Below are 125,429 nucleotides of genomic sequence, written 5' to 3'. Positions count from 1 at the left end.
AAAACATTTTTATACCATTTAAATCATAACTTTATGTTGGGGTGAACTAAATAAATTCTCTCTTTCTTTCTACCTTCCACAAGCATTCCACTTTTATCTCCTATCCCTGTCCTCCACCTTTCTGAGTCTGTCTCATTGAGTGTATTTGTAAACCTGTCTATAGAAATTCATGCTCCTCCAGCCAAGAAATTAGCAAAGTATAAGAGAGAATAAAGGGCTGCAGGTAAATCAACAACCCCTCCTTTAGTGTATAGCTCCTGCCAATTCCCTTAAACTACAACAGACTGAACTCTCTCAAATTTAAGGAAGTAGGTTATTCAATTTAAGAGAGTCTGTATTTCAGGTATTCTATGTGTCAGCTCTGAGCATAACTACAGATGTTAGTACAAAGCCTTCAGCAAGACATACTTGCCGTGACAAGTCAAGTCAATGGGATATTGCTCAGCTTTTCCTAGCGAAATCCTTTGTGAAGAGAGTTATGCTAATGAAAAAGAGCTTCTGTCAACTGTCTTCATGTTGGTCTGAGATACATACCGGCGTAACTCAGAGAAATGCCAGAGAAATGCCACTTAGTCTCCTCTGCCATTCCTGCATTCAAGGAGACTGCTATGGGGCCAGCCCTGTGATACAGTCCAGACCTTACTGCTCATGCAGATGAGTGCAGGACCAAAGTGAGGGCAGTAACATGTGACAAAATTGCAATACACCTGCTAGAGCCATAGCCAGATACATAGATGTTCTCTCATACAGGGTTTACCACTTCATATAATTTAAGGGCAAAGACCTCAGTGTTTCAGCCTTCTGTGTGTTATCCATACAATGAAATAAAAACAGATAAGGGAAGTGATGATCAAGCAAAAATAACTCCATCCTTGTCAATAAAAAAAAAGCCTCCATTAAAAAACATTTCAATAATCACCTGAACAGTATGTTCCAATAGTTCTTACCTGTAGTGTTTGGAAACATTTTTCTGAGCACTGTATATATTTCTTGCTATTCTTTTACAGTAATTTTTAACTAAAATTTTGCCTTCTCAGGACCAGTGAAGCCATTTTGACCATAAATTACCAAGCTACGAAGACTCCAGAAACATGCCACCTAAGCAGTTTCCAAGTATTTACTGTCTTGCAGACATACGTTGTAATTTTAGAATTAAGTACAGTGATTACTTTTGCACATCAGTAGTCAACAGCTCTGAGTGGTTTACATAAAGAGGGGCTTTAAATACAAACCATATTTAATCAATTTATAATTTAAAAGCAAAAGCATCACTTTTAGAAAAGATGGTTAAAGCCATCTTCAAAGAAGAACTGGAATAGGACAGAACTGCTTGTTGATGTTTCAAAAACCACTCAACACTCTCTAACATGCTGTGCTGGCAAATAGCTACAAGTTTCACTCGCTTCTTATTTTTTTGTCTGGGCTGATGAACTACATAATAATATTTTTGAAAAATACTTTACATGTGTTCACCTGTAAAATATTTTATCTGAAAAATACTTTACCTGTATTTTTCTCACTCCTTCCTTCAACAGCTAGAACAACTTGCCAACACACAAAAAATACATTTAAACTTAAATTTTTTAAAAATTACAAAATTTCTTTTAAAATCTATACTTTTGATAGTATGTTAATTACCATAAATCAGGTAACAACTAGGGTCTGGACATCTAAATGTAAGATATCAGCTTCAATAAACTGGTTTAAAAGTCACACTCTTAGTTAAACAATTGTCATTGTGAATATATGTCATAAATTTCTCATTTTCTCCCTTCAGATAGTCTTCTGTTGACTTCAGTTCTTCCATCTTCCCCAAATAACATTCTCCCTAAGTATTCAATGTTTTGCTCTTACCCTACACTGTATAAATTGGCTTAAAAAGCTAGGTAGAAAATAGCCTAGTAGGAAAAGTATGCAGCAGATGCAGCAGCAGGGTAGGAGGAGATAAAACCAATAGACGAATAGAGTGTAATAGTTCAACATTAAATGTAAAGTGTTTGTGATAACTGGTAGATACTATTTCATTTCAAATCAGGTTAGTGACATCAACATATGACTAAGAAGTAACTAGAAGTAGAAAAATATCCAAATCCACTTTTAGTAATAATTATATTTTTATATTGAAGAAGCATTATATTTAGTCCTATATGAAGCTTTTGTAAAATCTGTTATACACTCTTTCTAATCACCTCTATCCATTAAATATGTGACATAAAACCAAGCTACTATGCCCCATTTTGAAAAATTTCTCAGAAATCTTTGGTTTTTTTAAAAAGGTTTACTCCTCAGCAACTCTGACAAAAAAATTAAGCCTACAGAAGGTATACACAGCAGCTTTGATGGTTTCACAGTACATGAAAGATTCCTGAAATAAGGAGCACATGGAGGCCTTTACTAATAACCATCGATACTTTATCATTTTCTGCCTTGGCAATGCTTGTGAAGACTTTGGAAGCCATAATACTAACTGTTGTAAAAATGTATTAGACCACAATCACTCATTCGCTTGTATCAATAAACATTTCCACATACAGATTTCTACTCTCTCATTTTGTTCACTCCCATTGCCATTTCAGCATGCAGTCATGAAGTGAGCTGGCTACACATGGATGCACCAAGGTCCTATCATGGTTCAACCTTATGGAGAATTCTCTTGGAAATTAATTTGGTTTTCACTCTGGTTATAAAAATCCATATTTTTGGAGGACAGGGCTGAAATCATGTTCATATCCAACATAATGTCACTCCACCTCCTATAAATAGCAATTGCTGGAAGGACTAATTAGAAGTCAAAGAGCATTGTGTCCTGTGTGCAGAAGCTTACCTGTAAATGTACAAGGGTTAGTTCTGCAAGAAAGAACAAGGATACATTTCAAAAGTTCTGACATTACAAATCAATAAATTACCTTGAATTACTTTTTTCTTAAAATGTTGAATGACAGATAATATGCTTCTATTTGTCCTGCTAACCACATTAAAAGCACGCACATGAATCAAATACATTAAGATGAGAAAAGCTGTACAAAAAGAATGACCGCCTCTGTGCTCGTGAATGAAGTGTGACAAGAGAAAGCCCTAAGCTCCAGTGTAGCAGTACTGCTACTTTTACATCACACCACAGAAAGGAAGAACAGCATGCAAAAGGAGACAATTTTTAAGTAGATCTGTTAAATATAGTAAATAGCAACAGAATAAAATAGAAAAAAACCCCACCTGTTGTGTACATTGCCATGACTAGAGTAATTATTTCTGCATTTTCCACCTCCAAAATCAATACGAAAGTCTTCCCACAAACTGCTGTATACTAAAAGGTTATCCCAGACTGAGATATGAGACCTTTCATAAGACATCTCTCATAAGAGACCACAGGAGGTCACACAACGTGATCACCATCTGATACCAGCTATCTGACTTCACAAAATTAAAGCAATCATCTACGCTTCACCTAAAACACAAGGTCCAGCACAATCCTTAGGAAGTCACTCACAGGGTTAGTTGGGGAAGGAGGAGGTTATGCTTTGGTTTTGCCGTTTGTCTAGCCCCAGTTTCCAATCACACCAACTCCCACATCAGCACAAAAAGACCAAAAATAAGTCACCCTTAGCCTTTTCTTGACAATTTAAATGGAATAAACTCCAGAGGTTTGGGATAGAGGCTGTTTCTGCTCCAGCAAACTGACTTCAACAAGCTCTGTAGAGGATCTGGCACTCCACAATTTTGCCTTTCACCTTCTACAACAGACCAATCCAATATCTAAAACTTTTTGAGATTAGCATCATCTCTTAGGAGTTTTGTGACTACCAGCTTTTGTTTTCAATATCCCATAATGCTGCCCTATTATTAATTTCAGATTTTCTTCAGCAGGAGAAATTTGATCAAAGTCTTGCAAAGTCAGAAAACCACACAATTTTTGATCCCTTAGCTCTGCCAGGGTTATTGATGAACGTGAAGTACATGTCAAAAATCAGTCTTCTAGAAATGCAGCACTATGTGCAGACCATTTTGGAATTGATCCCATCATGTTGGGGCTTTCTGCCATTGCTCTCCAAATCTAAATGCTTTCTGTCCTTAATTATCTTCCTGTACAAACAGTGGTCCAACTTGCAAAATTATTTGCCATTCACTACCTGCTTTACATTTCCAGTCTTCATAATATCTCTGGAGCTCATAAAGACCATGAAAGCATTTCCAGCTGACTAGAGCAGTGGGAAGAAGGGGCATACACCATCTTGACAGGCTGCTACCTGAACTCCTTTCTCATGCAGAAACCTGAGTGCCAAGGCTTCAGGTCACACTCTCCCCTAGCTGTGAAGTGGATAAGGGCATGCTCAAAGGACATGCAGCTCCCTCGTGTAGCTCCTCTTTGGCCTCGTTATTTCTGCCTCATAATGACATTACTGCTTTTTACATGACAGCAACAGGAGTGAACAGCTAAGCTTAAACATGGACATGATAACTCCCTTATCAAAACGTGTATTTAGAAGCAAAGCAAGATATGAAACAAGCATCATACACTCCACTGAGTTACAGAGACATGCTGCCATGCACCTCAAAATCTTTTATTGTCTAACTGAGCAAGCTCTGAATGAATTGAAAGTTGAAAAATAACATAATCTTCCATGCACATATCCCACCTTTTATAAAACAGATTATTCTTAGCAATGCATTTCTCTAACCCAGCCCTAAAACATCACACATTCGGTGGCACCACATTGAATTCTCCCTTCTGAGTTGCAGTGTAGTGTTACTACAACATTAGGAAAGTTTACTCCAAATCTGAGTAATTTGAGTTACAAGCTCAAAAGCTTCTGTCACTGCAATGACAGAAGAAGGCATCCTTCCACCAAGACTCGCAGTTCAAGCACCACTGTGTAGTGAATGACGTGGACTCTTCATTCAATCTGAGAAAAAGCTTCTCCAGGGGAGAAATTACCAGATCTTGCTGCCTGATTAGGTTAAAATGGTATCAGGTCATTGGTACTGTGAAGCCCACCTTCAGTTACTCCTTCCCGATGCTGGGGCATCAGTACAGCGGGACTCACACCATCAACACATGAAAGCTGGACACCCTCCACATCCTCCCTTAGCACTGTTTAGCCTGCACAGCCTAGTCATTCATTTCGACCACACTTACACACATTCAGACTAAAATCCTGATATTGAGGGGAATGATGGCCAACCATCCCACCTGAGCAGGATACACATTTTCTACTGGCAAGGTGAGCTTCCCACCACAATATTACTGCTTTCATACCAGATCTGATGCCTCCCAAGGGGTTAAATTTAAAAGGTTGTACATAATATATTCCCCCACTTTCCAGAAACACAGGTCACGCATATGGGATGTGCAGTGTGCACTCTCATTTCCCAGATGTAGTCCCTTTCCAGAGGATGAGGTAATTCTCAGCAAAAGAAAATCATTATTTGTAGCAAATCTTTATTTATTATATAAATCTATTGCAAATACTAAAAGCTCTCAGATTCAACCACTATAATTCTGTCACCTTCTAGTTAGAAAGTTGCAGTTGTTCAAAGCAAAGCATAAACAGCATTCAGTATTCAAGACAAGGTTAGTTAAATTAAAAAATGATTATTGGGATTAATAAGTAGAAAAGCAATAACAGGGAAAAAATCTTACAGCTACTTTTTGTATTTAGAACTTGTTTTCAGCTTTGTCAATCAAACTGTTCCCACTACGTACGTCAGAACATTCCCAAACATCAGAAAAACACAAATATTAACTTGAAGTGCAGAATATTTACAAAGAACATAATGTATACTGTACACCTGGTTGAAAAAATTTGTACGGTTTAATTCCAATATTCCTGTAATTTTGTTTCTATCTGACAAATGGAGAATTTATTTAACCAATCAGTAAAGAGAAACTTAGAAATTCATAATACCCTACCGAACTTTATAACGTACCCTGCACTCATGACCAGGGTATGTTATACCTGAAAGCTGATGAGATCACAGGCTACCAATACCACAGTTAAAGAATAAAACAATGACAATTCAGTGAGCAGTTACAGCTGTAACTTGCTAATTTTGTCTCAAGGGGTCATAAAGAAGACTATGTGCTATACTGCCATGTCTGCTAAGCTAAACACCTTTCCAAAGTTTTAAAAATAAATTGTCGGTATATACAGCAGGAATGTTACTGCTTGCTAGAAGAACTGACTAACAACAAAGAACTGAAAGAGTGAAAAAGAATTGATTCGGGTTCACAGGACAAAAAGTCTCATTAATCCTGATTAGGTCACAGGCATCCAGGGAACAACTGGGTCCAACAGAATTTATTTCATCCCTGCCTAGTAGAAGTTGTTGTTATAATTCACACAAATATGCACTGCTACTGTTATCATTCATGTTTTGATCTAGCAAACTAGGCTGCATTGGAAGAGAAGCAAGAAGCAGAAGGTGATGAGAAAAGTGACCTCATTACAACAGGCACAAAATCCTATCCTCAAACCCATTAACTACAGCTGTGTGAAATATTTCTGATGAAAACCTATTAAATGTTCTAGCTGACCTCAACACTCATTTCTTTTTGTAAAACACACCTAGTTTTCCTACTGTCCTGGTTAATAAACCAAACCCCCCCTGGATAATACTTTAATGAAATATGTTTAATTTAATACCACTTGATATATTGCTTCAAGATTCACTTTAATTTTGTTATAAGATTTGAATGCTTAGTGCTTTATTTTATTGAAATTATTGAACAACTCAAATATTTTCAGCTGTTTTTATCCTATCACTGCAAATTAACCGAAAAAATACATATTAGCAAAGTTCTTACCTCAGTGCCTCTGATTCACACAGGATACCCACCAAAGTCCATACGGTTTTATACTCTGTGGATGTCTAGATAGCTGCAATTTGATTTCTTGAAAAGTGCCTTCCCTCCCTGAAAAAAGGGCTTGCAGTAGCAGTGGGTTGCTGTTCATTACTGTCACTGCTCTATAGCAGATGGAACAGTTGCCAATGTGTTTTGTGCAAGTGGCCCGTGACTCTCAAATTCATTTCCCTATTGGCCTGCCAACATCTCAACTGATTAACCTCTCAGCAAGTTTTGGAGACTCAGAGATGCATTTTGGTTCCTCTCCTTGTCCTCCAGACATCCATAGACTAGGCAGGTTAAACAAGATGAGCTTCTGCTCATTCCATCAAAATAGCTAATGTGATCAACTATTTATAGTACTAAGAAAAATTAAATGAAATTATAGACACTTTCTTAATATTGCATAGTCATAAAGACAGTAAAAATACCCAGAATTATGGCTAGGCACTTTAAAAGTAAAATACAAAACAAACTTTGATTTGCCTGTTCAGTGCAGCTATTAACACTTGCTATGATAATTCAACTACTGAATTGGTCTGCATTTGCACAATTTTATTTATTTCAAGGCATAAGTTTGCATCATCTACATTTGAGATAAAAAGTATGCTTTGTACAGAAGCTGTGGCTTAAGTATCATACATTCTTTGTATCATATTATCTCATGTTAAAAGTAATAAACTGATAGGATGGGACAAAGAAGGTCTGGTCTAGAAGGGTTCTATTTCTTTCCATTTTCTCTCTGTCAGGTAAGACATCCCCCCTAAAGTATGGTTATTTCTCCCTCACCTCATCATTTCTTCTCCTCATTGTCATTTTTTTTCTTGCAATCAATTTATAATGTAAAGAAACTTAGATATTGACATCCCTAACCAACATTTACCAAAGGTTAATTACTCTCAATATGGAATTTTTCACATTTCTTTTCCCACTTTTAACCTGAATTGGTCTAGCATCAACGACCAACCACTAACTCACATTGTACCATTTTCTGCTGAAAAACCCTTCAGTATAAGGAATCTGCTCCCCAGATATATAGTTGTAAAGCATGATTAAGTCATATTCATCACTTGAGTAAAACAAATTAAGTGTCTTTATTATCTTACGATGGAACTTTCTTTTTTTTAATAACTCTTGAATCTTTCCCTGGCTCCTTCCCAACTGTTCAGGCTGCATTTCACCTGCTGAGGCACAAGGCTTCTAACCCCAAAATAAGTTAATGAATGCAGCATCTAACTTCTCCCACTTAGTACCCCACAATTTAGATATGCATAGCTAGTATTTCCTCTCAGTCACAGCATCGCAGTGGAAAGTCATTGGTCAATCAAAAGTTACTGCTGCTGCTGCACTCCTCTTATTTTTTTTTTCCTAATATTCTGGGCTGGTTTACGCTACTTGTATACCTTTGTATTTGACTGACCCAGGTCTTTATTTACAACAAAGCAAAGATTTCTTCTCAATCATTTGTTAAAAAATTGAAATATGCTCAGCCAGGAGAAGATCTATGGATAGATCCTGCTTACAATGCCTTTTTCTTTTTCCCTCTATTACTTTCCAGGTACTTCCAGATAACCATTTTAGAAAACTAATGCATTCTACATAGAGATTTTTTTTTAATCAAGCTAGCGTTCTCTCTAGCAAAATCACTACAGATATGTCAGATTATACTGCTAAAGAACCAAGCCCCTAGTACCTACTGCTATTCATGAAACAGTGCACTGAGCAAGAAATAAATTAACTATTGCAAAATGATGACCAACTTCAACACGTATTTCTGTTGGTGTGTTTTCTTTTGTTTCGCACACACATTAAAGCAGTACAATGTCTGCAACAAATTCTTAGAAGCAGCAGCATATAAACTGCTTCCTCAGATGATTATTTCTATAGCTACAGTAGATTACTTCAGTATATTAAATTACCTGCTTGCAGCAGATCAGTGACAGACCTGGTCAATAAATGAGTTATGCACAAAGAATTTTGAATTGACAGTTTAATTACTAAATTTCCATTTTATGTCATGAAATAGCTATGCCCAATCAAGCATAGGAACAATGCTGCATGGATTACACATTTAACCAGCACAACATGGACTGCACTTCCACTATACATTGACCAAGAAGTATCAGCTGAAGAATTCTCCAAACTAATTTCAAGTAGGGATTTTATCTTAATATCTTGCAGTCTCCTAGCAAGTAGGAGAAAAAAATACTAAGTTATCCTTTCTAATTATTTGTACTTTGCTGTACCACAAAATGCTAAAAAATAAGATTAAAAAATATACATCTTATTTCATTGTTACTTCATTGGGATGGCATCAAATCATGATTTTACTTGCTCATCTGAGCATTGTAATTAATGACAGAAACAATTTGTTTGATACTGAGGCCTAAAGCAATTGATGTCTCTTGAGGAAATTAACTTCTCCAGTTCATCTTCAGTGAAAAGAAGAATTACAGTTCAATTATTAAATAAATAATGCCAAATCTTCTTTACCAAGCACATGCATTCTTAAAAATACTTTGTGTTCTAATCAGCAAGTGGTGATCCATTAATGGCTGGATATTTAGTAACATTTACAGGAGATCATCCACTCTTAGAAAGATATATAGACACAATCGCTGAAGGAATTCTGCCTGAGGAAGATTATTTTCCCATTTTATATATACAGCCATTTACATTGTACACCAGATGCATGATAACAATGTATAAGGATGTATGAATCTACAAGAACAAAGCAACAGACCCTTTAATAAAAGCATTCCCTCAGAAGTTTGATGGGACTGGAAGAAGAAAGGGCATGTCTTAACTAGAGGAACAGTATATATGACAGCTAAAACTGAAGCTAATTAAGTCATCTGTCATTTCTGGAAGTAAGATGAAAGAATAGGAAAGCAAACAAGAGCTCAGAATTGTCTGGGAGTTGGCTCATTGCTACAGCAGAGACATTTGCTGACCAACTCCAAATTTATTCAGCAGATAAACAAACAAAATAAAAGTAATTACAATATTAACAGAACATAAAACATCAGAAAAAAACCCCTAAACGTTTATAATTAATTTTCGAATCATCAGTATTGCAGCAAAATTCTGGAAAATGCTAAATGCACCTATGGCTCCAGCTCTAGTAAAACTTAGCAGACACATTCAGCCTTTTTGCTGTTGGTACAAAGGGACGCTTAAGTGTCTCTTTGTGAAGTGATGCACGGAAATAATAGAAACTACTATTGCACAGCCAGCCAGGAAGGCTTCCCTAGAGAGTGACTGTACACACAAGGACATTAATCTGTCATTCTGTGTGTAAATGAAAGGAATGGAAAGGTGAAGACAGCTGGAAAGCAGCCAGGAGTTGCATCATCTCTTGCACAGAGTCCAGGTTGAGAAGGCTGGCTTGGGCTTTGGAAAGAGGGGGTCTATCCTCCGGCTGTGTGCAGTGCTGTGCATGCACACTTCGCAAATATGCAGGGTCACACACACCACATACCCCCAACACTTTTCTCCCCTTCTTTCCTCCAAGTCCAGACAATCTGGCCAGATGTCCATATCCAGCTAACCATGCAGCCCCAAGACAAGGAAAGGCTGGAAGTGAGGACACAAGGGTGAAACATCTCAGGAAAAACTAGTGAGGGACCACAAGGCAGCTCCCCAGTGCTCTGCAGTGCCTGCCGTGGCTCAGGTCCCCATCCACCAAAACTCGTAGACACAACATAGATGCAACCCTGAAATTTGCCTCAAATTCTCTACCGCAATCTGTTCTTTGTTATATTGTGTGCCCTGTTTGATCTCTGTGGAGTCCTAAGGCAAACTAATGGGATTTGGTTTTAATTATCAACTTTTATCACACAGAAATTGTTGGCTTTATTAAAGTGATTTGAGCTCAAAGACATTTCCAGTTAGGGAATTCTAGACATATTGTCACACTTCCCTGTCTGGCACCTGCCTTGTTAGCAAGGCGAAGTAATGGATCAACACAGATTTGACTGGCCTTCTACTTAGGTTGCTCCTGTTAAAAGAAGATCAACCTATTTAGCAGCACAACAACTCCCTTCCAGGTAGCTTTGTGTGTGAATGACTGGGAATGTGAATGCTCACTGAACTTGATCAGGGAAGTGATGGAGGTGGGGGAAGAGAAAAAGGCCTGTCTTCAGTTGAGGGAGACTCTGAAATTACAAGAAAAAAGGCTCCGTGTAAGAGTGCCTTAGGCACCAAAGTACCTTCTTGTTTTCCATTTCATACTGTCTAAATTTGAAGTCCTGCACTTCCTGTTATCCACTTTGTGAGAGAAATTTTTTATTCAGAAAATTTCAGAAAATCAGAAAATTGTTTCAGAAAACATCAGAAAAAGATGTTCAAAAGACCAACTTTTTCATCTCTGCTCATTGTTAAGCCAGAGTCCCATCTTCCTTAAATTGCTGTTTCTTACAGTACCAAAGACAGGCTGGAGAAAACAGCTGAAGAATCAGTCTCTCTTCCTCTTAGGATCTGAATTTTAAAGCTTTCAAATCACTTTCACTCCAAATTAGAATCATTTAGGTTGGAAAAGACCTTTAAGATCATAGAGTTCAACCATATGTTCATTTTAAAAATGAACAGTTTGAAACACCAGCTACCCAATAGAAAAAAAATGAGCATGGATAGTTCAGGAAAGGTGTCTGAAAGCATCCGAATTTTGTGTTTTAACATATCAAACTGTTTTGTTCTTGTTTGTGACATACTGAACCTGATCTATGCTCTCACTAAGCTATCAGGAAGCCTTGCAGCAGTTCTGCTTCGGATGCTTCCTGACGCACTTCTCCTCCTGCACCTGACTTTCATGATCGGGACATGTCAGAGTTCAATCACGTGGTTCCCGTAACTCAACAGGGCAGTCATCTGATGACCAAGTCCCAGTGGGCAGGGTAGAGTGGAGCACCTCGATGTCACCGTGTGCTCAAACAAGGAACTTCATTTGTGATGAAACAGGAACAAATTTCAAACCAGGTTTCCATTTGAGTTGACTCAATCATAAACAGTTTTTGAAACTTTATTTAAAGTTTCCAATATACAAACGTTATTGTCATTAAAATTAAAGATTTCCCACAAAAATACATTTTTCAGTTTCATAGAAAACTACTAAGCAGCTCTATTTTGAAAAGTTTTATTTATTGTCAGAAGAAATAGACTGAACAGTCTAAAACACAAGGCTACAAACACAGGGAGCTGAACATATAGAGAAGTCTCAGAACCACTGTAAAGAATGCAGACATATCTATATGCAGACACATGTATATTCAAAGGTAAAACCACACAAACTTACCCCAGTAAAATATCTCTCTAATCTCTACTGCTCTGAGCACCAGTTTCACTATTCATACAGACCCACCAACATCATCCATTCATTAATACTTAACTCATTAATAGGAAAAACATTGAATCCCACGTCTACCTTTTCTCACACAGCAGGCAGGCAGGCAGAGAGTTCATAAGGAACTAAACACCATCCCCTTCTGCTTCTCTGAAGAATAAAAGTCACCTTTTTTCTTCACGGCAGGTGTCTGTATACCCGTCAGAAAGGTGTCCAGACGTGACTACATTGCAGGATGTTTGCCTCATTCTAAACCAGAAGGTTTTCCTGTAACCAGCCACCCATGCCTTCAATATACACAGAAGACATGCTCTTAAAACTGTTTTTATGTTTCAGTTTGTAATTAGAGTCCTAGTTCATGTCGCAGCAAAGAAAATAACTGGAACAAATAACAACATACTCTGCTCTACAAGATAAGAGCGAGGAGAGTAAAACCAATGAGACAGGGTTACAGTACAAGTCCTTGATACATAAATTCTTATTCCAGAACTAATGAATACTGATGTAATTATACAGCAGCCATTTAGATTAGGTAAACCCTCTTAATACACACAGTTGAAAATAACATATTTAAACCTGCCACGAACAATATTACTGCAGAACAATAATCTTTAGCCTAGTGGGATACTTGCACGTAGTTTTCTATTTTTTAGTTTGCTTATGAAAATGAAGTAACTTAGGTTTTAGAAGTAGATTGTTCTATGAGGTTCCTATAGTAGTGGTTGTAGAAAGGAAAGGATTCACTAAGAATCTTTGCTAAGAATAAAACTAGGCAGAAGGTTTCAACATATCTGGAAGGAAAGGGAACACAATCCTGCCTTGTGGATATCTGACTTTGGTGAAAATCCTGATTAGCAGACCTGGGTCCAAGACTCCCTCTGAGAGCTGACTGCACTGTCTGTGGTGAAGCGCTGGAGTCCATTGCATCCAGCCCTGTGAGAAACCCGGAAAAAGTCTTTGTATGCTTGAAGACAGAGAAACTGTAATTCATTTTCAACGAAGCTGTGTCCTAGAGTATCTATACTTTATTTTGTGAACTGATTTGTGCCATAATCAGACTTCCCAGTTTTTGTCAGCATAAAGAGAGTTGGCAGTGCATCATGTATGTCCACAGACACACAAAGACGTTCAGATATTGAGGGAACCACTTACAGTTTGTGCATTTAAGAAGAAAGACTGCGCAATATGCACAATATTTGAAAATACAAGCAAAGATTAACATTTTCATTTCCAAAGTAGTTAAGATATAGGCCTTTCTGAAGAACACTCAGGCAACAACAGCATCATTCAACCCTAAACCACCAAATGGCAGACACCTTGCATCAAAGGGGTAAAATACCTAAAAAGGTGGAAGGCTCCATGGGTCAGCCAGCAGTCCAAAGCTGTGAATGCTTTAGGACACATTATTAAAAAGGAAATTAAATTGATTTACAGGTCGGTATCAACTTCAAAATGAAGAAAAAAGAGCAACAAAGACGCCTTGGGCAATAGAATACTACTTCATAAAAGATAACATGCACCACAACCATTGTTTCAAGTGAACTGGAAAAAAATGTTTATTTTATTTATCTCTTGAATTAAACAGAGATATTCTTCTTTCTGCCTGTAAAAGATTCTCTGGAGTGAAAGCTTGTCTCTCATTGAGGAATTCAGCAATTTCATGATCCACAAGATAGTATTTTCTGCTACTGAATATGTTGGTCCCCTTCACGAAACATGAAACTCAGGCCCTAAACAGTTTTAGAAGGCTGGCAAGGGAATGCTTTACAGGAATTTGCTGCCAGGAAAAACACAGGCATAAACTAAATAGTATTAGAGCAGGTTTTAGAAGAGAAAATATTGCCTCCCTCCATTTGTAGATAGTAACTGAATTCAGTCTGTCAGATCTGAATTGTTGCTCCTGTCTGAAAGAGACTCTAAATACGGTGCTTTGTGGGCCCACACACAAACATCAAGAGATGAGTGGCACTCTGGAATACTATTTATATCTCCATAAAGTCAAAGAAAAAGTGAGTGTAAAAACTATCATCATATTAGAATTCTATATCTGCTTTTAAAAAGGTTTAAAAGATTGAAGGGCTCTACAAAATGTGCAGAACCAAATTTGAAACCGGCTCTTTCAGACATTAGAAGATGGGTAGCATGCTCACTCTGACAGCAGTGCTGGGAGCAAGCAAGGTGCAAAAGATGTTGTTGGAAAGGGACTCTGGTAGCCTGAGAACAATGTCTCACAGCTCTATCCATAATTTCTTTCCCCTGCTCTACTTTGTTTTGCCTATTAACATTATATAACATTGCAGTATGGCACACAAAACATCACAAAAAGAGTTCCAGTCCCTAAGAATTTACAGTAAGTCACATAGTGGAACAGTGACATCACCTAATGCATCTACAGATTGCAAGAAAAGAAATAACATTATTACAAGTTCATTGCAGTCACTAAATTAAGACTTCAGAATACTTGGAAAAGCATTTCATACATGTGACTAAATGATACAGAAAGCAAATGTGCTTATTAGGAAGTTCTAAAATCATTCTGCATAGCTAGAAGAAGACCAAATTATTTATGCTTGGGAAATAAAATCATTGCTGATCTTAAAAAGACCTAGCAAGAATAAACACCCTTGTGCTGAGCACAGACAACGCATGGTTTGCTTCAGACACATTAAAACATATTACAGTCCAAAGGCATAGTTACTGGGAGCTGTATTGTTTGCTAATAATAGGTGCCCTTGGAAAAAGGGAGATTTTATAAAGTGATCACATAATTTACCACTATTTTTTCCCTGCCAAAATAACAAGATTGGATTCAGATAATCTAGGCACACTATAAAGAAGCATATTGCTATATTGTTGAATAAATGAAGTAAAAAACCAGCTATGATTGTAACTTTATCATTTGCAAGCCACCAGCAAAGTAACCTGAACGTACAAAAACTCCACATAACGTAACAACACAAAATACTGTGAATTGCTGCAGAAATTTTATTCTGCAAGCACTGGTCTTCCGGGAGAGCTCAAACCAAAATGAAGTAAAGAAGAAAGACAGTAGCTACATGTTTAGAGCTGAGATGATCAAGGGACTGAAGATGTGGCTGACAAAGATGTGCTCTACAGAGACAGCAAAAATATCCTTAGAACATAATGTCACAGAATCTGTTAGCAGGTTAACAAGGAAAACATTTTCATGGGATCCTCTACTGAGCTTTACATTTGTAACAGCATCAAATCCATACTGTCTCACTGCCCTTCAAAAACCCCAACACCAGAGTAGAAAGTCTGTCTTCAGAGAAACACATTAAACAATAAAAACTAAATCAAATGTTGAACTAAATTAAATGAAGAGGGGCACCACTCCTGAAAACCATAATTAGGGCACTCATCTCTTGTACTTCACAGCTTACAATACCCAGCTACACCTCATTTTGTTACTCAAGTGACCAGGTACTTCATCACAGAATGTGACAAACCTTTTCTTTGAAATTTAGAGCTTAAACAGATGAGGAAATCTCTTCTCTGACTTCATACTGCTGGTCCCTCTCCCATGAGAAGAAAGTTGTATCACTTCAAACCTACTTCCTAGCCTGCCAAAGCAAGACAGATCAGTGATCAAGTCCACCAGATCAGCTAACTAACTTGTAAGGACAGGGTGGATGGCTGAAGGGAAAAAATACACTGCCAGACATCAAAGGTGATACTGGAATGACAGGCTCCAGAATGAGCCACTCTTGCCAGCTCTGAGCTAAAATGCCCCGGTCTATGACACTGCAGTGTGAGCAGGTGCTCTGATACTGCCACCACAAAGACCACCACCCCATGTGTTAGCTGTCTCTTTGCAGACTGATGCTACAGGATGTTACACTTGTCCGAGGCAGCGGTGACAAACCTGACTAAAGTATTGATTACCCTGATTAAGGTACCCCCCTGCTCCAATACTGAGAGTATCTCGGTAACTACTTCAGACTAGATGCTGAAGTGTTAGTTACCTGCACCAAAGCAATATGAATTCATTCCTAACCACACAGTCTACTACTAAGATAGCTGGTATCATCTGAGCCTATCCCCGTGTTTTTTGTGATCTATGAGCTTACCAACCACGCCACATTTATAAACCACAGTTCCTTAAAAGTTCTTCTACAATATTCTGCTGCAGGATATGTATATCCTCTATCAGATTGTCCAGTTACGACGTGCTCTTTCTCGGACTGAAAACATGCCATGGAAAATTAACTTGCAAAAAAAGACAGAGTGAGGAAAGCAATTAACCAAACTACTGCACCATGAAGACCATGCATACTATGCGATATTTCTACTCAAGGCCAAGAGAAGATAATCCACTATGCAGTAGCGCTGCTAAAACATTTTCATAGTATGAGTCAAAGTCAGAATTATATGCAAGTATCTTTTTCACTAAACATAACAATAGAAAGTAGTTGCACAAGGTGCCACTGACTTAAAAGAAGAGGATCCTTTAAAGCGGGAGCAGTGGAGGAGAAGTCTGGAAATTATTCCTAGAGAACACACACTGATTACTTGTGTCAGTAGTCATGCTTAGAGAGACCCCACTCTGGTACCAGAATGCCTAAATTTTTTAAGGACACAAGAGCCCTTTCTTATCAGATTGTTCTTTAAGATAACAACAACAGCAACAACAAAATCTCAAATATTATGCAAGCATAGCAGGAAATCCATAAAGCTATTTAAGGGCCTCCAACATAATCCCTGCAGCTGCTGCTCTCGGCTCTTTCACAACAGTGATTTAAAGAGCCACAACTGGGATCTGAAGTGCTGGATAGTGATCCGCAAACACCAAGAGGCTGAGCAGGCTGAGAGGCCAGAAGGCATAGGCCTGGCTGTGAATTTTACCTGCTCTCCAGACTGCCTGTCTGAAACCTGTGTTTTGCCCACGTGGGGTTCAGAGCCCAGATGTCCCTCTTGGGTAGGCACTGCAGCTGCACAGGCTCTGTAGCAAAAGGAGTATGGGTGCTGACAAAGCCTGCCTTCTGCATCCCCACCACGTGGCTGCAGGCAGGGTTATGCTGCTTAGGACCTGGGGACTTCTTGTCTTAACAGGACTCAAGCCAACATCTCCCATTTCTGAGGGGAGCACTAAAAGCACCAGGTTACAGCAAGGTGGAAGAAAGTTTACTCTGCTGAAGGCGAACCACATGCAGGAAAGGAGAAGCTATGACCCATGGAGCTGCAAGGAGCTCAGCTCTGTAAATCAGTGGTTGAGAGATATGCCTGAAATAGATGAGGATGTAAGCTCAGCCCTTTTCCAAACAATTCACCTTTCCCTACCCTGATATCCATGCTATATCATCTTTATTTTTTCTTCCTATTTAGTTTACAACTTCCTAATGAAATCCAGCGCCACTCTGGGGTCTGTATAGCTGAGAGATATGGCGTCAGATGGCCCTGACCCTAAGAACAATCTAAATAAACACAATTAGCAGAATGGATACAGCAAACGTCGCATGACTCCCATTTACAGAAGGGTATCACTATAAACTCAGTACTATTATTGCCTGTAATGATAACAGAAAGAGGTATCTCTGCTTTTAAAAATCCACCTCTCCTCCACTTACTAACACAAAGTTGTAAAGGGTCCTGAGATACTGCACAGGAGGAAGACAGAGAAAAGATTTGTGGTAGACAGGTGCTTGTCTCCTTGCAAACCTTGATCTTGTGAAAAGGGACAGTGGGCAAGTAGTCCCTTACTGAATCATAGAATGCTTTGGGTTGGAAGGGACCTTTAGAGGTCATCTAGCCCAACTCCCCTGCAGTAAGCAGGGACATCTTCAACCAGATCAAGTTGCTCAGGGTCCCGTCCAACCTGGCCTTGAATGTTTCTAGGGATGGGGCCTCCACTACCTCTCCGGGCAACACATCCCAATGTTTCACCACTCATTGTAAAAAATTTCTTCCTTACATTTAGTCTATATCTACCCTCCCTAAGTTTAAAGCCATTACTCCTTGTCCTATCACAACAGGCCTTGCTAAAAGGCTGCTCCTTGGCTTGCTAAAAGGCTGCTCCTTGCAGCCCCCTGGGTCATTACTGAACAAGCCTTCCTCACCAATGTGATGCAATACTAGCTCCATTACAAGAAACTGCTGGCAAAGTCTCTGGTCTTCATCCAAAGCTTGACTGATGTCTGGAGTAAACACCGTGGCAACTCCAGCTACGCACCACAGCCCAGTGCAAATGCACTAGAAAATGTGCGAAGCCACACGACTTTCATGGCCAGTGCTCTTCAGTGATGAATAGCTGTAAAACTGCCTGTAGAGAACAAGTATTCCGAATGCGAAACCACAGCCAAGGCACCCTCAGGCTTCCAGGGACAGAGGGAAGAACTGATACAGGTAATTTTCTTTGATAAATCTCAGAAATTATAAATCCCAAAGGAGTCAAATTTCTGCAGAAACTAGGAACTTTGAAGTAGAAACAGGACCTATTCAAATACATCCACATGACATGAAAGACAGCCTTTAGATGAACTTTCCACAGACTTATGGAAGGATGTTGCCAGCGACAAACAGATAGTAGAAAATGAACAGGAAATATCTCCTTACTATCATCTCAACCTCTTCCCTAAAAAACGAAAGCAGACTGGAGCAGCCTTGTAGCTGTTGTATTTCTAAGTTGGCAGGGGTAAGATTTACATACCTACAAACACTGTCATTTTGGAAGTACTTAACGTTAGAAATTATGACTGAATTTTTCCAGCAGCTAGGAAAAGCTACATATTTCTCCGACTAGGACCCTGAGTCTAGTCAAAAGAATTCAGAGTCATTGTTTATGCACAGCCTTCAAGAAATATTTTTGTTCTCAATTAACCTACTGGTCAAATGTGAAGGAAAGGGGGAAGCTTTCCTGTGAATATGAATCATCAAAAATATTTCTGGAGGAGTTATTACTTCGGCGCACAAAGAGAAAGTGGGCAGAAATCAAGACTTGTGGAGCTACATGCTGGGACTACACATGATTTTGTGACTCACACCAAAGGGATTCTAAAATTGTTTTAACACCACAGTTCTGTTCCAAAAGTTTACAAAGTTGTTGGATTGTGCTAAACACTAATGGACACAACTTAAAATACTTTTCAGGAATTTTTATGACTCCAGATTTTTGCTAGTGTTAGGAATGACTCCTTGGAGGAAAGAAACCAAACAGAAAAGAGGAGGAAATGACCATTAACGAAAGCAAGAGAATGCCCAGCAATGTGTAGGAGGGGCTCCTTCAAGTGAAATGGATTCCTCGTTCATGAAGGAATTGGTACCATATCTTAATACTCCCAAATCATTCTTGTAAAAGAGAATTTAAATTGCTGCCTTCTCAGGGACCAGGCATGATCTTCCAGCTTGGCTACAATGCCAACCATGGAGCTGTATCTCTTCTGCTATGAAAACAAGAGAAAGCAAATTGTAACTTAGAATCACCGGATCTGTGGTTTCCTCCAGGCTCGACAGGTGATAATAATCAGGTTTCTTCAGTCCTGAGCAGTTCGGATGGAACAGGATGAGAAGGAAAAAGCCAATGGTCTGCCCCTTCCATCCACCTGAAGCGGTGGCAGACCAGACCATGTGATGCCTCTTGCTCCCTTTCCCAGCACTACCCTTTCCCAGAACCCTGGGCCAAGGAATAAGAAAGTAAAAGACCCACAGAATCAACACCAAATAGTAACCTTAACAATAAGGCTATGTATTTCACTACTAAATATGTTTCATTAAGAGACTTCCACGTTTGAGCCACCTGCATTTTTTCACTGTTAACTATATGCTTCAGTGCCAGGCTTCTCAGATATTGCTGTGCTGTTTGACACACCACTGTGTCCTGCTTCATGTTGTACATCACTCTTTCCTGCTGCTGTCAAATAGTTTGCTTAAGTACAACTGCAAAAAGACTGGTAGCTTCTTGTCAAGGGCCAAGTGACATGTGAAAAAACGTCTCCCCCCCCCACTGAAAGAGTAGCAACCTAGCTCCATGTCAGGTCTTGCTATTATGGCCTTTTAAATATATTTAACTACTTTGTTCTTAATTAATATTTATTTATTCTACCTTTTTTCACATTTACACTTAGATCTCCTTCATAAGATTTTATTTAACAGCAGTCTTTGCTCCACTATCAGTTTTTTCCCATTACATGTACATCTTTGCTTAACAACACTACTCTTTCAAAACCTCAGAAAATCTTCTGTCACAACACAGCTGAACTATCAAGTCTAATACCTCTTTTGCTGTTGCTACTATGGTTTAGGCAGAAGGTCATGTCAAGGCAATAAAAAACTACTTCACCTTCTTTTCATTTACAAGATGGGAGCCAGTAACTCATCCATTGCAGCCATTTTCCTCACCCATTGCTCTCTCTGGTCTGACACAATGCATGCCCTGGAGTTACAAAGCATCTCAGATCTTATTTCCATCTTATTTACATCTTTACATTTGATCTTTTATCTTAATCCTCTGAGGTCATGAATTACATTAACATCCTGATCGGATGACTTTACATCAACACTTTTACCCTCCTGCACTGTGAATCAAGCCAGGCTTGCATTTCTGATGGGAGTTACCAGTTTTTACTTTCCAGTGGAGTTTCTAATGCACTGTCCCAGGGCTCTACTCCCCGTTTCGTAACAGTCTTGGTCACTGAAACCTGACACCCAGTTACGGGAAAAGATAACCATTTGAATGAAACCACATTTGAGCTTAAATTTAACTTTATTATTTTTAATTTTGGTTGAGGTATTGTGCAATCTCATTCTATTTCACTGTAATTTAGTTTTGGAAGGTGAGGGCAGCAAAGATTCCTTCAGACTCGCAAGACTTAACCATTTTTCCCAGCACATGAAAACAACATTAAATAAGTTTGGCAAATCTATACCAAACTTGGATTGAAATAATTTGTATTTAAAGCCTGTAAAAGGAACTATTTATTCAGCAATATTTTCTTTCAGAATCAACTACAATTCAAGAGATTTCAGATCAACACAAACAGCCAGTTAGCACTAATTCTAGTGAGGTTTTACTGTTTATCCTCTGAAACAATACACAGAGACAAAAAGTGCAGAGGTGTTTATCTGAAGCTCTTACTCTTGCCACACTTCAGACACTGCAATAAGAATGTGGGGGAGACAGGACATTCATAAGGAGGGTTACAAACTCCCGTCATCAGACTGTATTAGCCTGGATTTTCAAAGATTTTGTGTTCCTTTGCCTCTAGCAGTTACTGTAATGAACTAAAAAAAAATTTTAAAACCCACCCTTGTCCTATTCTATGAATAAACAAACACAAAATTCAAAGAACATTTTACACTAATAACATTAAATATTCCTATTTTGAACTATCCCCGTCTGAGGTGTGCAATTCACGCTATCGTTATGATGAATAGAGCTTTGCTAATTTCTGTGTGTGTGCATGTGAATTATTCAGTTCCTTTAAGAAAAGGTTTTGAGCGTTTTTTTTGTAGAGCCCAGCAGTGACTATAACATTTATAAAAACTGCTGCATATTCTTGAGCATCATCTACCATCACATGTCCTACTTCATATTTTGTTTAACAGAGATCTCAACAAGGTTTCTTCCTTTCTATTTAATGCCTTGAGAACAAGCCTAAGTAAAAGTAGCACCTATGTTCTAAAGAACCAGAAAAACCACACACCAAGAAAAATCAGGACAATCAGAGTAAGGGTTGGTCATAGCTCCAGCGCTAGGGAGAATCTGAATCTCCCAAAGTTTAAAAGAGCCTGTTCACACTCAAAGGGTGATATTCAGCCCGTTTTATCTCTTAGCAGAGTAAGCTTTCTTGCCAGGACTCTTACAGGAGTAAGGGCTAAAGAACTTGTGTTTCAGTTCCCATTACACTCAGTGGAGATCTAGTGAATACAGTCTGTAGAGCCTTGAAAGCCCTGCATTTCACCCTAAACCAGATGGGTCAGTAGAAGCCACTGACTTCAACCATTAGATCTCCACTGCCTGACAGAGGAGCTTATGTACCTAGCATGCATGTAGGCATTACATTTAAACGTTTTCATTTAGACCTGCATCCCGCCTTCAAGCATGAACCCTCCTCTTCTGCTAGACATGGAGAAGATTTAACACTCATCAGAACTGGTGGAGCAGATCCGCTTTCATCTGCAGCTGAATCCTACCACAATTTCAGTTTTTGAGGGAAAGCCTACAGCAGAACTCTAAATGCCATCAGGAAGCAATAGCAAGAATTTTCCTTCATACAGGTCAATAACCAAGTTTTATGTGCAATAAGTCCATAAGGCCACAGGTTCACAAGTTCTTGCAAAGGAACTTGAGCATTTCAATCACTGTTTAATCACAAGACCTGAATAGGGATCATACAAACTGTGCCTTTGGCAAAAAGGTGAAGCCATTAGCCTAGAATAGTGTACTTGAATAGTTCTTTACAAGACATTTGGAAGAATCAAAAGCTCTCTTAGTTTTTCCACACCATTAATCTTTAAAATTATTATTGGAGAAACACTTTTGCCAAGTTTGAATACCTTGGGATCTCATTAGGTTCTCTGGAGCTAAAAGCATAGACACAGTCTAAACTGACAGCAAGTGGGCTGTCAGACTCAGAAGTATATCAGCCACACAGCTTCTGTGGCTCTTGTGCATAAACACAACAAAAGGTGGATTACACCATCATCCCTGTAAAATGACTGCTTATGAATTCCTGTTACAATAAGGATGTGCAAGTAAGTAGTATCAATTTTAGGCAAGTTACATATCTATTACCTTTTGGAAACAGAGCCTCTGCTACAGCTGAATACTGCATGCAGCAAGGGACAAAGCTCGCTAAATTCTCTGTGATCTTCTGGCTACTTTGAGCAGGTTCAGACTCAAAGCTAAAAGCAGGCAATGTTAGGATAAATACAGAAACCTCTGCACTGTCTCTGTTTTACCAGAGAATCCCCTTGCTCAGAAGCAACTTTTCTAGGCCAGAGATGTAGGGAAAAATCTTGATCCCACTGCAGCAAATATTACACTGACATCGGCAAGTCCAGAACATCCACCTTACATTTAACTGATGGAAAAAAGCACAAAGTGATTTTTCTTCCTGTGACAGTCAGGATCACAAAATGTAGTGTAGTTGCTCGGCAAATCTGAAGCAATAATCTAAAAGTTCTATGTCTGACAAAAGGCTAGATTTTGGAAGAAAAATAACATATTTTAGACATGAAATGTCTTGGTTATCAGCAACAATTTGCTACTGGGGTTTGGAAGATGCCAAAAGCATATATGCCATGCATGAATCCTGATCACTACTGACAAGAACTGTTCCCGACAGCCCTAATATTTATTTACTGAATTCATATATTCAAATCTGATAGGCAAATAGCAAAGCCTGACTCTTCAGCTTCAGAAAACATAGAAAATGCCAGTATCATTCAGCTATGAGCAACCATAGGAAACAGAAATACTGCCAAACTTCTTTTTGTTGTTATCCAGTGCCATGAATTGCCACACATACACTATCACCACAGCATGACCGGTATTGGTGATCCCCCCGTGCATTCCAACATTGCTTGGTAAACCACAAAACATTTCAGTTTGACTCTCTGCATAACAGCTGGTCAGAAATTATCTTTTTACTGAAAAATGTATTTTTTCTATCCTAAAAAGTGTTTCTTGTTTAATTAAAAAGGAACATACCTCTTTGGTCAGCTCTGACAGCAATCCTTCTTATGCAAGCCAGAAGCATCTCTTAACTAGAGAAGCATCTCAAGCAAAGAGACAAAAGCTCTTAGGATGAAATTCATTCATTCTGCCGCTCCTCACCCCCCAGTCTCTTACATTCCTTTTTAGGATCTCACACATTCGTAACATCTTGGCTTCTCTGGAGGGGAAGACGTGCTCCAGTGCTGTGCTGCAGCTGAGACCATGTGTCTTTGAACATATCCGCAGACCAATAACTTTGTAGTTGAGACAGCGAAGAGTGGAAAAAAATGAAGTCTGCTTTCCACAGTTCAGTCCTTTCAAAAAGGTTGAATGTTGCAGTTTCTCAGGACTCACTTGCTATTCTTCTGTGTCTGATTAGAGACATCTAATCATCTGTTATCTGCCCTGCAGCTCTATTCCCAGGACAGCAAGGCTGTCTCTATTTTCAGTGTCCCAGAGGAGAGGTGATCCAACACATCACATCTTTCTTTCAAAGAGTTAACATGAAGAGCCTAAGCTGGTCAGCCCAAACCAGCTTCCAGCTTGCATACAGCAAGCCATCAGCCTGCAACCCACTCTTCCTTCTCAAAGGCTCTGCTGTGCTTGTTCTAGCACGACACATTCACACATGCAATTAGGGGCAGGAAGAGGTGGGTGAAGAGAAAAGGGAGACAAGGGAGCCAAAAGCATGCTTCCTCTGCCAGGCCAACTCTTCCAGGCCATTCCCACCCACTCCTATGCATGCCTGAGAGGCACTCAGGAAAGACACAGCTGTGAAATGAGTCACAGAATTAGGGTGAGAGAGTAGACCAATGTGGGCTGTCGTGGTCAGTGTCTGCTACAGACTGCCTGATTAGGAAGTAGAAGTAGATCAGGTCTTCTTTTGATAACTGTAAGGAGTCTTATGTTTGCAGGACCTGGTCCTCACGGAGGACTTTAACCATTCCAGTGTCGGCTGGAGGGCCAGTACAGCACAGCACATGGAACCCAGGAGGTTTCTCACATGAATTGGTGGTAAAAGGGGATCAAGAAACCAACAGGAAGATATTGTCTGCTAGACATCACCCTTACAAACAAGGGGGAACTGCTCAGGGATGTGAAGGTCTGCACAACTTTGTCTTCACTGTCTACAAGCTGGTGGAGTCCACGTTTCTGAGATAACCGAACAAGGCAAACGGCAAGATCACAACCTTGAACTTCAGTGGTATACAGACCTGGAGAGAAGAGGGGTCCAGAAGAGCTGGCTGATTTTCAACGATCACCTCCTCCAAATTAATTTCATGAGTAGAAGGAAACAAAGTGTGAATGAACAAGGAGCTCCTGACTAAACTAAAATTGTAGGCACACAGTAGGTGGAAGCAGGGATTGGTGCCCAGAAGGAATTTTAGACACTGTCTGAGCATGCAGGAATGGTGTTAGGAAAGCCAAGACCTGTTTGGAGTTGAATCTGACATGGGACCTGAAGGGCAAGAAAGGCTTCTGCAAGTACATAAGCAGCAAAAGGAAGACTGGGATAACCGCGGGCCCACTGATGAATGGGGCAGGGATCTGGTGACAAAGAACGTGGAAAAGACCAAGGTACTTGAAGCCTTCTTTGCCTCAGTCTTTACTAGTAAGACCTGCCTTCAGCAATCCCAGGTCCCTGGGAGACCAGAGGAAGAGTCTGGAGCCAGGAAAACTTGCCCTGCATGGAGGAGGATCAAGTTAAGGAACATTTACACAAACTGGACATACATAAACCTATAGGCCCTGATCAGACACAGCCATGAGTGCTGAGGGAGCTGGCAGATGTTACTGAGAGGTCACATTCTATCTTTGAAAGGTCATCATGATCAAGGAAGGTTCCTGAGGACTGGAAAAAAGCAAATGTCACTTTCATCTTTAAGATGGACAAGAAGGAGGATCTGAGGAACGGCATATTGATCCCTAGGCAGGTTAAGCAGCAAACAATCCCAGAAACCACTTCCAGACATATTAACTACAAGAAGATAATTGGGAGCAGTGAACATGGATTTACAAAGAGGAGATATTATTCACTTTGACTTTAGCAAGGCTTTCAACACTGCTGTAACAACCTCATGGACAAACTGAGGAGTACAGGCTGGAAAAATGGGTTATAAGGTAGATTGAACACTGACTGAACTAGGGACTGAAAGGGTTGTGATCAGCAGCACGAAGCCCAGCTGGAGACCAGCCACTAGTGGAGTACCCCACAGGTCAATACTGGGGCCAATACTGTTTAATCGCTGGCCTGGGCATTGGGACAGACTGGACTTCAAGTGAGTCTGCATAGTTTGCAAAACTGAGTGGTTGATACATCAGAAGGTCATGCTACCATTTAGAGGGGCCTCAGCAGGCTGGAGAAGTGGGCTGACAGGAACATTTCAAGGTTCATCAAAGGGAAATGCCAAGTCTTGCCCTTGGGATAGAACACCAAGCTGAATACGAGCCAGCAATGTGCTTCGTGGCAAGGAAGGCCAACAGCCTCCTGGGCTGCATCAGGAAGAGTTTTGTCAACAAGTCGAGGGAGGTGATCCTTCCCCTCTACTCAGCACTGGTGAGGCCACAACTGGAGTGCTGAGTCCAGTTCTGGGTTCCCCAGTGTGCAAGAGACATGGACATACCAGAACAAGGCCAACGAAACACCAGAAACTGATTAAAGTATTGGAGCATCTGGCACAAGGGGAGAGGCTAAGCAACGTGGCACTGCTCAGTCTGGAGAAGGCCTGGGGGCATACTATCAAAGTGTATAAATACGTAAGGGTGGGAAGTAACGAGGAGGGAGACAGGCTTTTCTCAGTGGTGCCCTGTGACAGGAAGAGAGGCAAAGGCCACTAAATGTAATGCAGGAAATCTTGTTTAAACAGAGGAAGAAAACTTTTTTATGGTAAGGGTGTTCAAACAGTGGAGCAGTTGCTCAGAGAGCTTATGGAGTCTCCATCCTTGGAGATATTCAAAACCCGACTAGACACAGCCCTGGGCAATCTGCTCTAGGTGATGCTACTTTGAGCAGCGGGTTTGAACTAGATGATCCCCAGAGGTCCCTTCCCATCTCAATCATCCTGTGATTCAGTGAATAGTTTGGCAGTAGCCAGCAACTCGCAGCAAACCTTTTCCCAGAAAGGTTCCTTGCTCATCATCTGTATAAAAATGCACAAAGAGTCCGGTACTTGGAGAAAGATCAGGCATGCAAAAAATCTGCTAACAGACTTAAAGTGCTCTCCAAGTACAATTATCTGGCAAGAAGGACATAAATCATACTAGCCTCACCTGCCAAAAGAAACATTTGTATCCTGATTTGGCTCCAAACTTCAGATAAACTGGGCACTACTAACTTTGTAACTGAATTATGGCAAGCTGTTCACAGTACATGAGTTTTCTTTGGCTCCCTGCTACAAAATCTTCTGCAGCAGCCTAAGCGAGTTCCTCAGACAAATTAGGCAAAAGTCCACTGAGATGAACCTGAGTTTTACCCATTCTGAAAGTGCCTTAAGCAAGAAGCCAAAGACTGTTCTGGGAAGGAGGAGGAGGAGGAATGAGAGCGTTTTCTCTATTTTCTTCCATCGGCAGGACTTTACCCAAATGAAATACAAAGCGCCTGCCAACATCCAGATCACCCCGTTTACTATCTATGCGCACACTGCTGCCTAGGTGCCTCTGCCTGCTGCTGTTCTGCCAGGGCTGGGGAAGCTGCTGAAGCATAGGAGGTGGGAAGCGCCATTCTCAGCAAGGATCTGGTACAGTTTCTGTACATTCACAAAAGGCATCATCTGACGGCGCTTGAAGAAAGCACAAATTCATTATGAAGCAGGCCCAGCTCAGTGCTCCACAACCTCAAACCAGCAAATCAAAAACAACGGTTCTCTCTAGAAGCTTCCTTATTCTGGCATTTTGCCAATAAAAACAGTAATGGTAGACATAAAGTACTGAGAAATGGGGAAGAGGTTGGGAGTCGAGTTAGAAACAAGTTCTTTCTTGTAGGCAGTTTTTTTCTATACCTTTGATCATTACTGTGCCTTTTGTAGTTCTGCTATGTAGTTCTGGGGATGCGAAGACCAGAACCACAAATAGTACCAACACATTGTGGAACCGCACAGTGAAATAACTAATTCTCTATTTCATTTTTTCTTTTTGATTGCTGCTAAACACTGAACAGGTGTTAAAAAGAACTGACCATTAGGACTACCAAACTTCTTTCTTGAGCTGTGATAGCTAGCTAAGTGGTCCTCAATGTGCTTGTGTAATTGCTCACTCCTTACTCCACACTCAAATTTGTCTTCTAGTTTACCAAGTCTCTCAGTACCGTGATACCCATCCCCCAGGACTTGGGGGCACTGGTGGATGAACAGCTTGACATGAGCCACCAATGTGTGCTCACAGCCCAGAAGGCCAACCATATCCTGGGCTGCACCAAAAGCAGCATAGCCAGCAGGTCAAGGGAGGTGATTCTGCCCCTCTACTCTGCTCTGGTGAGACCTCACCTGGAGTACGGCGCCCACCTCTGGAGCCCTCAGCACGGGAAAGACATGGAGCTGCTGGAGCAGTTCCAGAGGAGGCCACAAAAATGATCAGAGGACTGGAGTACCTCTCCTATGAGGAAAGGCTGAAAGAGTTGGGGCTGTTCAGCTTGGAGAAGAGAAGCCTGCAGAGACACCTGATTGCAGGCTTCCAGTATTCGAAGGGGGCCTATAGGAAAGATGGGGAAAATCGTTTCAGCAGGGCTTGTTGTAATACGACAAGGAATAATGGCTTTAAACTAAGGGAGGGTAGATTTAGACTAGATATAAGGAAGAAATTTTTTACCATGAGGGTAGTCAAACACTGGAACAGATTGCCCAGAGAGGTAGTGGAGGCCCCATCCCTGGAAACACTCATGGTCAGGCTGGACGGGGCTCTGAGCAACCTGGTCTAGTTAAAGATGTCCCTGCTCACTGCAGGAGGGTTGGGCTAGATGACCTCTAAATGTCCCTTCCAACCCAAAGCATTCTATGATTCTCTTCAGAGTCAGTGTTATTCTTACCATTCACCATTTCCAAACAAAATATCTTGTCTGCCTCTTCTCTCACAGTCCCCTCCCAGGATTAACCTATTTATGAAGGACATGGAAATATCCTGTCCTCCTCGCCTACGTGTTAAACTTCCACTCCCGTGAAACCATTCTGTACTTCACTGGTTAACCCAGTACCAGTATTTTACCAGAAATGTCTATCACAGTCTAGGGCCACATCTACCTCCTTCATATCACCACCAGAAACACATTACGCATCCTCTTCCACAGAGGGAAAGATGTGGATTTATTCCCAAGAAGTGAGGTCCCAGCTGCCACCCACGCACTGCCATCACCAGGCTGGCAGCAATACCTGACATAACTTTTTTTCTTTCTCTACATTAAACTCCAGGCTGGTTTTAGATGCTTAAAATTTACTAAGGCCACTGTCCACAATGACATGTCTCTCTAAATCAAACTTGGAAACCTACAACAAACACTCATTAGTTCAACCCCAGCAGAGTCTCTCTTTTAAAACCATTCTTTCCTGTCTTCCTAAATAATTTTTCACCACATAACACCTGTTTCGTCCTTGTGATTTTTCCTCATTTCTTTGGAGCTTATAGCTGTTTCTGTAGAAAAGATGTTCTTCACGCATGCTTTCACATCTGTCTTTGCTGACCAGGAAACTTTCTTCCCCATCTGTAGCTGAGTTACAACTGCTCTCACACCAAGCCCATCAGCCTTTCAAAAGACTTTGCTTTACACCAAGGCATAAGATACTCAGTTTTCTCCCTCAGAGTCTTTACTTAAATAATCAAGGATTTCTGTTGTCTCATTTACCTTGTCCAGATTCTTAAAATGACAAGTACAATCTTTTCATCTAACTGCATGATTTCTGCATCTGTCATTGTCCTCAACTGTTTCTCTTCACTGTTCCTTATTCTGCCTTCTTGCCCACCTGACATATTTTGCATTCTTTTTCCAGTTGGCACCTTTCTGTGCTTTAAAGGCAGGCATGGAAATTACACATCTCTCCAGCCTTCTCCCTCACATTCCTTTGTTAAAACTTTTTATTGGCTGTACTATCTTGACATTACAGGACTTGCATCAAGTCACAGGACAAGACTATAAAGAACTCTCCTTCCATGACCTTCCTCCAGGGCAGTTCTGACAGAGCTCCCAGATCTGCTTCATGGCATCAGGTTTGGAGGTGTTTGCTGCATGAAGACTCTTACTACATGGACTCTAATTCTCTGCGACTTGAGGGAGCATTTCTTATGTCTCATATGATGTTTTTGTGAGCCCTGAGGTCTTGCAGGATGCTTGGTAAGCTGCTTCAAGGTTTTCCTCATATGTGGCAGTTTCTGGAACTCCAAGAGTTTCTTGAGACTCCAGTGATTCCAGGCACGGTGCCATAGGGAAACACTACAGGGCACTAAAGGGAACCTGCCACAGATCTATATAAAACCATGTAACACATTTTCAGCAAAATTAATCCCATCTGGATTATATCACCTCCCAGGTATTTCCATATCTCTTCCATGAAGAATTACTTCCTCAGCTTTGGGGGAAAAGGGGGATAGTGAGGCAAAGGAGAGAACAGCTTAACATCAGTTTTTGCCTCCTCAACTGTCTTTAGCCACCTCAGCTAATTCTCCTTTACAGAGTGGTTTCCTTCTGTATTCTGTCTAGCAAGCCGATTTCTCTGCCACAATGAATCATATGAAAGTACCCAACCTAAAGGAAAAAACTGCTCACAGAACATCCTCATTGCGTTGTGAACCTGGCTGAGGCCATGCACACATTACAAGTGGCAGGCAAAGTCTTTGCATCCCACCACCTTGTAGTTGCACACTTTGAACTAACCCACATCTACAAAGCTTTTGAGATCTGAGAAAGTCTGCCCAAATGTGCAAGTTATTGTGCACAAACAACTGCCATGTTTCTCAGCCTCACCCAACAGATCTTGCTTCCCTGTGTATGAAAAGGTTAGCACATATCACTCTGAAAAGTGACATTATCCCTTTACCATATGACAAGTAGAAACAGAAGCCAAGGTAGACACAATTGCCAGCACTCACACTTTGCTGGTCTTTACCAGTTAGTTTGAAATGCATTACTGGCCCCTACAGATCTTGCCTTGTTCCAGGGATGAAAACACTGTAATGACACCAAATTTAGTCAACTAAAAATGGCTGGATTTGCCATAGTCCCCCAGCATCTCATAACTTCTGGAAAACATGGGAATCAAAATAGCTCAGAATTATTTAGCAATATCATTGTTAAACAGCCTTGGTGCACAGTGCATGTCCAAATCCTTTGGGCTGTTCATAGGACAGCAAGCACTTGTTCCAAAGCAAAGGTAACAGAGGTACCTCCACAAGCCGCTAGTACCTACAAAGGCTGTATCTCACAGTGTCCGTATTCAAAAAAATTATGTATTTCCTGACTACCAGTGAAAAACTGAAGCTGAACTGCAAACAAATATCAAAACCAATGATCTATTACTGTATGAGAATAAAACCACTCTGCCTGGTGTTTAACCTTCCATCAGAACTCATCTGAACTTCATTTAGATTTCACAAAAAGCAGCTTGGAAACTCACAGCTGAGATGTGTTTAATAGCTAAGAAACATTTTTTGTTTCAGGTCAAAGTATAACCAGGGTACGAGGTGCTGAAGAAATGAAGAAATGCATCTCCTGTAGCTTCACTAATCAAACCTTAACTCCTCCAACAAATATTCAAAGACTCAGAGAAACAATTTTCTAAGCTGTCACAAGCAGCAATACATTAAAAACATATATATTCAAAGCCACCTCAAAAAGAATAAATGAAACTGGCCCTTCTACAAACCTGAGGAGAACTAAAGTCATGCATTTCAGCTCTGAAGACTCGTTTAATTTTTTGTAGATCATGGGATTTTAGGAGAGTAAATTCCAGATTTTCATTTTTGCCTAATGTTTTGAGAGACTAAGAAATGATGCATTCAAGGTTCTGGCATTAGCTCAGTGGATAGCAGCCTACTTAAACCCAATCGATGGTTTTCCTGCAATTCCCTGAACCCCGAAACTGACATTCTCATCACAGCGACGTGGCCTCACAGAGCCAACACTCCACGGACAGAGAAGACACATAACGCGAATATCTGCTGGTAAGCTCCACAGCTGCCACACCTACGCCGCAGACACAACGCACCTGATGGAGCAGTGACGGGTGTCCCCTGCCATCCCCCCAGCAGGAGCACCTCTGGAGCTGCCACCAGGCACGCAGCAGCGGTGGGCAGAAGAGCTCCAGGCCAGGGACATCCCCCCACCCCGCAGCTCGGGGCTCCTCTCCCTCGCTCACGGCACCCACCAAGCACTCTGATGGCGGACCCTCGCCCTGAGGTACTCATCATTCAAATGGCCCATCCCTCCAAAAATCTGATGACTGGACACACTGCTGGAGCTGAGTTATGTGAGGTGCCGGTGGAAGAGGAGGAGAAGGGGAGGGAGGGGCTCACCGCAGAGCCCCCCGCAACCACCTGAGAGCAAGGCCAGTTTCCCGCTCCCCGGGCCGGGCAGCAGGGCAGCCCCCCCACCGCGGCACCCTGCTGCCTCCGTGGGCAGCCGCCAGCCGCTCCGACGCGTGCCCACCACGGTACCGGGACCAGCAGCTCCCGCCTCACGGGAGACTAGTCTCGACCCAGAGCATCAGGGTGACAAAACCCAACCCAACCCACCCAACCCAACCAACCCAACTCAACCAACCCAACCTCCTTGTCCTCACCACAAAAGCTGGCATGTTCTCAGCGCGGCGTAGAAGTCTGGCCCTCAAAACCTCCTGGGTGCAGAGAGCGGAGGAGGCAGCCGGTCTGACCATAACAACCGAGGTAGAGCCGAGGAATGCTTGATTCAGACCTTGACCTTCCCTGGCATGACAGAGGGCTCGGGGCTCCCCACGCCCCACTGCGGAGGAATCGGGGCTGCTCCACAACCTCTGCAAGGACCTGGGTCTCCACAGGCACCTGAGCAGAATTACCATAGGGTCTGCTGGAGCCAAGCCCTTCCAGCCTCCCCAGGCTCTCTCAGAGGCCATCAGGTCGAGTACATCAAAGTTGTCAAAGTAGCGCGGGCACATCCACACTGCACGTGACAGCACGCATGGCTGGGTGTGCCGCGCTTCCAGCATGAGCTGAACCCAAAATAGCTCTGCATATAGAAACTGCCCCCTAAACGGCAACACGTGGTGCTGAGGCAGAGGGTGGTGGAGGGTGGCATGTCAGAAATGCCACCAGCCCCACAGCGTTGTTCCAGAGTGCCCTCTAAGCCACGATTCACAGGCACTGAGCTGAAACTCTTGCTCCTAATTAGCTATGTAACTCCAAGAAATAAAAATATTCCAATTAAAATAAAAACCTCTACCTAAAACCATTCTTGTGCAGATTTTTGTTAACAAAAAGGCAACTATTTTCTTCAGAGCTCACTTTTTTCCCCATCAAGATATGATGGTGAAACAGAGGGGGGTGCAAATCAAAGCCTTCTCTCCATTCTTCATTTTCTTTTTATCGAGATATGCATTTACAGTAATTTATTCTGGTTCCTACAAAGCAAGTAGTCACATAGACTGTTCTTGTTACAAGCATAATTATGGGGCAGTATATAATTCCCATATACAAGCACATCTAACAGAAAACTTAAATCTTTTTTCCAAGCTAAGACACACCTGGAAACTGTTTGGACTTGACCAACTCTATCAACTGGCCTCCAAAATCTCACCAGTCCCCAAACTTCACCTTGCAGATATGCAAGCACTCTAGCTGCTGTTCATGGAATACAAGCATGCTAAAGAGTTGAGTTCTGTACCTCCACAGCCTTTGTTGTTACCCAAGCCTTTCCAGATTCCCTGATCTCCAGGACTACTTCCCCTTAGCTTAGTAACGCTTAGTACTTACTCCTGCCACAGAGAGTCATGTAGCTTCCTCCTCAACCTCTGCAGCTGCAGCAGTCACTACTTGCCTCTCCAAATTAAACTTCAACAGGCAGAAGGTAAAATTTGGCTGCTCAGTTTGTATTTCAATAGCTGTTCCTCATCCGTTCATGAAATGAAGGAGGACCGGATGAAAATACCTGTACAGCAACAGCCCATCCTTGCTACTCTAATGAGCTGATCAGTGGTTACCGAGCGCTGGTCTGTGCAGCATTAAGAGGAGGCAACAAAGACCTTGATTCCGTGGGTGCTTTTCTCAGCATCAGTTTCCACATCAGTTTCAGGCTGATGCAAAGCAGTACAGCTGCAGCACTGCCCCACCCCTTGGGGCAGCGAGTTGATTCGGAGAATGCCAGCCACTGAAAAACCCATGAGAGCAACCAGGTCATCTCCCTGACAGCTCCCCGAGAGCAGAACCACAGCAGCCTTGGCTCTGCTTGGGCTTCTCTGCAATCACATCCCTTCTGGTGAAACCAGTTCAGCCATTCCCTGCTCATTGCACAGCAGAAAAAGTCCTTTAACCTCCTGTAATCAGTGCTGTGATTTATCACACAGATCCCAAACAGTTATACTGGTACAACTAGAAAAAGAAGCCAAAGGCAGGAGCGTACAGAGCGTTTAAGCCAGCTTTCCCAGCATCCAAGGCATGGGATGGGATAGCGGCTGGATTGGAGGGCAGATGCTCCCTCCCTACTCACTCCTCCAGGAACCACACAGAGCACTCTCGAAATGGATCATTGGCAGCGAAGACCTGCACACCTCGGCTTTGCACTTCCAAACACAGAGAAATGCTGTTTCACAAACTGAGCCTGATGCTGCATCCAACAAGGTCTACCACTGGCGTTGCTAAATGCAGAATTAGGTTAGGAGGCTGCTGCACTCCAGTTTCTGTCAGGGGTAATGCAATTGAAGTCAATGGTATTTCATGTGAATAAAACAGATGCAAGACTCAAATCAAGCACATAGCATTCAAACATTTTTTGCTATTTATTAATAATCTTTGCACCGTTTTACTTCTTGAAATGCAATTTGGAGGCCATATAAATAATCTTAATGTGGTTTAAGTAATTTCACTGAAAGTAGAATATCTAAAATTACGCACTGTGAAAACAAGTCTTTTGACTTCAATGCTGCTGTAGCCAACACCCTGAACTTCTAGGACAGCAATCTAGAGAGAAAGAAGTTAGATACTGCTTTTTGAAACCCCTTTGGGAGACGAAGAACACAACTGCTTAGTAACTTTTAACCAGTTAAGAAACCACTGCTTTTTACACATAACACGTAATGTACAGTCCAGTGCATTGCATTGAGAAATAAAAAATATATATACTGCTTACAGACTTTGTAATAAAATTATCATCCTATTTCCACTTTGTGGAACATGAATTTATCATGGGTACAGCACTGTTAACTACCCAGGAGTGGCATGTCTGGCAGTTTCATTAAATTGAGTGTAACTTTGGCCTCATACTTATCAGTCCAGGTATATTTATCAATTTGTCTTTCCTTTTTTTAATTAAGATTTGTTAGCTTTTTCTGTGGGAGGATATCCACACACAAATCCATTATTTATGTCTCACGGGTGCTTCACTTTTGGCTGCTAAAAACCATGAGAGTGAATATCCTTTTACTCACTGGTGTTGTACACTCCATTCTAGATCAAGTAGGCTAACACAAACTGTTGAAGATACTTTACAGTCAAATCCGATTAATTTTCAGTCTATTCATGTTTATGAAATAGGAATGCACTCTGTTATTTTTAAAAAGTGGGAAAGACATGCAGGGTGTGTAGCCTGAAGCTGTCTAAATCGTTAACTTCCAGGTGGTTTATGTGCTTTAGAATCTTGGAGGCTTTGGGACAGCACCTGCCCAAAGGACACCTCTGGTAAAATGGAACTAAATTCAGAATCCACCCTAGCATTTTATCCATGCATTCAACTTGACCATTTTCTCCAAGGCAGCTGCTTTCACCAGCTCTAGTTCCTCTACTAAGGAACCAAACCCATCCCTGAAGCGCAGCTCTGTAGCTGTGGTCCGTGATGCCAGCAGACAAGAAAATCAGAGTCAGAGGATGCCTGCTCTGCACCTGGCAAGAACTGGCCCAAGGGCAGAAGTTACTGTGAGCTTCAGTCAGCTGAGAATAAAGTCTTCTGTGCTGCAACTCTGGCTCGGAGACCAGATGTTTCTATGGCTGTTAGCAACTTCTTTAATCTGCTGCCTACTTTCCTCCATCCATGATGGAAGGGCACTTGCACTCACAATGTGTTAAAAAATTCAGCAGGACACACATCATGACTCAGCCCCAGCACGAGATGGCTCGCTGGCCAGTGGCCTGCAAGTCCTCAGAATCATCAGACAGTTGTGTTTTTCTCAGGTTTTCCATTTGGTGCAAGCATCTGTAGTGCCTGGAACAAGTTGTCCAGAGTCTTTATATGATCTGTCAAGTCTTCTAATCTTCACTGAAGAGAAACCAGCATTAGGCAGTGTTGGCTGTTGTACGATATTCAGATCCTCACATTAAATTGCCTGCAGACCTTAAATAAATAACACAGATAGTTGGAAGCTCTGTATCCACATCCTAGGAAAATGTGTACAGCTGGAGAGCTATTTTCTGCATAAAAGAAAACAAAAAATAAAAATTTTGATGTGCTCTAAAGAATTAGGCCATGAATCCACACCAAATCCCTCAGAGTAGCCTGATGGACAAAAGCTGGATATGTTTGATGGATGGAAGAACAAGGTTGTATTCATTGCTGATGCTTAGGTGATATGAGACCAAAAATGCTGCAGGCAGATCTAGTGGGAGTTGATGCAAAGGACTAACCCTGTTTTCCAGTTAGCCTTGGATGACCTTAGTTCCTCACAAAATAAATGGTATTTTTTCCTATATTTGTAGATAATTACTTATGTAACTGAATTTCCCATTGGCATAACTGGAGGTTCCATTGTCTTACAGATTTCTACTTTGCTCATGCAGTGCTAATTGGATCAAAGTCTCCTACCCATGTGTTCTGCAGGGCTCAAGAATAAATGATATACATCATGGAAGATTTTTATGGTTTAGAATCTTTTGACTCATTTACATTTCTCAAATGTCATATCGAGCTTTATAAAAAAAAAAAAGACAAACAGAAACCAAAAGAATAGGATATACCCACATTGTTTCTATTGCTAAAATGAATTGATGTAACTGTCATTTTATTCTCATCATTGTTTCGGTTTCGGCTGCCGCCGGCAACAAAAGCTCCACGCGGCCGCCCCTCCCCCCGCCGGCGTGTGGAGGAGAATGGAAAGAAAGAGGCAGAAACTGGTGGGTCGGGATAAGGGCAGTTTAACAGAACAGCAAAACAGAGGGAAAACAGGAACAACAACGATACAAATAAGGAGAAAACACAACCACGAACCGTAACGACCCAGACGGCCGCTCTCCCGAAACAGGACCGGCGCTGCGCCCCGCTAAGCCGCAAGTGCGTGCCCGCCGCGCCGCCCCCCCCCACCGGAACCCCGCGTGATGTCACATGGTATGGAATACCGGGCTCTGTTTGGCCAGGTGGGGTCAGCCCCCACCCCCCGGCTGTGCCCCTTCCTGGAGTCCGGTGAAAATTAACCCTGTTCTGGCCAAACCCAGGACATTATCCACCCCTTATTCCATACCATCTACGTCATGCCCAGGTCCCCCATTGTCCGGTTGACCACCACCACTTCTCCTGTCTCCAGATATCATTCCCTTAGTCTATGGATCATCACTCTAAAGTGTCCGTTGAGTTCATTTAATCCATGACTTCGGGCTCCATCTGTCGTAATGGTCTTCCGTGGCAGGGCAGGTGATGTGTGGTGATGGGCGGTCACTTGCTGCATCCGGAGCTCACGGCTGATGTATCTGCTGCAGCCCGTGCCCACAGTCTGCAGGAGATGTTGATCTTGATGAAGTTGCTGGATGCCAGTTGTTGAAAACCAGGTCCAGTTCCATCATTGCTGTGCTCTGCTAGGTTTTCATCGAAAAGGTCCATCCTTCTTTAATCTGGAGAATTCTTACTATGCTACTACTGGTACAAAATACAACAATTATAACAGTGATAACAGACAGTGACAGGGTTATTTAACAACTAACTTTATACAATTTATTTATGGACTATTCTCGCCCAAAATTAAATCCCCATGAGGTACACATCGGACTTCCCCATCCTTCCGCATTACCCACCAGGTACACCCAGGTCCTTGAGCAAAAGCAATCCCGCGGACGGGCTTGCCTTTGCCCGAGGCAGGACTAACCCAAACCGTCTTCCCTAACATGTTCCACACATGCACTACAGGAACTTTATCCCCTTCCACGGGGCGCTGAGGTTTTGACTGGGCAGGACCAGCCCGGTTGGTGGACCCTCTGGTGTTAACCAACAAGGTGGCCTTTGCTAAATAGGTATCCCAATTTTTGAAAGTCCCACCCCCCATTGCCCTCAAAGTGGTTTTTAGCAGCCCATTGTAACGTTCGATCTTTCCCGAGGCTGGTGCATGGTAGGGGATGTGATACACCCACTCGATACCATGTTCTTTGGCCCAGGTGTCTATGAGGCTGTTGTGAAAGTGAGTCCCGTTGTCCGACTCGATTCTTTCAGGAGTGCCATGTCACCACAGGACTTGTTTTTCCAGGCCCAGGATGGTATTCCGGGCGGTGGCATGGGGCACAGGGTAGGTTTCCAGCCATCCGGTGGTGGCCTCCACCATTGTGAGCACATAGCGCTTGCCTTGGCGGGTCTGTGGCAGTGTGATATAGTCAATCTGCCAAGCCTCCCCATACTTATATTTTAGCCATCGTCCTCCATACCACTGAGGCTTTACCCGCTTGACTTGCTTGATTGCAGCGCATGTCTCACGTTTATGGATAACCTGTGCGATAGTGTCCATGGTCAAGTCCACCCCTCGGTCACGAGCCCATCTGTATGTCGCGTCTCTTCCTTGGTGGCCCGAGGTGTCATGGGCCCACCGAGCTATAAAGAGTTCACCCTTACGTTGCCAGTCCAGATCCACCTGAGCCACTTCAGTGTTGGCAGCCTGATCTACCTGGTGGTTGTTTTGATGTTCTTCAGTGGCCCAACTCTTAGGGATGTGGGCGTCCACGTGGCGGACTTTTACAGCCAACTGCTCTAGCCGGGCAGCAATATCTTGCCACAATGGGGCAGCCCAGATAGGTTTGCCTCTGCGCTGCCAGTTGTTCTTCTTCCATTGCTGCAGCCACCCCCACAAGGCATTGGCCACCATCCAAGAGTCGGTGTAAAGATAGAGCACTGGCCACTTCTCTCGACTGGCAATGTCTAAAGCCAGCTGGATGGCTTTCACCTCTGCAAACTGGCTGGACTCACCTTCTCCCTCGGCAGTTTCCGCGACTTGTCGTGTAGGGCTCCATACAGAAGCCTTCCACCTCCGCTGCTTCCCCACAATGCGACAGGACCCATCCGTGAACAGGGCATACTGTTTCTTATCTTCTGACAGCTGGTTATACAGTGGGGCCTCTTCAGCACGTGTCACCTCCTCCTCTGGCGATGCTCCAAAGTCTTTGCCTTCTGGCCAGTCCATGATTACCTCCAGAATTCCTGGGCAACTGGGGTTTCCCATTCGGGCACACTGGGTGATCAGCGCGACCCACTTACTCCACGTAGCATCGGTGGCATGATGCGTAGAGGGGACCCTCTCTTTGAACATCCAGCCCAGGACCGGCAATCGTGGAGCTAGGAGGAGCTGTGCTTCGGTGCCGACCACTTCTGAAGCAGCTCGAACGCCTTCATATGCTGCCAGAATCTCTTTTTCAGTGGGAGTATAGCGGGCCTCGGATCCTTTGTATCCCCGGCTCCAGAACCCCAGAAGTCGACCTCGAGTCTCCCCTGGTGCTTTCTGCCAGAGACTCCAGGTTGGGCCATTCTCCCCGGCTGCGGTGTAGAGCACGTTTTTAAGGTCTTGCCCTGACCGGACTGGACCAAGGGCTACAGCATGAACTATCTCCTGTTTAATTTGTTCAAATGCCTGTCGTTGCTCAGGGCCCTATTCAAAATCATTCTTCTTCCGGGTCACGTGGTACAGAGGACTTACAATCTGGCTGTAATTTGGGATGTGCATCCTCCAAAAACCCACAACACCCAGAAAGGCCTGTGCTTCCTTTTTGCTGGTTGGTGGAGACATAGCTGCTATTTTGTTGATGACATCCATTGGGATTTGACAGCGCCCATCCTGCCATTTTATTCCCAAAAACTGGATCTCTTGCGCAGGTCCCTTGACTTTACTTCGCTTAATGGCGAAACCGGCTTTCAGAAGGATCTGAACTATTTTCTCCCCTTTCTCAAAAACTTCCTCCGCTGTGTCGCCCCATATAATGATGTCATCGATGTACTGCAGATGTTCTGGGGCTTCACCCTTTTCCAGTGCAGTCTGGATTAGTCCATGGCAGATGGTGGGACTGTGTTTCCACCCCTGGGGCAGTCGATTCCAGGTGTACTGGATGCCCCTCCAGGTGAAAGCAAACTGTGGCCTGCACTCTGCTGCCAAAGGGATGGAGAAGAATGCATTAGCGATGTCAATTGTAGCATACCACTTGGCTGCCTTTGACTCCAGCTGATACTGAAGTTCTAGCATGTCTGGCACTGCAGCACTTAGCGGTGGTGTGACTTCATTCAGGCCACGGTAGTCTATTGTCAGTCTCCACTCTCCAGTAGATTTTCTTACTGGCCATATGGGACTATTAAAGGGTGAGCGAGTTTTGCTGATCACTCCTTGACTCTCCAGCTGGCGGATCAGCTGATGAATGGGGAGAAGGGAGTCTCGGTTGGTACGATACTGTCGCCGGTGCACCGTTGTGGTCGCGATTGGCACCTGTTGTTCTTCAACCCTCAGCAACCCCACAACGGAAGGATCCTCCGAGAGACCAGGCAAAATGGACAGCTGTTTAATTTCTTCCGTCTCCACAGCAGCTATGCCAAAAGCCCACCGATACCCCTTTGGGTCCTTGAAATAGCCTCTCCTAAGATAGTCTATGCCAAGGATGCACGGAGCCTCGGGGCAAGTTACAATGGGGTGCTTCTGCCAGTCCTGCCCAGTGAGGCTCACTTCAGCCTCCAGTACACTCAGCTCTTGGGACCCCCTGTCACTCCCGAAATGCAAATGGACTCTGACCCTTTGAACTCTGATGGCATTAAAGTACACTGCGCACCAGTGTCCACTAGAGCTTTATACTCTTGTGGATCTGACGTGCCAGGCCACCGAATCCACACCGTCCAATAGACACGGTTGTCCCTTTCCTCCACCTGGCTGGAGGCAGGGCCCCTCTAATCCTCGTCAGAGAATTTGCTGCTCACCTGCTGTAAAAATGACTTGGAGGTCCCCTCCAGAGGATCGGAATCAAGGTCAAACTGTCTACCTGGTCTGGAGAGCTGGCTTCTGGAAACTGGAGCGGCACTTTTCCTAACAGAATCCCCTTTGGTGATTGATTTACCTCGCAACTCACGTACTCGTGCCTCTAGACTTGAGGTGGGTTTTCCATCCCACTTTCTCATGTCCTCTCCGTGGTCACGCAGGTAAAACCACAGGGTGCCCCGGGGTGTATAGCCTCTGTATATCCTCTCCTGAGCAGAGAAACGCCTGCCCCTAATAGCTGAGACACTGGCCCGTACAGGTGGGGAGCAGGACATATTCCTGTCTAGTCGCTTGACCAGTTTCTCCACAGCTGAGACAAGGGATGAAGAGAGACTTTCCTCATATTGGCGGAGTCTGACAGCCACCTCATCCACTGTTGGTGCGTCTTTACCTTTCCAGTTTACAACTGCCAGTGAGTTGGCATGCGAGGAGGGTGCGCTCCGCACAAACTTCCTCCACATGGATTGTGAGCACTGGACTTCATCTGGGTCTGTGGGTAACTGCTCATCGTCTGTGTCACAGTAAACCAGCTCCCGCACAGCTAATTCCCTCAAGTACTGAATATCCCTTTCCATATTGGTCCACTTGCCAGGATAACATACAAAATCGTCACTGAAGAGGTACCTCTCCCTCACGCCTGACAGAAGTCTCCTCCAGAGGCTGAGGACTTGTTCCTTTTTCCCAATGGCCTTGTCAATGCCCCCGTCCCTGGCCAGGGATCCCAGCTGTTTGGCTTCCTTGCCCTCTAACTCCAAGCTGCTGGCCCCATTATCCCAGCACCGCAGCAGCCAGGTGGCAATGTGCTCGCCTGGGTGGCGGCTGAAATCTTTCCACATGTCTCGCAGCTCGGCCAGGGACAGGGACCGGGTGATGATCTCTGTCTCTATCTCCCGTGATGACCCTGGCTCACCATCATCCCTCCCGGAGCGATCTGCTCTCTTTGCATCTTTCTTTAGTTTTACGGGGGCGACTGCTACCTGCACAGGTTGGTCATTAGGCTCAGTCACTGTGCCTGTGGCTGGAGCTGGGGCTGGAGCAGCTGCTGTGCCCGCTGGGGAAACCGAGGCAGGCCCTGCAGCTGTGGCTGCAGCAGCCGTGGTGCCAGTCGGGGGGGCTGTGACTGCCTGCTGGGCTGGAGGGGCTGCAGGGCCGGCTGGGGCGGCAGCACCAGTCGCAGCGCCTGCCGCTTTGTTTCCCCCTTTTTCCCCTTTAAGGCACTGAACAGTGTTGAACATGGCTCGGTAGGCGTGGGCCAGACCCCAGCACATTGTGGTGATCTGTGTCTCTCTGGAGTTCCCAGGGTGGCAGCACACTTTTTTCAGATATTTTACCAGATTGTCTGGATTCTGTATTTGTTCAGGGGTGAGTTTAAAACACACCGCAGGCGCCCACTGCTCTAGACATCTGCCCATGCTGTCCCACACACCCAGCCACTCACAGCTATCCGGCCCCGGGGCAGGTCTCTGCACGATGTTCTTAACGACTTGCTTAACCCTAAACAAAACCTGCAACCCATTCAGGAGGCAGAACAAAAGGAGAGTGCTGCCCTGAGCATCCCACGGGTACTCGAAATTCTCAAAAGCAGTTAGGACCAGCCTGGGGGGGGGGGGGGGGGCGAAAGAGTGGGGGGAGGTATCCCCTTCGGTTTTCCCCACAGGCTGGGTTTGATTATTTACAAATTCTAAGACATAGGGTCCGAGGTACGGAAATGACCGCAGTGCCGCATGCAAATACAAGCCTAATTTCATGCACATTGACGTTATCATGTCATAAGTCGATATCGTACAGTACAGTAAAATCATAATCCTGATCCTTTTCCCCGTGACGATGAATAACACCACAGGGAACAAGTACAGCAAGTACGGATTCAAAAACCACAACCATCTGATGAAAGACAGAAACATTTTTACCGGCGACTATTTAAGTAACACAGAAAAAATGCCTACAACAAAATTTAACAAAATGTAAGAAAGCAGTTTTAACACCCGCTGCTCAGCCCTGCCGTCATCCCCGCTCCACGTCTGGGCGCCAATTTAATGTTTTGGTTTCGGCTGCCGCCGGCAACAAAAGCTCCACGCGGCCGCCCCTCCCCCCGCCGGCGTGCGGAGGAGAATGGAAAGAGGCAGAAACTGGTGGGTCGGGATAAGGGCAGTTTAACAGAACAGCAAACAGAGGGAAAACAGGAACAACAACGATACAAATAAGGAGAAAACACAACCACGAACCGTAACGACCCAGACAGCCGCTCTCCCGAAACCGGACCGGCGCTGCGCCCCCACAAGCCGCGAGTGCCTTCCCGCCGCGCCGCCCCCCCCCACCGGAACCCCGCGTGATGTCACATGGTATGGAATACCGGGCTCTGTTTGGCCAGGTGGGGTCAGCCCCCACCCCCCGGCTGTGCCCCTTCCTGGAGTCCGGTGAAAATTAACCCTGTTCTGGCCAAACCCAGGACAATCATCTATCTCTGTTTCATGCCTTGATGTTCCATGAGAACATTACTGGGGCAGTCTTCTTTTACCTGAATTATTTTACCATAGATTTCATCAGCTGTAGATCTGTCTCTGCCGAATACAGCAAATGAGGACACATCTGGCATCTGAAGTGGTGATTTTCAGACGTGACTTAAGTAAACTATAATAAATGAAAATCCATTACTCAAGATAAAGCAAAAATGATACTGTATACTCTTCCCTTTGAGGCATCTCACTGATCTCAGAGTCAGGGATCTGAACGGTCACTTCTAGGCTTTCCTCCTGTGCCCCAGCCACACACATACAATGAAAGACAACAGCGTCAGGCAAGGATCGGCAGATTTCCCTGGGGACCATATTCTAAATATATTGCTAAATATTTTAGCAACTGCTTGGGTAAATATTTTGAGTTACTTAGGTGGCCAGTTAAAGGTAGATGAGATGCAAGCAAACAAAAGCCTACTTTGTCATAGAGAAATACACACTCCTTTTGCAGAATAGGTACAGGAAAAGCACTTTTCCAGTCTAACTGCCAAACTTCGTCCGTAAGCTTCTGGAATGAAAACAACAGTTGCTGGACTAATCTATCAGTAAATATAAGTGGTTCTGTGGCAGTGTTGTTTTTTTTTCTCTATTGTGTGGATAAAATTAAAGTGTTCTCTTGATCCAGAACATTAGGTTCTATGGCTTTCTGATTCTTTCTTTAGCAAACTCATAGCTAAAATAGGACCCTGGATACACACATTTCCCAGGCCTGAGACTCACAGTTTTCTCTTATAAACTTACTGGGTTTGAAAGCTTTACGCCATCAAACTTCAGGTACCACTTTCTGTCAGAAGACAATTCTGGAGTTACACAAGTAAATACAATTACATGGTTACACTAGCAAGAACACATATTGAGTATTTACATATTGAGTGTTCTGTATTTGTCAGGCTCTTAAAGTCATTCTTCAGCTAAAGATTTTGTTGGATTTGCACGTATGAACACAACGTGAAATGAGACCTACTGGTTCCTTGGACATCAAGGGTTACATATTGGTATCATTGTCACAGGCAGTCATTCAACATGTGCTAATTCTAAGATCAATATTTGTCCATATGTGGAGATGTTTTCTAAAGACTGCAATACAACATTGTTCAAAGTGGAATCAAAGGAACTACAGATACTTACTCATCCACTCCGAGTAATAAATATCCTTCCCAGTGGATCAAAATGCCTTTCTTTTCACAGAAGAGGGTTGTATATTACAACAAGTTATGCAGTGAATCATTTGGTGTGAATTTTTCCACAGTGCTCATCATTTTTTTTCTTGACTGGAATAACATGAAATGCTGCTGAAACATGCAGTTCAGAAACTGAAGAAATTTAGAAAGCTGCATTTCAAAGCACTGTTTAGTTATCTAAAGATGAAGAGAGGGACCTGATAGATGAAAAAAAAAATTTTAAAACCCCAAAAAAACCCTGAAAAGATAATGCACCAACTATGCATTGTAAGAAATTGAATATGTGTGCCTACTAAAGGTATTTTTAAAAACTGTTTTTCTCTATCAGTACGTACTGAAATCATGTGGAAATACAACCACATTTAGAAATAACTTATAACTAGCATAATCTAGCAGAGTATTAGTGAGAAAATGGATTATGACCTTGGAAGTCTTTTCTGCAGTGCTTCATAAGGCCAAATATTTTGCTGGTATAAAATATTGCAGTAAAATTTCATTTGGCACATTGATGAAAGTTGCCCTGTTTTTTTGCTGAAGATAGTTCTGAAAATCTGCCAATTGGAAGTGTAACATTTCTGCAAGGTAGCACCAGTATCATGAAAGGCATCAGTTTTGTTATAATACAGGTAAATAAAAAATACGGATAATTAATTTTTTCATGTAAAAGATGTTAGGTGGGAAGATGAAAGGACTTAGATCTAAACTTAGTCTTTATTAGGAAAATTATTTACCATGAGGTAAACTAAAGCTACAACTAAGGCTAACCTGCAGTCATATACACAGGAAAGTCCAACCTCTTTGCTCAGTGTTCACGAAGATTCCAACATCTTTTGTTAAAATGCTTTTTTTAATAATTGTGTGCACTCTTATTTGAAATTAGTTCTGAAAATAAAAGGAACTTCACACATAAAATAGCAATTATTTAAGAAAAAAGATTCATCATGAACCATTTTTGATCATTAAAATCTAATTTTAAACTTGCAATTTTGAAATATAACCTAAGTATCAAGGAATAAATAAATTAATACTACAGGCCTAAATCAATCTATGAATCTGGCCTGCCACTCATGTTGAATTTAGCTGTGGGCAGCCAGACTAAATAGAGCTGATTTTCCTGGAGAGTAAAAGATTCATCAGCTTTAATGTAAATACTATCCTAATCAGACTGGTTCAATAATTACCAGCTGCCACAAATTAACACTCCTGTAAAAAACTATGCAGAAGCTTGAATCCAAAACAGAATTAAAGTTGCTCACTGAAGCCAAGTTTGACATCACAGTCCTCCCTCATGACGGGATTTTTGGCTCTGCTGCTGCTCATACTCTTGAATTTGAGATGTTTTCATGTAGCTAGTAGCAGTGGGACTTTGGTCTGCACACACAGGGCTAATGGCCAGTGATCCGAGGTTCTTTTCTTGCAACACAATTGTCACTTTCGAGGGGTGTTACTCCAACAGGCCTTGCTCTATCCCTCCCTTAGGCTGTGGGGAGCTATCTAATGGAAAGCAGAGCTTTAGACACAGATACTCCTGTGCTGGGTGGTTTTGGCCTTCAAAACCACCCTTGTCCTTGAATTGTTTCAAAGAAATGGTACAACACCTCTAAGGCAAACTGAGTCTGTCTGCCCTTGACATCGGTGTTCTGGCTGCCTTTATTGCTGACTCTCCTACCACTGCTTTTTTGGATCCCAGGAGGAAATACCTTTGCACAGGTTCCTCTTAAGTGCTGAACCATGTGATGCACTGCAATACAGCTCACTACTGTTCCTTGAATCAGGGACTACCACTTTTTTCCGTTTTCCATTTCCAGACCACTATTCTTAGTAAGACCTCTAAGTTTACTATGTACCTCTCATGACACTCTTCCTTCCAAAAAAATTTCTGATATCCTATGATTATTTGTGCCCAGCCTTACTCGCCAACAAGCAGGTTATATCCTTTTCTGCTCCTATCAACAATTCTTGTTTCTTTAAATACATATAGTCAACAGCCTAGGTTTTCTCCTGGTCTCAGAAATATCTCACTGTGCATAGTTGGCATTTCTGGTCAAATACTGCTGTTTATCATGAATCCGGGGATTGCGTTGCAAATGGATCAACAATCCAGGTGAGAATGAATTGGTCAGCCTTCTAAAAGCATTAACTGAAAAAATACCAGTGGAATGGCTGAGAGTTGCCACCTGCAGCATGCATCTCTTGTCTAGGCTGATCACATCATTCATCTTGGTTGTAACTTCTAACATCCTCACTCAGTACAGGGTAGCTTCTTTCTTCTTGACATAGTTGTACTGAAACACAAATTGGTTGCTTCACATATCCTTTGTATGGTTGCTTGCAGACTGGACATTCTTGCTTCTAGCTTACACAGTGCTTCCGAGTGCATGTGCACATATATGCATGTCTCTTCATAACAACTTCTTGGTCATACTGACTGTGCTCTGACTTTTTGGGTTCCTTCAGCTTGAATCCACGTATCTATTCTGTATTAGTGAATGCCATTACCTTAAGCCGGTATCTGAAGGTCAGCAGCTCTTCATTTGGAAGTGCTTCTCCAGTGTCAGATCTGTTGTGTCAACGGCATGTTATCTAGGACCCAAAGTCCCACAAGCAACACTGCCTTTAGTGGAGAATTTCGTGCCCATATTTGCACACAGATATCAGATTCAAGCTTAACCATATACTTCTTTTGTGATTTTTTTTTAATCACTCGAGTCTCATTCTGTAGCCATAGTACAAATCAAAGGCCAGCATTCAGCCTTTACACTAGCATTTAGGATATTAATTCCGGCAATAATATTTCTTTCCTCAGATAATTCCTCTCTCTTTTCTACAAAACTTTAACTTTCCTTTTATTACCTTTTTCTCACACAAGATCAGTTTTTGCTTGCATCCTTGTGCAATTTCCTAGAGATTCAGGATGCGTTCTTTATATATGTTTGTTCTTCATACGTACACCTTTGTTTATTACCATACTCATCCTTCTAGGTAGGAATCCTGTCAGCACAAGTTCTGCATTGTGTTTTGTTTACCACATTCTGGGTACTAAGTGAAAGGTTACTGCAACACAACATCAGCTTATTATTAAAGAAAATTTAGTTTTATCTGCTTCTGATACAGATTAGCATACATTGTATTCTCCTTTTATGTCCTTCCAGGACCTTGACAACTGGCTGAAATCTCCACAGAAAGATTCAGCAAAATAACAATTCCTGGCAAAGTAACAGTATGTACCTGAAACATCCCCTTCCCTCCCAGAAGCAGGACCTTCAAAGAAAAATGGGTTTCCTAGGAAACGATATAACCTTGTTGACTTGAATAATTAGTATTCAGGGAATTTGGATTGATTTGCACTGATGATTAAAGTGAAGTAAGGCTTTGAAGGAATACTAGTAGTTTACCAGGAAAAAATGAATTTAAAAAAAAAAAAAAAAAAAAGAAAGAAAAATCAGGGAGACCTTTCTTTCCCCTCTCCATATACTAGGGTAGAAATATCAGGAACCCAGAAAGTCACTACCTTCCCTGGTTCTCCATCTACCTCTTCACCTTTGGAAGCTCTGCCCAAAATCTGCCTGCCTCAGATTTCTGTCTAGGCCACAGTACAAACACTTCTCCTTCTGTAATTTTTAGGTTTCTTTTGCCAGCTTCATTTTCCTTTTATAGATAACATTCCTAATGAGAAGCAATTTTAAAGAGTCCTGTGATTATCCATCAATTGTTGCTGGAAGCCTTCTAGCCTCCAGCCTTTTAAAGGAGCATAAAAGCAGCAGAAAAGATAATACACGTTTAGTCTCCAAAACGACTAAAATCCTAAGGCTCTCTATAATAAGACACAAATCAAATGTATATAAGTGGGTTAGCTCCTGATAATCTCCATCAGCATTTCTTTTGGGTTTTGCCAGAAATGGCCACCAGAGCCACCACTGTGCTTTCCTGATATTTGTACAGGAATCTGAGGGAGAGGGAGCCCAAGGCTTTTATGCTCATCTCCTTTTCCCATCTAAGTTGAGGAATGATTGTAATACCTTTATTTCTTTCGTTTTGATAACTAAGTGGGAACAGGTTATTTCAAATAGTAAACTGATATTACTTTTCAGATACCGTTTTCCACCTTCTTCTCTTCCTGAGACCCCAAGTGCGACCACTGCTCAGAGTTCTCATTTACCTTATCACTTCCTCTTAAATCCAGTATCAGGCCAGTAACATTTCCAAACACAGTGCAGATTACATTTAGTTGGGATTAAGTATTTATTTGTTCCCCCCCCCCCACTTGTTTTGGTAGCCTAGTGACAGCTTGCCTTATCTCAAGAACAAATGAACTAAAATGAGAACGTCAGGACTAGTTTGAAGAGGGTTATAATCACTGAGCTATATGTGCCATACAAGAAACAAAATAAAACTACTCTGGACTAAAAATATACCATGTTTTATCTAAAATGTATCACAGTACCATGCCTTTGCAAAAATTAACACAAAGTATAAACAACTATAAACAAATATGAAATAAGAATTGACAAAAGCTAGCTCGATTTCTTCTGTTTCAGGAATTGTGTGTTGTCAGTTGTATATCAGTATGTTCTTAGTAGTACAATATTTAATAAATACACTAGAATGTAAAAATGTGGTTTTGTTCTAAAAAAGGAAGATGACAATTAGGTATAAAAATTACAGTTTAATTTAAAAATAGATTTGCTATTTTATAATAGCTCAGAATATTTTCAATTTTGTGCTTTGTTATATTCTGCACAGTCAAGAATTTTCCTGTGAAAATTCTTGGTTGCAACAATAAATCTCTTTTCCTCAAAAATTTTATAAATACTATGGCTGCTTTTTTCAGAGGTCCTCATCTGTTTACAAAGTTATATCTCCATACAACATGGAAAAAAGCAACGTAGGCTAATTAAAGATAAAAAATGTTTGACTGTCATGAAGTTGGGTTTAATCTCAGTCTCCTTCTTATACACTGACTAAAACAGAAAAAAAAAAAAAGTATTAGGGAAAGAGAAAGAAAATTACTGGAGGGAGGGGAATGATTATGTCTACTTATTGGTCCAAAACCTAAAGATTTAATTCCGATTTTGTTCAGACAACTCGCCCCTTGACTTAGACAAAATTTGAATGAAAAAGGGGATTTTTGTCCTTGCTGCTTAAAGAAATATGACAAACTTCTACTCATTTCGTAGACACAGAAACTCTATCAAGCAGTGATATCCAGCGTCAAACCATAGCAGTGTGTCAAACAGCTGGGTTTCTACTCTTCATGCATAAAAGCAGCATTCTGAAATTAAGATATTGACTTATTTTGTCCTCAGCCAGGAGCGAGTGCCCACTGTGGTGCTGTCAATATTGTATCTGTTTCTCATTTCAGTGTCTTTGGAAATACTTCATTGGTCAATGCATCTGTCATGCAGCTACTGCATAAGTAACACTGTGCTGAAGTTGTATCAATCATTCTGAAGTAGCCATACCTGACTAAACACCGCTGATGAGCATAATTACCTATTTAAAAAACTTAACTGTCTACATCAGCACATTACGAAGACAGTTGATGCAGGGCATTCATAACGAGCAGGACCTATATATACTTGCAGAAGACAATTCTATTTAGTCAACTGCTCTAATTAAGAATATGGAGCACACAGTCCCCTTTTCCTTTACTACCAGGCAGCATAGGAACGTAGCTCTTCGAGCAAGCAGGGGTTTCTGGACTGCTAACCCACCTGCTCCTGAGGACGCTAAAGCTGGTGTGTTAGTCCCACAGCTGGCTCTGGGATTGTTTCATGTGATCTGTGAAAGAGCAGGTGCTTGAGGTCTTGTTTCCATACTCTTCTTCCAGAGTTGCTTGGCACTGCAGGTCTTCCACAAGGCTGGCATCTCGCTGCCGCACAGTGTCCTCACTCACACTGAGATACAGAGCACTGACAGCTCAGGCAGACCATCAACTCACATAAAGGCTGTTAGTTTCAAAGCTATACACTTAAATTCATAAGTTTTCACTGTAAAGATTCTGTTTAAGACATACACACAAAAAAAAGAATTGCAATGGATCTGCTTTCACAACGGCCCCTCATTTCCACCAATACCTAGCCAAAGTGAGGAAGAGGGCAGCACAGTGAAGGTTTCCTTCTCCAGAAAAGAGACCTATTGGAGCAAGTCCAGAGGAGGCCTCAAAAATGATCAGAGGCATGGAACACCTCTCCCATGAGGAAAGGCTAGGTTGTTCAGCCTGGAGAAGAGAAGGCTCCAGGGAGACCTTATTGCAGCCTTTCAGTACCTGGAGGGGGACTACAAGAAAGTTGAAGAGGGACTTTTTACGAGGGCATGGAGTGATAGGACAAGGGGTAATGGCTTCAAGCTGAAAAAGAGTAGATTTTGATTAGATAAAATAAATAAATTCTTTACTCTGAGGGTGGTGAGGCACTGGAACTTCTCTGGTTGCCAGAGAAGTTGTGGCTGCCCCCTCCCTGGCAGTGTTCAAGGCCAGGTGGGATGGGGCTTTGAGCAACCTGGTCTAGTGGAAAGTGTCCCTGCCCATGGCAGGGGAGTTGGAACTAGATGATCTTTAATTTCCCTTCCAGCCCAAACTATTCTGTGATTCTATGCTTACATACCTGCCCTTCCACTGTCATTCTAAAGTCCACCTTCTCCTTTTTCTTTTGTAACAGAAGCATATCATTGTGCAAAGCCCTTCACTGAAAGAGGTTTAATCACCTCATTTTTAATGGGAAGTTCTCCATGCTTAGTGAATGAATGTATTTTCATGCCGATCTTCATCAGTGTACAGTTTCACACCCTCAGCAAGAATACTGTAAAATACTAAAAATATCTACCAAGTGTTCAGAAAATTTCTAGCCGGTAGCCAGATTCACAACGCACTGAACAAGACTACAGTACTGCCTTGGACAGAAGAAAGCTTTTCTGGGGAGTGTGTGCGGCATGCACTCATGTTCTCTGAACTCTGGCTTGCAGAGAAAAAAAAAATCTCACCTGGTAGGAAAAAATGTGGTGACAAACAGCAATAAAATATTCCCTATCTCCTTGTAATCTTCTACAGCTCTGTTATTGAAGAAGTTCTACATATTACTCCAAAAATACATATTTCTAAATGGCATTTCAATAAGTTAAAGAAACATTCTGCTCTAATTTGCATCTATAAATGAATAATTACTTTTAATAGTGTTTTTGGTGCAGCTGAGGATACAATTCATCCATAATTCTTAGGGCTCGTTTGACCTACAGATGAAGAGAGTGGATCTGAAAAGCAGTCAGAAACAGAACAGAAACCTCTAAGGCGGTGACATCTCCCCTCTGTGGTCTGGAGAACAAAAACTGTGATCCTTAAGGACAGATGTTAAGATGAAAAATGGTATTATCTGTGATTCCCGAGCCTTGTCCCCTTAACTCGACTGATGCATTCAATCAGTTCTGTCAGAGCAGGAAAACTTTCTGGGGTAGTCTTCCCTCTCAGGCCTCCCACTGCTCCTCCCAAGCAGAGCCAGAAGTGCTCCGAGCTGCCGCTGCCCTTTCCTTTCTCCAGCAGCTCCCTTCAGTTGCCCACGGCATTAAAATAGGAAGGGATTATTTAAAAAATAAAAACAAAAAAACAACTTGTCTTACGGCTGCAGAGCTTTTGGTACACTCAGATCATGTTTTCAAGTGCTTCCCTGACATCAGGCGAGCTAGCAGTGCATATTACAAAAAGCAGAGTGTCTCAAAGTATCATTCTGGTCCAAGGGCTCAGGCTTTAGCTGCCACAGTAAGTGTCGTTAATACACCCCTGGGTGTCAGGAACTACAAGTGGAGCCCAAGACCCAAGCACATTCTTGTCTCTCCCTCTGGCATGCCCCTGACAGTAGCATCTGCAGGGAGAAGGGGGGAAGCTGGTCATATAATCTGATGGTTTTTTCACATGGAAAGGAAGAAATCTTCTGCCTGGGAATTTAAAGCAGTATTTATCTTCTTGGTCAGAACTGGCTGCTACTTCTTCTGCAACCGCCTCAACATACAGAAATACCTCCTTCATCTCAAGGTTTCAAAATACCTGGAGATCATGAGGCATTTTTTTTAAAGACTACCACTCCGTTATTTCCTTCAGTAAGTAAAAAAAAAAAAAAAAAAAATCTACAGTTAGTTTTTTGTTTGAGCAGAATTTTCATTCTCCTGGAGGAAACGGAGTCAGGAACTACACCACAATTACCAGGAGGAGAACACCACATCTATTCTAACTTAAAAAGAGGAAAACCCAAAGGAATAACATTTGCAAGCATCAGCTGAATTGATTTATATGCTGCTATAGCCTACAAGCAACGTTTTTTAAACCTTGTTAATTTTTCACTTTTTCAGCTACCACTAAAGCAATTAGCAGATCTCAGTAGTCAAGTGACATTTTACTAATTAATTATTTACTCCTGTAAACTGATAGAAATGCATAGTAAATAAATCTTGATTTAAATGGCATCAGGAAATCACTCAGTCCTGGAATATTTTTAATCAGCATTCATGGTTTTAAAAACAGAAGTGTTGAGAAAATTATTCTCTTCTGTTCCAGTCTAGTTTTTACTCTACAGAAATAATTTTGTCCATGACATTTTTCAAGGATAATTTTGAAAAGACAGCAAACGTTAAGACTTCAAGTGACTGAAATAATGGCAACGTGCATATGAAGAAATGCTGAAGTTCCCCCAGTGGATTTCCATTACTATGAACATTTTATATTTTAATATACTCTGAAATAATCCCTTACCTCACTGGAGTAAGAGCAGAATAAGTGAAAAACATCAAGGAGTCTCTACTGTATCCATTGCAATTCAGAGACCCAACTTTTGACACCTGGGCTAGATGATACTTTAGCATAGGCTCTATCTCCCAGTAGATACTGAATTACAAGATAAGCTTTACAGTTAGATCTTTTGAGTATAGGCAAATTTTGGTTTTATATTTTGTGACTGTCTTCGGGTACAAAGTTGAAGAGAAATTCTATCCCCGTTAATCCGAGCGTAGCTGGGATTGTACCGCCTGCGATTCCATTCTCCTCCAAGCAGTCTCATTGGCAGGGTGGCTACTTTCAGTAAGGCAGCCCTACTCACATTTTACAATTGGTAATTATAGAAATGTCAAACTTGTGGTTTAGCCAGTAGAGAGAAAACTTATTTTTGATCAGTGAGAAAGCTTTGGTATACCACTGAGCTTTCTCACATTACGTAGCTATTGTGACCTCAGCTTTAAATAATCAAAGCAATCAAAAAAATTTTTTCTCATTTTCATTATACTGTTTATACACTATCCTGCTCCTCAAGGCATAGGTATTTTCCACTCACACTAGCACTTTGACAGTATTTCTCACAACCTAATCCAATTGATTTTACTTATCTTTTTATCTTAACAAATATGCTATACAGAAATGGCTCTGTGTTACACATAGAAAGAGTATCTATTTGATAACAGCTCACAATAAAACCTATGCAATGGGACCCACACAGGCCATGGGTATTGAGTATTATTTCTACCCAACAGGATCTCTGTCAACAAATCCAAACACTGAAAGTGAAAAATTCTTCTATTTTTATATTGACATCTTGTACGTTCCTCCTAGAGTAACACACAGTGTAACGAACTACCAAAGAACAGTTACTTTGAATCTCTGTATGCTGCTGCTGAACTTAGCAAAAACCTATCTCGAAAGTGAAATCAAAGTGTAGTTGAGTTTGTTTCAAGAAACTGTATCACTTCATAATACTAAAAACTATTCCCAAACATCAAGGAATGGCACTCATAGTTTAGGGACCTTCCCTGTCCTGAGGGAAGACATCTAATTCCAGGAGGAGTCTCAAGTTACTTAGTAAGCAAAGCTAGGACTAAAGTTTTTAAAAGCATATTAACCAAGGAATGCGTAATCCCATTAAGGAAAAGCCAATGTTTCAAGGCACAGGTCACTAGAGAATTTGTATCTGGGTACAATCTAGTCATAGTCAAAACTGGGAGTGAATAGGTGCTCATTTCCTTTGTTGGCTTTAAGTCTTGAATCCTTAGAGCCAGTAACATTTATCTATGACCTACGACACGAAGGATAATAAGGAATACTATCTGACTTTCTGTCTAAGGAGTCAGTGGGAGAGGAATAGATCTCCAACACTCCTATTGATAAGTTTCTAATTACAGAACTGAGTTCTCCCTACATTATTTTCCCACCCTGCTTCTTTCACCTGAAGTTTTGAATGATACAGAAATGATGTTAGGAGTTGTTGAATCTGTCCTTGTAGAGGCACGGCTGCTGCAGCTCCATGCTCTTGGCTTCAGCCAGTAGCAAGGTTGAGCACGTTTTCCCCGTAGCTACACACACGGACACATGCATATAATACACATTACACATGGCCAGCCCCACAGATCAAAACAGAAAAAACCATAGCAGTCACACAAATGGCTGGCCAGGATGAAGGTCTGCTAGTGGGAAATACACAGTGTGGATCCCGCCAGCTGTTGGCCTCACACTCTCAGGCTGTCCAGTAGCTGGCCCCCGGATGTCAGGTCTCCTCAGCTGTTGAGACGTGAACAACAGAAGCCCCGAGGGCCACAGCCCCACTCCACTTGCTGATGGACACCCCTGACTCCCAACTACTCACACACACCCAGAAGGACACTATGAATAGCGTAGCAAGTGCCTTTAGACACTTGGTTTACCCAGCAGCTGACCCTTGGATCCTTCATCTCCTCCCAGCTGCAGGCATCTGGGGCAGGTGAGCATCCAGTGCCCACAGCCCCACTCCAGCTGCTGGTAGACAGGAGCCCTCTTGCTCACACCAACACACACAGACCCCACGCACACGCTTTCAGTGGATCCTTCCAGTAACTTGTCTTAGATACTCAGCCTACCCAGCAGCTAACCCTCAGACCTTCTCATCTCCAAATGCTTTGCATACAGAGACAGACATATGCGGATGGGTCTCTTGGTCGACCTCCAGACCTCATGGTCTCCACAGCAGCAGGACCTCCTGGCACATACAGTAGCCAGCTCTGAGAAGTTAAAAAACGGACATCCACTTACCACTGAGACAGAACAGACTTTTAGAAGCAGACAGCACTAGATGGCAGCAGTGCTCAACGCGTTTAATTTGGATGCAAAGGTAGAACAGTCACCTATACTCAGCGTTGCAATTTCTATGTATTTCCCATGACCCCTGAGACTGGAATTCAATACTAAAGACAGTGCAGATAAATCTCACAAAGCTGTTGATGAAATACTCAGTGCATACAGTAGGCAATAGCAGAATAAAGCTATCTTCCAGCTTCCCACTGCCATAAGAAAAGACATGAAGAGTAGACCAGAACCACTAACTATGTTTTCCAGTATCAGAGAGAAAATTGCTGCATAACTGGAGAGGTATACAATGCTCCTGCTTCATGTCCCAGCTCCCACTTCCATGGGCTTGGGCAATGCCATCCCTTTCCCCTCTGGCTGCTGCAGCAGGGAGAGGGGAACACCCCACCCTGCCAAGGACTGCCAATATCTTCTGTACAATTAAGGACAATAGCTAGGGGTTAATTTGGACAATGCTTAACTTTCAGGTGGTTGAAGGAGAGCTGGTAACACTTTAAGACCCAGTAGAAAAGTGTGGTTGTGGGCCATTCCCTTCTCTCCTCAACAGCGAGGATAAAATCACTGTCCAAACGTGCAGGTCTCTAACCTGGATCATTCCCTTGCACTACCAGAACGCTGGATGTGATCAAAGGGCACGGCCTGGCAACGGACCATGCCGCAGCCCGCTGGGCATCAGCGAGTGAAAGGGACACATGCCGGGTCACCTCGTGAGAGACGGGATGCAGACCAGAAATGAAGCTGCACTGTGCAGCTGCTTAACAAAAATACCTTCCTTGTGCTCAGACAATGGCAGAGAAGGTCTGTGAGGAAACCCACCCACTGCATTCCTCCCCTCAGCAGCACCCAAAGTAGCCACCATCGCTTCCTCCACCTTTGTCCTCCATGACTGACTGCAAAAAAGCCTCTCGGACAGGAGGAAAGAGGCTAATGGCCATGCAGCTTCACCAGGGGCAGCCCCGGCCCCATTCCAATTGCCACCACCATCCCAGCCCCTCAGAGCAGCCCTCAGCCAACAGGGACATGGTGCCTTGACCCTGGTGGGTGCTGGTGGCCAAGCTGGGCCTGTGGCTGTGCTTGTGGGGCCATGAGGGTGGCTCGGGTTGTAGCTGAGGGAGGCTGGCATACTCCTTGCATTGGCTATGACACAAAGCCACCAAGAGGCACCCACATGAGCTAGCGTTGCACTAGCCCCGTGGCCCTGCAGCACCCCTGTGACAGGCAACGGCCCTAGCAGTGGGGAACCAAAGGTGGCCACATACCTGGGGAAAGACATTTTCATCAGCATGGGGGCTTCTGAGACCGGCCTTTCCCTACTCTCCATCCCCAAAGAGCTTGAGGCCAAGGAAGCTGTTGTCAGCCCCATTGCCTTCATGCACAAGAAGAGGGTCTTGATGGTGGTCAACAGCCAGGTCTATATCTATTTGAAGAGCTTCAACAGGTGGGTCCCATCAGTGGGATACGTATCCCTCACATCCAGACTCTCAAACACCCCTTGCTACTACACAGAAGCAGACTCCCAGTGCAAGGAGCTTTGCTTAGGACACCAGGCGCCCAGCCTCCAACAGCCACATCTTTCACAGGCCAGGGGTTACGTGTTTGCATGTGTTGAGACCAGTACGGGAGAGCAAGGAGTGCTGCTTAGAGTCTGCAGTTTCATCTCTTTTACTGTGACTGGCCTGTTGATTGACAGAAGCGCAGAGGATGGGGCAGGAAAGGCAGCAGCGGCTTATTTTAGATGCAACGGTACCAAAAGCAGCCCTATGTCCATCCATAGCTCTACCACCTTCCAGCTGCTGCCCACAGGCCCTGACAAGCTTTGGAGGATCCAGAATCTTGCCTTGAGGGGTTTCATCATTCTCTGGACAACAGAGACTTTACTTATATCCACTAACAACGGCTTGATCGTGGAAGAAGTAACTATCATGCCCTCAGAGACCTTTCAAAGCACTACATTTCCTGACAACGTTTTCTTACTTGTGACTACTAGTGGCTCCCAGATTGCAGTCTTGACCCGGGACACCGGGCAGCAGCAGCTGGGTCACTAGCATGGTACATGTTGCCAAGGATTAGAGCATAGATTTGAGAAACTCCAGGATGCTGTTTGAAGAAAGGTGGCTGACCTTACTCAGCCGTGCAATTAGCAATTTCACTCAGCTCTATGACTGCAATAAATACAAGCTCAACTTGCAGTTTGCAGCCTGGAGATCTCAGCAGTCCTGCACCATGGAAATTCTCACAGATTTCTGGAACAAGATCCATTATATTGACAAGCATGAAAGTCTGACTTGTAAGGCCATATTTGTGCCCAAGCCAGGCAAAAGGTCCACTCCCTTGGTGACAGTGAGCAAGCCCTGTGTGCTGGCTTTCAGTGCACAGAAGTGGGATTTACATACTGTGGAAACACCACATACCTCTTGCATACAGCTCTGGAGCAGCCGTATTTCTCTGAATTTGCAGATGCTGACTTCCGCAACAGTGCACATGACGGAGAGATGTCTGCTGTCACTGTGGACATCCCTGACAACCCAATCAGTTGTATTGACGCGGCTCCCCTGATTGCACTTGTTCAGGTGTCCTGCCTACCTACAAAGCACATCAGAATTTAAAAAAAAAAAAAAAAGTAACAGCACATGACAAAGGCCTCATTCAGGAAGCGCACTGAGAAATAATTTCAGTCATACAATCAGCCATAACATCTACGACTCGCACCTTCTTGCTAGAAAAAACTGCACAGACGATCCACAGATCAAATGCACCTGCATGGACCTGGGATATCCTCTTCTGGTATATCATAAAAATCCCTGGGTGTCAATTGTTGAGTTATGGGAAAACAATAGATTTCATGAGCATGCAACTGCTGAATTTGTTCTCTCTGAAATAAATGGAATGCATAACTGATTATCTTTTGACTGTGCGTGATGCCAGCTGCATCTCTCAACCTCAAAGCTGGATTTCTTTGCTAGAGGAAGAGGAGTCTTCAGATCCACATACTGGATGGAACAGAAGAAACTACATGAGCTGCAAGGATAGGAAGGGACCTCAATTACAGTGGCCCTTAGTCAAGTATCAGAATCTTGATGGAGATAAAAATAAGATCATTTTCCCTCCCTAGAGTAGTCTCTATATCTTTAAAGCCGCTGTAGTGGATACATTTTACAGTTATTGTGATTTATCCATAACTTTCGCAGTATATGTCTACAGTGCTTTTCCCAGGAACCATCTACCTTTTTGGGCATCACTGACAGTCTTTCTGATTTTACCTCTGATTTTTACAAAATGCTTGTTATCTCATTTGTCACCAAGAAGTGAGATGCAAATGTTAAAGTATTTTGACTGAAATTTTTGAAGGATGGAGCCTTTTTGTGAAGCTTATCCAGCAGATTCCGGGCATTCCTTCTGACATACTAGTGGCCAGTCCTCTTGTATACGAGTCATTAAAAGCAGTCTTTGCTCAATAGATAATTAAAGGTTTTATCTCTTTTAGTAACCACCACCACCACCAATAATTGCTCCAGAATTTGTGACTGACAGTCTGAACAATAAATTAAATGGAGCTTCAAGAGGCATGCAGGCTTCTAAACACCTTTTGCGAACGGGTGTTGCCTGTTGTCTCCCAGGGCTTGCCCTTGTGCTGCTCTGGTCAGCTTCTTCCTTTTTGGTTGGTTTCAAACTACGAGATCCTATCCCCCTCCTCACAGTTTCTCTAAACCTGCCCCTTCCCTTTCAATCCTTCTGCCAAGCTTGCTTGTGTTCTTTAGGTTTGCCTGAATGACAGCAATCGTCTTTTAAAAGCCAAATTTTGGTCCTCTCGGTTCAAAAAAGCAGCAGTTGAGTTCATTCCCTCAGCCATCACTCTGCCAACAGGCACCATCCAGCTATCACCCTTATTTTTCATTACAGTCCAGACCCTCAGTTTTCACGTGGAAAGCTCCGTCCAGCTCCGCTCCTCTCTTCCTCCTTCCCCTCACAGCAGCTGAGTCTCCCATCGCTCTGTCGCACAACGTACTCCGCCCATTCCCTCTGCACGTTTGCAATGTCCCCTCTAACCCTGCCTGGCATGTACCCTTCTCAGCACCCTTGTCAGACAGCGTCCGGCACAACTCCGAAAGCAACTTCGCTGAATTGTTGTACTATTCAGCCACCTACTCCCTTCTATTACCTCCAGGTGGCATTCTTCCCTAATATTCTTAAACAGCTTTAATTAAGTACTTTGGAGATGTGACAGTTCATACGAGCAGAACACCACCGGATACTAATGCACATATACAAGTTCTGTAAGCAAACTACACATACACGCAATATTAGTCATCCTACTTCAACCTGCACGTGAAAATTGAACAAGATTATTTTTGCTGCTTTATAGGAGACAGAAGCACAGAACAGGCTGCCTGAATTACTACAGACAGTGGAATAACAACATGTAAGTAAACAGATTAGCTGCCATACTACAAATATCATTTATTCATACACACAATTGATTCAAATATTTGAATATACTCTCAGACTTAAGAGATATAAAGCGTAAAAGTCATCGGCTGCATGGATTTATGTTCTCTCCATTCTCAAACTAAGCCTTTCTAAACGTTGCATGCTTTCTACATCACATCCACAGCCTACTGGAGACACTACAAAACCTTATTACTCCAGATTCGCATTGCAGAAAATAGTAATTTGTCAACGCAGCATGCCATCACTTTTTGGCAGAGAATCTTAGAACCACCTGAATTCAAACAGCACAGGATGGAGTAGCACGTGCCCTTCAGCATGAATGAGATGGCAGAATTCACCTCATTTCAGGAGGTGAGTTTAAGTTCATTGATGACACAGCTCAAATAAAAAGCCTGATTTTTTAAGTCTACTAATGTATAGAATTATTTCCGTGCTTTATGTAATACAAGACTAAATTATTCCTAAATTCCACACCATGCCAAGAATGAAATGGCAAGAATGAAAGAATGGGCATTTTACTTTTCACCGAAAACCCTAGCTTTACAAGTTTTCATGGGTTTATATCACAGAAGCAGTAAAAAACAAAAACTCACTAGATTCCTGAAAACAAAGATCCCATGAATACAGTAATTATTGATGTTTTTTTCTAGCTATCTCGAAGTAAGATGTAATATTTTAATCTCAGCATGAGCCAGCAATGTGCGCTTGCAGCCCAGAAGGCCAACTACACCCTGGGCTGCATCAAGCGAAGCGTGGCCAGCAGGGCGAGGGAGGTGGTTCTGCCCCTTTACTCCGCTCTCCTGAGACCCCACCTGGAGTCCTGCGTCCAGCTCTGGGGCCCCAGCACAAGAAGGACATGGATGTATTGGAGCAGGTCCAGAAGAGGGTCACAAAGATGATCCGAGGGCTGGAGCACCTCTCCTACGAGGACAGGCTGAGAGAGTTGGGGCTGTTCAGCCTGGAGAAGCACAGGCTCTGGGGTGACCTTATAGCAGCCTCCCAGTACCTGAAGGGGCCTACAGGAAGGATGGAAAGGGACTTTTCACAAGGGTGTGTAGTGATAGGACAAGGGGGAACAGCTGTAAACTAAAAGAGGGCAGATTTAGATTAGATATTAGGAAGAAATTCTTCACCATGAGGGTGGTGAGACACTGGAACAGGTTGCCCAGAGAAGCTGAACAGCTCCACGGCACAATGTGCGTAATCAGCAATGCATCACGAAGGAACCAGTGCCAATTTCAAAATAAAGCACATTAATGGTTACAAAAGAGTCATTCCTTGGACACCACATGACAGCAGTCTTCTGTAACAGTATGCAAAGCTTTAGCAGTTACAATCACAGATACTGCTTTTCAGTAAATGGTCTTAAAATATGACAAGTCAAAAACTTCAGTATTTTTGTAATCGCCACATAAGAAAAGAGAATAAAGAGGAGAGTTCACTTAAGTGTGAAGAGAAAGCAAAAGTCTGGCTTGTCTGGGGGGGATTTTTTTTAGCTACATGATATTGTGTCTACAGAAAAATCAAAGCCTGGTTGACAGCCTATCCTGCTGAGCTTTGCGTTTTCAAGAACTTTGGGAATACTCAGTAAACATACAAAAAAAATCCATGTCCAGATACACAAACATAGAAAAGCATCTCAGAACTGCCTACTGAAGAGGCTGCTAATTTTACCCTTGCTGAATAACATACTACCCCATAGCCTCTTTCTACATAATTAGCTCACCATAACTCTATCAAACATTCTCAGAAACATGAAGGATCTGTCTCGACAGTATCTCTTTCAAGCCAAGCTACATGTATCTTATCACAGTTCTTTTACTTAGATTACCACTAACAGAAGCAGCAAGTGCTGGTTTACTTAATCCAAAAGTTAGGATCACTGACAAGTAATACATCGGTCACCAGGATAGCACAGCCTGGTAGTTTCTGTACTGTTAGTCAAGCCTGCTCTTGACAAGAGTGCAACTTCCAGATCACAGATGAAATGGTTTCTTACCAGTTTCTTCTGACAGGCTGGAAAAGCAGTTAAACTTCTGACCTGTATCTCACAAAACTCTAGTGGAAACATCTTCTATCACAATAATGTGACTTGTGCTACTCGAGTATTTGAAGTAGTCTTAAAAATACACCAACCGTGACTTAGAACATTGGGGCCTACAGCTGGGTAGCTAAGTGCCATCACTAATGACTTCTCTTCCCCCTAAAAGAGTGCCAAGATGGAAAGAGCACTGATGACACAGCATAAGGCTGCAATGCCAGGAATCATTTAAAAAGATTAATCTTCCAGTCTGCCCAACAGCAGAAAAAACTCTCCCCCCCCAGAAGCAACATATTTATTGATAGACAATACTCAAGTATTCTGTTGATAAATCAACATGATCAACAGTCATATTAAGTATGACTACAAAAGGTCGTGTGCTGTGAATAGGTGCTAAGACTTTTCAGGAAGTTTTAAGACCTGGAGACAGTCCTGCAGTTGCACTGTATACAAGTAAAACTGGAAACCTTGTCTAAAAAGAAAAATACGCATGTGAAGGCAGATGTACTGTTTCATAAGTCAATGTTGTCCTATGAAGCAATTACTGTCAGCCACAAGACAGAGCAGACTGTCAGAAGTCTTAGGTTTCTTTGGGTGCTCAGTTTCCCTTGACTCAGCTAATCCATCATAAACCACAACTCCTAAATCTTAGCTGGTTTTGCTGCACTCGATTGCTTCACACAGCCTTCCCTACGTTCAGCAGCTATTACTGAAATTAAAAGTTCCAAGCACGTAGCAAGTAATTGAGATTTCACAGACAGCTGAATTCTGGGGGTTGTTTGTACCTGGCAACACTGGATAAGAACTCAAAAGGCAAATACAGCAGCCACTAGAAGTTTCAATGTACACCAACACTACAGATGGCAACAGGACAGGAACTTCACCTGAGCAAAGAGGGCGAAAATGAAGACAGTACAGAATATATATATAGTATCAGCACCTACAGATTTCTACCGCTGTATGAAAATGAAGAAAAAAGGGCCACAGGTCCATACAGTGAATATGGTGTATGTTTTATTCTATTTACAGTACATTTGTTATAAATATAATACATTTCTTGAAAATCTTGAGTAGATTCTTTTTAAAACAGATCAATTGTTATAGTTACATAACAAAGTAAGTGACAATTTAAATGACAATCTCATGTTTGTGAAATAGTGCATTCTGTGTTGAGATGAATGAGAAAATACTCAACCTGGTTGAAGAAATTATTTTTTAAACACCTTAGGTGGGACTTGTAGTAAACCTTGAAAAGTTATAGTTTCCATAAACATGAAAACTAAAAACAAAATTTTAAACTAAAGAACTGAGAAACAGAAATGGATTTGAGACACCTTATTGAACTTCACAGTAAGGTTGGGATTTATCATGACTAATGGCTTCAGACAGGAAAAAGCCAATGAGGGTTTCTTCCTGAACCATATTCTAATACAGCCACAAATATTAAACACACCATGCTGGAAGTTGTAACAGCAGTCAAGCTGCATTTTTTGACAGGGCATAGGACATACAAATATGTTCAGATTTGGAGTAAAGGAATATTCTGTATTATGAATATCTTAATTACCAGAGGAGAAATACATTATAAAAGGATAAACGTATTTTCAGTCCACCGTGCGTTGCATTGAGAAACAAATTGACAAGTTGTCTGAATATTTTGCTATTGTCCTTCCTACACAATCTTTAGTAACAAGTTAGATGTTTGAGGTGCTATTTTCAAAAAACTGCAGCAAAATGTCAACCAGCAATATAAGAAAAGAATCCCATTTATTTTGTCTTTGGGGGGGGGGGGGGGGGTGTTCCAGGAAGTGGTCAGATATTATTGATAATAATCAGTGCAGGCATGGAGTTCTGCTGACTTGTTTCAAACAAAGTAACTTGGTCCGCTAGCTTGGCAAATACTCTGGGGGTTCCAAGATTATAGACACCTGTATGAACAAAGCAAGCTTTCAGCTGCAAGCTATAGACCTCCTGGCTTTTCAGTTGAAGCTTGTACTGTGTTTGCCCAAGCCATGTGAAAGATCCATGAATTTCTAGTGCTTCTGGGCTGAAAAAGAACATAACAAAAGTTATTTCTCTGTATTCAAAGTGTACATGCCAGTTTACATGACTCCCTTAACCTTGAGTTTTCCCAAGATTTCAGAATGCAGTGTGTCTGTCACTGGCCCCTTACAAAGAGATGCTCGATAATGCTTTCTGAAAATTTCTTTTCAAAAGTCAGGAATTGGAAACTTATGTTATTATTCTGGCAGTCTTCCGATGCAATAGTGCCAACCGTCAGTCATCTTTGATGACTTGAAAGTTGCTGACTCTTTTCTACTACCTGCCTGCAATAGCTTCTCTTACGTCACTGCCTTCCCCAAATGCATCATGCTTGTTTTGTTTCCCACACCAGCACCATCCCTTATCTTTCAGAGATTAAGGTTTTTATAGCAAGAAAAATCTAGACTTTGGAGGGGTAACAGCTGCAATCATCGGTACAGACAGAACTGCGCTTAACAGTTTATCAAGATGCTAAACACAGCTTAAAACAGGTCGTGTCTGTATCCTCTTTCCTGCTATATCTACATCCACAAACACACACCCATCCCAACAAACATACGTACACTGAGACACAGTGCCTAAGGTACCCTTGGGTATTCCTGTGGATCCCTGTGTCCACCCATCAGCTCAATTTATCTCTGGGTCCCTACTTCTCGACAAACCCATTTTAGTGTTAAAGCTTTGACTCTCACATAACACTCCTTTACAGCGGCTCTCCCCCTTGACCCCGATGAATTCGTACAAAACTTTAAAAGATTTCTTTGGTTCCAAACATACCCTACGCTATACAAAGAATATTAATTATACATAGATGTATAATGATAAATTCCAGTGTATTCCAGATTTTTATATAACCAACACGCAACACTCACAATAGACATAGTGACAAGATCCAAACTGTCACAGTTTTTGGAATAACTACAGAAGGTATTCTTGGGCCTGTCCCACGAACTAGACTTTTAAATCAGATTGCATGTCACACAGAAATAGCCACCATGGATATACGCTGCTTTACAGACACTGCATTAATGCTGGTTTGGAGGTGGGAGGCGTGTTTGGCTTTTTTCTTTGTTTTTAGGAAGTTTCAAGGCACAACTACACTATCCTTTCACAGACATGTCTTACAACACTGTTGCAAAACATGACTGTGCACAACTACACTATCCTTTCACAGACATAGAATCACAGAATCACAGAATAGTAGGGGTTGGAAGGGACCTCTGTGGGTCATCTAGTCCAATCCCCCCGCCGAAGCAGGGTCACCCACAGTAGAAAACATGACTGTCTTGTGAAAACACACCAGATCAGTGAATAGCTTCCTAATCTTAACTGATAAATGTAACAAACTTAAGTCTTCTGTCCTCTATTTCTGAACCTGTGTATTATGCCCTGGGCTTTAGTTTCTTACTTGGACAGACTGTTGGCAACAAGCAAGTGTTCCCCATGTCTAAGCCTACCTCAGTGTCTTCACAATCTGCCTTCCCCCCGCCAAAAACCTGCAGTCAAGGATCTCACAAGGCCTATTTTCTGCTAAGCAGACCAAGTAGCATTATGCCTACTGGGGGGGCAGGGGAGAGGTGGTGTCACCCAAATTATGAGTTAAATTGCCTTGTTTTAACAAAGGTGGAAGAATTAACAGTGGTATATCATGGTACCGAATTCTCTCTTCCACAGAATCCTTAGTAAAACTTTCAGCACTGAGGAAATGTTTTATGAATTGTTTCTAATACTTTCACACATAGAACTACTGTTCTAAGCAAAAAGCCAGTCATAAGAGTCAGCTGATAAGCCTAGGGGAAGTCCTAAAAATACCTAAGGTTCTAGGACATTTAGCCAAATTGAAGGAGGAAGTACTTGCTTAAACTTCAAAAGTTTTTCTACAAATTACTTGATATTTTAAAAATGAAAACCCAACATCACCTGTTCAATAAAGTAAGGCTGCTGAAACTCGTATTGCACTAGTTCAAAAGTATTTCCACTTTCTTAGAAAAGATCTGCAGAGTTTAACTACTTGAATCGTAATTCAAGGTCCTGTCTTAGCAATAGTCAGAACCAAAGTAAAATTGAGCACTGACTGAAGACTCCCATTTGACTGCACGAAGCCTTTATCACCTTCCATTATTTCAGAGAAGCCACCATTGAAAAAAATCCTATTCTGGCTATTCAATACAGTTAAAACATTACAAAACTAAGAAGCATTCTCAGAAAATATTCTTCTATTAACAGTCACACATTACCTCGTTGTTTTATGCCGCAAATCAATCATCACATCTACAACTGCCTGGGAACAATTGGAAAGTAGAAGAGTGACAGGTACCAGACAGAGGCTGTGAAGAGAAATAGTTCCATAGTAAAGGAAAAAAGTCTTACTGTGGACAGTCTTAATTATACTCTTACAATAAATTTCAAGTAATATAAAATTAGCATGTAGTTGTCTATTACGCAACAGTCAGACAGTGTACATATCAATAGAATAATTCACATTGACTAGAGCTACTCATAATAAATGCTACTGAGGCAAACAGCATTGGCTTAATTGAGCCACACGAAGTTACCACCTTCCTTTCGACAAAGAAAGGCTAGCAAAAACATATGTAATATCTTAATTTACAGGAAATCTACTGTTATGACAAGAGACATTTCACAATGGGATAACATGGTCGAGTATGCTACTCTGAATCACTGTTCAGCACATTTTGTCTAGATGCTTTTCTTCTGCGCTGCCTCCTGTAGAGTAATTGCTGGCACCTGGCCTGAAGTTTTAGCCAGAACCATGCCCAAATGGAACAGACAGCACATACACATTTGGTGTTAAATTAAGCCTTTACCCTGAATAAATTTAATACAGTTAGTTGATATTCTGCTTGTTCAGTGTTAGTATGATTGTTTTTATAAATACTCCTGCAGCAAGAAAGACCCTAAAATATTCCCAGGTAGGTACACAAACTACTGCTGCTGGAACAGCTCTATGTATGCAGTAAGTGATTTATGTCACTGGAATTCCTTGCCATTGCTTAACAGTTTAAATATCCTAACTTTGACTAATAAGAAAAGAACAATTAGCAACTATAACAAATAAGATATAAACTTGTTACTGGAGTAATTCATACTTCGTAACTGTCATTAAAATACACCACCTTATAAAACATTTGTATGTTAGATTTTATAAAGAAATACTTTCCTCTGGCAACCTACTTATGCTGCCCTCTAAAACTTCAGTTAATATAACACAGTAGAGTTCTCAGATAAAACAATTCGAACCTAAATAGGTATCTTTACGTTTCAAGTACAATTCACTTCATATCTGGAAATGAATACAGAGAGCTTTGTTCATATCATTTTAACCTTGAAAGACTTATGCATATTACAGGCTCCAACTAATTCACTCTAGCAGTCTGATTTTTGACAGAGGTTAATTCTGATATTCTTCCAGGAGACAAGCCCCATTGATCTAAACTGTTACCACCTTTCCTTCTGACATAAATCAGGATCACATGCAGCTAATCTTGGCAAGTCAGATGCTGTAGACATAACAGTTCTTCTGACTTGAAATTGCCTCTTACTTGCTGTCTAGCTTCTCAAAGTAGTCATGCTGTTTACTCCAAGACCAAAAAACCACAAAAGCAGTAAAGTATTTATTTTGCTTTCAGTAAGTTTTGTAACGCTACTAGTTAACATTAAAACTGTGAACTGTGGTATTACAGCCTGTTTCTCTACATGAAAGTTTAATTTCACCCATAAAATTCTGAAGCAGTGAGTTTAAGAATCGAGCGAGATTTCATCCTTGCATACCAGACTTGTATTTTATATCATAACCCACACAGCATCTCTCAACTGGATTTATGTCAGATTAACAATATTTCAAAAGTTTCTAAAGAAAACATTGCACTAACCTTTTTTGATGAAAAGAATGATTGAAAGACTCGGGATAATGAAGACTTGTCTTGATAAGATTAGAAAGCTGCTCCGGTGTTGGTTTTGCAGGTACTGGTGTGTTTTCTGGTCGAAAAAACTTTAAGAGAACCACTTCTGGCAATTCCTGAAACACAAATTCAGAATGCCATTTAAAATACTGACACAAAATACTGTGCAATGCAACACAAGAAATCTAGTCACAGAAGTTATGATTTTCCATTATGAACTATAACTCCATAGAATTAAGTCTACAGCATCATGAAGCTTACAGTTTTTTTCTAACACGTTTCGTATTTAAGCATGCTAGATGACAAACTGATACGACTTATCTGTTACCTTCTTCTGAGACAGGCTTCACAGGTGCTTGTGAAAGCACTACCTGTGCAAGTTTCACAAAAGCATGCTATTGTTGCAGCAGTTTGTTAGTGTTAGGTTTGGTTTTATCTCTAAGAAACAGGGACAGCACTTACACAGTTCCCTATTTAGCAGCTGTAACCCCCCCAAAAATATTCCATCACCTGCCTTGGGGTGTTCACAATAGGAAAGCCAATACCCAAGTTGCCCCAACACCGATCCAAAGTAAAGCAAAGAGAAGTTTATAGGAACATGCTAACAACGACAGAAGGATTTCATAATGCAGAGTATCTTAAGAATTGTATGAAAGTTCCCTTTGTCCCCAGCTGAAAGCCCAAGTCAAGCACTGACACACTACTTGGGATTCACCCTAACCCCGTGGGCAGAATCAGTCTCTGAAGCAGAAGAAATTAGATGATACAGATAGATGCAACACCAAACGAGGCAATTGGGCTGCGTTTGGTCCAGCACTGCAGCACTACTGTAATTCTGTCCACCATCACCTAATCTGTTTTGCGAGCAGGATTTATTCAGAAAGTGGCCGCCTTTTAGTATTCCCTCATGGATTTATTACACAAGAAGTCCACCTTTAGAATAAAAATGAATTTGCAGCAATAGGTGTGACTGATTACTAAAAGCATGCGAAAGATTTTTTTAAAAGCCACCAGTAAGTCAGCACAGTGTAACAAAGTAATACTTTTCATTTAAGGGTGATGGATTGTACCTTCTAAGCTGAAAAGAAAGTATTATAAGCAACAAAACCTGACTCAAAATAACTGACGCACTGGGCATTCTGCAATATGTACGAACATCTCAGTCACTGTTTTTTCTGTGCTGATAATATCAGGAAGACAACAAATGCTTTATCAGGCTTGCAATTCTTTCCTCTCGAAAGGAAGAATAGTTTTCTTAAAAAGTAATTTGAGAAGAAAAAAGATATTTCACAGTAACAATGAAATACATTTTAAGTGTTGAATGAATTTGGTATTTCCACCCTACTCTATGGGTATCTTAAGTTGATGAAAGTTGACAGCATGAAACACACCAGAGACAAGATCATAGGTTTTCATTTAAATTGATCTTTCCCCTCAAATTACAATGCAACCAATTTTTCAATGCCCTCTTCACCACATATCAATACCCTACACACTGTAGTTTGCCCTAGAGTCAATTACCTGTTCCAAGTCCTCCCAATCAGAATTCCCGAGTATTTTTTTAAAACCCTACAAAAGACAAATACGAAGGTTTATCTCTACAAATCAATAAGAGCATAATGAAATGCAGCAGGAATATGTACTGGTGAAAGTGCAGAGTGCCATTAATATTTCAAACCTTTAGTTCTAATATCACATCTCTGTTGAAGGACTGGAAAGCAGCAAGATTAACCATTTACCATCACAGAGCTAAACTTTAATTCCAGCCAGCCTCTGGGTGTCAGATTCAGAAAAGATGTCTGTGTCTTCGAGTTCAGCTGCTCAAAGTCTAGGTTTTTTGTAATTGTGTACCTAGAACAAAGGCTAAGACATGACATTTAGTACATGATTCTCTTATCTAATGGTTCAGGAGAGAATTAAGCACTCCAGGAAGATGTACACACAAATCAGGGAGCTAGAGACAGCTAATAAGAAATGCTAAGTTTAAAGATGCATTAAACTCCTGCCCTACTCTGGAGCTTAGGAAACTGGATCAAGGCAACAACAACAAAAAAAGGCGCCCATGCCTACTTTGGCACCTGTGCTCTCCCTTCAAGTATACGCACCAAGCAAACAACAGCCTCAAGGCTAGAATACCAGCCCAAATGCAGTATTACCTTTTTAAAAGTGAAAACAAAAAGTTCTGATACCTAAAGTCTGCTTATTGACCCACTGTGGTTCCTTGCAAAGCCTCCAGAAGTGCCACGGGCTCCAGTAAACAGCAAGTACCATCTACTGCTTACAAGAAGGCCACAACAATGGTTAAAATGCTCCCTTTAAAAAATGGTTATGGTGTAATTTGAAGGTCTCAACCATACAGACTGGTAGAGGTACAGATTGGTAGAGGTACAGATAAGCTTGACCGAAAGAGCCTACATGATAAGAAGAGCTTGGAAGAACTACACAGGGAAGGCAGGGAAGGTGGGAGTCTTTACTGTTATTGACTTAAATTTTATAGCTGCATTTTTAAGCTTTTTGGTTTTTGACTAGAAACACACAACAGTCAGGAGCATCAGAACCACACTGTTATCACAGTTACTTTCCAAGAACTACAAACCCTGCAACTCGTGCTAGGAAAATTGTTTCTATTTTTAGAAATCTTTTTTCTGCCTAAAGTCACCTACAAAGGCTAACTTCAAACAAATACACTTAAAACTAGACACAAGCTTACTGCTCCAAGCAGAATAATCTCCACATCTTCACTTACTCAGTAGCTACAAAAAAGCCTGGACCTTTAGAGTCTAATGTTTTGCTACTTCGGAAAAAAAAAAAAGTTGTATATTATTCCTGCTTACACTTCTGAAATTGCATATTGCATAATATCTTGCATATAATGAGGTCGCACCTCAAGTACTGTGTTCAGTTTTGGGCCCCTCACTACAAGAAAGACAACATGTTGCTGGAGTGCGTCCAGAGAAGGGCAAAGAGGCTGGTAAGGGGTTTAGAGAACAAGTCTTACGAGGAGTGGCTGAGGAAACTGGGGCTGTTTAGTCTGGAGAAGAGGAGGCTGAGGGGGGACCTTGTTGCTTTCTACAACTACCTGAAAGGAGGCTGTAGTGAGGCAGGTGTTGGTCTCTTCTCCCAAGTAACTAGTGATAAAACGAGAGACAATGGCCTCAAGTTGCCTCAGAGGAGGTTTAGATTAGATATCAGGAAAAATTTCTTTACTGAAAGAGTGGTCAGACATTGGAACAGGCTGCCCAGGGAAGTGGTGGAGTCACCATCCCTGGAGGTATTAAAAAAACATGTAGATGGGGCACTTCAGGATATGGTTTATCAGGAATGGTGGTGTTGGGTGGATGGCTGGACTCCATATTAGAGGTCTTTTCCAACCTACGATTCTTTGATATTAGTTATTCACACTGATTTTAGATATCTCCTGCAACTGTACTATGCTAAAAGTTGGGAAAGTCAAAATTTACAGCATTCAATTCAAAGCATCTTTTACGTTATCTGATGGATGCAATACACAGGCCTGCCCATAATGCATTATTTAATCTCTCAGAATGCACTTACAAATTGAAAAGTTCTTCCTTTCCATCAGACTGATGGAAGTGATGGTATCTTCACATGCAGTCATTTTAAGGGATTTTTCTACGTAATACTAGACAACTTACAAACTTTCAATTTCAGAAACAATCTTCTCAATGACTGGGTCAATATGCTCTTGAACATACCAGGAAAAAAAATAAACACCACAACTTAATTCCCAAGTTGTATGGAAATTCAGTACATTTGACCAATAAATCACAAGTTACACATAGCCAAAAGGATTATTAGCATGCTCAGTCAAGTATGAACGACCAATATGCACAGCATAGAAGAAAACTTAAAACAGAAAACTCTTGAAAAATGCTAAGCATAAAGTAAAAGCAGAATATACAAAAGCAGCAGAATATACAAAAGCAGCAGAATATACAAAAGCAGCAGAATAAGAGTGAGACAGAGAGATCCTAAGTGATGTGTCTTTCTCCCTTTCCCACTTTAAGACCTCAGTTTTGAGTTGGTTTCCTTCACCACGCAACTCGTCCATATTCATTCTATCTCATAACTATAGAAATGATGACTCCAGGAACACTATTTTACTAAGACACCAGTAATAATGCATTTGAAAGCACAAATATTAGCATCAGCACTGCAGTCCATCAATGGCTAAAGCAGCAGATACAATTTTTCACCTATTTGGAATATTTCTTTCATGACAATAATGTAAGCCAGTCCTTCCAAGTTGGTACAGTAACTAATACATTAATTTATACAGCAGTGAAAAATACACTCTTCAGCTCCTTGATGTTTACCCGTAAGAGTTTTGCTTTCCCTCTCACCAAGCTAGTTTAAAGAAAGGCTTAAATCCATTCCAACCATCTGTGCTTCATTCAAGTGTCCCTCCCCACATATACCATAAAAAAAATTCTGAACTAGCACAAAATGTCACTTCCAGTAATTCATTCTCAGGAAAAAAAAGTTATTTAAACCCTACCCTCTCCCACCTTTCAAAAATGTCTACTTCCAGCCAAACTATTGCTGCCTCACTAAGCTGCATCTACATTAAGAAGCAGCGTTACCAAAAATTATAATCTCTGAAGTGCAACGCTGTCAAAAAGCCTGCATCCGTGCTACATGCATTTTCTGGATTTCACTGTGGGGTAGCACTGCTCTAATCTACAGGACTGAATGAGCAGCACAGAAGTACATCATGTGCCGTGCTAGAGCACTTCTGGATTAATTCTGCCTGGAAGGTATCCACTCTGTGCGTTATAAGACCACTTCATGATGACTGAAAACAGAGGGCTGTACATCGGGACAGTATCTTAAAAAAAGTATGCCTGATCTAAAACACACTTATAGACACTTTATCTCAGCTAGACTTGAATCAAAACTAACTTTACCCTCACATGATAATGTATTTCAGAAGTATGGATGCACTATTCTCAACATGCTGGCACACTCAAGTGACAAGTCTCCTCTACTAGACTGCCTCTCATCTTCCATCAGTGTGAAGTCATTGTCAATCAGAACTGTGGCAAATGCCCCAGCCCCACACTACTGCTTCCACCCCACCACCTTTTGCATTGAATTCACCAGATCAGAGCAACACTGGAGACAGCAATAAGAGATATTCTTGATCAGGCACCCTGACTGTGAATGGAAGTTTAAAGTATTTGAAGTTCTTGTCCTTTTACTAAGTTAAGATAGAGAGGTCAAGACCAACAGACAGAATAGCTGTATTTCAGATGCAGTCTTCTGTTGACCCGCAGTTAAAACAACCCGATTCCTGAAAGCAAGCTTTAGAAGAAAAACAGAACCCATAGCAGTATTGTCATAAAAAAATCCCGGCCATTAGTTACAAATACCCACCTAATTTTTAGTAGTGAGACTTTTACTATTTTGACTCAAACAGCAACTGCTAACACATCCGTTTAGTCCTATTCAAACTTACACTAATACCTTATGTGATTTATTCTTCGCATATTGTTGCTAGTGTCTAATGTATCACTTTGTGTCACCTTTGTGTTTGTGATTCAAGGAAATAAACTATGTTTAGCATTTTTCCATACATTTAGCAGAATGCCATTTTTCCAAAAATACAAGTGAGAAAGGACAGGAAGATAAATGTTTTCTATATTATTCAGAGAGCTTTCTACACGAAACAAAGAAATGCTTTACGAGAGTTCATATTCTTTAAGTGTTTCTTCAGCATACTATGTGTTACAATTCCAAACTTCTAGAACATAAAGGTGCAACTAGTTCATCACATCACCTTATAAGTCTACTGTGTCCAGTAACCTGTGCTCAAAACATACACCAGAAGGCTGTGCTGCCATTCAGTGAGACCTGGACAGGCTGGAGAGTTGGGCAGAGAGGAACCTGATGAGGTTCAACAAAGGCAAATGCAGGGTCCTGCACCTGGGGAGGAACAACCCCATGCACCAGTACAGGCTTGGGACGGACCTGCTGGAGAGCAGCTCTGTGGAGAGGTGACCTGGGTGTCCTAGTGGACGACAGGTTGACCATGAGCCAGCAGTGTGCCCTGGCTGCCAAGAAGGCCAATGGCATTCTGGGGTGCATCAGGAAGAGTGTGGCCAGCAGGTCGAGGGAGGCTCTCCTCCTCCTCTACTCTGCCCTTGTGAAGCCCCATCTGGAGTACTGCGTCCAGTTCTGGGCTCCTCAGTTCAAGAAAGATGAGGAGCTACCGGAGAGGGTGCAGGGGAGGGCTACGAGGATGATGAGGGGACTGGAGCATCTCTCCTATGAGGAAAGGCTGAAGGAGCTGGGCTTGTTTAGCCTGAAGAAGAGAAAGCTGAGAGGGGACCTTCTAAATGCCTAGAAATATCTGAAGGGTGAGTGTCAAGAGAATGGGGCCAGACTCTTTTCAGTGGTGTCCAGTGACAGGACAAGGGGCAACGGGCACAAACTGAAGCACAGGAAGTTCCGTCTGAACATGAGGAAGAACTTCTTCCCTCTGAGGGTGACGGAGCACTGGAACAGGCTGCCCAGGGAGGTTGTGGAGTCTCCTTCTCTGGAGACATTCAAGACCTGCCTGGACGCAGTCCTGTGCAGCCTGCTGTAGGTGACCCTGCTTCGGCAGGGGGGTTGGACCAGATGATCCCCAGAAGTCCCTTCCAGCCCTGAACATTCTGTGAAAAGTGCTATATAGTTAAGAAAAATCCTTCAGTGTAACAAAAAAACCTGTATTCAATGACAGAAAACCAGTAAACTTCAGAGTCAGTTATCTTTGTCTTGGTCAGAATGAAGAAAGTTTAGCATTCACAGCTCTATTTCAAACAGACATGGGAAGAAAGGGAAGTACATACATTTGAGCATCCAAGTAAAAGTTGTATAGAATTCTACTGTTTTCTTTGTTTTTATGTGGGTATATACAGAAATTTTAGCAAAAAAAGATTTTTAAGCCTCCCCAAACCCCACTGTCTTGTGTTTTATAGAAACCAGAGGTTTAATTTTCATTTTATCAAAAGCTATGGCAAGTTATGATACTGCGATATAGGAATAATCGCATCCTGCTGTCTGTTCCACATCCCTGTTGTATGCATTACACATTCCACAATGAACCAAGCCGAAGTAACCACCTGTCCTTGCATCTCAGTCAGCAGTCTAACATCTTAGCTTAGACATATAATAAAGACAATTTTACATCTTTATTATAGTGCCCCCAATTACCAATCTACCAGCAACTGCTGGAAGAACTTGAGAAACATAACAGTGCTAATGAATACAGATGTACTGTTCTTCTACTACAGTGCTCTCCTGCAGCTTTGTTGCCCAGAACTGTTCTAGAAGCTTCTATAAATCCAAACTAAATCCTTAAAAGCTGGCAAAGAAGTAGCCTGAGCTATACCGCAATTGACAAAGCAACAGAAGCCAACTAGTACATAGAAATTAACCAAAATATAGTGCCAGATATCTCGGATTTGTACGGTTTAGTTATTTGATGAATTCAGCTAAGATTTGAGTCATTTCTCAGAGAGCTAAAAATATAAATGGGGTGCAGAGAGAAATCTTGTTTGCGTTTTCTCCATGTCTGCTGTGAGACTGTTCTTGGTTGGGGATGGCTGTATTGCCACACAGACACAAAAATACCTTTGCCGCTTGCTACAGCATGAAGCAGAAGCCGTTCAAGTCAAGAAGAAAGTCGTTGAAGAGAAGCACCAAATAGAACACAGCAAGAAATGAAGGGAGGGGACTCTTGCATCCTAGGTGACACCCTGTTCAGAATCTGCACATAAATCTATTTCTTCAAATCTGGGCAGCCCTTTATCATTTAAGGACTGGTAACCAACGTGCATTGGTAAAAAGCACACATCTCCATCTCCCTCTGCTGTCAAGACCACAGAAAACAACTAACTTCTATATTGTCAGCATGACATTTAGGAACAGTCTACAGTTCAATCCAGTTTATGACTTAAGAGAATAAATACAGATTTACAAGACAAACTATTTGAATGTTACATTATAAGTCTTGAAACTATATACTGAAAATGTTCAGTCAGAAGTAGTATCTGGGTTTGTGATCCCCCCACCCAGCTTTTCACTGCTTGTGTAACTTTCACACAAGAGCAAGATAATTCAAAGACAACATGCAATCCTTAATAGATGAAGTATATTATTTTCTCTACTTAGCCTCATTCAATCCTATTTTGGGATTCTTTTAATTCTTAGATGTGGAGCGAACGAAGTAAACTGATGCAAAGTCTCAAATCACTTAATTTGTTATACTTCACCGCCCATCTCAGAGGAGTTTATCTACTCTCTTCCCAGTATAAAGTACCAATTAAAAAGAACAGTAGTATATTAGCATATGAAGTTTCCCAATTCTTGGAAGTCCTGAGATTCAAGGCTCTTAAAATCCAGTTTAAATCTGGGCTTTGGTTAGCATGAGGACATAGAATTTTCACGTTTATTAAAAACAACCACCATTACTTTTATACTGGATTTCAACTGCATCAGAATGCAGATACATTTTTGCTTCCAACCAAGGTACAGAATTCTTCAAAAGAAGTATGTTCCTTATGCTGAAGCAAGTGAACGCAATAATCAATTCAGCATCTATTTAAATGTAGCTGTAATAATAATAATTGATGAGAAACAGATGAGACAGAACGCTAATATAGTAGCACGTATTACTCAAAACAAGTTCAGGGTACATCTGGATCCTCCTTGTTGCTGGTGATTCATTTCTTTTAGTTTGAAACTGAATTTGACGCAGACAGCTGGAGTTCCAGTGCAGTCAACAAGAAATGTAAATGTCTATCCCTAGCATATCCTTTTGTTTATTTAGGATGCAGATGTGATTCATTCCTACTTCTCTTCACACTCATTTGCTACCAGACGTCAATGAGATCAGAAGCACAAGTCCACAGTGTCTTCTCTCCTAACTTTAGATGTCTACAGTGTGATCTACTGTTCTACATACACCATAAGACAGGAAAGATAATACCAGAGTGGGCAGCTGTCACTAGACTAATAGAGCCTAGTACTGTTCAGCATAGCTTGAGCCCACATGTGACAAGGCTCTTCTGGGGGTGAAGGGGCATTAAGTGAAAAAGTCATCTCAGACATTAGAGCTTAAATTTTCCTATTTTTCAGTACCAATGAACACCAACCAGTTTAGCCCAAACTACATGCCTCATTAGATCTATTCCCATTTATTCCATAGCACAAAGAACTGAATGGGAAAGTCACCTACATGATGCAGAAATACTTAAAGGCTTATGAAGCAAAGCGAAGTGCACAGCTTCAGAGTAATTCACTACTTACGTTATAACATGGTATGTATAGAAACACATATTTGTCCAATATTGTTTTCTTGGCAATATTAATGTCTAGTACTACTTGCTGCAACTTTGAGTAAGAGCTCACTAAAAGCTACATGTGATGTTTGCAACATTGGTAAAAACATAATGAGACTGGCACCAAAGCAAGAAGGAACAGCAATGTACTGTTTGGCAGAAGACTGAACAAGTACAGGACTTGTTTCTTCTTTTATTTTGCAGATTAGTCTTCTTCACACACATAAATTGCATCTGGCACAAACTTTTCTATAGCTTCCACAGTTGTTACCGATTCTTGTACCAGGAGACATCCACCAGTTTTATAAATGTTATATTTTTTGAACAATCAAACAGGCTATAAAACTTAAAAGTGAAATAATATACTATTAATTGATAATTCCAATGGAGCTTTCAATGTCTTTTCAACTGCTCCAGTGTTCCTGCTGTTCGAATATTTTACACTAAAGGCCTTCACCTAAGTTGTTCACAGTAGCAGAATTTATAAAATTCATTTTGTAACACTCAAAATTAAAATAATTCCATCATTTTACTACTTTTGTTATGAAATAAGCATTAACTTTGACTTAATACCATTAATAAGCTCCTAGTTCTACCCTGAAACACCACAGAATTGTTTACTCCAACTGCATAGCAGTATACTTACTTGCATACTGCTTTTCTCATCTTTAAACTGCACCTAGCTATTTCAACACAGATGACTAATCAAAGTTGATGTAAGTTAGTCTGAATTATTTAGCAATAACACATATCTGATGTTAGATTCTACAAAAACACCTGAAGTGATTCCTCTTGTTTACAAGAAAACACTACGAGTCTATTTTGTGAAAGAGGCAATCATAAAGCAAAATTTCACATCAGATTACCTGCTTCTGAGGAAACGAAAAGGCCTCCTTCCCAACTGTATTAAGGGCAACATGATGCTGGCCCTCCAAAATAAGCTGCTTATTGTCTTCCACAACATATGCCTACAGAATATAATACAAAGACATTAGCAGACAGGAAGCTATCATAAGCTTCATAATACAGAACTACTCACTTGCCCCCTAACTTCAGCGGAAGATGTTGTACTGTTCAAAACCTAAAGACTAGCATGACATACGTTTATTACACACGTATGCTTTTGATTTTGCAAGCACCAACAACTGCTGAAGTTCAGCCACCCAATTTCCACCACTCAGCATTCGCATTCTGGTAAATGAGATTCTCTTCTTCAAAGCAGACTGAGTCACTCTCAGTTCTGTGATAAAAGCAAGCATTAACAAATGTCTGTTTAAGATTCCAGAATTCTCTTTTTTAGGAAGAGAACTTACAAGAACTGGGTGCATCCAGAGTAATGTAAAACCACTTAAGCATACTTATTACAGTAGCAGCTATTAAGACTGTCTGTGCTTCTTGGCACCATTTTAGTTCATTTGCCTGTTTTCAGAAAAAATTTCATCCATAAATTTTGTATGAGTATGCTTGAAAGTTCAGGATGCCATACTAAATTATTTTTTAACAGTCATATTTCATGGCCAAATTACCACAAAGGCCACAACTATACATACCTTCCACAGTACAACAATGTTCAAATCAACTTCACTGCATTTTTGTATCAATCTGACCGTCTCATCAAATGATTGTTTCACAGCCCTTTGAGATGCATGAGTATGAGATTGCACATGCGTTCTTTTAAATTCAGAGGATAAGCTTTGAAAAAAAAAGTCTGCACAAGGACTGGCTGAACTTATTATCTGCAAGAAAAAAGAAAAACAAGAATTGTTCTCAGAAAAGGATGCAAGCTGACACAAGTTACTCTAACAGAGCTCATCATTGTAGTATTTCAGTTCCATTATTTTTGCTTTGCTTCCCTTTGCAAACCTATAGGATGCCACACGTTTCTGCTTCCGTGCTTGCCCTGTTAGAGACCAGCCCAGCTTAATGATTTGTCTAAGGTAACATCTGGAAACAGAGCTATAAATTATTGGCCTAAAACTACAAACACCAAACTTAAAAATAAGTGCTTTGATTATTACCGCCAGACAGCCTACTGTGATATATCAAGTGTAGTGGAAAGAGCCGAAGTGTCCAACTAACTCACGTGCAAGTCACTGTTGCCTACTGGTATTTTCACAGAATCATAGAAAGTTTTGGGTCAGAAGGGACCCCTAGAGGTCATCGAGTCCAACCCCCCTCGCAGCGAGCAGGGACACCGCTAACTAGATCAGGTTGCTCAGAGCCCTGTCCAGCCTGGTCTTGAATGTTTCCAAGGATGGGGCCTCCACTACCTCTCTGGGCAACCCGTTCCAGTGTTTCACCACCCTCATTATAAAGAATTTCTTCCTTATATCCAGCCTAAACCTACCCTGTTTTAGTTTAAAACCATTACCCCTCGCCCTGTCGCTGTTGTCTCTGCTACAAAGATTGTCCCCATCTTTCCTACAGGCTCCCTTTAAGTACCGAAAGGCTTCAATCAGGTCTCCCCGCAGCCTTCTCTTCTCCAGGCTGAACAAGCCCAACTCTCTCAGCCTGTCCTCATAGGAGAGGTGTTCCAGCCCTCGGATCATTTTTGTAGCCCTCCTTTGGACCCGCTCCAACAGTTCCATGTCCTTCTTGTGCTGAGGGCTCCAGAGCTGAACGCAGTACTCCAGGTGAGGTCTCACCAGAGCAGAGTAGAGGGGCAGAATCACCTCTCTCGACCTGCTGGCCACGCTTCTCCTGATGCGGCCCAGGACACGGTTGGCCCTCTGGGCTGCCAGCGCACATTGCCGGCTCATGTCCAGCCTTTCGTCTATCAGTACCCCCAAGTCCCTCTCAGCAGGGCTGCTCTCGATCCTGTCATCCCCCAGCCTGTATTGATACCGGGGATTACCCCGACCCAGGTGTAGGACCTTGCACTTGGCCTTGTTGAACCTCATGAGGTTCACACAGGCCCACCTCCCCAGCTTGTCCAGGTCCCTCTGGATGGCATCCCGTCCTTCTGGCGTATCTTCCTCAGATTAGCTAGAATTATTTATCAAAGTTAGGAACATACAATTTGCTAGCTATAGCAAAAGATAATACATTGCACAGCATATTCCCCACGCATAAGTGGCATGGTCAGAAGTACTGTGCTGTTTGTCAAGTTTGTCACCATTTATGCTGAGCTTTCCCACCAAATGCTTGATATGGAAGCAGTGGTTTTAAAACCAACAGCAATAATACTTGGAGACAGCAGGATAAGTAAGAAACTTCAGATTACTAACACCTCCCTTTCAAAAATGTTAGCATTTCCAGAATATGCTGTTGCAGAGCTGCTAATCGTTGCATTAGCATAATACTCATACCCAAGGAGACAATAATCTGCTTTGGGAGTAACTGTCAAGAAGGGAAGGCCCCCTCCCCATGCCCCCCCATTAGAGAACATTTTCTTACAAGAAAGCTGGAAGCTCACGCAGCTCATCCAACTTTAAAAATGCAAAAGGGGGATCATCTACATCAGATTTTTAGTCCTACCTTCAATTTATATGCCTATAAAATGAAATGGCAGTGAGTTGGTTTTCTTTGGCTTTTAAAAGCTGAATACATATATGAAAAATGTACACTTGGCATAAAATAAGCAATCTGACATCCAGCTAACTAAATCCACTATGCTAATGTAGATTTTTTATCTCAGACAAGTGGCCTACTTTCCTCAGGTTTTGGAAAAGCATTCACTATACCAATATCATCTGCTAAAACGATTCTTCTTCAGACAATACCTGTATGCTTAAAAAGATTAAAAGAGCATGGTAATCTAGAATCTTAAACCGTAAGAAAAATCAAAGAAACATACTCGAACTGACTGCAACCTACATTAGTAGTACCAACATCCATTAGAGTTTTCCAGATTATTTTTAGAATAAGCTGTAATTAGAATTTTTAACTTATCGTACTAAAAAATATAATTAAGAAAAAAAACAAGAGAACAAGAATCTAACATCCACAGATCTCTACTGGGAAATATTCAAAAGAACTGCTCTGGAGAGCTGGAAAGCAAGGAAAACCGTTAGCAAAAACGTTAGCATTGCAATGTGCTCCCGAAGTAATTCAGCTGCGCAGTTGGGAACTTGAAATTCCAGACTATCCACTAGCCTACGCTAGCATACCTTCTCGGGGATGGGGAGGGAAGAAAAGGGAGAGTGAGCGGATCTAGCAGATTAATGGTTTTTGATGTGCAACACTCAACTTCCCAACTATGAAAGCACTGGTCCCATTTCTAAATTTTAAAAAAGGCTTTCACTGAGATAATTGCACACCACAGGGATACCTCGCACAAAACAAAACATGCAGTTGCACCAGTTCACCTACCTGTTCATTTCCAAAGACAATGTCTGCAAATGTGTAATTTTCTAAAGGATAAAAAGAGAAGGCATTGTTTCAGCACCACAAGCAGTCATAATCATAATTTCAGCACACAGCATCCAAACAGTATTTTCTTCCAAAAAGTTCAGGAGAGAACCTACCTTCTGAGTTTTTGCATCTTACTGCTTTAAAGCATAACTTCGCTCTTTCTCTACTAGCAAGTTTAGCATCTGAAAGAAAAAGGTTGCAAGATTTTTTCCCTTCAACATAACCAGTCCCTCCTCATTAGCCAAAAGTCAGCCTTTAAACTAAAAAAAAAAAAATACACAAACACATTGATGATACTCAAGAAGAATGACTAATCGAGCAGAGCAACTGCATGATAGTAAGGAAGATGAATTTTTCTGTGATTGCATGTAGTGAAGATGACGCATCTTCTGCACACCCCTTCCATCTACTTCTAGAGCAGGAAGTGAGCCATAAAACATTCAATTTGTCTGACTGGTTCACCCTCAATGTTAAACACCAGAAGAATACATGTCTAGACTAATTCTTAAGTGCATAAAATGTCAGCATACAAGTAAAGATAACAGTTGTTAGACACAGTAACAGCACTTTGTTTTTGCCTGGGATAGTTAATCTTTTCAAAAATTAGCAGCTTGTATTAGATAAGGCAGGACACAGCATGAGCGGTTCTAGTACCTTTCTCCTAACCGAACAGAGCACTTGTCAAATATTCTGTTGACCAATTAAATTTAATACTGATATAACTAACTAAAAACCAAAGGAACACTGAAACATATTTCTTGCGAGGCAAGCTATTAGTCAACCCACACACGGATTTCTCCACATCACAGAAATAATTTACTTGTAAGTTAAGCCCATTTTTAAAACTAATGGAGTATAAAAGTTATCTGCCAATATACTTTTCTTGAAACACTAACAAGAGGTACTGTAGTGCATCTGGAAAAGGACAAAGTTTCCAGAAATCAATTATTCTGAAAGCCACATTCAACTCCTTGTAAAATTCTTTTAACTGTTCTCATCAGGCAGAAGCTAGACTTGCCATCCTTTTAGTGATAGTGATGCAGACCTTTGTCTTCAGAGATGTTAACAGATTTTTGAAGCTTCCAGTGCTTGCTGTTACTTGAAACTTGCACTATATGAAATTCTTTAACTCCAGTCTCACTCTAAGGTAGAAACAAAAGTTATGTCAAGTAAGACCAATCACAACTGTGATTCTACATCGCATAGTAACATTGCAAGGTGGCACTGTCAGAATCTTAATTTAACTCATTATTCACACCATCCATAATACAGTACTACAGAGAGACAAGAGGAGAATTAAGACCCTGCTGTAACATAAAACAGTCCCAGCTCACAGCAAATTCCAATTCCAGTAAACAAAGCCACATAAACAAGAAATGAAGATTCCCCGAGAAAAATACCCACAAGCTAGTATTTTAGAGTAAAACCTAGGCTTTTAGCCTCAATGCAGAACGTTCTCCACAAGGCCATTTCATTTCCGAGCTTACTTTAGGAATATTGCTAGGTCAAATCTCAAAAATTCAGGAATTTTTTTTTTTTTTTTTTTTTTTTTTTTTTACATAAATACACAATGAAAGGTAGCTTTTGAGGTTGATTTGCTATCTTGGAAAGGGTGAGGTGGTAGTGGAAAATTAAGTTTCACGCAATGCTATCTGTTAACTCTAAGTACTTCATAAAACATTCCTTCCTCCTCAAAGAAGAAGTGGACAATATTCACTTTAGTAGCTGAAGAAAAAACAGAGTTTACACACCTTTAAAATAAACTAACAAATCAGCTCAGTGATTCCACTACCAGCTAAGTGCTTAGGAATTCTATAAACAGAGGATTCAATTACCTTGGTCTGTGGTTGAAAAAATGGGAACAGCTTTACCGAAAAAATGAGTAAATTTCAATTAGCATGGTACGAAAAAATGAAATGTTTTCATCTGCTTTGCTAAGGTCAAAACAGATATATCTGTATTTGGGTTATATTTGCAAAAATGTCTTTCATAGTTTGGTAATAAATGTAAAAAGAAGGTTCCTTCAAGCTGGACCTTAAATTTTGACTTCATGTTACCACTAATTCTACCAGTGTTTTCACTGAAAAGTTGCAGGGGGCACAGGTTGTCTCCTTCAGAACTGTCTTGAAAGTTGTGATCAGGAACATTCAGGAATTTGGAGTAAATATTCCTGAAAATGCACTCCAAACTACAGCACAAGAGTTTTCTTTGGATAAAGACAGTTATAGCAGATTTCCAGAGAGTTGAGATATAACTTAATGTTAGTATTCTCTTTCCAACAGTAACTGGAATGATTAAATATGCAAGGTCTACTTAGCGATTGGAAAGTAGTTGTGAAAAAAGCCTTTTACTTAAGTCTTGGTTCTACTGGTGACATTTACACATTTGCTGAGCTTTAGAACAGTATTATAATTAAAAACAAAAACTTACAGTATTGGTATTTTCTACATCCACAAACACCAACATATTGTCCCCTCTGCCTTCTTCATCTTCAAGTGCATTACTTCTGCAGACAGTAGCTCGAATATGGAGAGACCGGCTAGTACAAATAACTGCAGTGTGCCTTAATACTCTATGACTAGGAAGGAGGGAAGGGGAAAAAAAAAAAAGACATTCTAAATAACTAGGGACTCCTGATCAGAACCTGTAATCAAGAAGTTTAGCTTTTAGGTTTGCCATCAATACTAAGACCATGACACAACTTACTCCTTTCAGCCACTAAAGAGACAGCTAGCTTTTTAGCTTTCCTGTCAAAACTGTATTACTTTTAACAATCATGCTGCACGCGTAGCTGCTCCTCAAACCTGCAGTCTCTTAGTCAGTTTGAAATACTGGAGGAAAAGGTTTGTTTGTCACCATGATGAAAAATACATCAGAAATATTTCTGATTAAGACAACTGGCACAGTGAAAGTAAACAGGCATGTACTGGCACAGGGATGTCATTAAGCTATTTAATGCCAGCACATACTTTGGAAAATGGTTTTTGAGTAAATAAACCATAAAATGCCCACTAGTTAGTTACACCTCCTGCATAAACATTTACTAAAAGGCATTTAGACAGAATACCACTACATTCAGAAAATCTCCCCAAAATGAGAATCTTCAAAGTTTATTTCTAGAACCATGAATATTTGCCTTACAGACATGCTCAACTGCCAGGCCAGCAAGCCCTTTGTAAAAGTTATCTGCCTGTTTTTCTAATGGTGAGTAAACTTCCACTCTTGACACCATCACAACACACGAGTTCTCATGTAGAAGATTCATGTTACCACAACTTCCACTTGGAAACATTAGAGGCATGTAAAAATTTGATATGCATTACCTACTAAATATGCTAAAACATCATGCAACACTCATTTTGGGAAAGGAATCAGGGGTTTCCTAAACTCTTCACGTAAGTTTATTCTGTAGGTTGTGACATTAACAGTTTTGCAGTTAGTCTTCACACAGATGTACAGATGTCTGTATAGCTTTCAAATGGCACAAATTAAATCATTTTTCGAAAATTTAAAAGCTATTCTCAGTCTACAAAGACCACTGTTAAACCAGATGATATTGCTTGAATTTCCCTTGAAACTTCAATGCAGTTGGGAACAAAAACACCCCCCTAACAACCACCTTCCATCTCTGAAACACCTCATTGTCTGAATACTACAAACTCAGAGGAGAGACAACTTTTGTTCTTAAAAAAAGAAAGAGACACCCCTACATTATAGGGGGATGAATTCCCTATTCCTACCAACTAGCTTAAAGCCAAATGAAAAGTTAACATTGGCATTTCAGAAGCTACAGAAAAATCTGAACAAAAGGTGCTGCAAGCCTGTTGCAACTTTTTACTCAGCTCTATCTATGAGCTCTAACAGCTATAAGGTAGCAATGTAAGAACAGCACCTGCAGAAGATTGAGAGAGAAGGGTAAAAAGAGACAGTCTTCATTTCTGAATTTGTGTGTTTGTTAGATTGCTAAACTAAGGCTTCCCGAAGGCTGATCTCTTCAGTTTCTAAACAAAGGCCTGTTCACCCCAAAATCTTTGAAGAACAGGTTTCTCAAAAAAGTTCTCCTGAGCCTTCTTAGCCTGGAATATGGGTAGGACTCGGAAACGCGTGACATAAAAAGTCAGCTTGCTACCTTTCAAGTAAAGTTCAAAGCAAGCACTATTTGTTACCTTGTGGTGTCAAACTTGACTGTCTACCGTCTCAAGATGGTCCAAAAAGGAACTATACAACAGCATGCAAGTCAAACTTTGTATTTAACCCCTCCGAAGCGAGTAACTTTCATCATAATAAAATTACAAGCCACACTTTAACTAACAACAAATTCTTTTCTTCATTCTAGACAAGATTTTGTTTTATAACATGCACAAACAAATTCAGTCATTATTTTTTCCCCTATGCCTCACGTGTGTCCAGAGAAACTAGATATGAAGAGAGTTTGTATTAACAGCATTCCATTTATAACCTTCTGTTAAATTATTTTAATAACTGCCATTTTGATGGAAGCAGTGCAGGGTATGGAATCTCATATGGAAATTCATCATGCAGTAGAAAAAATATTGCTTAGAATAGCAGATAACAGGCCACTTTTACATCATCACAGCAATTGAGAGAAATTCACTAAAATTTACATTTATGTTTACATTTGTGTCTAATGAGTATGACATAAAAAGTAAATAAAAAACTTACCACATTTTTGAGTGTCTTTTAATACTTTCATAGTAAAACAAAAAGTTAATTTCATGAACACCTTCTTCATCTGGTCCCCGTAGCCACATTGGCAGCTGCACTGAAGCCCCAGGAAGAAGAACAGTGTCAGGAAGTGGGACATGTATTACTTCAGGCTGATCTCCTGTGCCAACCCCGAAGTCCACAGAAGAGGCTGAAGACAGCAGTGCTGTGCGCACAGAGGTAGGATCTGTCACAACAGTCTTGTAAGCACTACAGTTTTCAGAAGCTGAAGGACTTAGTGGTGTTAGAACAGCAGTATTTCCACCAAAAGTAAAAAATTCTGGATGCTTGGACACAACCTTCAGTGCAGTAAGAGGACACATGCTTACGTTCACAAATTCTACATATGCCTTTCTGATTTCTCCACAGAGAAGCCCTGTAGGAAAATTTATAAAGAACACCTGTATGGGAGAGAACAGGAGAAAATAAAAACCTGAACACTGAGCCAAGTTACAAATGGGCATGAAAAGAACAACCAACATATTTAAACTATCTTGCTCTCTACAGCTTCCTGAGGAGGACAAGTGAAGAGGAAGGTGCTGATCTCTTCTCCCTGGTACCCAATGATAGGACACATAGGAATGGTTCAAAGTTGTGCCAGGGGAGGTTTAGACTGGACATCAGGAAACATTACCAAGAGGGTGGTCAAACACTGAAACAGACTTCCTAGAGAGGTGTTCGATGCCCCAAGCCCATCAGCGTTTAAGAGGCATTTGGACAACACCCTTACTAACATGCTTTAACTTCATCAGCCCTGGAGTGGTCAGGCTGCTGGACTGGCTGACTGTTGTAGGTCCCTTCCAACTGAAACATTCTATTCTATAGGGTATTGTCATTAACCTGTTAGTCAGACCATTCTAATAACCCTAGTAAGGAAAACCACTGTGTTTTGATTAACCAACTTGAACTATTCTAGATGAATGGTAAGTAAACAGAAAAAACCACCTTCTTTGCCTGTTCCCCCTCACCTTGAAATTTGGCTACAAAAGCTGTTGCTAACTAGCATTCTATAAAATATAACAATTTCAGAAGGATATTAATTTGGAGGCTTTAAGTTTCACCTTAAAACACCCCACACAAGTTTGGCACTGACAGACCAGAAATTAACTGGAAAGATTTAGGTATTAACAAACTCTAAGACTTCATTGTTAGAATTACATTTACAAGCTCTGGATTTGGCTCTTTGTTCAAAACTGCCAACAGAAAGTAGCTACATACCTCCAACAAAGGCATTTCTTCTGTAATAATGGGATCTAAACGTCGATCAGGTCCATATTTAATAGATGTTTTTTCCTCTTTTGTGTTATTAAGTCGAGGCCCTTGGATTTCTAAATCTTGTCGTCCTCGTACAGATAACCCATTGGAGACAAACTTTCCTGAAACAATTTTTAAAAGGTTTGATTTTATTTTTTTAAAGTAATTCTTAACTTTGAGAAGTGATCCAAAGCTCCCTACCCAATCTCAAAAATAATTTTAATTTTTCTGTTCTTTGGCATATGCAGTGTTCACTGTTTAAGCAGCATCACTGACAAAGAACTATTCAAAAGTTACTGTCACACATAACACACTGCTACTGTGAGTTCAGACAGCTAGTTATCCATTGTTGTGGACTTAACTCTGCCCTTTAATAGTTTGACTACAATTGCAGTGGGCGGGCAGAGAATGAAGGTCATGTATTTATCTCCTATCTCAATTTCTGCCAAGCTGGAAGAAAAGTCACACAAAACACTTATTTCCTTCAAAGACAGGCAAACACTCTCCAAATGTTTTTTATTCCAAAGGTTTCCAGTTCATAGAATGCTAATCAAGCTTCACTATTTATTTTAGACACTTTCAAGCACGTGCTTTAATCCCCATTTCCTCCAACAACTAAATTTTACCTGTGAGACAGTTTCAGATGAATGACTCAACAAAACAGATCAAGTAACACACAATGAATAAGCACTTCATATGTTAATGTAAAAGAAAGAGAACCAAAATAAAGCCAAGATGCTAAAAAAAAAAATTATGTCAGACAAATGCAAATCTGGGAATCAATGCAACGTTTAGACAAAGGTCAAAAGCTAACAAAGTGAAAAGACCCAGAAGAAAAACGAATGGCAAAAGAGTCAGTGAAAGTTGTTATAGATTCAACATGACATAGATGGAATATTTATATTTTGATTTAATGGTTTCAAAATTTCCACCGATTTAAAAGGAACATAAGCATGGGTTTGGCAGAGGTTACTTCCTTTCTCATGGGATTCCTACAGGCGTCAATTCAGTCTTTTCTTCTTCCAGTTGTTTCCCTTGTTTCTGCATCCTCCACCTGAAGGAAGGCCTTGCACCACGATAGTCAAATGTTAAAAACTAGAATTTCATTCTACTCTGCAGCAGCCACATCTCCCCCTTCCAGAGGCACACAACTTAAGGGAATAATACACTTACCTGTCTGTAATCCAATAGAAGGATCTATCCCATCTAATGTCACACCACCCTGAACAGTGCCAAGATTATAAACGACTCCCAGAATATGTAGCTCCCCTGTTTGATGGGGAAAGAGCTTTAGTCTTGCCTGTGGAGATATGTTAAATTTTTGTTGTTGTTGCTACTAGAAAAAGGTATTATTACATTTAAACGTCCATTTGCTAGAGACACTCACAGCTACATCTACTTTATAGTCGTGTCAGATGTAACTGCATACAATAACTTCAGTTCATTTACTGGATTCAAAATGTCATATACACAGAATTTACCAAGTCATCCACAGCTGTGAGATGCCCATTACATTAGGAAAGAAACCTAAATTGTAACAAAAATGATCTTTAGAGACAGAATCACAGAAAGGTTGAAGTTGGAAAAGACCTCTGGAGGTCACCTTGTCCAACTCGCCTGCTCAAGTAGGGCCACCTAAAGCAAGCTGCACAGGACCATGTCCAAATGGCTTTTAATATCTCCAAGGACAGAGACCCCACAATGTCTCAGCCTGCGCCCAGTGCTCAGTCACCAACCCATAAAAAAAAAAGTGTTTCCTGGTTTTCAGATGTAGTCTCCTGTGTTTCAGCTTGTGCCCACTGCCTCTTGTCCTGTCACATGCTCCCTTCAGATATTTATAGACACTGATGAGATTCAGAAGTTCCAGTACTTCATTTATCAGTAATGTCTTCTGTAAGTTTAGCATTAAGTTTAGATCATAACAATTCCACCCTAAAGTTCAACACTGAAAAGACTATTTTTAAAGCAAAGTACAGTACTTACCACTTTTGTCTCCTCACTATTAATTAAAAATTCTTCTATTGCTTCAGTTCCTATCATATCATCTTCACATGTTCCCTGAAAAGAAACAGCTTTTCAGATAGTACTACTCCTAGGCAGAAAAAGTACCATAAATATTACTTCCCACACCCTTCCTAAAGTGCTTAAGGGAAAAAAGCATACAAATTTCAAACTGCTGACAGTTAGGACCAGCAGGTGCTATATGCCCAGCTTCTCAGACTTTCTGAATTAAAGCAGCAGCTAAAGAGCTCGGTAAACTTTTACTTAATAGAGAAATTTAAGATTTATCACTATAAATCAGAACCATTCCCAATTTCACTGATACTCTCAGAAGTATTTATCATGTCATTAAGGTAGCAGTTCAGACCAGACCAAAAGGAGAAGAGTATGGTAATCTTTGATATTTATTTATATTAAACCATGTTTATAACTCTGGCAAACACTTACAGCACCTTTAGAGATCACTATGTTCCAAATGTTTTTGGCCAGGAAACCAAATTAAGGAATTTACTGTAACACTCAGTATTAGAACATACTAAAACCTTAAAACATACGAATGTGAGAACAATCCTTCAGAGGGAAGTTTTGGCAGCATTAGTTGAAGTGTTAAACAGAAGCAGTTAATCTAAACTATTCAAAATATTAATTTTAAATACCATAAATTTTCATTTTTTTCCTAATCGAGATGACACGATGTTCCTACATCATACCAGTACAGTTTTGCAGAACACAGATTTCACTACGTACAATAGCTCGAGTAAGAAAAGGTATTTGATAATACATCTACTGACATCGCAAGTCATTTCTGCTGGTCAAGCCTAGTGCGACTCAAAATAGATGTACTGCACATACAGTGAAGTGTTGTAAGTATTTTACTTTGCATTAAGCTTTACAACACTCGTTACAATACATTTGTTAACTTGGCTGCTTTATGCCTTATGGATCTAAGAAAATCTAAACAACGCACAAACTCAGCCACTACCTTTTTTTGCCCCCCCCCCCCCCCCCCTTTTTTTTTTTAATTTACACTTCAACCAGCTGTTTCCATACTACAGAATTTTGAAGACTTCAGTTAATATATACTCCAGAATTGTAGCTGTTTGGTTTTGGTTCAAAAAAGGATGAAGCTTTCCTTACCAGCTCTTTTGTTTCTCCACCATGCTTTGCACTGAAGTCTTTAGGTTGAAACTTCCACAGCAATGAAAGGTCAGTCAAAAGAAGCGGAACTTTCAGCGGGTTTCGGAAGGACACTTCTACAGTTATTGGTTCTATTAAAAAAGTGCAATAAAATAATGACAACAGGCTATCCCCACCACAACCTGAAGGATCACCTAACTCAAAGCGTTGGTTTAAATAACAACACAGGAAATACTGTACAAATTTATCTAACTCAGTTTATTTCTGAAGCATTTAAATCATAACTTTACCTTCTATTACAGCAAGTGGAAATCTGGAATTATCCGAGTAGCGATTTAAACAGAACTGTGTTGGTTGGAAGTTTGAAGGTATTATTCCTTTATTTATTGCAGAAACAACCTGCTCCTCAAGTTCCTTCCACTGCTGTTGTGATTCTGAGTCATACTCCTGATCCAGACTTACATGCGTTGCTGCCTGCTTTTCACCTAGTATGAGCAAAGCAATCTTAGAAGAGGAGAACAGTTGCATGCAACAGCTGCAACAGAGGCCTGCACTGGCAATTTGCTAAGTATTGTTGAAATGTCTTCTCAGTCACTGTCATTTTTACGTTACAACTGATTTAAGTAAGTGAATTGCAAGACATTTTGAAACACACACATGGAAGACAATACTGAGGATAATTTGAGTATAATTCTATTTGCAAATTATGGAATTCCAAGATTTTAGCATGCCACATGGTATACTCAGCTTACAGATTATTTTTACTTTATCACAGACTACAGTCTCACAGTATAGACCTGTTTTATATGAGGATTTCCATTCCACAGCGTTTCAGACATTTCATCCAAGAGAAAGTTAACCGTAAAGCTAATTTCTAGCATTGGCACCAACATCTAGCACTTACTAAAGCATTAATAATCCCTTTCATGAAATTCATTAGACTTGCATTGAAGCTTTCCAGCTATGAAAAATAGTGGAAGTCAGCACATCCACATATGCAAATTTCATATTTACACAGGAAGTCTGAAAACATCTAGCAAGTGGACACTAAGTTTAAGCTTCTCTTCTGAAATCCAATTTAAGAAGTTACCCTATCACATTCGTTTTACATAATGCTAGGGTTTTTTAAGTGACACCAACTCTTGCATATATTTTGTTTCTATACATAAGGGACTTTAATCTGTTGACATAAAATTTTCTAACCTTCTGCTGGTCTTCGATCATGCCCAAAGAAAACACGGGTTGCTGAGCTGTTAATATATGGTAAAGGAAGCTGTGGTAAGGGACCATCAGGTGATAGCTGGGTTACATTCTCGAGAAAAGGAGGAAAACAGAAGGTCATGACATTATGCAAACACATGTCCATGCTGTACATTATCAATGATTGAATGATACTGAAGCAAAGTTACAAGCTCTCAGTGTTTGAAGAGGTAGCATTTTTAAGATGGAACAAAACATTTTTTCTAATTGTTTTGACAGTTTCTTCTGCTTTGACAGTCTGAAGTAGTATTTTTTCTTCAATAGGAGTTCAAAGTTCATGAAATCTTTATGGAAAAAGGAGAATAATGACTTTAATCCAGCACTCTGATCACTATTATGGCTGCATGGCCGTTACGAGCTTTATTTGATGCAAAGCTTAACTCTCCAACTCAAAATTTGATAAACTATGTTCACTACACCACCACTATTACACAAGACTCCCACCACAGCTGAGCTGTGGACTCAAACACCAGTCTCAAGTAAGGTCTATCGTAACTTAGCAAACACCACAGAAATTCTGTTTACAAGATTTAAAAAAAAAAAACCCACAAACATTAACTAACTACATGGCTGCATGTGTGGTGCTATCAGCACTAAACATCCCATGATGTACATGGTATACTACAATGCAGAATCACTTACAAACAGTTAACTCAATGACTCAGTTGATCTATACAAGTCCATATCAAAGAATAAAACTCACTAAAACATAGATGGGGAGTACTTTTATAGTACCAGAAAAGGTGACAGAGCTACCTAGTCTTTATTAAACATTTATTATCAAAAGCCTCAAAAATCATTATAATTGATCAAAACAAACCAGATCCACTTCCTCTAAAAGTAACTGAACTATCACAAACTGCAATTCAGCCATGATCCTCAAAAGGGAGAGTTCATTTTACTGTAATAAAAACACATACAAAGAGTCACACAAATACCCATCAGCAGAAGTATACTTAATACACACACGAGACACAGCATATTTGGTTTTCTGAAGCCTAAAGTCAAAAATAAACACATCAGCTAGATAAACAACCCTGGAACAAAGCAGGTATGACAGAAAATCATTTAATGACTTAGTAGGAAATTACTGGTAATAAAATTACTGATTACTCAAGGAATAAAGACAATAAAAAGTCATTTACCTTATAAACATAAAGATATTCTCTTAAAAAAGCTCCTTGCTGAGCTGGAGGTTGTTTACTGTCATTGATCAAAATATGCCTGAAGGCAGACACAGCATTGTCAAGCTGACGAAGCGTAAAGGACTGGCGACCAATAGTGAAGTTAATATGGTCTTCTGCAAGAGACCAGCCTTTCCCTTTGTAAACCTGCATGGCTTGACAATAGCAACGTAAGGCGTGTTTCTTCTGCAAGAAAAAACAAACAAGATTACTTCTCAAATAATCCTATTAACCACTCATTAACCACTCATTATAAATGTAGTATTAGGAAGATTGAACAGTAAGTCAGAAAAGTTACTGAAGTTTTTACCACCATCCCCACTATGCTAAGTGTAACATTTGCAGAAATGTACCTCATAGCATCTGGTCAACATTAATCTAAGCACAGATGTGTTGGTTCCTACAGTACTGAGCCTTGCCTGCAGATTAAGTTCATGTTTCCAAAGACCAGTGTGACAGGCCAAAAGTTAAAAAAGCAAACAAGAGAAGACTACTTTTAAGAGTGTTGTGCGTTGCTTTAGGACTGACTGCTCAGGTCTACAGATCTCTGCTGCCAAGCCTCAGGACATAAGCTACATTTAACACATTTCATTTCACTGCTGTAAATAAACTTTCAGTGTAACCCTTCCAATCAATGGGTGGTCAGTAGACACACTTGGGACAAATTCCATGCCAACCAAATCAACAAGACAGCCCTACAGTACACACAAGACAAAGTTACCAATTGCATCAGCCGTTGGGAGACTGATGCTCTGCTACCAATCAGCTCCACAGTTCCTTTCCTGTACATACATCAGGACCCGGGCATTCAATCCCAAGTCCAGGTATTGAACATCTGCATAGGCATTCACTGTACAGGCAAGCCTCAGCTTCTAAAAAAGGGAACAGCATTCCCTTATTTACAGCAGTAACGGGAAAAATCGAAGATGTGTTCAAATTGGTATGGTGATGACAGCAGAGTACAAGCAGCAAAACTTTAAGATCTGCAGACATTACTGACACTTTAAAATACGGTATCACAGTATGCAGCTGAGCAACATCACTGACTTCTCTTCATAGAATTTAGTATTTTGGTGCCTCTAATGATACGGGAAAACACCCCTAAACCTACACTTACTGTAACACTGAAAAAGCATTCCTTGGAAACCAGAATCACTACAAGAATTAGACATAAGCAATGAAAGCTGTTAGATGGAGACAAAGTGAAAGTTTTACAAAACGCATGCACTTTTCCAGGCAAAGGAGTGAGATATAAAAGAATAAATAAGAAAACCTCTGATCAATAGCTCCCTGTTTATACTGTATTGTTGCAACAATAGACAGGGAATCTACTGCACAAAGAAAACTAAGGAGCTGGCGGAAATAATCATACTATTCTTCACATCTGCAATTTTAAATACGGAAGTAAAGAATACAACAGTATTTTCTTTGGTCCTCACCAGGATGCTAAAAATGAGATTGGGTGGGCTGGGAGAACATCCGCCCCCCCCAAGACCACAGGGCTTTGTTTCAAACAGAATTCCGATTTCTGGGTTCTCTTGTATTATGGATTTGCAATACAAGTTTATTTCTATCAGATGTCTGCAGCTTATCAGTAAACTGAAATAGACTGTATTCAGGGACAGCCCCATAACTGAATTCTGGTGGCTAACAGCCATAAAGAGATGCTTTAGTTTGTCTTGTAGTAACTGTTTGTACACCGCACCTACACTAAAAAGCATGTGGTTAAGACACCAGGAAAAACAGGTATCTAAATTTTGCTATCATTCCAGTAAGTTAAGAGTTTAACAAATCCCTAACTGCTGCAATTCTCTCTTCTCTCAAGAGTAAAAATACTCCTTGATCAAAATAAAAGGCCTCAGATTTCACTGCGTATAAAATTGAGACCCAGCAATGAACACACACATCACAAGTTTCAAGTAAGTGATCTTCTCCAGCATTACTTCACACACAGAAGTGAAAGACTACACTGAACAATGCAGAAGTAATTTTTCAAAAGATCAGAGCTGCATACTTCTGACTAAAACAAAAGTGGCAGAAGCCAAACCAGACTAACAACACATTTAACACGTTTTTCAAAGTAAGCAAATATCAGGCACATTTTCCATGCAAAAAGGTAATACTTACCTGGCCTGCTTTACTAAACCTATGGCCAGCCAATATCATATGAAATGCAAATTTTCTAACCATGGGACTTTTCATGTTTATAAAGCAATGGGCTGCCTGCTCCAACAGAAGTGCACTGCGAAGATCTGAATCCTATTTAAAAGCAAAAAGCAGAATTAGCCTCAAAGTTGAATACAAATATAACAGTGGCCTTGTTTTAATGATAACAGGGACAGTAAGCTGTAACAGTGCTGTGAAGTTGCAGATTCTTTAATACACAAGCATTGTATGTATATGTGTGTGTACAAAAGAAAATAAGACTGAAGATATTTTTCACTGTTACACATATAGTGTTCAGCACCAAACACACTGCTATTTTTTCCCAGTGGAGAGATTGATATATTAACCTGTTTCAGTATCTCTGACAAAAGAAATATTTTCTGCTTTTTCAGTTACTCAGGCTACAGTTTCTAACACTTACCATTACCTCTGAAGCACTCTGCTACCTTTTCCCCTTCCCTCCCCCTGCAGATATTAACGCTAGGAACAAAAAATAAGAACTTTAACGGGATGAAGAAAAAAAAAAAAATAGAGGTAGCAATGGAACTTAGTGAATTTATGTCATGAGACCCACGATGATTTCTTAATAATGTACAATTTTGTATTGTTACCCCCTCCTCTTTCTCATGCTAAGACACAGCTATAATAATGGGGCTTGGACTAGACAACCTTTAAAGGTCCCTTCCAAGCTAAACTATTCTACGATTCTATGATTACTTTAATCAATCAGAAGAGAATCTACTTCATTTTACCACAGTTGAACTCCATGCTATCAGTGATGTCCAAGTATATGTCTAGACTACAAATATACTCTGAGACACCTATGTAGTATCCTATGAAAATCTTCCTTGCAACTGCCAGAAGGCATCACAATCATACCACATAAAATTTTAAGTCATAAAATGACTGTACACAGCCAATAGCATTTAAATTCCTTGCTTAAATAACTTATACTGCTCATACAAATTTTGGTAGCAAGCTTGAGTTGAAAGGGCAAGAATGAAGTTAAAGACACTTGAGAGAGAAGCTTACAGAACTAAGCAAATTTATTCCATGCTTAATCTGTCCCAGGAAAAGTCTCAGAAGCATCACCTTTGGTGCAGCTGGACACAAAGCCAGAACTAACTGCCAGTTAGACTTTCCTCTCAACCTACATAAGTTGGTATGCTATTACTGGTATTAGATTTCTTTCACTCCTTTTTGAACAAGACCCTTTCTGGGCTGTTAGAAGCTAATTCCATGCTTAATTTCCACCAATTAATATTACAGAGGTGTTCAGATTAGCTTTCACTTACATAGTAAGATTCTAATAATTCCTAACAGCTGAGCTACAGTAAAGTCTTCGTTACTTCAGCTACTGAGAACTTCTGATTACACATGGGACAGTATCCATTTTTGGGTCTGGCAAGTCATGCCAAATGCTTTCAAACCATGAGTTCTTAAACTGAAAGTATGCCATACAAGAGCTAAGTAGATGTCAAAGAAAATTAGTTATAAAGCCAAAGATAACAAACACATATTTAACACCTTTAAAGAAGTCAAGCAAGTCACTTCACTAGAAAAGAAGAGTAACTGTACTAGTTTCTTTACTTGCAGTAAACAAGAGTTTTCTTCGCTTTATGCTTTATACCAGCTCACTTGCTATCTTTGGCTAGAAAAATATGGGACAAGAATTAGAATGTAACCTACAAGTGCTTGGGTAAGTAACAAATTGGGGGAGAGCAAGGCTGGAATAAGTTACTGTTTTACCTCACTGGTTAAGCGAATCAGAAGAGCCGCTGCCTCTGAATATTTGCTTTGACTCTTTAAGATTTCAGCACTAAGCAGCACACAGCGTTCAGCCAGAACCATGTTCCTAAAGCAAAAACACAAATGTATCAATAAATATTTATCAAAATAAACCATGGAAAACTTTTCACCTTAAATATGACAAATTTTCTCCATATCACAGAAGACTGATGTGCTGTTGTTTATGCTTTTTAAAGTAAAATATGAAAGTTCATCTCCTGCAAAACAACCACATACAGATTGACACATTAAACATCTTATCCTACTATAACAGCAGCTTTTTGAAAGTCAAAGCTAAAGAGCATTTGAGGACAGTATTATATTTCTAAAAATAACAACTAAAGTGATCCAACCAACTAAATCATCTGATAAACAAGCAGTCCAACAGCCAGAAACAAGTTGTGCTGGGTTGACCTTGCTTGGTTGCCCAAGCTGCTCCATCACATCCCCTCCTCAACAAGACAGGGGGAAAAAAATTAGATGAAAAAGCTCAGGTGCCAAGACAAGGACAGGGAGATCATTCGCCAGTTAGAGTCACAGGCAAAACAGACTTGGTTTGGGAAAGATTAAATTTATTTGTTGTCAATTAATAACAGAACAGGATAATGGTAAAGAAAAAAAACTAAAACAACTTCCCCTTACTCTGCCTTCTTCCCAGGCTCAATATCATTCCCATCTCTTCTACCCCCTCCTCCCCCCAAAAAGGGCAGAGGGACACAGAATAGGAGTTTCAGTCAGTTCATAACATTCCATCTCTGCCGCTCCTTCCTTCTCACACTCTTCCCCTGCTCCAGCATGGGGTCCCTCCCACATACACAGTTTCTCAATAATTGCTCCAGCATGGGTCCTTGCCACAGGGTACAGTCCTTCAGGAACAGACTGTTGCAGCATGGGTTCCCCCCACAGGTCACAGCTCCTGCCAGGAACCTGCTCTGGCGTATGCTCTCCACAGGCTGCAGCTTCCCTCAGGGCACATCCACCTGCTCTGGCACTGGGGCCTCCACAGGCTGCACTGTGGGATCCCTGCTCCACTGTGGTCTTCCATGGGCTGCACAGGGACAACCTGCTTCACCATGGTCTTCACCACAGGCTGCAGGGAAGCATCTCTTCCCCCTCCTTCCTCATTGACCTTGGTGTCTGCAGGGCTGTTTCTCTCATTTTCTCACTCCTTCCTCACAGCCACTGTGCAGCGATTTTTACCCATTCTTAAGTATGTTATCACAGAGGCACCACCAGCATTGCTGACAGGCTCAGCTTTGGGCAGCAAAGGGTCCATTTTGGAGCTGGGTGAAAACTGGCTCTGCATGACATGGGGCAATTCCTGCCATCTTCTCAGAGGCCACCCCTGCAACCACACCCCTACCAAAATCTTAGCAGGTAAACACAATACACCAGCTTAATAAGCATTGTTAAGAACAGCACAAATCCCCTTTTGTGTTATCCTAGATAAACTAACATACCTTACTCTTTAAAAAGTTATCGAGATTCTGTGATCTCTTACTCATCTGGCACTATCACTGTGCAGGGCAAGAAAGTTAAGCCAGAAAGTCTTCCAGCTTTCATTGTGCCAGTACAAAAGTAAACAACCTACTTGCAGATATCTCGATAGGTCTGAATGGCTGTCTCCATATAGTGAGCAGGATACGGTCTAGGAGCTCCAGGCTGAAGAAAGGCTGATACAGCTGCCATTTCCTATAAGAGTAATTCAGTACTGTCACTGTAGGGTTTGGGTTTTTTCCAACAAATTGTAAACCTCAAAATGCTGAGGAACACGTTTCAACAGCTACTAGTTCAAGATCTTCATCTAATCAGTTACTAGCATATAGAAGCGTACCCAACACACTGTAACTGATAAAAGGTTTAATGCAATAGCCTATCTATGGCTCTTCTTGTAATCACCCAGACAGCAGCAAGAGAGTTATACTCACTCACAGAATTGTTTTCAGCTGACGGTAGCCCCAGCACTATGTAGAAGTATTGATTCAGTACTGCTTTACAAGTCCAAGAAATAATTTCCTATTGAAAGAACAATCTTTCTGATAAAGTGGCACTACCATCTGTTTTACGATATGGACTGTTTTCTGAGTTTTGCTTAAAGGAAGCTGCGTTCTCAGCTTCCAAGGAAAACTCTAGTAAACACGCACTCTTGAAATTTTACTTCTTTCCCTCTGGGGTGAAGATAGAATAACAAAGTTTTTCTGCAGTCATTAAAGATTAAGACTCATAGGTTGCAAAAATTCTTAATTAAGACTTCTACAAATCATTCATTAAGAAATTAAGATAACTTTTCAGATTATCCAAATGCAGAGCAACTGTCTGTATTGCAAAAATACACATTTATGTAAAAGCCATCAAGATGGGACAGTGTACAAACATGCTTCCATAGCTCTACAAAGTAAAGTTTCAAATTAAATTAACCAGACTAAAATCTACACAACATAACTTCTAAAAATTGTTAAAACTGGATTCTTATTTATCCCCATGTTCCCGTATCTTTTATTGAAAATTATTTTAGTCACATATATCTTCATTCTCAAGAGCAATTAACGAATATGTGTTTACAGTGAAGTTCAGCAGCGACATACTCAAACTACATCCCTCATATTTATAGTGACACGGTCTTGACTTCCTGGCAAGTATTTTTCCAAAGTGTAAAAGATACTATAAAATTATTTCACATCTGTTTGAGTTATCAGACTACAAGTTTAAAGATCCATTTAGCTGGATGTTGCATTCTAGGTATTCTCTTTTCCATATTTCACATTTTAAGAATTAATGCTTCAATTTCTATTCACACCTTTATTACAGTCATAAAACCGCAGCCGAAAGATCCAAGAACACTTTGGGATTTGTTCAAGATATGCAGCAAATTTGTCAAGATCCTTACAGATTTGGAGATGAAGGGAAGAGATTGCATTTTGTTACCTTCAGACAAAAATTCGAGATTATTAGGAAAAGTTCAGAGAATGTTTATATTATGTGAAGTACCAACCAGTGCTCCAGCTGCATAAAGCATTGCCTGATCATTTAAGAAGTCTTTCTTTGCTGTATGGTAACAGCTATACGCAAGTTCATAGTGTTGCACCAAAAAGCACAAGTCTGCCATTTTCCGGATTTGAAGCTCTGGTGCTTCTGGTGGATACCTATAAACACAAATATTTAAATTCAAAGTCATAATTTTAATAAATAAAGGAAGACATGCTCCATAAAGTTTTCCTCTCCCATCTTAATTTCTATTCACAAAGTAGGAATAAAAACTGCTTTGCTTTAGCCTGACCCAGAAAACAGCTGAGTGAAGCTGCTTCCTTTCTGCCACACGTAACTTGGTTTCACACCCTACTCTCCAATTAACAAGATTCACTGTTCCACTAACATTCAAAGCAGGCATTCCTCTTAGCCAAGAAATACTGAAAAAGGTATGCAGCTATCACTGAAACTGCTCAGTAAGATTAACTCTTAGAGCTAGACAAAGCTGTATGAGAAGAAAAAAAAAAAAAAGACTTCAACTGTTCCCCTAGCCATAGTTATCATCTCTCCCCATTTCTGTTGAAAGAATCTACTAAAAACACTATGCCTTACACCAAAACACTGAGCAAGTTCCCATCTCTGCAAGCATCAGTAAATTTGACACTCAAATACATATGAATCACTTCAGTAAAGATCAAATATATTTTCAGACAGCTATCAGTCAAACTTTGTAGAAAGCAAACCATGCTCACAAGCTCAATACAAAGTTGAAATTAACAATATTTTGATTATGAATCCAACGACACACAACATACAAATTTAAAGTTGTATGTAAGTGTCAGGGCCATTAACTTTTGCTAGGTAACATCCAAGAACCATTTAGACTTCTGCGGTTAAGACAGTAGAAGAGAGTGCTTTTCATGGTTATACATCCTCATTCAGAGGGAAATTACAAAGCATACAGAATAAATATTCTGGTAAAATTTAAAACCTAGTTTCACTGTAAAATGCAGGCACAAAAAGTACGAAATTCCCCTTGAGTTCTCAAATGCACTTGCAAAAGCAATATACTTAGTACTTGACTGCAGTAAATTACACAGTTACATAACAAAAACATCTATATACGGTGTTTGACTTAAATAAGAAAAGAAAAAGCTTGTGCTAATTCAAAAATATCCCTTATGGCAGACCATACTTTTTTATTACTGTAACTATTAAAAATGTATGTTCTTTGTAACTTAGAAAGCTTCACTGTAAATATAGCAGGAAGGTGGCTCTATAAACAGTTTCTTTTATCCCCTTTTTCTTTGAGTTCCACTAATCTTTTATTGTACCTGTTTAGACACAGTACTTTTTATGATTTCTCCAATTCAAGCCTTTTACAATATTGCTAATTTAGTTCATTTTGCACAACACCGTCAAATAAACATAGGCCTTCCCGCCACTCTCCTCAAAAAAAAAAAAGAAGTGAGGTACATTTTCAGTTTAAATCTGAAGATGAAGACTGAAATTACTCACAGCAAACCAGAAGTATTCTTCAGTTCATTCACACTTTTCTCTGGAACCTTGCTGCCACCAAACCATTTTTTAGTAGCGGAAAACAGTGATCGACTCAAGCCCTTCCTGGATATTAACTGCAAAAAGACACTAGATTAGAGCGCTACATTGCAATAAACATATTAATGTAAGTTAAACTAACATAAAAACTCAAGCTTTATTAAGGCTTCCTAAATTCTGGTTTTTTTCCCCATAAATAAATAAAAACAATAAAATAACTAAGAGCACACTCCTTTAGAATTAAACACTGACACTGAGCTAGAAGTTTCTATTCATATATTTATTCCAGTTCAGACAGCTAAGGTTCATTATTGTTGCTTTAAAACTGCAGACATCTCAATACTAAGAACTGAAACATCTGAGGTATCTGTTTGAAATCTAACAGAATATCTAGTTTCTGGTATTAGTCCAACCTAAAATTTAGACGAAGTACATCCTTCATGAGAACATTGTCCCCGTCAGCACCCACACAAAGCACCACCACATTGCAAACATCAATTTCAAGTGTACTAGTCACACCTTCAAGCAAGGTTACACAACTTTATTCTTTTACTTGATTTCCACTAATGAGAACTTACACAAGGGATTTACCATTCCCAAGACCTAAGGAAAACTACATCTCTTTTTAAAGGTAATTTTAAAAATCGTAACACCATCCTTTTCTTACCACTACTAGGAATGTATTAATACATTCCTAATGGTAAGGCTGTTTGCTACATTTTATGTATGCACTTTTTTATGCTGCTTCATAAAACTTTCAAAGTATAAACACGGTCAGCATATACAAACTCTCAAAAGTCAATTCTGGGAGAGAGCACGCCTTACAGCATATGATACTAAGTATCTAAACCCCTCATATTTAAAACTATAACCTCAATGGACAGTTCATTCAAAATACTGAGTTCAGATAACAGACTGATATTTGGGTCCAAGTCTAATGCTAAATACAGTAATTTGATTGCACTAGTGCAGGTCAATCCACCTCTCCAGCTGTTTAACACCATATAAAAGTGAAACACAGAGAAAACGATGGACCCTACTGTGACGGAAATAACTAATGCATGTCCTTGACTTCACGTGGGCAGGATATTAACTACCACACTTTTTAAAACATCCTAGCTTGGGAGAAGACATTCAGTTGCAGAAACTGCTGAGATCAAACCAGACTGCATGATTTATGGTGTCCATACATTTCTTCTACATCAAGAAGCAGCAATTGAAGACTGCAGCTTTTTTGCAATTATTGATGAAAATACATTTTCTTAACTTTAGTTGTGCACTCTAGTGTTGAAGCACAAAAAGTACATTGTTACCCTTATCAGAATCATCCAGAAGCACAAAATATTAGGGTTTTCGGAGCAAGGACAGATATCCCTGATAACAGTTCAGACAGGCTTTCACCAAGAAGCCACCTTGTACCTAAGCTCTGTTCATACAAATTGGGTTTTGTTTTTTTTAAAGACAAATTGAGCAAAAATGGTAACTTCAGCTATTTCTTAAATTTACTTACAGTTTTCAATAAGATCATTAATCGTTAGATGCAGAAGGAAGTAATAATTTCAGAACAGGTTTTTGGATAACTGGATTTATACCCCAACTATTCTTTCTTATGGCACAAAGTGTTTTTGAAAGTAAACTGACCTGATCATTAAGTTGCCGAATTGTCTTCTCTATATGTGGCAAAAGTCCCCTAAATGTGAATTCCTGTATGAACTGTCTAATTCGATCGTGATCTGTGAGTGTTAAACAAGCACCATGAGGAGTTCCAGAATTTAATTTCTTCGAGTCTTGCAATGATGCAGTAGCCTTCATGTAATCTGTGCCATCCAAACTGCCACTGGGATGATCCAGTTGAAGTGGATGAGTCTTAAAGTTATTTGACAAGCCATCTATTGAAAGTTTGAAACAAAAAACCCAGTAAGTATAAAGTTACTTAAACATTTTGGGTTTAAAAAGTCATTTTTATTAACCTACTTTTAAGTTTTTCCCTCCTCAGAACTGTTACGCAAAGCTATTCACCAGCTATTCCACACTACAGATCAACGCTGATCAGACAGCAGCAGAGCACTACTCGAGTATCACTCCTGAAATTCTTCAGAAAGTTCAGGGAATCTCAAGAACTACAACATGGCCAAGTATGTATGGTTTTGGTTCTCAACTGCAGTGCAAAAAATCCTCAAGTACACTGACTAGTATCAACAACATTGAAGGAAACCATAAAAAATTAAAGCAAAATATTGCTGCATTTCTAACTTTTCATTAATTACTACAACTGCTCCATTGGATCCATTCACTCTTGTCTGTTTCTGTTTTAAGGTCTAAAAAAAAAAAAAAAAACAACAAAAAAACCAAATCTAACTTTCCATGCCTTTCTGAGCAATCATAATGTAAACCAACATCCTCCAAAGTCCTCTTAGTTCAGTGAGAACTGAACTAAGTTCTGACCACTATTCCATCTAGCTATCATAACTAGACCAAGACACCATTTCACTCTGAGACTTCAATAGTTCTCTTATTAGTTATTTCCTTTCTATATAAGAAAATCAGCTTGCTTTATCTGGCCTGAGCTAGCACTGAGTCAAGTCGAGCTGCGAAAGCAAATCCTTAATGGATTTTACCTGTGAAATGTAAAGCTGGGTATGTAAAGTTCAAACAGCAGCTTGCAGACTACATTCAGACTGCAAGGCCCTAGAAAGCCACTTTTTAGGCAGTTGCAGGCTCTCCTACACATGCTAGGTCTCCCCATGCCTTTCAAGTCAGGTATGAAGGATCTGGGCTGAGTCAGGCCAAACAGTGTGGGGTGTCTCCACTTCTTCCCTGTTTGATGATGCTTCTCCTCTGAATCCTACATGGCTGACTTAAAAAAATTTCAAAGGCCATGCATTAATTTGCATTCAATTTAATTTACTGTCCTCTTCCATCCATGAGGTCAATTGCAAGGAAGTTCTTCCAGCCAGCTTACTTTTTACATCAATACTCTGTCATTTCCAGATTTAAAACCAAAAAACAATGACAAAAACCCCACCTCAGCTTCCATGCTACATCAGAGCACAATAACCAGAACTTATATTATGATGGAAGTTAACCATTTAATCCTATGTTACTTTTAATTAGCTGTCAGAGTTTGCAGACAATACACTCAATCAAAAGTTGAGCCCCACACATCAATAGCCATCTCATTAAAGATACACGTACCAATTACCACCAATCCAGCAGATCAGCACCACAGCATTTTTCTTCATGGACATCAGGTTACATGATCTTTGAGCATTCAGAAAACTATTGCTTCAAATTCCCTAACAAATCACTCAAGTGATTACTGTCCAAGACATGAGACAGCCATATAAATGCTATCACATCCACCTTTTCATAGAAGTTATAAAAATACCTTTAATTTCACTGTCTAAGCCATCTGATATCAAGTGATCAGTATTCTTGTTTGAAATGACAGTATAAGGAAAATCTTCATAGCAATCCTGACAGAAAAAAAAGGAAAAGAATAAGTAGTCAGAATTTTAATAATACTAGAGCACACACACATAAGTCAGTCAACAGTGGTTGTTAACTTTAATAACACATTTGTTCGTAAATATTCATTTCTTAAGTAGTTTATGAGGCTTTAAGAACTTGCCCTATTGTAAAGATGAAAGTTATGTTTACCAAATGAAGCAAGTATCTTCTGGCTTGCTCAAATAGCTTCACTGTCAACTAAAGCAAGCAACCCCAACCCTTAGATGGAAATGCCTACAGCAATGAAAGTATGCTCCCTAAAGCGTCTCCTGAACAAACGTATACAAAAAAAACCATCTATGTTGGACAGTTGATATGGTACAGAAAAAAATACATATAATTACTTTATGTGGAACATTAGCTTACATAATACAAGATGCTTCGACTTTCCAGTGCCAGCTAGATTTGGTAAAGAACTATGATTCCACAAACTAATCTTTTAATCAAATGCAGTAAAAACTGCAGGTCAGTCAAAAACAAACTCAAGAAGGCATATTTTTGGTCCTGAAGCAAAAAATACAGACATTTATGTCAAATTTAACTCAAGACACTGAGCTAACACACACTATCATTTGCCATCTTAGAAGATGACAGACAAGACCGGACTGCAAGTTACCAGGAAACCCACACATACTCCACAAAACAACACACCCACAGTCTAGTGAAGTACAGAAGACCTTGAAAACAACCCAAATTTTAAGAGTGAAGAAAATCAATCAAAATGAAGGTAGAAAGTTACTATGAATAGGAGACTTCTGAGGTTACTTGCTCTTGTCAGTGCATAAAGCACAAGTCCATTATTTCAGTACTCCTGCCAGTCTATTTCAGACAGTCTAGTATTTCAGTGCTCCTTACTGTCAATTTACGTAGCACATGGCACAGTACTTAGAGAGGACTTATCTTCTGTCCTCACAAAAAAACATAGCTGTGTTAGAACTATCTTGACTGCCTACTAGCCCATTCTGTAGAAACACACAGATAATACTAAGACAAAATTTAACACAACCAAAATGGACTTCCATATGCACCTTATAAGCTTTTTAGAGCACTATAATACCTGGTTCTGAATAGTGTTTTTCTGAAGGTATTGACTCCAAGGATCTGGTATCTGTTCATCTGTTCCTCTATTAGACACCCGAGAATTTATTTTCAGTAAATAGCAACCCTGAGTTCCATATCTCTGCTTCATCTCTTCATAAATTGAGTCAGCTCTGAAAAAATAAAACAACATTTACCCTGCCTTGATATCAGATCATTACTATTCTAAGTGTGTACTGTGACAAGCTATTTTATACTATTACCCATAGGGATTAAAAGAAAAATTCTCCTTTTTTAAAGCAAAAGTGAAACTGAGAATCTCTGAGAATTAGTTCAGTGAGCTGGCAAAGAAAGCCATCTAACTTAAGAAGCTAGCACTGAATTTTTTCATTTTATATGAACACAAGGAACAGATCTAAAATTAACAGTTAAGGAAATCTGCCTTGGTAACAGTCAGCATACTAGTTCATGGATCCTGTTATATGTCTAACCTCCACAGAATTTATAGACATAAACATTTCAAAGAGTTCATCTATAAGTTCACTGAAGGCCAAAGACCCACCTTTGTTCTTCTCCTGTGCTCACATCATGCAGTAACACATAGTACTTGAGCGTGTTTGGTATAAACCACTTGGGAAATACGTATTCACTACTATGCTGAATTCGATGTTGTTCTTGAGACAGCTTCAGAAATTGCTCCACAGGCTCTGGTTCACTAGAAGAAACTACAAGCATACCTAAATTCATGTTAAGGACATTTATCATAAGCACCCAGGAACAACCCCTGATCGCATAATAAAATAGGAAGTGTATAAAATAAAATGGATGAGTACAATGTTTAAGCCTGTAAAACACACCACCACAAAAGCGTGTGCTATTAGAACTTTGCCTTAGCCTCGATAAAAAACTGTTTAGAAGGTCAGTCAACTAACACCTGCAACATGAGATTAAAAGGAGTTTGCTCCAATTCTGACACTGAATCCAAATTTAAGCCAATACATCACAGCTAATAGTTCATTCAAGATTTTATATACAGACCAGCTGTTCACATATGAAACATCTCACTGAAATTCATCCCCAGTGTCCTCCAGTTTTCAACTTCCAAGGAGAGTTGGGACTTTAAGATAAAGCAGAACTGTTCAGATTTTTACCTCAATGCAACTAAGCAGTCATTAATATCCTGCTCTGCTACATCTATTCACCAAATCAGCAACTTCAGAGAACCCAGAAAGCAAGTTGTACTTCAAACATTACTAAAATTCAGAAGTCAGAGGCCAGAATGAATATTTTGCCAAGTTAATTTCTGCACAAATGGTTCTCTCTAATGGATACTAACATACCTGTTCAACCATACTGAAATGATAAAGTACAGTAAAGAATTAGGAACAGAGTAGGTGTTATAAAACCTACAACATTATAATTATTGTAAAGCTAAGTGCCAGCTACATCAGGAAACAGCACATATTTATTTTCCCTGTAGACAAGCAAATCAGAAGTAAGTTTTGGTATAAAAAGACAAGTGAAAGCTTTCAACATCTTTCCAGACTTCTTTTTGTCCAAAGTAGCTCAAAGCTCACCAATTTTCCAGAAGACCCTCCCCAACCTTCCCACTCCATCTGCTATAAAAAGCTATAAAGAGCAGCAGGTGCATCCCAAACACACAAACCCCTGTTGAACATAAGGGACAATCAACAGATACCCAAAGAGCTACAGAACAAAGTGTCTTTGATGAGGAAATTTAGTTTACAGGTACTAACTCAGAGTTCAGTTTGACACAAAAAAATGTGGTTTAAAAAAACAAAACCAAGAACCACTAACCATCAAGAAAATGCTGGGCTCCTTATGAAATTCATGCGTATAGTTAAGACATATCGAAAAGAAATTTATTCCAAATTATACTGGCAAAAAGTTATTGCAAAATTTTGAAGTCTCCTTCCTACATTACACTTCTGCAGCCAGCTCTAACAGCCTTCACTAAAGAGGTCTGTAACACTCAAAGGATACATGCAACATAGTGGTTTAAGAATTCATGATCTGATGCAGGCATGGACTGAAGAAAGCACTCTCTGTAAGACTCAAACCAAGGAGTAGTAGCTGGAATACACAATAAGACAGGACAAATTAGCATATTCAGCGAAACTTATGTTTACTTATTTATGAAAAGGAAATATGAAAGACTATACCTAAAAGTGAAGCTCGCAAACTCTGACAAGGTTTGCATGGCAGGGGAAAGCAGGGGCAACAATCTAAGGAGAAAGCATCTAAAGTACACACAAGCAGGAGAAACGGTAACACTTTGAATCAAATCCTGTGAAACTGAACAGTATCTTAAGCTCCAACTTCCTCAGTATTATAGCCTCACATGTAGTCAGCCCTTGTTAGAGTAACTATACCTTACCACTCCTGTAAACACACACACACTTGCGGAAAAACAAATAAGAATTATTCTAACAGTCATTGAATTTGCCTCGGCTAAGGATGAAGAATTGAGAAGCAAAATCAATTTTTGAGTACGTAGAGGAACTAAAGATTACTAAAACCCTATCCTATCAGTTTGCCTAAAGCTTTCTGCAAGTGATGTGACTTGGCTTGACAGTATCCTCCTTTCTCCACCCTGCTAAAATAAACAGTTCAGCTGTCAGCTGGCAAAGCAGAGATCCAAAAAGCTAAAAGTTCACATCCCAGCTGTGCCGTTAATACCTTATAATGTTAACCTGCCACGTTCAAATGCCCTTTCACAATAGGGATCTCATTTTTCCAAGAGCAACAAATAAAGGGAAATCAAGTATGTCTGGGACATCCAAAGAACATGCGAACTTAAAAACCTTATCTGTTTCTTTCCACTCCAACTATTAGTCAAGCAATGAAGTATTACTTCTTTCAAGACTGTTCTATGCCATCTCAACTCTGCAACTCCTTCCCTTGAGTGGAAAAAAGACCCCAGAGCAAAATAAGTCCACTTCCAATAACCCAAATTCACACTGAAGTTAGCTGGAACTCACCTGCAAACTAGAAAACAACAACTAGTACAGAAAAAAATGCATTAATAAGAAATCCCGAAGGTATTTATTGTATTTATATGGCCCCAAGTAAACACATTACTTGATTTAACTTACGAAGAATTTCTAATGCTTTGTAAAACTACCCTGCCGGCCCCCCAAAAAAACAACCCAACATCTTAATTTCTTAGCTAAGAAACAGAGGTTCGTTTTTATGTTGAAATTATCTTCTAGCGCATTAAGTGAATGTATTTTGTTTAATTCTGCATTGTCAGGCCATCTTACATCAGCTTCATCCACACAGAAGTCGGATATAGTCACACTCGGTAACTGAACTCAGTCTAGCAGTCAGCACTTCTCACATAAAAAAAAAAATCAATCATGAGAAAAACCTCCAACTTTTAACTATAGCCTTTCTAGCAACTGCTCTCTGAACACTCATCTAGGGTATAAAAAGTTCTTGGCTTTAATATGTCCCACCTGTAAAAATGCCCAGTATGTAAAATAAGGAAAACACAACTTGTTATTAAAAGCAAACCATGAGAAAGTGACTCATACACATATTTTTCAGAAGTAAAATAAAGCCTTGTAATAACTCAGGTTCAAACCAAACAACGCTAAACTACTCAAGGCAGAAATTCCAACCACATTTTAGTTTCAGGCTCTGTTTTCAGTTTTCCATTTCTGTTTTACAGCTGAACCATGGCAAAGAAAGTTTTTTAAAATCCAACACAGCTACAAACACGGAAGTACTACTTTGTTTCATGGGGTGGGTTTTGGTTTTTTTTTTCCCTCCTTCCTTTTGCCATTCAGCCTATTAAGAACCTTGGAAGTGACTACGAAGGCAACTGGATTCCCTTTACACAACCACAACATGCATTAACAGTAGTCACTCAAGAGCCTTTACAGAGCTGTAATCATTTACGGTAGATACTTAAAATAATAAACATGCACCATATTCAAAACAAAAACAATATTTGAAAAAATTTCACATATGCAACATTTCATAACATATAGTAGCAGCGCATAGCAACACTGTGTCATTTAGGTACACAGACCTGTAAGTTTTGCATTTTTCCAGTACACTAAACAAGCAGAACTGAAGTTTAAGCAAACTTATTAACGTGTTCAGAAATTGTTAAGAAAAATTGTAAGTAATATTCGTGCATAACAGCTTACAAATGAGAAGTCTACTTCATGAAGTTTTGCACTTTTTAGCTACCTGACTGACCAAGACGAATTTCAGATGCTGATATTATAGCACATTCAGAAAGGAAGGCATTTAGCAGCATCCGAACAGAAACTACTGAAAGGATAGCTACTACTAACCAAAGGCATACACTCTGTTCATATCCAAAACTGATAAACGTCAAAATCTAGCTCTTCTAGACCACACCACACAGCTTCAGTATAAAGCTGAGAGGTCAGTAACCAATGTGTTTTTGTAGCAATAAGTCTCAGAAACTAGGTGAAAATGTATTACAAAGTGCTTTTTTTTTTCCCTACAAGAGAGTCATACTCCAGAAAGCACACCAATATGGCAGAGGCATATGTGCTCTAAGTAGTCAACACCTTAGTTCCAATTTGAAAAGTGCTAATATCCCAAGAAGGAATTTCTCTGGAGAAGCAGAAAGTATTTACATTTGAAATACAGAACAGTAACAGTATACAGGTCCACAGGATCAAAAAAGACAGTGTTTTTAGGGCATCAGGTCATTTCCCACCACCACTCTGCACTTACTGACTCTATGGAAATTATTTAGATTAGCAGGAGTAGAAACGCGACTAAAAGAAAAATTAAACAACCACCACCACCAATTTCTCATTTAGGGGGGGAAAAAAATGGAGGAATACACATCTAAGCCAAGAAGAGTGCTAAACAGTTGTAGCAGATGGTAAGGAAAGGTGGATGGGGCACATGGAAAAGAAATAAAGGGCAATTTGGCAAACTGGCACCAACCACAAAAAAATACCTGAATAAAACGTGGATGTGTTCAGTTCCATCAGTGTCTCTTTCCAATTACTGTACCAAGGAACACTAGCTTTAACTGAGCGATCTGATAGAAAAAACATGATATTATTATACTAAAAAGGGTCAGGTGCAAACACACTATTGGCTTTTATGCTCTGGCAGCATGAAGCAGAAAATCTATACCATGTAGGCCCATCAGGGACTTCAAACATTTGATTCCAGCTAACCTTAATCATGAACATTTCAGGCTCCTCAACATCTGACAGTGTACTTTAATATAATTCAGTATTAATTTCTGGTTCAGTCCAAATTCTGGGCTTGAATAAAAATACAAATCCATAAAGTAGTAAAGAATTAAGTTATACTTAGATATTATTTCTATTTTTCTACTTAGAAGATACTATAAATGTAAGACACTAATTTCTGAGATTTCTCAGCCTGCAGTATTACAGTTAAAGTAACTGAAGGTGTTAGCTGCTGTAAGTGGTTGGCCCAATTTTCTCCCTTATCTCCATCATATTCCTGCATTGCTGCACGCCAGCGTTAGCACCATGTAGGCCTGAACAAACACAGCCAGGGAAGTGATCCAGCTGAAAACTTGTTTGGGAGAAGTAAAAAAGTCAAGTCTTCAGTGGAATCACTTTTCCTTACTCTCCACATGCACCAGTACATGGGAGAAGCAAACACGGCTGAAAGTAAGCACCCTTTCAGCAATCCACCAGGTCTCTCAGCACAAGAAGATTATGGAATTGTAAGACTATTAAACAAGTGTAACAAAGAACCATTACAAACAATTAAACTAGTTCACCACAGCAGTTCCAAAACTTTTTTTAGAAAAGAGCAGGATCACAACCCCAGTACCGGAAACTCTCATACATGAGCTTCTTAAACAATGTTTGTGTCTTCCTTCAGAAGAGACTCCACTTGATCGCCACTAAAGCTTAAGGAAATATGTTTTGCTATCCTAGAAAGCTAATACACCAGAAGAACAAGAGTATATTAAAGAACAGATTAGAGTATTTTACATATCCATGCCAAAAGATTATGTTTTGTTGCCAGGAATGAATGCTTCCATGGATTTTCAATAAAACGCTCTAACAAAGTTGGAAAAAAAATAAGTTTCTTAGTAAATACCCATGGTTTTCCAATTAGAAAAGGAGCTCTACCTGACAAGCTAGGGACTTCCTCACATCCTCCTACAAAATAATGGGATACAAATTTCATTACCAAGAACACAGTACCAGTGTTTTGTGCTAAAGCCCTACAACGGTGTACCACAAAACTACAAAGTTGTTACATGATTTTGTCTTTCTGCGGGATCTTAATGAGATTATACATCTCTCCTCCTTCTGTCAAACAAGCACACAGTCAGTCTGAATGGAAATACGAACCTTATCACCGAGTGACAGAAGATAGTCAAGTATGATAATTTGTACATCTGAGGCTCCATCAGCAAATAAAGAAAATGAGAGTTACTTGCTTCTACACCTAAAAGGCATGGCTTGATACAGCCACTATTCTTCCCTTCTTTCAATACCTCACTTCTAATCTGAGGTCACTAGAAATGCTACAGAAAAGCCTCTTAGCTGAAACCATTCCTCTTCTTTATGGTCTTCCAATCTCTAGAATTCAAACAGACTTTCCCTCCACAAAAATTTCACCAAAAAATGGCAACTCATCAATTCTACAGATAAACAGGGGCATGGAAACTGAAAAAGGGTGTAGTTTCCAATAGCTCTCAAAAATTACAACTTCCAGGCTCAAGTCTTTTCCTTTACTCTCAATATTTCACATGAAGTTGAGGATATGACTTGTAAATTAGGTATCAAAGATGTAAAACTACGTATTTTTTCATCATCAACATTGAAAATAATCAACATACTATGACAACATCACTTAAAACCCTCAAGAATTTTCATCAGTCTTTTGCTATAGCAGAGCCAAATTCTTCACTGCATGCTGAACTTTAAGTACAATAAATTACTCATGTTTAAATAGGGCAATGCATACATGCTTTGAATTGATTCTGTACTCAAAGGCTTTAACGGATTAGGGTCTTAATTGGTAGGAGTTTAATCTTCTCAGCTCTCAAGATCAGGTCTCATTTACTATTATTCACAATCCCTTATCCCCTGGAGATCTGAAAAAACAATTTTAGAATATTCCAGCCATTTTGACAGTGAAATATGAAGTACAGAGTTGCACGGCAAAAAACAGGACAAGGAATCACATACCTTTCCTCAAAACCTTTTCATCCTTAAACTTTTTATGACAACTTTCTGAACTCCATACATTAAGCAATAAGCAAAAAGACAAACAAAAGAAGCTAGGAGGAGTAATTTCAATGTAAAACTGTACATTAGTACCAAAATTTTAAGTAAGTTCCAGTATTTGCTCAGCAAAGCGTAAAAAGTTAGCGTATCAGTTTTGTAACATGAAAACCTCTCTAATTTCATGAGCTGTTAACACAATCAAAGCATGTCAACCTACATTAAAATAATATGATGATTTAACACAAGTTGAGAAGAATTATAACATTAGGAAACATGAAATTAAGAACGATGAAGTTCAGCCACTTTCTTAGCATTATATAAGAACAAAACCATTTGATAAATCTGAATCAGTAAACACAATGACTTAAAACTCAACAACTCTCAGAGTAACTTCAATAAGTGCCACAAACTTGAAATTAAGGTTAGAAACCTTACGGTAAATTCCAGTTAAGTTACAAAAAAAATACAATCTCATTACATACCACTAATGTTGAGATCATAATCTCCAGCTGTGATCACATTAGCTACTAGTCCTTCAGCAGGCTGACTGACAGACACAACATCATTCAAAAGTTTCCGAATGGCACCGGGCTGAGGTGGGCGAGTAATAATGTTGTTGACAGCAATCTTCAAATTTTTAATTATGTGAAGCTGATTATTAGGATCTCTCATGTGAACTAAAAAAAGAAAAGAAATAGGCTTTTTTTGAGAAGTACAACACATAATTAAGGTAGTTACCATAAACTAGTATTTCCCCAACAGATTTTTGCTTTTTCTTTAAGGATTACTTACTTCACTAAACTGCTCCACCGTCAATTTTAGATCACAGACCATAATACTTGAGTATCAAAAACAAACAGGGAAGGGAAGAATGAGAAATCACTTCACGTTCAACATTAGGCTCTTCTAGGCAGACTGATCCAAACCTAGCACAGGATTTTAGCTTATAAGAATATCCACTCAGAGTAACAAAGCACTCAAAATCAATGCCTTACACTGCAGCACCTCCTTCCTTGAGGAACGTACTCAACTTGCACAGAAAGCCTATAGTAACTATGTGTGGATGTCACGTAAGATCTATTCCAAGGGGTCCCCAGTTTCCAAGAAAACCTAGTACACAATAACAGTATTCACGAAACTTGAAAGGGATAGCATAGTATCAGTTCATCCAAAATGAACATATCCTTTCATTTGTAATACTACAGTGTGATTATTTTTGTTTTGTTGGTTTTAGGGTTTTTTTTGAAGGAATGGTTTCATAACTCCCCTGTTCTCCAAAAAGCATTCACACAACTGGTTTATTTAAAAAAAAATAATGTTACTGAAGTTACACTACTTGAGTGACGAACTTTTAGTAAAAATAATCAACTAAAGTCAACGTTAATAACACATTGTCTGAAAGCAGCCCTGCAGAGAAGGACTTGGGGGTACTGGTGGATGAGAAGCTCAACGTGAGCCACCAGTGTGCACTCACAGCCTACAAGGCCAACCATATCCTGGGCTGGATCAAGAGAAGTGTGGCCAGCAGCTCGAGGGAGGTGATTCTGCCCCTCTACTCTGCTCTGGTGAGACCTCACCTGGAGTACTGCGTCCACCTCTGGAGCCCTCAGCACAGGAAAGACATGGAGCTGCTAGAGCAGTTCCAGAGGAGGCCACAAAAACGATCAGAGGCATGGAACACCTCTCCTATGAGGAAAGGCTGAGAGCTGGGGCTGTTCAGCCTGGAGAAGAGAACGCTGCGGCAAGACCTTACTGCAGCCTTCCAGTACCTGAAAGGGGCTTATAAGAAAGATGGGGACAAATATTTTCGCAGGGCCTCTTGTGATAGGACAAGGGAGGATGGTTTTAAACTGAAAGAGGGTAGATGTAAATTAGATATAAGGAAGAATTTATTTACAATGAGAGTGGTGAAACACTGGCACAGGTTGCCCATAGAGGTGGTAGATGCCCCATCCCTGGAAACATTCAAGGCCCGGTTGGACAGGGCTCTGAGCAACCTGGTCTAGTGGAAGATGCACCTGCTCACTGCAGGGGGCTTGGACTAGGTGACTTTTAAAGGTCCCTTCCAACCCAAACCATTCTATGATTCTATGAACACCAGCACTTCCAATTCCCTTTTAAATGCTTGTTTGAAAAACAGAAAAAGTCTTGAGTATTAAATATTGATTTCAGAATTTTGCATGAGAATTTTGCTTGACAAATGGCAAATTATTGCATGCAGCCTCAAAAAAAAAATCCCAACAATGCAGTTAAAGTGTCCATGGACCTAATGGTTATGAGAATTAGAAACAGCTGGCAAGCGTGTAAGGTGTTGGTGTGAAAGTTCGCTTATTTAGAAAAAGTGAAGTAGACTTATCAGCAAAAATAATATTCAAGAAAACCAAACACATTCATTATTAAAGTGAGCCTTTAAAAAGGCACTAGCAGCCTTATGTTATTAGCACGTAGTAAGTTATGCTCTTTTAGCTTTACGTTACTTATCCAAAAAATACTTTGCTCCCATTATGACCAACTTCTCCACAAAATAACTTTGTGATGCAAGTGGTTTGAAGAGCCAACGAGGAGAGGCGCTCTGCTGGACCTTGTACTGACAAACAAAGAGGGACTGGTGGAGGACATGAAGGCTGGGAGCAGCCTCAGCTGCAGTGACCATGAAATGGTGAACTTCAGGATACCGCATGGAGGAAATGGGGCAATAAGTAAGATCAAAACCTTGGACTTCAGGAGAGCTAACTTTGGCCTCTTCCAGGAGCTACTGGGAGGAACCTCATGGGTCAGGGCTCTAGAAGGTAGGGGGGTCCAAGAGAGCTGGTCACTGTTTAAGCATCACTTCCTCCAAGCTCAGGATTGGTGCATCCCCCTGAGCAAGAAATCTAGAGAAGGCGGCAGGAGACCCGCATGGATGACCAAGGAGCTTCTGGCAGAACTCAGGTGGAAGAGAAAGGTCTATGGAATGTGGAAAGAGGAACAGGCCACTTGGAAGCAACACAGGAATGTTGTCAGAGCATGCATGGATGCAACAAGGAAGGCGAAGGTCCATCTGGAACTGAATCTGGCAAGGGATGTCAAAGACAACAAAAAAGGCTTCTTCAACTACAGCAGCACCAAACGGAAGACTAGGGATAATGTGGGGCCACTGCTGAATGAGGTGAGTGCCCTGGTGACGGAGGACGCAGAGAAGGCACAGATACTGAATGCCTTCTTCGCTTCAGTCTTCAGTGCCAAGGCCAGCCCTCAGGAATCCCAGGCCTTGGAGGTAACAAAGGAAGCCTACAGAGAGGATGACCTTCTCTGAGGACTGTGTGAGACATCACTTAAGCAATCTGAACACCCATAAATCCACGGGCCCCAACGGAATGCACGCACGAGTACCGAGGGAGCTGGCAGATGTCACTGCTGAGCCACTCTCCATCATCTTTGAATGGTCCTGGAGGATAGGAGAGGTGCCCGAGGACTGGAGAAAAGCAAATGTCACTCCAGTCCTTCAAAAAGGGCAAGAAGGAGGATCCAGGGAACTGCAGGCCGGTCACCCTCACCTCCATCCCTGGAAACATGATGGAGCAACTCATTCTGGAGGTCATCATTAAGCAAGTGGAGGAAAAGATGGTTATCAGGAGTAGTCAACGTGGATTCACCAAGGGAAATCATGCCTGACTGATCTGATAGCTTTCTATGATGGCATGACTGGCTGGGTAGATGAGGGGAGAGCCGTGGATGTTGTCTACCTCGACTTGAGCAAGGCTTTTGACACTGTCTCCCATAACATCCTCATAGGCAAGCTCAGGAAGTGTGGGCTGGATGAGAGGTCAGTGAGGTGGATTGAGAACTGGCTGGATGGCAGAGCTCAGAGGGTTGTCATCAGCGGTGCTGAGTCTAGTTGGAGGCCTGTAACTACTGGTGTCCCCCAGGGGTCAGTACTCAGCCCAGTCTTGTTCAACTTCTTCATCAACGACCTGGATGAAGAGCTAGAGTGCACCCTCAGCAAGTTTGCTGATGACACCAAATGGGGAGGAGTGGTGGATACCCGAGAAGGCTGTGCTGCCATTCAATGAGACCTGGACAGGCTGGAGAGTTGGGCAGAGAGGAACCTGATGAAGTTCAACAAGGGCAAGTGCAGGGTCCTGCACCTGGGGAGGAACAACTCAATGCACCAGTACGGGCTTGGGGCTGACCTGCTGGAGAGCAGCTCTATGGAAAGGGACCTGGTTGTCCGGGTGGATGACAAGTTGACCACAAGTTGGCAGTGTGCCCTGGTGGCCAAGAAGGCCAATGGGATCCTGGGGTGCATTAAGAAGAGTGTGGCTAGCAGGTCGGGGGAGGTTCTCCTCCTCTACTCTGCCCTAGTGCTGTGAACAGTTCTGGGCTACCCAGTTCAAGAAAAATGAGGAACTACTGGACAGAGTCCAGCAGAGGGCTACGAGGATGACGAGGGGAATGGAGCATCTCTCCTATGAGGAAAGGCTGAGCGAGCTGGGCTTGTTTAGCCTGAAGAAAAGGCTGAGAGGTGACCTTGTAAATGCCTAGAAATATCTGAAGGATGGGTGTCAGGAGGATGGGGCCAGACTCTTTTCAGTGGTGCCCAGCAACAGGACAAGGGGCATCGGGCACAAACTGAAGCATAGGAAAATCCACCTAACATAAGGAAGAACTTCTTCACTCTGAGGGTGACGGAGCACTGGAATAGGTTGCCCAGAGAGGCTGAATATCTCCAGAGAAGGAGAATCCACAACACCCAGCTGGACAAGGTCCTGTGCAACCTGCTCTAAGAGACCCTGCTTTGGCAGGGGATCTGGACTAGATGACCCACAGAAGTCCCTTCCAACCCCTACCGTTCTGTGAAAGCCATGAGAGGGACAACGCCACCAGAGAAAGAGTCCCAAGCCAATGCACAGGGGTCAATACAAGCCTAAAGCACAAGGCAGCAGCAAAGTCCACCAAGATGATCAATGAACAACAGTATTTAACTGAAAGTTAAAGCTGAAATTTCAAATAACTCACAGCTACACGTGAGGTGCCCTTGTTTTGCATATATTTAAAAAAAAATACCATCAAAGACAGAAATGAACTTTGTCTATGATGATATCAGATCGCTTTTATTCCCCAAGTCTCTGCTTTTGAGGTTTTTTTTGTTTTTCAAAAAAGTCTCCAGTGTCCTGAAAAGCAAAAAATGATCATAAGAAAAATAAGGTTTTTTACACTTGCGTGTACTCACCCGACCCTTCTACTCAAGGTCTAGCTCTGACCTTTTCACTAAAACTTTATTGGGCTGCGATCTCTTTTGTATCTTATAGACAAAGTTACACGTTGCCACAAGCAACAATTTGATCTTCACATGACTTGTAAATGCAAAGCTCGCTTTGTAGAAACTTGCTTCCTCAAGCCATCTGTTTTTAAAAAATTATTTGTGACATTTTAAACAGACATTACAATCCTCGATCTGCTCTGATTTTTCATGTCATTTTCCCTATTTCAAACAACAAGCACCACAAAGCAAGCCAGACTATAAGTGCAGGCAGGACACATTGAGTATACCTCCCTAAGACACTTCGTGCTACCACGTGTCCCACAGTACAGCACTCGACTCCTTTGCTTTTTATTTTCACAAACCACTGCATGGCATATAAAAAGGTAGCCCAAAGGAAAATTCTTGTTTTTCTCCTTGTCTCCATTCACCACAAAATTCACACCATGAAGGTCTGAAACTGAGTCTTCAGCCCCCTCCAGCCTGGAGGGCACTCCACACCTTTTCCACCAGCCTCTTCAGAAGTAACAGCTACTCGGCCCGAGACAGATCACGCTAGATGTGTTTACAGTCCATCTTCGCCGTTAAAACAGATTTCCATGGAAGTTCAAGTCTGGACTGGCACGATACTACCTACTTCAGTCACACATCCACTCCCAACCTTCAGCCAGCACTGAAGCTCACAGGGAAAACATAGTGAAGTAGTTTAGAGAACTGATCCTGTCCAAAACTACCTAAAAATACATCGGATTTTTTCAGCTATAAGGTTTCAGATTGAACTGGTTCATTGTAAGGCTGTATCAACACAGAGGAGGGCAATTGTGCTGGCTAAACTTAATTGATCCAGGTCAGCATTTCCATCACCTGAAGAGTGGGAATTTTTTTTTCCATACAGGTAAATTCTCAACCCTACTACCACACCATTACTGAAAAGATGAAATGTAAAGGAAGCGGGAGAGACAAAAAAAAAACCAAAGAAACCAGTATAACACTAAAACTCATCCTTGGTGTCCCTCCTAAAATATAATAGCCATAATAACGAAGAGCAAACATGTTTCCATACGGGACACACAACATTTCTGGCATATGTGCAATGCTAAGGACTGACACAAAGGACACATTTGGAAACCCACCAAGATGTTGCCTTAATGCCTAATAAAAATTTTCTAGTATTAGACATTTCCTTGAAGTGCTCACAAGATCATTTCAGAAAGTATTTTGCCAGAAGTGGGAGTAGTAACATATTCTAGAACAAGATCTTTCTAATCAGAAGCTGATAATATTGAGATGTTGACTAAAATACTCCTGAACAATGAACTCCTAAGATCAAACTAAGCTCATCAAATAAACGCAGTGTTCGTATTATACGTCCTTACTTCCAGCACACATTTAAGGCTTAGCATCAGGTACAGTTGTAAGAAGCTCCCTCTTTTTAAGACATAAAACACTTTGGTTCAAGAGCAACCAAGGCTATCCTAAAGTGACACTTGCTATTTTGAAGTGTACAATGTAATTCTCCCTCCCACTGAGACAGTATGAGTTCAGACAGTATTCTTAAGTATTCTTAAAAACAGCACACTGTTTAAAGAAAACCTACCTACACAATATATACATTTGTTAAATTAGGCATCAGTTCTTACTGCCACACACAGTAGTTAAGAAAGACTGCCACTTCAAGAATAAACGTGCAGGTACAAAATCCACAACATACTTTTGGGTTCCTTTATCAAAGAAAAATGGAAGTTTTAAGGAAAACAAAACCCTCCCCAAAGTAACGAAGTACTGGGACAGTAAAGCAGTTCTCTCACTTTTTTAACCATTTCTCATTCAATAACAAAAAGTGACTTATTTATGAAAGTCAAGAAGCTAAAAATTACAGTAAGCAGCACTTTGAACCTGTGCTTCAGATTTCTGACCATCACAATTTGCTATATTACAAGGGTATTTTTGGCCACACTAACATTAGAGAAAGTCACCGATAAGTACAAGTTGATGAGCAGATTAATACCGATCAGTGTAGAGGGCGTCCCCCGCGGCCCCCCCCCTTCTACATTATGTATGCTTTGGTGGTTCTACTTGAAATCAAATATAACCTGGTCTCTTTGGACTGAACAACCACAAGAAGCATGTGGTTTAACACTACTTGAAGAATTAAGCAGTGGTCTGGGCCTCCACACCTCTGTTAAGGCACAAAGGACAATCGATACATACACAGTAGAAAGCTTATCATAGTTTCTGTGCATCAAAACTGCTTTGCATATAAATCATGAGATTCATAACTGCACTGCTTCTCCAAGTGAGAATGTTGACGAACATGCAGCCTTCAGCAGGCTCATAAGCTATGTAAATTCTAAACTTCAGAGAAAAATCTGTATTGTAATGGGACTCTAAAAATGCAGTAGCAAACCAGTGACTGAGCTATTAAAATTGTAGAAGAGTTTAGGAAGTAACGTACGTACTTTAAAGTTTTGCACAAGTACAAGGGACAGCTTATTTCTAGAGAGATGAAATACTAATCCACCCAATTTCACATTACAAAGTCAGTGAAATAGCCACTAACTAAATACAGGAGTATTAATAAAAAAAAAAAAAGGACAGCATTCCATGCTTCCTTAATAAAAACCGTGCTTAAAAGTGAAGACATCAAAACAATCATAAGTAGTGAAAAACGCAGTTGTGGAGGGATCTGCATGTACACACATTCTGCTGTACCATGATCAGGTCATTAATCACACCCCTCGTCCTCTTAACCAGACATGAAAAGCACCACAGAAATATTTTACTGCTAAGTCTGGTCAAACCGAGTCAGGTAGAGCAATTTAGGAACTCATCCTATGTTTCCAGGTCTTGTGCATAGGATACAATTAACAGTGTTTGTGCAGACTGCAGCAAGCATTTCCCTGTCACTGAACTCCACAAATTCTGGAGCTAGAGAAACTGCTTACCGTTATACAAACTCATAAAAAGTTTTATTGCACCGAACTACTCTTCTGCCTGAAGAACATGCCCAGTACAGGCTTTCCCTACCCTCACACACGCTGGCTTTCACCACAAGAAGTTACATATAGTGTGCAGTAAGGATTTTTCCAAGAAAATGGAAGAGGAAGTCACACGCTGAGTGAAGAACTGCAGTCAAGCTTGCAACCTGTTGAATCAGAATACATAGAGAGTACTGCAGCAACAAAACCCACTGTACCAAGCTTCAGCCTCTCTGTTCTCTGACCCTCAGGTCCTTTAATAAAAGAGAGTGAAGATTAGTTTGGTTTATAACCATTGACATACTACTGAGGTCTGCATTTACACGGGGAACACTGAGGATGATTGAAGTTTGCAAGTTCCTTGACTGTTACAATAGGTGGAACAAAAAGGGTTACAACTAAGCAACAAGACAACTAAGTGTTCTTCAGAGCAAATGCTTTGTTTTGACTAGGCTGCCTGGTTTTGTTTGCTAGACGCATTTTGAACACCTTTCACCAAAGAACCTAAAGAGATATTTAAGTAACTTCAGAACTCCACAGATGTGAGCTTCTGCATTTATTATTTTTATCTCTGCCACGTTCCCACATAACTCGTGAGTGTTGCTAAACAAAGGGAAAAACATTTATAAACAAGTTATGGTTAATAAGTTATTAAGACTTGCTACAGAATTAAGGCAGATTTTAACACATACAAGCTTTTAAAGTTCGTGTCTTTTTTTTAAATAGCAGTGTAAAAGTCTAACTCCAGTGACAGGACAAGCTTCATTTTCTTGCACTGCTTCCTCAACACGTGACACAAAGACTTAAGCCTGAGCTAAGTGTCAGAAACCAAATCTAACAAATGTCACTGCGTTGCTATTCTGACAAGAAGTTTTATTCCAACTGCTGTCCCACATACCACTCTGATGAGCTGTGGTTTGAAAAGCACAGCTTAGTTAAAATTGAAATATACAAAACCACACAGTAACAGTAAACGAATCCTACTGTTTCTCTTCAGTGGTCAATCTCCAGGTGTGCTGCTACTTTACATGGTTATTTCACCTATCCCACATACCCAGCTCAATTCCCACCTTCTCTTTGGAGGGGTCTTATTCACAGAAACATCAACAAAAACAAAACTACATACAGTAAAACTACAGGTGAACAAAAGCAAAGACTTGCAACTCAAATTACAATTAATGTTTCCGAAAGGCTGACCACACTTTCAACGCCCGGGTACTTTACTAAGAGCCTCACCACACGTGTGAAATCCAAGGAGGTGGACAGCAAGAGTCAGGTACAAGTTTTAGCCAGATGACAGTAAAGTCATTTTCGAAAACAACAAAAAAAAAAAAAAAAGGAAAAATCGGTTGGGAAGAGCTACATTTGCAGACCCCTTTCTCTGCGGCTCTGTGACGCCCCCAGGAGAAGCCCAACTTCCAAGTGTCCACGGGAGAACAGACCGAACAAAACCGAGCAGGCTGGGGCAGCGCCTGGCGTCTGCCACCGCTCCCGCCAATCCCCCCCACCGGGCGGCCCCGGGGCAGGCGGCTCGCCTCCCGGCCCCGCCGGCTCAGCCTCGCCGGGCAGAGGGGCCGGGCAGGACCCCGCACACACCCCCCACCCTCCCTCGGGGTGGGACCGACACCGCCTCCCCCCGGCCCCGTGTAAACAAGCCGCGCCGATCCCGGGCCGGCACCGACCTTCCGAGGTGAGGCGGCAGAAGGGCTTCACCAGCTCGGCGAAACTCAGGCTGTTCCTGCGGGTGAGCCTCTCCGCCTCCTCGCTGCACAGCGCGGCCACCAAGGGCACGAACGAGTCCTGGATGAACTCCTGCACCGACTGCACGCACTGGGCCATCGCCGCCGCCCGCGGGCCCCAGCCGGCCCCGCCACCTTCCTCCGCTCTTCTCCGCCCGGCACCCGCCGGCTTCCCGCTCTGCCCGCCCGCCGCTCCCGCTCACGGCCGCCCGCCCCGACGCCGCGGCCACCGACGGCTCAGCAACCGGCCAGCGCCGCCATATTGCGCCTCAGCCGAGCCCCTCCGGTAGCGCCCGCTCCCGGCGGCCCCCGCGCTCCTCATGTGATTGGCCGAAAGGGGCGGGGCCGGGGCGGCCGAGCAGGGGAAGGCGACGGTGGCCGGGCGGGGGTGGGTTCGTGTGCTTCCCCCCCCCAGCGGGGCGTTGGTGCCTTCCGAGGGGGCGGGGAGCCGCCGCCTGACGCCGCCAACGGCTTTCACCTCGCTGAGGCGGAGGGCGGCTGCCCCCGGCCCCGCTGGCCTCAGCCCGCCGCCGCATGCTCGGCTCTCTGCCCTGGCTGGGCAGCCGGGCCGGCTCTGCGTCCGGCCTGGCCGCTGCTCGTGGAAGGAGGGGCGGGGGCGGGGGGGGAGCTGGGTCTGCCGGGCTTTCGCAGAGCTTCGCTGGGCGGTGAGAGCTCGGGGGGTTTTAGTGGAGAAGTATTAATCCATCCAGGAATGCGGTTCTGGAGATTTTGTTTATCAAAATTAAAAAAAAAAAAAGCCAGAACGGTTAAAAAGTAAAAAGTTTTTTGGGGTTTCTCCGACGGACCTGTCTCTTCTCAGTTGTGTGCGTAAAATGAAAATCGTGCAAGATAACTTCATTTTTGAGATCTGCCTGTTAACGCACGGTATTATGCAAAGTCCTGCTACTAAGTTTGTAACCCGAGTAAGGACATGACATGGAAGGAAGACAGCAGTGATGGTCAGCGACAGTTAAGAATGAGCAATTTTGAATATGACCTTTACAAAAATGGAGTACTGTAGGGTGGGGTTTTAGCGTGGTGTCGGGGACAGTCCGTAGGACAGGGCTGGTAAACATCCGAAAAAGCCCTTTATGTCTTTGGAAATCGAGGCTTAGCAAGGCTGGGAACTGGAAGTCGTTAGCCTGCTTCTGAGTATATGAGAGGCCTGTCAGGCAACAATTTTTTAGGGATTACTGAAGTGAGCCAGGTAAGTACAGGAGAGGGAGCTTATTCTGAGGGAAGGCTTCAAACATGAGATCACTCCTCCCTAAATCCCGCTGTCTGAGATGATGTTATCGCTTAGTTTCAGTGGGAGATGACATGTTGCTTTTCAGATGCAGGATTTACAAGGGCATAAGAAGCCAAGCCTCATTATTTCTCCCACTGCCAGAAGAACTCTTTATGTGCAACTAATTTCCATGGTAAATCTTCATGTATAAGATCCATTAATAAAAGCAAAAAGAAGATGAGGTTCTTTTTATAGT

The 125,429-nt window shown here is 40.9% G+C and overlaps 1 protein-coding gene across 4 annotated transcripts; it reads right to left on the bottom strand.

The window, feature by feature from the left end:
* Positions 1–63,498: 63,498 nt before the first annotated feature.
* TRAPPC8 (trafficking protein particle complex subunit 8) lies at positions 63,499–124,209 on the bottom strand. 4 transcript variants are annotated; one of them, XM_075416250.1, is made up of 31 exons: positions 123,889–124,209; positions 114,469–114,663; positions 111,715–111,798; positions 108,747–108,836; positions 107,305–107,479; positions 106,762–106,915; positions 105,583–105,670; positions 103,836–104,083; positions 102,156–102,271; positions 100,663–100,813; positions 99,262–99,362; positions 97,632–97,737; positions 95,844–95,975; positions 93,678–93,902; positions 92,476–92,584; positions 91,563–91,757; positions 91,273–91,403; positions 90,118–90,192; positions 89,308–89,434; positions 88,099–88,256; positions 86,839–87,281; positions 84,586–84,733; positions 83,201–83,297; positions 82,269–82,337; positions 82,114–82,154; positions 79,353–79,538; positions 78,669–78,770; positions 69,977–70,024; positions 68,426–68,571; positions 66,770–66,859; positions 63,499–64,536 (listed from the first exon to the last, which is right to left on the bottom strand). In XM_075416250.1, the coding sequence occupies exons 1-31, from the start codon at positions 124,043–124,045 to the stop codon at positions 64,302–64,304; spliced, it is 4,422 nt and encodes a 1,473-aa protein (XP_075272365.1). In that variant the 5' UTR covers positions 124,046–124,209; the 3' UTR covers positions 63,499–64,301. The 4 variants fall into 4 exon arrangements, with proteins under 4 accessions (XP_075272365.1, XP_075272366.1, XP_075272367.1 ...); XM_075416251.1 differs by lacking the exon at positions 69,977–70,024 and having other exon boundaries at positions 123,889–124,208; XM_075416252.1 differs by lacking the exon at positions 111,715–111,798 and having other exon boundaries at positions 123,889–124,208.
* Between the last annotated feature and the right edge of the window lie 1,220 nt (positions 124,210–125,429).

The sequence above is a fragment of the Opisthocomus hoazin genome, chromosome 3 (assembly GCF_030867145.1).
Source record: "Opisthocomus hoazin isolate bOpiHoa1 chromosome 3, bOpiHoa1.hap1, whole genome shotgun sequence".
NCBI classification, from domain to species: Eukaryota; Metazoa; Chordata; class Aves; order Opisthocomiformes; family Opisthocomidae; genus Opisthocomus; species Opisthocomus hoazin.
Note: the sequence above shows the minus strand (reverse complement) of the source record. Positions and strands in the feature narration are given on the sequence as shown.

Excerpts from the sequence above, each read along its gene's own strand:
- TRAPPC8 (XM_075416250.1), bottom strand. The coding sequence starts at position 124,045 with ATGGCCCAGTGCGTGCAGTCGGTGCAGGAGTTCATCCAGGACTCGTTC. Across the intron at positions 111,799-114,468 it reads TTATGATCTCAACATTAGTG|ATCGCTCAGTTAAAGCTAGT; the intron begins GTATGTAATGAG and ends TTTTTCTATCAG. Across the intron at positions 68,572-69,976 it reads ATTGGGAGGACTTGGAACAG|GAATTGCCAGAAGTGGTTCT; the intron begins GTAATTGACTCT and ends TTTGTGTTTCAG.